Source organism: Haliotis rubra, unplaced genomic scaffold (genome assembly GCF_003918875.1).
Source record: "Haliotis rubra isolate DU_JTF1 unplaced genomic scaffold, ASM391887v1 Scf159, whole genome shotgun sequence".
In the NCBI taxonomy this organism is placed as follows: Eukaryota; Metazoa; Mollusca; class Gastropoda; order Lepetellida; family Haliotidae; genus Haliotis; species Haliotis rubra.
The window spans coordinates 590,598-712,493 of record NW_025765547.1 but is presented as its reverse complement, the minus strand read 5'-3'; the positions used below and the strand labels follow the sequence as shown (position 1 = coordinate 712,493).

Genomic DNA, 121,896 nt, shown 5'->3' with positions numbered 1-121,896 from the left:
AATGTTCTTTTTCTAAAAAATGCGCAAGAATATCTCCGGAAACAAATACATTTGTGTCATTGATGCCCTAGTCGTCAAACTTTCTTGATTGCGTGGGTCGCTAACGTCTGAGGAAGTGAGTTACGGTTCGTAGGTCAAGGTCGAAGAGTAAACAATGATTGCATAAGGGATGGGAAGGCATGGTAGTCGTTTAACGTCGCGGCGTACCGGACAAAGATCTGGTGGGATGCACCATCGCCCCCATGCATTCTCAAGGAGGTCAACGAGTTTCACAAGGAACCCATTCGGACACTTCTTGGGATTTTCACATGGTGCTAGATCCAGATCTAGATCTACATGGAACAGGCCGTCTCGCAGCACACCCAGACGATCACGTGGTTTTAATGTTTTTCAAAACCTATCTGGACAGGTAACTCTTTCTACTCATTTAGTAACAGTACATCCTTATTGTGTAGTAACATGGCGTGCGGGCTGGACTATTTGGGGCATCAGCTGGTGTTTCGATGGCTTTTTAGAAAAAAGAGTAACATTAAACGTCCCGAGAACACCAGTTATGGACACAAAGGATTAGAGCTGCAATGATTCACCCACACCTCGATTCGATTCCATGTTCAATATTGGACCCTCGATTCGGTCATTTTCGATTCGATCGTTGATTTAAGTAAAAACATCAGATTTCATTTAACTCTCAGTTTACTAAACAAAACATATCACACTGAAAACTTTTTCCAAGATTTGACTAGGAAATCAGGAATGTAAATGACGTAACCTCTTTCAAACATATAAAATATGATCATGTTTAAACTCAGAACAGCACTTTTCACTTTCTTGACCTCTGTAAAGGACCACAAACGTTACTAAAGTCAAACTTTCAAAAGTCAAACTCATACTGAGGACTCTCAGACTGATGGGAATGCACGAACAAAGAATCCCCAAACTAGCTTATAACATGCTTGTTCATTTACATGGTAGGGGTAAGACAACATGGGCATCTCATATTAGACATATTTTATTTTCTCATGGCTTTGGATTTGTGTGGCTACATCAAACAGTTGGTAATATTAAAGTAGGACTTAAGCAATTTGAGAACAATCTGTTAGCATGTATTATCAAAACTGGCATTCCTGTCTAGACAATAGTTCAAGATATCAGTTGTATAGATCACATAAGAGCTTAATTCAACCAGAACTATATCTGTCTGTATTGACATCTAGAAATATTGGACGCACATTTGTCAATTTTCGATAGGGCTTGTTAGATTTATCAGTGAAAAATGGCAGACGATTTTCAATAGAGAGAAATTTAAGGATATGTCTATTATGTAACTCGGCAGTAGAGGATGAAATTCACTTCACCTTTGTATGCCCACAATATGCTGATTTAAGAAAATAATATGTCCCAAATAAGTATCTGTCAGAATATCCTTCAACTGCCTTTGTTTCCTTTCTATCCTCCAAAAAATGAAAATGTAATACGTAATCTAGCGCTTTATATAAAACATGCTGTTATCTGCAGAAGCAAACTCCTATCTGAACTGTAAATGTCTGTATCATGTGCAGTATACTTGTATATGCTTGCATTACGTGTATATGGGCCGGAGGCCTAAAGTGGAATAAATATCTTTGACTTTACTTTGACTCTCAGTGGTAGTCAGTGCAGATCATAAAAGTAAATAAATATAGTAAGAAGTTCAAAAGTCAAATGCGTGGAAATATTTTAAATAGATATTCAAATCTCGAATCGAAATAGGGATAATGGTTATCGAAAATCGAAACTAAGGATCGTTGCAGCCCTACACAGCATGCATCTCAAATTTGTGTTATCGCCATATGATGCATGAATGCGCCAATTCGCGTGTACAGTACTGAGTATATATGCTGTTCACGAACATGTCATGCATGGCCATATATACAACCATGAACTTAGTGGTGTAAATGAGATTAGAGTGGCTTTGACAGCTGTTAGAAACAGATCAAAATCAACCGATGTCGTGAATCTTTCGTGCAGAGGAATCGAACATATGGTGTAGCTTAATGGTACATCCACTTTCACAGACAACCCTTGTGTTGACTCGTGTGGGTGGATCAGTGTACAAAACGAGGCCATCAGTTGTGCAGAGTTGCCAGAAACCTTTTGTCGTGGGTTTGCTCCGAGTTTCCTTCTACATTTGTCTGAGCCCCCATACGAACATGCAGGATCAGTGGTATTCATGATTAAATGTTTAGTGCCGTGTATGGGTCATAAATTGGTTGTATTGAACTTTGCTTCTTAACCTAATTGTGCAAGACACAAAAAACTATATGGCTATATAGATATTGTAAATATTAGATTTACAAAGTAGCCAAACAGAACGGTTATTACCTAAATAGGTAGGTGTTTTGTCATGTGTTCTGACAACCATGGCACAGGAGAGTCCACTTTACAATAACAGGAATGTATTGCCTTAGTTCAGGCGATTCCATGAAAACAACTGTCGGAATTCTCAAATGACAGTTTGAGAAATGACAGTCATAGTGTCCTGTGTAGACCTATGAAGGTTACAGATGGGCCTGGTTGACTGGCTAACAGGTTGACTAGTTGACTGGCTGGTTTGTCGGCTGGTTGACTGGCTGTCTGGCTTGTTTTAGGGTTTTCTTTCCAAGGACAGATGTTTGTTTGTTTAGATCTGTGCTGTTTTGTTCAACACGGTTCTTTTCATTTAAGATGTTTACAGTCATAAATAGACACATGTCTTCTGTGTCGGTTTATTGACACATTTTAAAGATTAAAGATATTATATGCCAATAAATGGCGGGAACACGCTTACACCAAGTTGGCACGTCGCCAGCATGTGGTACGCCACTTAGTCCATTCAAACAGTGTAAGGAAGCGTCTTACAATCAAGGCCAGTGTTTTAGATCCTGATCCTGTATGGAGGTCGTCTTATCAGGACCCCGTTCCACAATGGCACGCTACGACAGTCGTAAGTTTATGTTAAAGTATGGGAGGTAAGATCACCGTATCGCTACGACAGTCGTAAGTTTATGTTAAAGTATGGGAGGTAAGATCACCGTATCGCTACGACAGTCGTAAGTTTATGTTAAAGTATGGGAGGTAAGATCACCGTATCGCTACGACAGTCGTAAGTTTATGTTAAAGTATGGGATGTAAGATCACCGTATCGCTACGACAGTCGTAAGTTTATGTTAAAGTATGGGAGGTAAGATCACCGTATCGCTACGACAGTCGTACGTTTATGTTAAAGTATGGGAGGTAAGATCACCTTATCGCTACGACAGTCGTACGTTTATGTTAAAGTATGGGAGGTAAGATCACCTTATCGCTACGACAGTCGTACGTTTATGTTAAAGTATGGGAGGTAAGATCACCGTATCGCTACGACAGTCGTAAGTTTATGTTAAAGTATTGGAGTTAAGATCACCTTATCGCTACGACAGTCGTAAGTTTATGTTAAAGTATGGGAGGTAAGATCACCGTATCGCTACGACAGTCGTAAGTTTATGTTAAAGTATGGGAGGTAAGATCACCTTATCGCTACGACAGTCGTACGTTTATGTTAAAGTATGGGAGGTAAGATCACCTTATCGCTACGACAGTCGTACGTTTATGTTAAAGTATGGGAGGTAAGATCACCTTATCGCTACGACAGTCGTAAGTTTATGTTAAAGTATTGGAGTTAAGATCACCTTATCGCTACGACAGTCGTACGTTTATGTTAAAGTATGGGAGGTAAGATCACCTTATCGCTACGACAGTCGTACGTTTATGTTAAAGTATGGGAGGTAAGATCACCGTATCGCTACGACAGTCGTAAGTTTATGTTAAAGTATTGGAGTTAAGATCACCTTATCGCTACGACAGTCGTAAGTTTATGTTAAAGTATGGGAGGTAAGATCACCGTATCGCTACGACAGTCGTAAGTTTATGTTAAAGTATGGGAGTTAAGATCACCTTATCGCTACGACAGTCGTACGTTTATGTTAAAGTATGGAGGTAAGATCACCTTATCGCTACGACAGTCGTACGTTTATGTTAAAGCATGGGAGTTAAGATCACCTTATCGGTTAAAGTATGGGAGGTAAGATCACCTTATCGCTACGACAGTCGTACGTTTATGTTAAAGTATGGGAGGTAAGATCACCTTATCGCTACGACAGTCGTAAGTTTATGTTAAAGTATGGGAGGTAAGATCACCTTATCGCTACGACAGTCGTACGTTTATGTTAAAGTATGGGAGGTAAGATCACCTTATCGCTACGACAGTCGTAAGTTTATGTTAAAGTATGGGATGTAAGATCACCGTATCGCTACGACAGTCGTAAGTTTATGTTAAAGTATGGGAGTTAAGATCACCTTATCGCTACGACAGTCGTACGTTTATGTTAAAGTATGGGAGGTAAGATCACCGTATCGCTACGACAGTCGTAAGTTTATGTTAAAGTATGGGAGTTAAGATCACCTTATCGCTACGACAGTCGTACGTTTATGTTAAAGTATGGGAGGTAAGATCACCTTATCGCTACGACAGTCGTACGTTTATGTTAAAGTATGGGAGGTAAGATCACCTTATCGCTACGACAGTCGTAAGTTTATGTTAAAGTATGGGAGGTAAGATCACCTTATCGCTACGACAGTCGTACGTTTATGTTAAAGTATGGGAGGTAAGATCACCTTATCGCTACGACAGTCGTAAGTTTATGTTAAAGTATGGGATGTAAGATCACCGTATCGCTACGACAGTCGTAAGTTTATGTTAAAGTATGGGAGGTAAGATCACCTTATCGCTACGACAGTCGTACGTTTATGTTAAAGTATGGGATGTAAGATCACCTTATCGCTACGACAGTCGTAAGTTTATGTTAAAGTATGGGAGGTAAGATCACCTTATCGCTACGACAGTCGTAAGTTTATGCTAAAGTATGGGAGGTAAGATCACCTTATCGCTACGACAGTCGTAAGTTTATGTTAAAGTATGGGAGGTAAGATCACCTTATCGCTACGACAGTCGTAAGTTTATGTTACAGTATGGGATGTAAGATCACCTTATCGCTACGACAGTCGTAAGTTTATGTTAAAGTATGGGATGTAAGACAGTTCTAAGTCTACGTTAAAGTATGGAAGTTACAATAACCTTGTCGCTACGACAATCGTAAGTCTGTGTTAAAGTATGGGAGGTACGATCACCTCATCGCTACGGCAGTCGTACGCCTAAGTTAAAGTATGAGAGTTACGATCACCTAATCGCTAAGACAGGTTCATTTTCAGGGAAAATATATTACGTTTATTGATTTGAAAAGTAATTTTCTGACAGGAGTAAATTTCCTGGTCTGTTAATCCCACCAGTGTCTAAATATAGGAATTGAACAGTTGAACGTCTCCCTAACAGGTGGTTAGTAAAATGTTAGTTCTGTAAACCTGTACAGTGGCCTTGTGTCGAAGTACTCTAAATACACTAGCGGGCTAGAAAGTGCACATGGCAGATATACCCAGTGAGTGGTGAAATAGAACAACCAAGAAAGGGTTAATCGATGTGGATATATTTCATACAGGTATCGCTCGTGTGTTTTGGACAATAACATTTCTTTGTTTCGGCGACAACCCGTAAAATTCGGGTTAGATATGATCTTCAGTAACCCATGCTTGTCGTAAGAAGCGACGGGATCGGGTGGTTAGGCTCGCTGACCTGGTTGGCACATGTCATCGTATCCTAATTGCGTAGATCGATGCTCATTGCTGTTGATCACTGGATTGTCTGGTCCAGGCTCGATTATTTACAGACCTCCGCCATATAGTTGGAATATTGCTGAGTGCGACGTAAAACTCACTCACTCACTGCCTGTTTCGGCTTCCCTATATAGTCATGATCGATACGCCTTCTTCACCATATGATAACGATTGTTGCGATATGCCTAACTAACAACACGATAGATACCGCGAGACTATATTCACGATACGATACATATTCCGATACTAGAGCTCCTGTAAGCTTTCAAGACCATACGGCGCGATACTTGATGTTTTGGTACTAGACATATCCCGATACTAGAGTTACGATTCGCCATCCTCGCGGTGCAATGAATATCGATATATCACGATACTATAATTACCTCGATACCCCAAGCTCGCATGTCGATCAACATATCAACAACGCATATTCACTTGCTCATTGCGAAATGCATCACCTTCCACACACACTGACCAGAATCATTACCTCGTGTGGGTGTGATATATGACGTCACGTACAGGGTCACGCTTCAGTCACGTGATGATTACTGATACGACTCGCTGATAACTGGGCGAGGGTCATCAATATCCCATTGTGCTCTGAGGTCATATCAACACAAACATGTCGGAAAAGGAAGGTAGGCGATCTAGAACTCTTACACATTTTAATTGTGATTTAAATTTTCTGTACTGTATATGAATGATGTATTTTGTAGAGTACAAGTGAAATTAATAGCGCGGACAGAAGCAGTAAATTCATACCTCAATGTCGGTAGACAATTGATAGCTTGGTGTGTCTGGTCGACATGTGAAATATTATCTGTGTAGAACGGGACAAGCCTTCATTAAGTATGTGCTCTCTAAATTGTATTAGCGATTGGGAACATTACAAAATATATAACCTTAAAAACTATTTACAAGACGGTGTGTGAGGGAGAACATCGCATTGAGTAGTATTTTGAGTAGGGGTTATTTGCTGGAACAGGGTTTTTCTGCCCAGCTTCCAGAGTGAGTGAGTAAGTGAGTGAGTTTAACACCTCACTGAGCAGGTTTTGTTACAGACAGGATATTTTAGACATTACTTCAGTGTGTGAATTTAGTTTTACGCCGCACTCAGCAATATGCCATATATATATATGTGTGTGTGTGTGTGTGGTCTGTACATAATCGACTCTGAACCGTACAATCCAGGGACCAACATCATGAATATCGATCTACGCAAACTTCACAGAGTGAGTGAGTGGGTTTACATTGAGAATATAACACGTCATTGAGCAATGTCTGTTCTCGCCACTGCTTAAAGAATGAGTGTCTGAGTTCCTTCATGCTGAAGGGAAAAATGCCAATGTTTTCTTCGTAAAATATGCTTTCCAATACTTTATGCATGTAAACACTTCAAGCTCCAAACACTTATACTAGCCCTTGAAGGCCATTGACGATGATGATAAAAAGTCTGTGATTTTTTCACGCAGGACTTTTACCCCAAGGGGCCCCACCCAGTTACCAGCAAAGCCAGGGTTACGGCCCCACCCCAGGAGGCACCCCCGGGGTACCGAGCTATGCAGCTGTGGGCCAGCAAGGCTATAGTACTCCTTATGGACAACAGCAAGTTATAGTAGGTTTTTTATTTTCAAAGACTGTAATTTTTGCTTTACATAATTAAGTTATCGTATACCACGATGGGCTCCATGGACATGTGGCTTATGGTTAAAACAGACACTGATGGGGTTCCGGGTTCGAAATGTCCACCAAACTGTCCTGAGCTCCGTTCCACGTTGTGATCTTAACGCAAAGAAGATCGTAACGCTTGCACTTGAATCTTGACTACAATGAGCTCGTACCACACGGCGATCTCGGCGCACGGACAATGGGAACGACACCATTTGGACATTTCCCACGACGGTTACGAACGTCGACCTAGGGGAACAGCTGGTCAGGCTTGGTGGTTGATGGTATGACCATTCCGACGACGTGGACCTGCGCTATTCGTATTATTGTCATGTCCAGATGCGATTAATATTGAAGCATACAAGTTTACTACAAATCATAAATTTTTATGCTTCATTATTGACGAAGTAGCTTCTGGAATGCCGATCAAACAATCAGACGCGATTACTTAAACGCCGCCTCCATTTAACATAGCATGAAACTTTACCATAGATTTAAAACAATCTTGTATAAAAATCACAAAATATAGGTGCATGAAGTAAAATATATTAGAAAGATCAAAATTTCAACGAAAACAGCATTCAATATGATAGCCATACAGCAATTGATATCGACATGTCAATTGCGGGAACAGGTGTAATAGTGAAAAACAAGCTTTCATCGTCATGGACAATGGGCGCACACATCTAAAATCGCTTAAGTCACGTGATATGTCACAGCGTGTATGGTCATCGCCTGCTGTTACAAGAACTCTCCGGACAAAATGGCAGTCGTCACGTGGGATATGACGCCATTCTTGTTGGAGGGTCTGGATCTGTTTTTGTGGTTTGGCTGGATGGTGTAGTTGCTGGCTAACACGACCATCTTTGACACCCAGAGGTTTTCTATGGTGGACATTTCCCGGTTGGCCATCAGTGCCTGCTGTGCCTACAGACCCGAATGAAATCTACAGGCCCAATTTTTTAAACAAACCAAAATAGACTACACTGTACACAGTTTCACACTGTTTCTACAAAATCAATTAGCGAAGCCTATGGCGCAGAGAGAAGTTTTTATTTGTTGAAGACTGGTGTTGACATACCTATGCGCAAAGCGCTGAACTACCAGGAAGTGAAACTGTAAGTTATCATAACATTATGAGTAGTGGGTGATTCCCGACCGTTAAAAAGCAAAGCAATTATGGGAAAGATTAAAGTTTTAAAAAAGCAGAGATAATTTCCTGAAGGCCACAAGAGCCTGCATATATTTGAAACTGCCAGTCTGATACAACCGGCGCTGGGCCTCCGGGCCTGCAATTATTTCGAACGCTGTGTCTGGGGAGCGTGTAGACAGAGCATTCTGTGCAATTCCTGCTGTATGGGGTCTGGCGGTGTAGTGCTGAGAAAGGACATCAAGAGGTAGCTCTTGTAGAAATGGGAGGACCAAGAATGACATCCATGTAACTCTCAGCTGTCAAATTTCTGTTGATGATGACCTTTCGCTCTCTCCTGATGTCAAGTTCCTCCCAACACCATAACGCCACCGTGCACCATACGGCACGACCTCTAGAATGCAAGATGTCCCCGTTCGTCCTCCCTTTCGGCGTTAAACTGTGACCAGAAAAAAACTAGCTTTAATCAATTAAGGCGTCTCTCTGCCAGTCACGTCGCTGCCAACGACGTAAAGTCTTAGCTCATCTCAATCTCTGGCGACTCTGTCAGTAACTGTCCTCTGTGAGGTCTCTAAGATCTTCATTATCCCGGGAAGATCCGGGTTAGAATTGATCTTCAGTAACAACTGATTGTCGTAAGAGGCGACTAACGGGATCGGGTGGTCAGGCTCGCTGACATGTCATCGTATCCCAAATGCGCAGATCGATGCTCATGCTGTTGATCACTGGATTGACTAGTCCATACTTGATTATTTACAGACCGCCGCCATATAGCTCGAGTATTGCTGAGTGCAACGTTAAACAACAAACCATCCAACCAATCCTATCATTTAGATACCCTGTTTGCATGTGTAGTTTCGGCTGCACAAGCGGTACGTGTTGATCACTTTTGGGCATTTTCGTTTTACGCCACTTTTAACAATATTCCAGCATTATTACGGCGGGGGACACCACAAATGGGCTTCACGCATTGTACCCATGTGGGGACTCAACCCGGGTCTTCAGCGTGACGAGCGAACGCCTTATCCACTAGGCTACCCCATCGCCCCTTCTTTGCTCAGGACAAACCCCATACGGATAATTTACGTTTAAGGCAAGCCCAAAGCAAATCTTGATACGCGACCTTAACCGGTTGTTTATCTCGATGCATGGCTAACGACAATGTAAGTCCATGATTCTGACGTTATGATCTTCAGCGCTGGTGTTTGATATTGGAGTCCGCTTGTCTCGAACTACGGACAACTCGATGAATGTTCGTGTATCAAGGTATCCAAGTTAATGAGATGTCTTTGCGTGATGTTGAGTTTTCTGCTGTTTCTGTAGGTACACCAACCAGGGGTCTATCGAGGACACGTGACCGAGGTACCTGACAACATGGGCCTGGCCATCCTCGCTACAGTATTGTGCTGCTGGCCGTTAGGCATTGTGGCAATCTTCAGAGCTCAAGAGGTGAGTGTGACACAATCATAACATAGGTTGTATAATGGATTACGCTATCTTAGTGAAAATTCTGGTACAAAAAATGGCTGAATTTGCATGCTCGATGGTTGGGACTTAACTCCCCCCGAAAGGTTCTAGAACTTCCTCTTTACTTAGAAAGCGTAATCCAAAATACATACCTTACACTATAAACAAACATGATTATTTCGGGATAATGGCCACAGACTTCGGATGCGGATAGGCGAATATAATGTCTTTAACAAGACACCATTCTTGTTCACATTTTTCGACATACAGAAAATAGATATGTGTACTTGTCTCGAGAACAAGAAGATTGGATAATTAGAAATGTTTCATAGTTTATATGTATAATGCATTTAATTAATTATCCGATCAAATCTAGATCGTAACACCCGACTAATCTTCTTGTCCTTTCCTTGAAGGCTCGACGAGCATTAGACCGAGGAGACGTTCCTTCAGCTCTCATGCTGTCCGCGCAGGCAAAGCGCTACTCTCTGTGGGCCGTGGCCTGTGGCTGTGTCCTTGTGGTCGTCGTCATCGTCATCGTGGTCGTCGTTGTGACGTCAAACTCCTATTATGGTTGAGCCAGATACTCACAGGGGTGGGGTTAGGGTGGGGTTTGGACCACAAACATGCTTGTACATAACTGCATTGACTGTAAAACCTTGTGCAATAAAGACTCCCTTGGCGAATAGAGGTGTTCATTTTCATCCGATATTGATTTAAAGGTGCATAAGTATAATAAATCATAAGTATTCCACTTCGGCAACGCCTGTCTGAAACTCACCAGTGACCGAACATGGAAACAGGACATCGGTGCACGACGATGAGCAGCACATCACAGAGGTTGACCCCCCGATTTAAATATGTGGCCTCTTACAACTACTACACACTCTTGCTCTTATAAGATGGCGATATAGTAGTAGTAGTAGTAGTAGTAGTAGTAGTAGTAGTAGTAGTAGTAGTAGTAGTAGTTGTGCGTGTTTGTAGTAGTAGCAGCAGTAGTAGTAGTTTTGCGTGTTTGTTGTTTCTCGTTGCAGTCAACACTATCCTTACTTTGTGGTATGGCGGTCTGTAGATCATCAATTTGGGCCAGGCGATCTAGTGATTGACATCATGATCACACAGGTGGGATACCATGGCATGCGTCAACCAAGGCAGCAAGCCTGTCAAACCAATCCGGTTTTTTACGATTATCAAGGATTGCTGAATATATAAAAACTTCACGGGACGTCGTAGTTGTACACGGGTAGTTGTAGCGGCAGTCGCAGCAGTAGTAGTAGTAAAACAAGGTTGTATGGCTTACTTGTTTACAACATTGAAATTGTTTAAGAAATAATGACAAGATATTGCATTAACAGTATTGTTTATTTGAGTACAACATTCATTGAAGACAAGACACAGAGGCATGTGCAAGCAGATGCATTTTAATTGCGAATGAGCTTTCCATGGCAGTCGCCTTAGAAATGTAGAAGATTAAATATTTTCAACTTTATCAAAATATGTCCACTTGCAATCTCTCATTGACAGTAATACGTAATGTGAGTGAATGTTTTGTTAAAGGGAAACATAATCATGACGATCATAAAACAGACAATGTAATCGGACTTCAATCCAGGATGGTTTTGAACTGTTTAAAATAATCAAGATACACACAATGCAGGGAATCGAACCTAGGCCTTCGACCTCACACGACAACAATTGCACAACATAGTTGTGCCATTAAAACGTTAAACTTGTAGTCCTAAAGTAGTCCTGTATTGCAACAAATGCTCCCTAAGCGATAAAATAATTATCATCTCTTGGTTAAGACATGACGTCATGTTGTCGTCAATGTGAGTGAGGATACCGTCTTTGTGAAGCAACGAGGCCTGAAGCTTCAGCAGTGTGGCCTGATGAAGAAGCTGCTCCTCGGGGGTCAAGGACGACGTGTCCAGCTGGAACAGACCCTGTTCTCTGTGGAGGAGGACCTTCTGTTGTTGCAAGAGGACAATCTCCTCGTTGTTCTTGATCAGCGTGTCCTGCAGTTTCTGTAGGAGACTAATCTGGCCTTCGATAAAGTCCAGTTGACGTAGAAGGGCAGATGGCGATGGGTGGATTCTGGGGTCGCCGATGTCTACGACGAGTCGCTGGGACGTGGCTAACATCAGGATTTGTTGTTTTAGCAGCGAGGCCTGGTCTTTGTTCATGAGAGTCTGTGTTGTGTGGAGGTTTGTCTGTTTTGTTTGTAGATCTGAAGGGTATGTCTGAACCTTTTGCTTGATGTTTAGAAATATGTCGGTTTCTGACTGAAGGGAATGACTGCCCTGTTTGTTCAACTTCGTGCATTCTTCGCTTCGATTTTTGAAAGTTAGAATAGTGTGTAATGTTTGTTGTACTAATACGGTTTCAGTTGTGTTGGCTGGTGATTTGATGTCAGGAGTTGGTGCCTGCGTGGGTGTTGATTCGTGTGTAGTTGGTGTAGGTGTGGTTGGTTTGGGTGACGTTGCCGTGTCTGTAGTTGGTTTGGGTGACGTTGCCGTGTCTGTAGTTGGTTTGGGTGACGTTGCCGTGTCTGTAGTTGGTTTGGGTGACGTTGCCGTGTCTGTAGTTGGTTTGGGTGACGTTGCCGTGTCTGTAGTTGGTTTGGGTGACGTTGCCGTGTCTGTAGTTGGTTTGGGTGACGTTGCCGTGTCTGTAGTTGCTTTGGGTATAGTTGCCGTGTCTGTAGTTGCTTTGGGTATAGTTGCCGTGTCTGTAGTTGGGTCAGGTGTAGTTGTCGTGTCTGTAGTTGGGTGAGGTATAGTTGCCGTGTCTGTAGTTGGGTTAGGTGTAGTTGTCGTGTCTGTAGTTGGGTTAGGTATAGTTGCCGTGTCTGTAGTTGGGTTAGGTATAGTTGCCGTGTCTGTAGTTGGGTTAGGTATAGTTGTCGTGTCTGTAGTTGGGTTAGGTGTAGTTGCCGTGTCTGTAGTTGGGTTAGGTGTAGTTGTCGTGTCTGTAGTTGGTTTGGGTATAGTTGCCGTGTCTGTAGTTGGTTTGGGTATAGTTGCCGTGTCTGTAGTTGGTTGGTTTGGGCATAGCTGCCGTGTCTGTAGTTGGTTTGGGTATAGTTGCCGTGTCTGTAGTTGGTTTGGGTATAGTTGCCGTGTCTGTAGTTGGTTTGGGTATAGTTGCCGTGTCTGTAGTTGGTTTGGGTATAGTTGCCGTGTCTGTAGTTGGTTTGGGTATAGTTGCCGTGTCTGTAGTTGGTTTGGGTATAGTTGCCGTGTCTGTAGTTGGGTTAGGTGTAGTTGTCGTGTCTGTAGTTGGGTTAGGTATAGTTGCCGTGTCTGTAGTAGTTGGTGTAGCTGTCGTCTGTAGTTGTTAGGTGTAGTTGTCGTGTCTGTAGTTGGGTTAGGTATAGTTGCCGTGTCTGTAGTTGGGTTAGGTATAGTTGCCGTGTCTGTAGTTGGGTTAGGTGTAGTTGTCGTGTCTGTAGTTGGGTTAGGTATAGTTGCCGTGTCTGTAGTTGGGTTCGGTATAGTTGCCGTGTCTGTAGTTGGGTTGGGGGTATAGTTGCCGTGTCTGTAGTTGGTTTAGGTATAGTTGCCGTGTCTGTAGTTGGTTTGGGTATAGTTGCCGTGTCTGTAGTTGGTTTGGGTATAGTTGCCGTGTCTGTAGTTGGGTTGGGTATAGTTGCCGTGTCTGTCTGTTGTTGGTTTGGTATAGTTGCCGTGTCTGTAGTTGGGTTAGGTATAGTTGCCGTGTCTGTAGTTGGGTTAGGGTAGTAGTTGCGTGTCTGTAGTTGCTTAGTGTAGTTGTCGTGTCTGTAGTTGGGTTAGGTATAGTTGCCGTGTCTGTAGTTGGGTTAGGTGTAGTTGCCGTGTCTGTAGTTGGTGTCTGTAGGTATAGTTGCCGTGTCTGTAGTTGGGTTAGGTGTAGTTGTCGTGTCTGTAGTTGGGTTAGGTATAGTTGCCGTGTCTGTAGTTGGTTTGGGTATAGTTGCCGTGTCTGTAGTTGGGTTAGGTGTAGTTGCCGTGTCTGTAGTTGGGTTGGGTATAGTTGCCGTGTCTGTAGTTGGGTTAGGTGTAGTTGCCGTGTCTGTAGTTGGGTTAGGTGTAGTTGTCGTGTCTGTAGTTGGGTTAGGTATAGTTGCCGTGTCTGTAGTTGGGTATAGTTGTCGTGTCTGTAGTTGGTTGGGTAGGTATAGCTGCCGTGTCTGTAGTTGGGTTAGGTATAGTTGCCGTGTCTGTAGTTGGGTTAGGTGTAGTTGTCGTGTCTGTAGTTGGGTTAGGTGTAGTTGTCGTGTCTGTAGTTGGGTTAGGTGTAGTTGTCGTGTCTGTAGTTGGGTTAGGTGTAGTTGTCGTGTCTGTAGTTGGGTTAGGTGTAGTTGTCGTGTCTGTAGTTGGGTTAGGTGTAGTTGTCGTCTGTAGTTAGGTGTAGTTGTCGTGTCTGTAGTTGGGTTAGGTGTAGTTGTCGTGTCTGTAGTTGGGTTAGGTGTAGTTGTCGTGTCTGTAGTTGGGTTAGGTGAAGTTGTCGTGTCTGTAGTTGGGTTAGGTGTAGTTGCCGTGTCTGTAGTTGGGTTAGGTGTAGTTGTCGTGTCTGTAGTTGGTTTGGGTATAGTTGCCGTGTCTGTAGTTGGTTTGGGTATAGTTGCCGTGTCTGTAGTTGGTTTGGGTATAGTTGCCGTGTCTGTAGTTGGTTTGGGTATAGTTGCCGTGTCTGTAGTTGGTTTGGGTATAGTTGCCGTGTCTGTAGTTGGTTTGGGTATAGTTGTCGTGTCTATAGTTGGTTTGGGTATAGTTGCCGTGTCTGTAGTTGGGTCAGGTGTAGTTGCCGTGTCTGTAGTTGGGTTAGGTGTAGTTGCCGTGTCTGTAGTTGGGTTAGGTGTAGTTGTCGTGTCTGTAGTTGGGTTAGGTGTAGTTGTCGTGTCTGTAGTTGGGTTAGGTGTAGTTGTCGTGTCTGTAGTTGGTTTGGGTGTAGTTGTCGTGTCTGTAGTTGGTTTAGGTGAAGTTGATTTGTGTGTAGCTGATTTGTACATAGCTAGTTTTGATGCTGTTGGTTTAACCGAATCTGTAAAGAAAACAATCAAAGCTTTTGGTTTTGGGTATTTTGGTGGTAACAAACATTGTTTTGAAACACTTATGGTGTGTGTATAGAAGAGTTCCATATTGTCCTGTCCAGACAAAGGACATTTGTGTACAATAATTCTGAAAACTTTGGAAACGTCCTCATTATATCTACCGTATTAGGCTACGTTTTGAAAGTTTGATTGATTGAAGCCTTGAATGTTGTCACCTTGAGAAAACAGCCTCAGAACAAGAGTCATAAGATGCTCTTTCTAACAATAATCTGCATCCCAAAAGTTCGTGAAATGTAGTCACTGAAGGGGTTTAAATGCTGGGATTTTGTTTGACCCAAGCTAAAGTTGGAACATAGATGTTATCCCTTTAGTTACACAGTCTTGTGGAATTTGTTGTTGTCTCTCAGAATCTTTTTGTGTACATCTAAATATGAAACAGGCGAAACACCAATACCCTGTGAGCAGTCAACATTACAGTGGAAACCCCATTACCTGAGTCAATGAGGAGCAGATTTGAGGAGGGAATCCTGGATATACTCACATCCACGCACGTTGTCTACAGCAGCAATTGATCCATAGTGGTCACGTGTGCCCCTAAAGATTATCTGCAAATACATAAACACACTTCCGTTGTGAAAGGAATTATTACAGATACAAATATTTTGTAAGCATTCCGCAAAGATATATTCGTTTCAGTTAGCTTAACTGAGAAGATTATTTCTAGGAGGGCTCACGTTGTCATTCTAGCTTATGGACCGCGGCTCATTACTAATCGGCAATGGATTGACAGTGAATTTACAGAGCATCGGCAGTTGATCGACAGTGGATCAACAGAGCATAGGCAGTTGGTCGAAAGTGGATCTACAGAGCATCGGCAGTTGGCCGACAGTGGATCAATAGAGCATCGGCAGTTGGTCGACAGTGGATCTACAGAGCATCGGCAGTTGGTCGACAGTGGATCAAAGGAAATAGGCAGTTGGTCGACAGTGGATCTACAGAGCATCGGCAGTTGGTCGACAGTGGATCAAAGGAAATAGGCAGTTGGTCGACAGTGGATCTACGGAGCATCGGCAGTTGGTCGACAGTGGATCAACAGAGCATAGGCAGTTGGTCGACATTGGATCTACGGAGCATCGGCAGTTGGTCGACAGTGGATCAACAGAGCATAGGCAGTTGGTCGACAGTGGATCAACAGAGCACAGGCAGTTGGTCGACAGTGGATCGGCAAAACATGGACATTTGACAGTGGATCAACAGAGCATCGGCAGTTGGTCGACAGTGGATCGACAGAGCATGGACATTTGACAGTAGATCAACAGAGCATCGGCAGTTGGTCAACAGTGGATTAACAAGCATCGGCATTTGACAGTGGATTAACAAGTATAGGGTGTGGGTTGACGGTGTACCAGTGGTTGGTCGACATTGGATTAACAAGTATACAGTGTGGGATGACAGTGTACCAGCGGTTGGTTGACAGTGGATTAAGTAACAGGTGTGGGTCGGCGGTTGGTCGTCAGTGTGCGATACGGACTACAGTAAGTGTTCTTTAGTGTTGAGACTGATCTGACGTGTTTAGGACGTCATATGAAGTCATAACAGTCGGCAAACCCAGAAAGCAAACTGTTTAATATTGTTGTTTAGAACTGACATATTTATTGTCTAGAATTGTGGCAATGCTTGGTAAAGCATGACGCCAAGACACCACAGCATTGTTGCTTCATTAAGACGGATTAACTATGAAAATACCCTTTCCACGATTGCATACCTGATAATCACCTGCTGCTTGCAGGGTTACGTTTGTGGCTGTCCAACCTCGTGTCGAAGGCAAGGAGATGACTTTAGATGTCCCTTCCAACGTCGCAACTAAGATGTCCAGAGTGTCTGAAGTTGGTGCCCGCAGCACGTATTCAAAATACAGCATTACAGTCCCGTTGCAGAGTAGGGGGGCTGACCAAGTCTGTCGTTTCGCCGTCCTTTGTCAGCATACTGGTAGTTGTCAGGTGAACGAAACTCCCTGTCAACACACGCAAAATACTTCTTTCATGTTGGTTTTGAATTCATATTTGCTATTATTCTCATACACTCATGACAATGTCAAAGTCAAATGAATATTTTCAGAAATAATGGGAATGACGACAATTCCAAAATGCATGAATAGGATACGGGATATTTACATGTTACAATATATAAATACAACAAAGAAGATTTGGGTGATCTTGGCACAGTCATTCATGTTAGGCTCATATTCAGCTCACTTGTCCTGGCAGTAAACCACGGGTACTCTCCTAATGTTATCCAAGAGATTAGGAAGTGCCAAGAACAATGGGCAGTCGGACAATTTGGTACTTGGAATACAAGTGTGATATTTAGTAAACGAGATACCATAACTTGCCATGTTTTTCCTGCATCTTATCAATCACATTACTGTTCAAAGGGACATAAAATTAAATAACACAAATCGTTTCATTGGCTTTATCAAAACGGACAAGATATGGTTGGTTGGTGGTGTGTTTTCTTGGACAGTATATGGGCATATTCCAGATAAGTTTAAAGGCATCATTTTTGCTTGATCTTATTTTATGATAAATTGTAGCAAAATAAGACGTCACACTATATCGTTTCCACTGACCTGAAGATCCATTGATTCCACCAAACTGTAGATCGTTTCTCCACGTCAGAAACCCCGATCCCGTCACATTTTTGGAGGTAAAGCCGCACATGTCGTCGTCAAAGTTGCATGACAGAGATGTGGCACAAGGTAGCTGTCCTGAATAGGTAACAGACTATGTGTGAATAGGTAACAGACTATGTGTGAATAGGTAACAGACTATGTGTGAATAGGTAACAGACTATGTGTGAGTAGGTAACAGACTATGTGTGAGTAGGTAACAGACTATGTGTAGGTAACAGACTATGTGTGAGTAGGTAACAGACTATGTGTGAATAGGTAACAGACTATGTGTGAGTAGGTAACAGACTATGTGTGAATAGGTAACAGACTATGTGTGAATACGTAACAGTGTGTGTGAATAGGTAACAGTGTGTGAATAGGTAACAGACTATGTGTGAATAGGTAACAGACTATGTGTGAATAGGTAACAGACTATGTATGAATACGTTACAGTGTGTGTGAATAGGTAACAGGCTATGTGTGAATAGGTAACAGACTATGTGTGAATAGGTAACAGACTAGGTGTGAATAGGTAACAGTGTGTGTGAGTAGGTAACAGACTAACTTCTTGTGAGTAGGCAACTAGTGTGAATAGGTACGAATGAATAGGTAACAGACTATGTATGAATACGTAACAGTGTGTGTGAATAGGTAACAGGCTATGTGTGAGTAGGTAACAGACTTTGTGTGAATAGGTAACAGACTAGGTGTGAATAGGTAACAGACTGTGTGAATAGGTAACAGACTATGTGTGAATAGGCATGAAAGACGCCTTTGTTGAACAACTCAACTGATTATAATTATATCAACTATGACTCCCAGCTGTGGCCCTGGTTATGTTTCGAGTCATAACATGACCGTATCAGAACCTGTGCAGGTGACATAATAGATCTGGTAGACAGACTCGGGGACTTGGTTGATGGCTTGTCATCGAACTAACACGCGTGGATTGCTGATCATAATATCGATTACTGGAGTTCTCTAAAAGACGCGATGTTTACAATTTACACACGCAAACACACACACACACACACACGTGTAGATTTGTTTCCTGTACCACACTGTGTTCGTACCACTAGGATAACTCCCATACTTTATCATAAGCTAACGACAATCGTAGGGCAAAGTTCTTTTTATGGAGCGGGACCATGGCTGTTAGTATTCAAGTACAACCCGACTGCGATCACTTCTCCTCTGAGCTCTGTCATGCTGAGAGACCGACATCCTATGCGCCATCACAATATGCGACGACACACAATAGGCCCGGAAACACTTAACACCCTCTTTATTTATAGCATCTTCGGTAATGCAGGATATTATATGTCCATTCTATTAATGGTGAATACTATGGCTCATTTTACCAATAACCCGGTCAATTTCCGGGCTACAGATTAGGAAATGAGTTTTAAAACGAGGCTAACCAAGCAAGATACACCGTTGTTAACAAGTAAACATAAGCGACAACTCCATTTCCATAATGGAAAAACCCGACTTCATGATACCACTCCGACTGTGTCAGTCTTCTATGTATACTACTCACACTTTGCTAAGGACCACAAAAATTCACAACTTTACTTAAACGTAGATTTATAACTTGAAATTGTGTCCATTTAAAACTGGATAAATAATAATATGGTAATCCCTCATTACTCAAATAGTCACTTTAAGCTAACCTTATGCACTTGATACACTAGTAACCATATAAATGGATTTCATGGCACCATTCAACCATTTTGCAAATCATGGAACGAGTCATTGACAAATAAAGAGCACATGTCATAGCAGGTATTAGATCCACAGGATGCAATGACTTACTGAAACCTAGGTTCCATGCTTTCAATAAACTTAGGTATTTAAACCAGCTTTGACCCCACATAATAGTTTTCTGTTGAATCCATCATTTGATCCTTAGCAAAGTGTGAATAGTATATGAACAGTGATGAAACCAAATGGTCGCGAAACAGTGAGCAGCAGTGGCACCGTCACAAACCCATGCAAAGGCAGGACAATTGTTGACAAACATCATAGTTTCTTACTCACAATATACGTCACCACAGTATACAGCAATACTGAGTCCTAACAGATATAATTCCAAAATCAAATATATTAGAATGAGTGAGTGAGTGAGTTTTACACTGCTTTTAGCATTATTCCAGCAATATCACGGCGGGAGACCTCAGAAATGGGCTTTACACATTGTACTCATGTAGGGAATCGAACCCGGGTCTTCTGCGCGATGAACGAACGCTTTAACCACTAGGCTACCCCATTGCCCCAAATATATTAGAAGATTCCAAATTCATGTAAGAGGAATAACTGAAATGCAACAATCCGCAATGAAGAAAATGAGAATATGGATTTAGTTTCCTGAATTCGGTGCAATATGGGCATTATTCGCTAGGCTGGCGAACTACACGTGCTGAAGGAACACAAGATGCATTCGGGCATACCCACAGCTCACAATAACGTCAGTGCGTAATGAATCCTGAGATCCAGAGTAACGTGCCACGTTTATCGACTGAGAGATGAGGTCGTTGGTGTGCTGCTGCAAGATGCAGACATGAAAGCGTCGCTCACCACATTCGTTGCACTTGTCACCATGGAGAGGGTGGCAGACAACTGCGTTAGACAAGTGGACAGATTTGGTGGAGGAATCGTTGTGGTGTGGGGAGCGGTGGTTCAAGGCAATCTGACAGCAATCTTGGCGCTACGACGATCGTAAGCCTGTGTTAAAGTATGGGTGTTATGATCACCATGTCGACTGTTAAGTTACCTACTTCCCCGGCACAGGTTATGCGCCGTTTCATTGTATCCAGACAACCTGGCGAATCGGACCACAATATTTCTAAAGGGCATCATGTTGGCAAGTCCAAGGCTCTCTCGTGGGCGGATGCAGGCAGAATGGATCTGGGTAAGGGTAGGTGCATACACAAGATAACGTCCAACTTCATAGTTATAAACTTCTGGTTCGTTGCATATAGCGACGTTTCGGTCTAACTTCCTACACAGTTACCAAGCTGGAGTGTCTACAATCAAGAGACGAGCCTGATATGTGAATAAAAAAGCACCATATCGACAAAACATACGGATGGATGGATGAAGTAAAGATCGGGACTGCAAGGATGAAAAGCGTGTGACGGGCTAGATGGATGCTTATTGAAACAGCCTATTACTTGATTAGATATTCATAGGCAGACGAGAAGTAATTCTCTTAAACTCTGTACTGATCAAAGGTTTGTGACAGGGGATTTCTATAAGGCCTGCACATGCAAGTCTCGCGAGGCGCTACTTCCGGTACTAAGCTGGTTCCCGGCTCCTTTTGCGATATACGATATGGGGCCCAGCTTTACTTCCGGTACCAGATTTCCGGTGACAAGGGTATATTAAAGAACCAGTTCTGGTTCCAAATTGCGCAACCGCCAATATGACTTTACTGGACCGGAACAAATGTGTACAACCATACTTGACTGTCACAGCTGTTGACAGTCGTAATAATTGGATTGTTAGATCGGAATTTTGTTGTTTCTGCAAGGATTATCGGTTCCTTTCTGTCAGCTGACAGCCATGAGACCATTCGCAAAGGTATGAAATGTTCACTAATCAACGTGAGGTCTCGCGAAATACCGTGACCTTCTTACGGGCCCTATAGCTTCTCAGAGCTTTCTTTTAGTGAAGTCCTGATGTTTGCCTCAAGTTACGATATAGACTGTCAAACTGAATTTTCACGTTAGGGAACGTTTTCTGGTGATCTGTGATTGCTGAATTGTTGTCTGGTTAGACTGTTAATGTCATAAGCTGTTTGATGCGGATAACAAATGAAACCTTTCATATCTTAGTGGAAATCACTGCAGCTTGATAACGTTGTACGAACTTACATCGAAACGGTGCAAGCTGTTAAACAAATCTCCAAAAGGTGTACGTTTTCTCATTTACTCACCACTCCTAGAATGCCAATCACACACTTACCGTATCCTTGATATGTTCCGCAAAGCAGCCTTGAGTGCTAATCGTAACTCACGCACAATCGTAACTCAAGCACAATCGTAACTCACGCACAATCGTAACTCACGCACTTTAACGTAAGCTTACGATGACTCTGCATCGTTTTGTGGGCCGGGGCACTCGACTATGTGCCACAAAGCGATCGTAGCGCAACGGCTGTCGTAAGTCTACTAGGAAGTGAGTTAGATCGTCGTATCCCTGCGATCACTTTTTGGACCGTGTACCTGGACACTGTACTGGGGGTGGCAGGATAATGGTTCGGGCCTGGAATTGTGGTGATAAAAGACCAAACGCTGATCTCACAGATAAACGTCACCGAGTTGGTATTACGGTTCATCGTGTGCCCCTTACTGCAGATTTTGTGTCAAAACCTCAAGAGCGCACATACATCACCCACCCACTGGGGTATTCTCGGGACGTGGACATCCTGTGTCATGTAAAAACAAAGTCCAGAAAAAGATCCTAAATGTCAACACGTTACCCCGGGCAATTTGCTGTCCAGAGATGCAGATAACTGATACATGTCCCATACTGTACCCTTTGATCGACATATTAGAAGACGCCCAAAAGAGACGCGACGTAATACAGAGAACCAGGGAGACTGCTATCGGACACATGACTTATGTGATGGGATCAGCTCCATGAGGCAGGGCGACTTTTATGATTACATTTTATGATTAGAAAAGTTAAGTTAAGATGATCTGCTTGTTTGATTTATTAAATTGGCTTCTTCTTCTTGACAACGCACTTTATTCAAAAGCTAAATACCAACGATAGCTTCGTTCCAGAAGTGGCGTCACCATCTATATATTTACCATCTCTAACAATACTTCCCGGTCATGAGATCAATTTGATTGGACAAACAAGTATAAAGTCCTGCAATTGGACTCAAAACAAAAGTATCATAACGAAGCATGATGGCGTTATAATCAGTATAGTTATTGACGAACACTACTACCCACCTGTGGCTGTTTTCAAACAGACCGTGGACAAATAGATTCCAAACAGGGTACAGAAAGAGACGCGTAGTTTCATAATGGCGTGGTTGTAGCTGCTGTGACAGTGGGCGTCGAAATGGTTGTATCAGCTGTGTTACAGCTTCTTTATCTTGGACGCTATCATGTGATATATGACCGACCAAACCTTACGTCATACCAGTGTATCTCAATATTACCGTTTGCATGAAGCCAGACTAGTCACCAGGCGTATTGTGATACTGCTCCCATACCAGATGAATTATAGTTTTTTCCGGGTAAAGGTGAACCTGGAATATTTAAACCATATAATTACGCTCAACAATCAAACATCGTATCACTAAAATTCATTTGGCATTTCTCACGTGACATCTCTCAACATTCAAGCTGTATTAGGTTGCTTTGTAATCAGAGCTGTAACCCCAAGAGAGGAAAAAGGCTTGAGATGCGGGGTCCTAGCCAGCATGCCCCGGTCGGGCCAATCTGGGGATCTTAGCCCCGTTTCACAAAACTATCGTAGCGCTACGACAGTCGTAAATCTATGTTATAGGGCCTAGATTTTCGAGGCTCTCTTAGCGCTAAGACAGTCGTAAGTGCCACACATTAACCTTAACTTAGGACCATCTTAGCGCTAAGACAGCTTCGAACATCCAGGCCCAGGCCCCTATTCCACACAGACCACGAATCCCACGAATTGCCACGAATTGACAAATTTGAGTATTCGTAGTTGAATCGTAATCAGTTCGTGAAGTTCTTAACTAATTCGTAATATAGTCGTTGTCAGTTCTTGCAGTTCTTGAGTAATCGGGAATTCGTGGCCAAAGTTTTGAACTGTTCAAAATTTTGGCCACGCACTCCCGATTAAAATTAATCGTAGTTAATTCGTAACAGATTCGTAGTGCATTCTTAGGCATCGTAACCAAATCGTAATCAATTCTTAGGTATTCTTAACTCATTCGTGTATTCGTCAGTTCGTGGTTTGACAACGAATCGGCTACGAATCTGTCAGGAATCCCACAAATTCACGCCGAAGCAGTTACGAAGCAAGTAAGAACTACCTACGAATCAGCTACGACAGTAAATTGGGTATATAAGGAGTTTAACATTCACTTCCGGTCATTAGCTGCTGACGATTGTGCCACGTATCCACGTATTAGCAAGATACCAAGAAAAGCTGCAAGTAAGGGCAAGGGGAGAGGGAAGAAAAGCAAGAGAGCCAGGGAAGAGGGTGAAGAAGGCAGCACCTCACCCCCAACCCCCACAAAAGTAGCTACCCCTCCACTGGAAGATTCAGCAGCTCCAGAAGTTGAAAACAATGTGGCAGATTCAGCAGCTCAGTCAGTAGGTGTTGAGTCAGTGGCTGGTGATGTTGGTGATGATGATGAACTAGCAGCTTCTTCCCAGTATAAGAGTAAGAAAGTCAGGTTCTTGTCCAACCTCACAGAGGACGAACAAGAGGATGTGGCCCTCTTCCTTGAGAGGAATGTCTTCATCTACAACAAGAGGCGGTTAGACCACCTCTGTGTCTCTAAAATGAATAAGGCGTGGGAAGATCTGGCCCAGGAGATGGGGAAGGAGATGAAGGCATTGACTACATTTTTTGAGAGCATCCGTACCAGATAGGGAAACTCAGGAGGAAGAAGAGTGGTCAGGCATCTTTTGAGATGACAGACCGCCAACAGTGGATATGGACCAGATTCCAGTTCCTGATGCCCCACATCGGACATGTCACCCAACGCATAGCTTCCGGAGTGGCACCACCACCAGCCAGTGTGATGAGTTCCAGGAAGAGGAGCCACAGTATCCAGTGACCACCACGAGTTTGACCTGTTCAACGCTGAGAAGCAGACAGATCTGGAAGCAGGAAGATCAGCACCAGCACCTCCTCAACTGTACCAGCAGTGGCAGCGAGACCCCTCGCAGTGGCAGTCCAGACCGGTGGCCCCAGCGGGGTCGGTGTGACACTCACAGGAGCCAACCTGGGTCGACAGGCAGTTCCCAGGATACAGCTAGTCTCCAAGCCAACAGGAACTGCCCCGTCAAAGGTCATCACAGACAGCTACCTACACCAACCTGGTGCCTCCTGCCCAGAGCCAGCAGACCCGGTCGTCCTCCAGTGCCTCGGAGCATCAGCAGGAAGCGTCATTCAACCTGTCTGAGATACTGATGGACATCAGCCCCACAGCAGTTGCCACTCGGGTCACACAGACCTCGACGGCAACCGCTCAGCTTGACAGGTCCACACTCTCCACTCCATAGACTGTGTGTTTAGCTGTGTACATCTTAGACTGTGCGCTTTTAGCTGGGTGCTCTTAGTGAAATGTTTATGTCTAAAAATTCCTCTCAAAGAGTTTATGTTTTGGTTTGATATGATATGATTATGATATGAATGTACTTAGATAAGCATTTCTATCTTTCAGTTTCATATAATACCAATAAAACTTGAAAAAAGATCTAAAAAAGAATAAAGTTTGTTTTTGTTTGCGTGGTCCGAGCAGAGATATTGACAGATGGATTGGGGCAATGTGAACATTGCAAAAACAAAACATTCATGACATAAAGCAGAAATTTAAATATAGTGAAGGAGGGAGCTGTTGTGCCAGTAGTCAGTAGAGCAATACAAGCCCTCTTGGGTCTCTTGTTTTCATAAACATTTTATCAGCGCTAATGAGCATTAATAAACACTATTAACATAATTTTAGCATGAAATATCAACATTTATCATTCAGTTACCATTCACTCCTGCCTGTCTTTCTTGCCACGGAACTGAACCTGCTTCACTGTTAAAGTAGGCCTTAAGATAGTCTCTTATCACTTTGCCCTCACGATTGTCTCTGTTGGGTGCCTAGAACTGGGGTATCTCCTCCACCTGTTGGTCTGCCCTCCAGGCACCAGGGATATTGGTGTGGTCCTCATCCTCCCGGTCCACATCTGCATTGCCAGTAGCAGGGAATCTGATCCTCAGTAAGTTGTGGAGGATGACTCCTGCCTCCACCAGTAGCCGCACCACATCAGGTCCATGTTCCAGGGTGCCCAGGAAGCATCTCCATCTGTTGGCCAGTATTCCGAAACCATTCTCTACCACACGTCTGCCCCTGGATAATCTGTAGTTGGCCACCAGCATGTCATTGTCCAGACCCCTCCTGCCATAGGGTTTCATGAGAAAAGTCCTCAGAGGAAAAGCATCATCCCCCAGGATGTAGTAGGCTGTGTCTCTGTCATCATTGGGCAGGCGATCGCTGTCAGGGAAGTTTATGGTGTTGTCACCAATGCACTCTTTCAGTTCTAAAGCACCAAACAGCTGTGCGTCGGATTGATGACCTTCTCCACCAGTGTCTATCCAGATGAATTAATAGTCCGCATCCACCAGGGCCAACAGCACTACGGAGAAAAAACCTTTGTAGTTGAAGAACACACTGCCTGAGTTGTGTGGTTTCCTGATGGCTATGTGCTTGCCATCCAAGGCCCCCAGGGCATGAGGAACATTCCACCGGTCTTGGAACTGCTGGGCAATGTCTTTACAGTCCTCCTGGGTCCTTGGCAGTAGCATGACTTCATCCTTCAGCTCCTGTATGATGGCCTGACAGACTTCCTGCACAATCCATACCACTGTGCTGTAGCCACACCGGAAGTCATACTGGATGGTGTGATACCGGTCTCCTGTAGCCAGGTGTCTGAGAGTCATGGCTAGCTTCATTCTAGGGCATCTAGGGCTGGTCTCCCTGTGGGTGTCCCTCCTCTGGATGACTGGGATAATCCTGTTGAGGAGCTCATCAAACATGTGGGGTGGCATTCTCACATAGTTGGCAAATGCCTTCTCATCTTCCATCCTCAGCTCTTGCATCAGTCTGTTGTAGTGACTATATTCTAGTCTTCTATCTGGTGTCAGCCACGGTCTAACCCACCACCTGGGTGCTCTTCTCCTCCTCCTTCGAAACAGTCTTCTGATAGTGATCAGCAGCTGGTGTTGATACTCCAGTTCCAGGGTCAATACGACAGCTGCTCTACGTTGAACATCCATTTTGCAACTGATACCCAAACAAGGGTGACGACCCTTTTATACCTATCTCCCACGAATTGTCCAGAGTAGTCCCGAATTCATTTATTCGTACCTGATTCGTACGTGCATTCGGCCTATTCTTAACTGATTCGTAACTGATTCCTAATATTCGGGCAGTATCCATAATAGATTCTTTTAAATCGTAGTGAATTCTTGACAATATTCGTGCGATTCCATCCGAATCCCACGAATATTCGTACCTGTATCGTAAATGAATCGTAGAGCGTCACGAATGGACGCAGAAAAGTTGTACAATTCCACGAATCAGCACGAATTCTCACGAATCCTCAAATTTATCAATTCGTGGCGATTCGTGGGATTCGTGGTCTGTGTGGAATAGGGGCATAGTAGAAGGTACGACAGTCGTAGCGCTACGATAGCTGGGGCCTTATTCTCGAAACGTTCGTAGCCCTAAAAATTCTTAACTTTGATCGTAGCCAATGTTTTAAGAATGGGCTGAAGAAGTTCGTAGGGCTACGAACGTTTCGAGAATAGCTAGCCAGGTCCCTGGTGGGGAAGGGCGAATTCCCTTCTCAGTAAAGTCATTGAAAACATGTATTAAGAACAATTTGTGTGGTTTTAAGTGGTCAAAACGTGCATGGTGAGGAAAATAGCTAAATATCTTAAAATGGTTTCATTTTCTTGAATAAATCATTCACAACATCAGCATGAGAGCGTGACATGAGATGTAAAAGCGCGAGTCTCAAGCCATGTGCGTGAGAGTTGGCACATGTGTTGAAATAATCGGGTCTGGAACACAGACCATGACATGCGTTATAACACGATCATTTTAAGCGAATGACAAGCTTGTCATAAAAGGCGCATGCGCATGGTTTGCTTCTGACTAGTTCTAACCCGGGTCTTCACGAGTCTGTATCGCGAGGATAGCGACTTTTACCAGCTGCTGCCCTGTTCACGGGATTCTTCAAGGACAACTTCTTGTAATGAGTGATTGAGTGAGTGAGTTTAGTTTAACGCCGCACTCAGCAATATTCCAGCTATATGGCGACGGTCTGTAAATAATCGAGTCTGGACCAGACAATCCAGTGATCACCAGCATGAGCATCGATCTACGCACTTGGGATACGATGACATCTGTCGAACAAGACAGCGAGCCTGATCACCCGATCCCGCTAGTCGTCTCTAACGAGAAGCATGGGTTACTGAAGATAACTCTAACCCGCATCCCCACGTGTTTCTTGTAGTGTAAATTACCTAGCCCTGTCCAAACAGATTCCGGGTAAGAAATGGTACCCAGCAACATATACGATGGTCGCAAGAAGCGAATTAATGGGCGGGAGGCCAACCTCTTTAACGCCATTGCCTGCATCGTACAATATCAATCTTTGCTCATGATATCAATCACTGGATTGTCTGGTAAAAACGATAATTTAGAGGCTGTAGTCATGTTGCTGGAATATTGCTGAGAGTGGCGTTCGAAGTAATGAAAAACATTCTGACACCCATGGCCACATTGACATGATGCGTCATATTTTGAATATTTATTCTAAATAAATCGTAATTAAGTGCACTCGTCATATATCTTAATATTGTGTGCAAAACATATAACTTCTTTATTCCATATGAATAATATTTAGGTTCACATTTGTCTTTATTTGATTTATATGATACAACAGTGTCGCAATTTCTAATAGCTAAGCTGATGTTTTCAATATTATGATGCCGACTCCCGTTAGACTAGAAGGTTAAACCGAAATGTTTATGAAAATAAACTGTTTTTATATTGCCGCAATAAATATTCAAATTACTGTCTCTTCGTCCATCTTTCAAAATAAATAATGTAGCTTCAGTTTGTTCCTGTGTTTTTATTTGGACTATTCTATTATAATGTGTAGGTAACAGGTAGTAGATAATCTGTTCACTGAACCGTAAATGTTGTTGTTTTAAGGTGTCTGCGAACTGGCTGTCTGCGTAATGGGAGGACACCGGGTATTAACTTGGCTCGTTTTTCTGACGTCAACAGTAACGACAACAGCGTGCCCACCCCTGTGGTAGTATTCCTTCTTGCTTAAAGGCCGAGTTTATGTCACGTGACAACTGATAACACACGGGGTGAGGTCATCGTTTCGACATTTTCGGGAGGATTTACCAATATATTCATTGTTAACGCAGAACCCTACACTAGAGGACATGAGCGAGAAAACAGGTAATATAGTTTAATAAGACACCGTTATTATTATTTATTTTATAATTATGTTCAAACTTTAAAACCCACCCTTATTAGCCCGCGAGAGTGAGCTGTTTGCTCTCCAAAATGTCGTTACATTTCCAATATGGCGGCTTGGTATGGTCTGAGATATGTTTCCGAATACACGAACTGGTTATTTTAAAAGAAATTAATTCAGCGACTGAACGAATATTGTTTTTGGTTAGCGGGTAGTTGTGTGGGTAGTACTGGGTGGGGTTGTATGATGAAACTGATTTTTGACATTTAATGTGAAAAGGTAGATATTGGTTGACAGTAACGTCCTCTGTTATGGTGCTGTACATTGGAAACTAAATCAAAATTTAATTAAAACCCACATTCTTAACACAGGATATTACTTACAATAATTTCCGATGAAAGGTGTTTTTTTTCACTTTCAATAGCATTGCTGAATCCAGAATCCTAAAAACAAAAATATCAACAAAACGGAAGTTTGGTTTGAAACTAATTTACCGACAAAAGGATATTCAAGGGATATTTTAACGTACACTATTATTGTATTAAATGTAAAATCTGCATATGAAAGATGATAATACTTGCTTCCACTGCTGGGTCCCTAATTACCAACCCGAATCCCACATAGAGTATTTAAGGTTAATCTTGGTTTGTGTGGTCCAGGGTGCCGTTGTAAAAAACAATCTTAGCGCTAAGGTGACCGTAACTCCCATACCTTAACACAGAATTAAGGTAACCTTAGAGCTAAGGTTGTTTTGTACAACGGCACCCTGGCTCGATAATGTACAGCCCATCGTCATATTTGTGGAACATTGGTTACGCCACAATAAATAATTTAAAATACACATATCAATACGACAATATATAAAATTAAGATACGGTTTAATGTAGGATATACATATCGATGACAACTAAAGGTCTTCCTAATTTGGTTTCTTATTATGAGGTAAAACTCTCAACTAAACGTCGGTGTTTCTGACACCAGTGTGTCTGTGTCTGATCCCAATGTCGCTGTGTCTGACACCAATGTCACTGTGTCTGATCCCAATGTCGGTTTGTCTGACCCCAATGTCGGTGTGTCTGACACCAATATCCCTGTGTCTGACACCAGTGTGTCTGTGTCTGACACCAATGTCACTGTGTCTGATCCCAATGTCGCTGTGTCTGATCCCATTGTCGCTGTGTCTGATCCCAATGTAGCTGTGTCTGATCCCAATGTCACTGTGTCTGATCCCAATGACACTGTGTCTGATCCCACTGTCGCTGTGTCTGATCCCAATGTCGCTGTGTTTGATCCCATTGTTGCTGTGTCTGATCCTAATGTTGCTGTGTTTGATCCCAATGTTGCTGTGTCTGATCCCAATGTCGCTGTGTCTGATCCCAATGTCGCTGTGTCTGATCCAAATGTTGCTGTGTCTGATCCTAATGTTGCTGTGTTTGATCACAATGTTGCTGTGTCTGATCCCACTGTCGCTGTGTCTGATCCCAATGTCGCTGTGTTTGATCCCAATGTCGCTGTGTTTGATCCCATTGTTGCTATGTCTGATCCCAATGTTGCTGTGTTTGATCCCAGTGTCGCTGTGTCTAATCCCAATGTCGCTGTGTTTGATCCCATTGTTGCTGTGTCTGATCCCAATGTCGCTGTGTTTGATCCCAATGTCGCTGTGTTTGATCCCATTGTTGCTGTGTCTGATCCCAATGTCGCTGTGTTTGATCCCAATGTCGCTGTGTCTGATCCCAATGTTGCTGTGTCTGATCCCAATGTTGCTGTGTTTGATCCCAGTGTCGCTGTGTCTAATCCCAATGTCGCTGTGTTTGATCCCAATGTTGCTGTGTTTGATCCCAATGTTGCTGTGTCTGATCCCAATGTTACTTTGTCTAATCCCAGTGTTGCTGTGTCCCTGTGTCTGATCCCAGTGTCGCTTAGTCTGATCCCAGTGTCGCTGTGTGTCTGTGTCTGATCCCAATGTCGCTGTGTCTGATCTCAGTGTTGCTGTGTCTGACCCCAGTGTCGCTGTGTCTCATCCCAGTGTCGCTGTGTCTGATACCAGTGTATATTTTAGCAATATTCCAGCACAATCACGGCGGGAAACATCAGAAATGGGCCTCACGCATTGTACCCATATGGGGAATCGAACCCGGGTCTTCGGTGTGACAAACGAACGCTTCAACCACTAGGCTGCCCACCTCACCTGTGCTGTATAGAAGGCGAATATGAACGTTATAACGAGGTTGTTATCTACTACTGTATTGCAGCTACAGCGAGGATTAGTAGATTAAGGTCACCCTGGAATGTCGCTGAAAATTTATCGTCCGATAGTTACAATAACATTAATTTTGTCTTGGGGCGTCAAGTCAGTGCACCAACTTGAGACATTTGAGACGTGCTGTCTCCTAAGGATCGGACTGCAATGAAATCACGAGAACCCTATATCTGAATTCAGTAGTAAATCTTAAAACTATTCAAGGAGAATATTTATTGCAGTAACATTTTTTCAAAGGCATATAGGTGTTTTTTGGTCATGTATAGACGTATCTGTACAGAAATAAATATATTAGCCATGACGCATCCGTCCAACGAGGCCCATTTGACGGCGAGTGTGAAGCACACCTTACCTGCTGGCCTTTTGTGGAAGGCTTCAGAGCTTTTCATGGTTGTATAATCTATAATTAAACAATCTTTTGGAAAAAATATCGATTTCTGATAAAAGATCTTTGCATCGCATTGATAAAATTAATTCTCCTGTTCCAGGTTAGTGTGTGATACCTAAATATTACTGTCATTTGTAAGGCAACGTTCATAACTTATGGCTAGAGAGGAGTTGTTGATTTTGAGGGGGACACCCATTTTTTACTGGGGAGGTAGGGGTCTCATCAATTTTATATTTTGTACATGAAAATATTTTTAAAATAAGCTTAGAAATTAAGGGGGGCATTGACTTTGTATATGACATGCAGGGGGGTCACTTACTTTGTACATAAATTTGAGGGGGGGGGGGCATTCACATTGTTCATGTTTCTCCATAAAAAACGTCGCAGTGGGGTAGCCTAGAGGTTTAAGCGTGCGCTCGTCACGCCAAAGACCCGGGTTCGATTCCCCATATGGGTACACTGTGTGAAGCCCATTTCTGGTGTCCCCCGCCGTGATATTGCTGGAATATTGCTAAAAGCAGCGTAAAACAAAACTCACTCACTCCATAAAAATCATCATTGAATAATTATTTGAGCCTTGCCAATAAGACACGGTTTAATGAAACACATCACAGCACAATGCCAATGTACCTCCGAAACTGAAATCTGAGACGAGACAGTTATCGAGCTGTTCTACTTTTGGCCTTGGGATCATGCACGCCGGTCTAAGGTCATCATGACACAAGCAATCTAAGACGTTGTTACTATGTACCTATAGTATGACCAGTGGGTGACTTTCAGAATTATATACTTACAAAATATGTAGGAATACTTCTAGTGTAGAGGCCATTTCACAATCGAAAACCGGACTCAAAGGTAGAATATTATTGTAAATAATATTAAGAATTATAAAAACAACAGAAAAGAGATTGGATGAATTGAACGGCGACAGGTAATAAACAGAGTGAGTGAGTATGGTTTTACGCCGCTTCTAGCAATATTCCAGCAATATCAATCACACTGGTGCTTGACCAATTTTACCCTTCTGTGGGATCGAACCCTGACCTTCGCCGTGACAAGCCAAACTTTTAACCACTACGCTACCCAACCACCCCAAACACATTCAAACAAATATTTCCGAGGCAAAGCAACTCCATCTATATTACATTAATTCAAAGAAGGTCTCAAAGTGATTTTAGTCATACAATCCACATTACTGAAAATGAAACATACAACTTTATGGATGATAACTTCGTGTTTATTGTATAGAGTGACAAACAAGAAGTTGTTATCCATAGAGTTGTAAGTTTCATTTTTGACTCACCAAATTCTAGAATGCCGATCAAACGCTCAGAAATGAACTGAGTGGACTTCCATGGATTTAAATAACAGTTTAGTGTTTGTATTTGTATAGTTTCTTCTGTTTAGTTTCACACTTCCGCTTTCTTGCTGGCTCAGGTTGGAATGAGTGAGTGAGAGTGAGAGTGGGTGAGTATGGTTTTACGCCACTTTTAGCAATATTCCAGCAATATCACAGCAAGGAACACCAGAAATACCCATGTGGGGAATCGAACCCGTGCCTTAGTGTGACGAGCGGACGTTTTAACCACTAGGCTACCCCACCGTCCCCGGTTAGATGACACATTATGCGCTATTAAGATGACATAAGATAGGCGCTCGAACGAAAAGCTGTCGTAGAACAAAGGACTTTACATGTTGTTTGTTTATTCAGGGATGCCCGAGGGTAGTACCCCGCCCTCCGAACCCCCACCCAGCTACTCTACCACCTACCCTGGCCAGAGCAACCCTGGGTACTCTGCCCCACAGTACGGAGCACCACCACAGCAGTATGGGATGCAACAGCAGTATGGGATGCAGCAACCGCAGTATGGGATGCAGCCACAGCAGTATGGGATGCAGCAACAGTCGACCGTTGTGGTCAGTAGAGACGCGGATGTTCCACCAACTATTGTGTGTGTGTGTGTGTGTGTTGGGGGTGGGGGTGGTGGGTGGGGTGTGGTGGGGTGTGTGTGTTGGTTGGGGGTTGACATTTTTGTTACAGACACAATATTGTTTCAAATTCTGCTTCGAAAGATAAAATGTCGGTGTCAATAGAGGTCAATTGTTTATTTGTAATTTAAATGAAATTGAAGATGAAAGACATTATTTGATGTGCATCAGTTTGCGGATTACGCAGTCCTTACAGTAGTACATAATAAGGACTCAGTTCGAAGTCACTACTGTGTATCTGAAAAACATGTACTCAGCAATATTCCAGCTAATAACGGTGGTCTGTACCAGATAATCCAGTGATTAACATCATGAGCATAGATAGAAACCATTGGGATATGATGACATGCAGTAGTGTAGTCAGCGAGTCATCCGTCCCCGGGACTGACTGACTGAGTTTGGTTTCACGCCGCTTTTAGCAATATTCCAGCAATATCACGGCGGGGGACACCAGAAATGGGCTTCACTCATTGTACCCATGTGGGGATTCGAACCCGGGTCTTCGGCGTGACGAGCCAACGCTTTAACCACTAGACTACCCCACCGCCCCCCGTCCCCAGGAAGTATAGCCGCCTCTTTCTGGGAATGATATGATGTGACAGGGTATACGCTACACAACTACACACTTATATGCCACCCGGACTCCCAGGTTAGGACCCGTGAAGGTCCGGGTTCAAATATTAATCTTCAGTCACCCATGCTTGTCGTAAGAGGCCTCTAACGGGATCGGGTGATCAGGATCGCTGGTTTGGTTGACACATGTCATCGGTTCCCAATTGCGTAGATCGATGCTCATCATGTTGATCACTGGATTGTCTGGTCCAGACTCGATTATTTACAGACCGCCGCCATATATCTCGAATATTGCTGAGTGCGGCGTAAAATTAAACTCACTCACTCACCCCAGGTTAGGGCAGGTCTTGGTCCTGGTACATTAGTAGTTTACAGAGAAAAAAGACATGGAATCACTGTATGTCGACTCAAGGTACTTACTGCTGTTGACCTCAAATTCATATCGGCATTTAGCGGATTTGGTTTACCACGTCTATAACACTATCGTTACTTGATAAAAACATTCTCAGACAAGAATAGCCGACCTTTATTATAAAACATTTTTTCAGGACATCCAAAATTCCGCGAGGAATGTGATGCGGATAGCATATCTTCTCTTATCTTCTCTAATGGTTCATCGAGATAGTGAAATAGCCACGGCATTTGGTTCTTTATACAAGGTTAGAAGTCAGCCTATGTTACGATCATATAACGATGCCAGACATGTAAAACCGAAGCCTATATTGAATACAGGTGGCCCAACCCGGCATCGGCTATGGTGCTGTTCATACCAACGCCCCCGACAACATGGGTCTGGCCATCTTCGCCACCATCTGCTGCTTCTGGCCACTGGGCATAGTGGCCATCATGAGAGCGTCAGAGGTACGTAGCAATGGATTCGTGTCATCCCGTCACAAAACGGAAGACGAATCGTACATGTGACCATTTCTTTAACTTTGTTCCGTCTGAACGCAAACCAGAGTGAAAAACAAGTCAATTCATAATAGCGCGTCCTTTTTGTTCTAAGTATAACATGGCTGACGCTACTTGTTATTTAGTAAATAGTTGTATGTGCAAACTATACACATATACAAACATATTAAGGCGGGGGAATCTTTGACGAAAGTACTCCTAATTCCTCCGTCGTCTTTTGGAAAAATAACAGCAATTAAAATATGTATATACATGTAGGCGTCTCGACAGGAGGCGATAACCAGAACACTAGTCTTTTCTCATTCCCATGTCGGTCATCTCGGTCAGCTCGGGGAATCCATATTGGTACTGGATTTATAGTTTCAATTTCACGTGCTTTACACAACATTCTGGGGGCTTTCGTGGTGTTTACATACATGTTGCTCAATATTGAAGTGTATTAAGACAGCCTTTGTCAAAGTCAGCTCGCCATGTTGTACGAACTCAATGCAGGCGCTACTTGAAATCAGGCAAGATAAACATTCCAGTAGTGCTTCAAAATCCTCTATTACCCATTATATATAATTCGAATTCTACGTTCATAAAAACCTTTGGACCCAAACGACACCCTTCCCTGAGTCCGATCCAAGTGAGGCGACGTTGAAATTCATTGGCGGATCCAGAAGGGGTGTTCAGGGGGTTCGACCCCCCGAAAATAACTTAAGACCACATTGAAGATTTATTTTGCGTTGGCGGAGCCAATTGGGGGGTTCAAACCCCCTGAACCCCCCCTTTCAAAATTCCTGGATCCGCCCATGAAATTAGAGTAAGCAAAGTTACAAGCGGCAGTATGACAAGTAGTCGGCTCTGGTGTTAATTGTGTGCTGTCTCAAAAACACGCCCGATTATTGACGATCAGTGATTATTTTGTAAGTTATATATTTACCAGATAATCTTTTATGGCTCACCATACCCGTGAAGATCCGGGTTAGAATTGATTAGAGTTACAATTACACAACGCGCTACAAGGGCAAGTATGTTAGTACAAAAATTATTTGACTCGTAAGACTGACCTTCACCTTGCAGGCACGTAACGCCCTGACCCGAGGCGACGTTAACGGCTCCATCCTGCTCTCTGCACAGTCACGACGCATGTCTCTGTGGGCCATCGCTTGTGGATGCATATCAATAGTACTTATCATCGTCATCGTCGTTGCATACGTCGTGACCTACAACAACAGTTATTGTTACGATTGCTACTAAAGGAAGATAACTCCTCAAATGAAGGGAGACAACTGGTCATGCAAAACTTTCTGCGCCTTCACAAGGTCGTATTTGTTTGATAAAACAGACTTGATTAAGTCAAACGGATTAGTTTTAATACGAATGTTTAAAATGCGTGGAAATATAAATGGAACGTGCTTGTCCCAAATCACAATCCTCATTTTAAACATTCCTGATACACCCTTAAGAGAAAAAATGGTGATTCTTATAAATTCATCAGAAATATTGTTTTCGAACAGTATTGTTGAAATTTGAACATTTGCACAACTGATCTATATATTGAAATTACTGTCTAGAACCTGAAGAATGTAAATGATGTTATAAAATTAACAATAATGGCAATATACATATATATGGTACCTAAAGGTGTTGAGATGTTGATATTCACATTATTATAAAACTGAAAAGTGTCTGTGATATTTGAAATAATACTGTTTTACGAACGTTTTAAGAAAGGAAGGATATCAAATATGTGACTATTGCAAAATAAAAATGTTGATTGTATTGTTATTTATATTGTTTTTTATTTTTTAGGCCAGAAATGTGTGTAAATTTGTTCTTATCAAATCAATTAACAGACATCGAACCAAACAGTGCCATTGTGGGCATGTTAAGAATTCTTAAAACTGTCTACTGTAGACGTACTGACATGTCCATTGTTTGAATAAGCCATTAAACCCCAGGCTGAGCGATGAACTCTTGGTAAGTGTGCATTAAGCAACAAGAAGGTTCTTCAGATTTGTAACACTCAAATGCAAAGCCTTTTTGAGATTGACACTTAAAGATGGGTTTTCATGTGCCCTTTATAATCCAGTACTCAGCTTGTATGAACCTTGAAGCACTGAGTTCATCTTGAAGTTTTTCAGGAGTGGTCATATCACCGTATTCTCCAATGTGATTGAGTGAGTGAGTGAGTGAATGTGTTGCGGGCAGCTTTCAATCTCGATCACTATTATGTGTCGGCATATTGTGATAGGAAAGCCTAAAGTGGCCAATGCAAATGGCAACTTAATCAGGACTAACTGTGGCATTTAAATCACAATCAGCAGTTTCAGGATTGGCTGAAGAATGTTACTCTTCATAACCGAATATGCACCATAATGAAACTATCTGTCACGAAAACAGTCTAATATTTCTGAAACAGCAAAAGGATGCAACTCTGCACAGAATATGGGAATGCAAGACTATTGTGTGAAGTTCTTGGCATCAACTGCGAGGACAAACACAACAAATATAACAGCTCTGAATCATTTGAGATACGTTTATTTACATGGTGATTGCAATTGATAAAATACTTCTTTATGTACAGTCATCATGAGACCTAGCTATTTGGTAGAATATATGCTTCAAGTGATATTTCTAAGTGATCAGCCTGTCAAATATCCTTGGATTGAGGGTACCCTGACATGTCACTTTGAAATACTTAATTCATTCCCATGTACACAAATGAATCATGTGAAAGAGTAAGCACCTGTTTGTGAGCAGAGGTGAGCATGACACATCAACAAGCAGAACTGGCCCAAAGGGCTTGCCTTTCTGAGCAGGGATAAATGTTTTTAAGCTTGTACATCATATCTAAAGGTTAACAGTGAGTACATACATACAAATTTAAGTTTTACATATAGAGCTCTGCTGAAGGTGACAAGGCTTGCACTTGGTATGATTGTCCTATTGGGTCAAATTGGTGACTGAAGTGAGATAAACAAGTTTTCAGGCAGCTACTTTATTAACATCAGGGTCCATATGACCATCAGTCACTAATAGTTTCAACAATAATCATGGAAGCAGTCTCTTTGGTGTCGCAGGTGCTTGAAACAAAGGTGGTGATGAGATATATATGTACAATGTAGCTGCCACTGTCGTAAGAAGAACCCCAAACCTTAACCAGCAACACATACAATATCAGGAATATACAAGGTGTTGTCCTAGCTGTGGCCTTTTTTCACATTCCATCATGACCTTCATTCATTAACAAAAATACCATCACCATGGCAACAATCTGCCAAGTTTATCAATGCCCTGGATTAACTAATACAAACACCAAGGGTCAAGTTCATTTTTGCCAAAAAATCTGTTCCTACCTACAGATACCTGCAGGAGGACCATCCTTCTAATTATCAAGTGGTTTCATGTTTGCCAAATATTATGTACATCATTAAATAGTGACAAAGAACATTCACATGACAAACAGAGAACAATCTTAGGACTACACTCATCACTTAGCAAAACAGAATCAAGTTTTGTGCAACATATGGCACCCCCTGAAATTATAAGACCGTAGCCCCTTACTATCTTCAAAATAACTGCAACATGATCAACAATATCTTCATTCAAACATCATTTGAGTAACTCCTGTCATTCACATAGGAATTAAACTATACCTTCACATTCCATGGTTTAACACTTCTACTGAAGCTCTGATGTACAGGCCCTATTTCATGTGGCATATTTACAGATTAATTGTAAATAGAGTTATAAATGACTATGAACAGTGACAGAAACGCCCTATGTCATCATGGCTCCTGGCGTCACTGGAGAATAGTGCTATTAAGTTACACTCTATTGTGATGACACATATCTGAAAGGAAGAGGCGATATGATACAGGATACACGATACAACAAAAGAAATCTCACCACTTCACATGTTCTGGAAACAATTCCATCATAAAGGAAGACTTGCAGTACAGCTAACATGTACTGAGTTGATTTCAGTGAATTAAATCATTTGCTTGAAACTGTTCAAACATACAAACAGAAATGTTATTTTATGACTGATGATCGTACAATATAAAATGGTCACTATTGTTTTGTTTGGTGTCACTACATAGCCTTCTGACACAATAAAATTTTGCAATTTGCTGAATATTCACAATAAACACAATATAATCAAATGTTAAAAGATAAAGAGATGGGGGTTCTTTGATTCAAACTCTAAAGGAGAAAAGCTTAAAGAACCAGCATACAGATTTCAAACACTATACTGAATCCTAACAGTTAAACTTACTGAAAGCAGAAATTTACTTGACACTGGCTTACACAGGTGTTTGCTGCTTACTGTCTTACCATGCATCTGTGCATCCTTACTACTCAAAGTTGTGACAATGCGAACACTTATAGACAAACGACGAACACAATAGACAAACCCATTCACAAAATGGATGCTTGTAATCTACTGCTGACCACAACTCAAAAGCATATTCAGAACATTAGGGTCCACTTGCACAAAGCAATCTTAGTGCTAAGGTGATTGTAACTCCAATACTTGAACATAGACTTACAATCATTGCAGCGCTAAGGTCACTTTGTGCAAGTGGATCCAGATCCTTCAACAGTACAGTGAAGAGAGCCAGGGTAACAGTAAATCACTAACCTGAAATGAGAGGTAGAAATGACTGTGTAACCTACAAACACGCAATACAAAGACAACATTTGACCGCAAGTATGCATGGTGACATACTGAAGCTGTAGGAGTTGCAAATCACAATACATTGATACTTTCACAATAAATACAAAATGTTCTTTAACTTTTTCAAAAACTCTTCATAAAACTCTTCATAGATGCTAAATATGAATAGACAGATCAATATGCAATATATAATATGCAGGCTCGTAGCAAGCCAATATTTTCGGGTAAGCCCGATATGTTACAAAGCTATACATTTAGATAGTATTGAGAGCTTGCCCAACTTTCATTTTCAAAATCACGTGTAAGCCCGAGCTTTTTTCATAATGGTAGCTACGCCCCTAATATGAGAGCAAGAATTCAGCTTTACTCAAATAAAATTGAAACAAATAGAAAATTTGCATACAATGTGTGAAAACTAAAATGTCACTTCGAAAGAAATCTTAACTATTTCATCTACTGGAAATTTATTACACCAATGTCCATTCACTGATTATTCAACACAGAGAGAGTATGCAATTTTAATAAGTAGCATTGAACAGAATGTCCGCGTCATAATTGGTTATAATAATCAATGAATCAATTATCAGGTCGGTGTATGTATTATATCTACATCAATAACATGGCGTCAATACCAGACACACAGCCACTCTGACACAGGAAACACAACACTGAAATCCACTGACTGACGACAGTAACGTTCGGGCTGTATACCATGAATACTGTAAACAATGGACACTGTGTACACTTTCTCAGAACAATGTGAATACAGAACTATGTGACCACTAATATCATGACTTACTGGTGTAGATGAAACACCATAACAGCGAGATCCACGAGTTGACTCTGGTAACACTTTTCAATGGAAAACTGCAGAAAGCAATGGATACTACAAGACTTTCTCAAAACGATGTGTACAGACAATTTGTAACATTCACCATGATCAAGAACCATTGCTATACCCGGTTCAACAAACATAATGAGCACGGTCTATGTTTTCATCAACTATAAAAACGCTTGAGCTTGCAGTATTCTATCAGATCAGGTCACCCACGATTGTGTCACTCTCTTAGATCAAGGGTTTAAGACATAGAAATTAATAGTCAAAGACAGAGTTCAAATTTAACCACCTAAGAATAGATCTTCCTAATAACCCAAATTAGGATCCCAGAAATACTCAAGGATCTAAAGAAATTTCGTAACTTTGAATACAAAATAAAACTATCTTTTCCCCCACATTATCAGGGGTTTTCTGTTTGACTCAAGCTCTTGATTAGGGGAATATACTGCTGATTGTCTCAACGTGTATGGAACTTATCTATCACAATGAGTGAGTGAGTGAGTTTAGTTTTACGCCACACTCAGCAATATCCCAGATATATGGCGGTGGTCTGTAAATAATTGAGTCTGGACCAGACAATCCAGTGATCACCAGCATGAGCATCGATCTGCGCAATTGGGAACCGATGACAGGTGTCAACCAAGTCAGCGAGCCTGACCACCCGATCCCGTTAGAGGCCTCTTACGACAAGCATGGGTGACTGAAGATCAATAATCGAACCCGGACCTTCACTGGTTTTATCACAATGCATGTGATTGTATGATAGTATTGTGGACCTTGTATTGTACAACATTTCTGGATGGGACATATATCATAAGGGAGATCACTGTCCCAAAACTAGTACAGCACGAACATTTTATCTTAAGGTGTACCAAATCAATCATACCCCACAAATTATCATGATCTCAAATCTTAAGTATCAACAGGACAATAATATGTCCATAATTTACATAAACATATTTTCTAGAAGACCCGGTCACCATGGTTATTTGTTCCTCTACAACAGCAATCGCAGGTGGAAAAAACACGGGTCGGGATGACCTTAAAGCTTCATAGCAAAACATCAACATATTTTGTTCCCAATGAAACACCAGCTGACTTTATCATCCATGATGTGAGTGGACACATCTGGCAATAGTTAACAAGTGGATATAGTTTATAACAATACAACTGAGTCAGAGAATACTGCTGAAACAGCAAATGTGCACTATCCATGACTGTATGGTTGAATACTGACTATTTGTTACATGCAATGCTGAGGATATTGTCACTGGAACTCGAGAAGGTGGCGTCATAGAAAACAAAGTCAGTTCTATGTAGTGTACTATTCTAGTACATTCTAATGATTGATTTAAGCACATACAGCACTGACTGTAATCACACATCATACAGAACTCTTTAAACCCTCCTGTTCTCGTCTCCTTGCCCTGCCCGATGTTGTGAGTTAACATTTAACGTCACATCAGCAGGATTGTGTAGTGTTGACAGACTACAAACTCTTCCGATGCCTGCTGATATGTTTCTTATTCGTGTGGAACTTCAAACAACATGAGTCCTTTATGTCTGTCAGTTGAAGCTGAGTGGTGCAACTTAAAATCATGGAAATAATCAGATCCTGAAAGATATGACATTATAGATCAAATGAAAATTAATTCCTCTGTAACCAAAATTGAACTGAACTGTAACAGGATGATCTCGATAGTGTGGGCCCATCCGGCTGACAGAGCACTGTTTATGCTACATACAGTTTGCACGTGTGTCCAATATATAAAACTACATCATAACACACATACTGAGGGTTGTACTGACAGACTACATCAGGAATACAGTTCACAGCATGAATAGTCTCTCACTGGTGGATCTGAGGGAGTCACCCAACGTGCTGTGCACACCCATCTTTTCGGGCACATTGTGATTTGGGTGGTGCACAGACACACACCTCTCGCTATCACAGTCCTCATTGTGCAACTGGGTCTGCATTTCTTGCCTAAGGGAAAGCTGTAGAGGACATTCTTGTTTGCCAGGAACAGTAGAGTTTTGTGTATTCCACAGGAACCATTGTGACGGTGTCCATGATGAGATAATGATTCCCCATCGTGGTGCTGGATGTTGCTGTGTATACTGTGGGGACTATTGAGAAGGGTTGGGCAACAGCAACAGAAAAAGTGTAGAATGTTCCCATGTCTCAGCTGAAAAAGAAAAACAAGCGATTGTCATCTCTATAACTCTAAGTAAACTAAACAAAGCAACTCTAAAGATATGAATACTTTAAGGCACTTAATCATACTTGCTTGACTTAAAAACGGGAGTAGCTAAACACAGACAATAAAAAAGAAAGGTGAAATCACTACACAAACAAACAAAATCAGGAAGGTTAGCTTACTGCAAAGTATCTAAAACTTGTGCCTCATTTGTGGCAACACTGGACAAGTCTGAGGGCAGCAGGTGGTTTAAAGAGCTTATTGGGCAGCTGGCGTTTAAAACAGGTAGTGAGCCTGACTGATCAAGGCTGAACAAGTATTGCTTTCAGATCTGAATGGGAGTATATAACTATAAACCCTGAGATATGGTACTGTACAGTGTACATGTGAGGACGTACCTGTGTGCCTGCTCCCTCTTCCACTCCTCCAGTTTCTGTCTGATGGCCATCTGCCGCTCCTCGTTCACCTTCTCCTCCTCCTCTACCTGCACCTTCACCTGCTGCCACTTCTGCACCAGCGATGACACGTTCTTCTTCTTCAGGGACAAGCTGCTGCTACTGATGGACTGCAACAGGGCAAACATCAGGGCATCAAGACACAACATCAGGGCATCAAGACACACCATCAGGGCATCAAGACACACCATCAGGGCATCAACACATCAGGGCATCAAGACACCATTAGGGCATCAACACATACCATCAGGGCATCAACATATACCATCAGGGCATCAACACATACCATCAGGGCATCAAGACACACCATCAGGGCATCAAGACACACCATCAGGGCATCAGCACAACATCAGGGCATCAACACACAACATCAGGGCATCAACACACAACATCAGGGCATCAACACACCATCAGGGCATCAACACACCACATCAGGGCATCAACACACATCAGGGCATTAACACACGCCATCAGGGCATCAACACACACCTTCAGGGCATCAACACACACCATCAGGGCATCAAGACACCATCAGGGCATCAACGCACAACATCAGGGCATCAACACACACCATCAGGGCATCAACACACACCATCAGGGCATAAACACACAACATCAGGGCATCAACACACAACATCAGGGCATTAACACACAACATCAGGGCATTAACACACACCATCAGGGCATCAACACACCATCAGCGCATCAAGACACAACATCAGGGCATCAACACACACCACCAGAACATCAACACACAACAGGGCATCAACACACACCTTCAGGTCATCAATACACACCAGGGCATCAACACACACCATCAGTTCATCAAGACACACCATCAGGGCATCAACACATCAGGGCATCAAGACACACCATCAGGGCATCAACACACCATCAGGGCATCAACACACATCAGGGCATCAAGACACACCATCAGGGCATAAACACACCATCAGGGCATCAACACACCATCAGGGCATCAACACACATCAGGGCATTAACACACATCAGGGCATTAACGTACACCATCAGGGCATCAACACACACTATCAGGGCATCAACACACACCTTCAGGGCATCAACACACACCATCAGGGCATCAACACACCATCAGCGCATCAAGACAACATCAGGGCATCAACACACACCACCAGGGCATCAACACACACCAGGGCATCAACACACACCATCAGGTCATCAATACACACCAGGGCATCAACACATAACATCAGGGCATCAACACACACCATCAGTGCATCAAGACACATCAGGGCATCAACACACACCAGGGCATCAACACACACCATCAGGTCATCAACACACCAGGGCATCATCACACAACATCAGGGCATTAACACACCACCAGGGCATCAACACACACCATCAGGACATCAACACACACCACCAGGGCATCAACACACAACATCAGGGCATAAACACACAACATCAGGGCATCAACACACCATCAGGGCATCATCACACAACATCAGGGCATTAACACACACCACCAGGGCATCAACACACACCAGGGCATCAACACACACCTTCAGGGCATCAACACACACCATCAGGGCATCAACTTCAGGCTTGCTCCAACTATGGATCTCTACACAGAGGGACTAGTACAGTAATGAAAACCTTGACAAACGTTGCTTACCTTATCTTTCTTCTTCTTTTTCTTCTCCTTTTGTCCTTTCTCTACCTCTGGCTGTGGAGGCGGAAGGGGAAGGGAAGCTGGGGTTTCCATCAAGGAGGTGCTCGAGATCTCCTCGCTCACAGTAGTGCTGGCAAACATGTCAATGGGCACTGAACTCTGGGGAACACAACTCGGCATGGCAGCCTCAGCTGGAACTACTGGCTGCGATGTTATCACTGCTGGACCCGCCACCATCGATGGAGGAACTGCTACAGTTGATGACGCTGAGATCACTGATGAAGAGGCAGACGCTGATGGAATGGCAGATATTGATGAAGACGAAGCAGCAACATTTAGTTGCGGAGCCCGGTATATGACTGGGGCACTCTCCAGAGCTTCTGTTGAGTGGTGTGAGACAGATGATATGTCAGATGAGGAAGAGACAGAGATGGATGGAAGAATGTAGTCTGGATGGGAGGACGTCACACAGTCTTCAGCATCTGTTGATGTGGGTGTGTCTGGATCATCCACATCCATGTCGGCATCTTCTGGTGAGTCATGATCCACACTGTAGCTGGTTTCGTCATCCCCAGGATATGGTTCCGAGGGAGGTGGGGGAGGTGGCAGACCAAACAGAACTTCAGTTCCAGGAGGTGGGGGTTCTCCAGGAAACACTGGTAGATCTTCTTTCAGAGGTTCAGAAGGTTCAAGCTCTGGTGGCTTAGGTGGTTCTTCAGGGGGCATTTCTGTAAAGACATTTACTTATCAATATAATCCTGGGGTCTTCTTCTATTAAACATATAAACACTCACTGAGTGTTTATATGTATAATGGGTGAGCACTTTTGTAGACTCGTGAAATGATAATGTAATTTCTAATCCACTTTGTGAGTGAATGACATACCATTAAGGAGCTATTATAGCAAGACGTGAGAATACCAGATTACCAAGTTTTTACTGAAATGAACCTTACCATCTGAGCTATCTGGTGCCATGGGTTCGCCATCAATCTGAAGAAAAGAAACAATCAGAAGGTTACAACACATACATAACAGTAAATATGTAATTTTTCAAGTAAAATTGATATTTTATACTTATCCTGATTCATGATCTTTTGCTTTTCTCCCTTTCCTATACGAATGGTAGTGGAACACTTGAATCCTTTGAAGTTCCCGAAGTGGACATAAAAATACACTCACCCATGAGTTACCTCCCTTTTCCCGCGTAAATAGTCATGTGACCAGCCTTACTTGTCACTCTCCTGATTTTTCTGCCCATGCACTTGGATCTACTGTGAAATCCGAGGTGTTTCTAGTGGGGAGGTTGAGAGGGCTCGACCTCATGAGTCAGGATAAGTATAAAATATATATTTTACTTGAAAAATTACATATTTTTTCTCATCCGGACTCATGATATTTTGCTTATAGAATCGGACAGATTAGTGGTGGGTCAGGCCACTTCCTGGATTCATCAGCTGTCCTTAGATACGTCCTGTTCCCCCCCCCCCCCCCAATGGGAACTGCGTAACGGCATTTCCGAGATCCTATTCTTCCATCTTCCGTTATACCTCGGGGGGACCACTTTTTTTGTCTTGCTACAAACTCAGACAAGTTGAATCATCTTGATTCATGTGGCTTCAGATATACTAGTATCTTCTTATTACTGGATATCTATAACAACCCATAGATTATGATAAGATCTTTATCATAAATGAGTTGCGACCCCTTAATGTACAGGTAAGATCTTTACCCGTACAGTGTCTTTAATCACTCATGCTTGTCTGTCCTAGACCGTGCGCATTGACTTTCAAACTAATACTTTTCCTTAGTAAAAGTTATCAACAAGTCAACGTGATAAAGGGTGAGATTTTCCAACTCAGCGCCTTTGTGGAACCGTTAGTTGCTGTGCTACAACCAGAGGCCCCAATTGGTGAATGCCTGAGACATCTTCGGTGGCTATATCTCGGAGGTAGTGGTTGGTAAACACTGTATCCGACTTCCAAAAGCAGCCCTCCATAATTGTTGATATAGAGCAATTTCCATGCAGAGCTAGTGTTGACGCCAGTGCTCTGACTTCATGTGGGTTGGAAGCTCTTGGAGGTTCTAGTCCTGCTGCTTTATAGTCTCTCAATATGACGGCTCTCATCCATTGTCGTCCTGAAACTTCTGCTGATGTCACTGTGGATAACGGGATGAGCAGGCTCTTGAGTTTTCGTCTCCTTGTTTTAGTCTTTTAAAGATATATCTTCAATAGGTCTGACTGGACACAAGGATAGGTCCTGCATATCCTCTGGTCCGAGGATAGTGGATAGCGCTGGTACATGAAACTATCTATCTGGTTGACCAGGTAGTTGGTTCTTGGCAATAAAGTCCCATCTAAGACCTAGATGTACTGTGGCATGTTGCTCGGTGTCGAATCTTGTTCGACCAAAGTCCAGTGCATGTATCTCTGATATTCGAGCTGCAGTGACTAGTGCAAGCAGGAACAGAGTCTCCTGTGTAAGCAGCTCGAAGGTAGTCTGATCTAGAGGTACGTAGGCATCACTCGTGAGATGACTTAGAATTACATTCAGATCCCAGGCGGGAGCTCTGAATTTCTTTTGCTGGTTTTCCAGATTAAAAGATCTCCGCAGAGCAAGTAATTCTGGTACTTTCGTAAACTTGATGCCTGTCTTCATGGTGATCACTGTACTGATGGCAGCGAGGTACGTGGATAATGTCGAACCTTTCAGATGTGTAGTATGTATAAGATGACATAGGTATTCCGCCACTTGAGGATGAGTAGCTTTCATCGCAATGAAGCCTTTCCGCCTTGCATAAGTCTCAAACTTCAGCCACTTGTCATCAGACAGGTTACGAGAGGATTTGCGTAACGCTAACATTACTGCCTTGGCTGCTCTGGCGGAGTATCCTCTCTTCTTCAAACATGTTTTGATACGGTCCACACGTGTAGCTGGAACAGTACTGGGATTCCGTGGACTTGCTTGATGTGCGGATGTATGAGTATGTTCAGCCAATCTGGTAACTTGATTGTTGGACTTCCGAGATCCTCTATCAGGTCTAGGAACCATACTCTCGCTGGCCAATAGGGAGCGACCAAAGTCAGTTGTAGCGCCTGTGTCTGTTAGATCTTCAACAGTTTGCCCAGGCTTGAGGATCTGGAACTGGTGAGACAAACATCTGTAGTTGTATGTTGAACCTCGTGGCAAACAGGTCTATGCATGGGGATCCTATTTCCAATATGATAGGCCGGAATGCTTCTGGATGGAGCATCCATCCCGTAGGTGACAGGTGCAGTGGTCAGTAGAGAGCGTCTGCAAGCACATTCTTGGCTCCGGGTATGTGACACGCCTTTATCCAGATGTCAAACAACTGGCATGTGAGCTGTAGAAGGCTTGGTGACCTTGTAGATCCTTGCCGATTTATAGAGAATGCCACTGTAGAGTTGTCCGTGTGGACCATCAGCATTCGGTTGATCAGCGAGCTCGACCATAGTTGTAAGGCGTTGATCACGGCTTTCATCTCCAGCATTGATGTGAAGATGCTGCTCTGTTTTGGACCACTTCCCTGATGCAACTTGATTGTTGAGATGTGCACCCCAACCTTGTATCGATGCGTCTACGTAGAGATGTGTGTCGAAGGCCGGCTCTTGTAAATAGGTCCCTACGAAGACGTTCGCCCTGTGGGTCCACCAAAGTAGGTATATCTTGAGATTGTCTGGCAGCAAGATAGGGTCGATGCTGTCCAGATGTTTTGTCAGGAACCTTTGCAGCGGCCTTAGTTGTAACGAGTAGACATTGCCATGTTCGTAGTGTTAACGGAGAGATAACTGCTTGTGGAATCATGGCTTGTATCTTGACCCAACGATCTTCTGGGACCACAATTCGATTCTGTGTTGTGATAATTCTTATTCCCAGCAATTGAAGATCTTGTTTTGATTACTAGCTCCAACTTCATCAGGTTCACTAGCCATCCTAGTTGCGTGACCAACTTAATTGTGAAGTTCAGCTGCTGTCTGAGTTGATTGGCACTTTGAAGAACCTGTATGCTGTCGTCCAGATAACCCGGCACTGCATAGACCTCGATGATGCAGATAGGAGCCGATAGGCTTGGTTATTCGTATGAATAACCATAGAGCCGACAATATTCCAAACGATAGGACGTTCCATTGGAAGTGCTAACCTCTGATTGCAGTGATGATACATCATTCTTCCCCTTATATACGCAGGCGATCTGTGTTGATCAGCATACATCGAAGCGTTGTCTATTTATAGCAAGGCTGGCGCCTGCTCCGTCAGTAGGAGGCGTTGTCTGACGTGGACCAATCAGCTTCCAAGCATGACGTCACCGGTGTTGTAGCAAGTTGGCCTCCATAAAATCTGGTGCAATAGTTGGTTGAGTAAAAGCACGCGTAGTTCTACGCCGCTCATATAAACCTCTTGAATAAGGGTTCCTCCAAGTATAAAATCTTGTTCAGTGATATTAATCACGTATTCCCATTGTGGATAATATTACCAGCATGACGAAGGAGGCTGTCGAGACATGTCTATGGATCTTGAAGAAATACTGATGTTGAATCTAGGATGTAAATCCTAACCCCCACGCTGAGTGACGAGTGTTAATAATCTCATCTGCACGTCCATTCAAGGATTCTTGAAGGCGTTGTTAACCTTAAGCCCTTTACGATGGTCGCCTTGAGGTTCTCCAGTGCTTGAGATATCGGCTTCATAGGCGATATCATATTGGAGTCGAAGTCATCAGCGTATATGCAGTACGTCTCTGTTGGGTTGGAGTGAGTGAGTGAACTACAATATCCGCAGGCCATCCACTACCCAGGATAAAATCTCCGCATCCGTGTAGATGAAGGGATTCCTCTCATCAAGTAGGTTGTCGTCTGAAACTGAACCTACTACAGGTGTAAGGTTCGTGCAGGTTGTAGAGTTGTGCAGGCTGTAAACTGTAGAGATCGCACATGTTGTTGATCTTTTTAATCATTGCTTCGTTTTATTCAGCCGATGGTAATAGAGTCAACGTCATCATCCTGCCTGTTGATTTTAGGGTTCGTTAACCCTAGGGTTTGCGAACCCTGTAGGTATCTGCATTGCTGTTATCTGCCTGTAATTCTGAGAGTTCTCGAACCTTGTAGATGTCTGCAGCTTTCTCAAAAGCTGTGCGTAGGTTAGAAGGTACCTTGGATATAGGTTCAATCAAAGGAATAGTCAACGAGTCAAAGTCGTCGTTGCACATCTTATATGTGTAGGCTTCATCCACATCCTTAGAAGGAGACTCCAAGTTCAATCCATTGACTATCCAAGCTGTAACCTCGGAGTCCGGGAAGAAGAAGTCGGCTTGTTCATTAGATATATCTCGTTCGGTAGAACTATGCCTCCGGGAATCATCCTTCTGCGAACCTGTATCCCTATAGTCATCCCTTCTCGAACCTCCATCTCTTGCATCAACCTTCCGCGAACCTCTATCTCTAGATTCCTCCCTTCGCGAACGTCTATCTTGTGAGTCCTCCCTTCATGAACCTCTGTCTCTAGATACAACTCTTCGTGAACCTGTGTCTCGTGAATCCTCTCTTCGCGAACCTCTGTCTCGTGATACTCTTCGCGAACATCTATCTCGAGATCCATCCCGACAAGTTGAAACCTGCCTCCGTAAACCTGGTTCTCACGAACGTCTGTGAGAAATGTGTGATCTTGATCTAGAGCGGCTTGGTGTTGGAGATGGATCCTTAGGTGTTCTCGAACGTTGAGGATTCGCAGATGTAGATGTCGAAGTGTGAGTAGACTTCTCATGCCTTCTATCTTCCTCCATGATGACAGAGTCGTCAGACTGTGGAGACCTTCGCAAAGGTGTACGTTCGCCAACGTAGTCTTGTGACGTAGATCTATGACGAGTAGGTTTGCGCAGGTCTGAGGGTTTGCGCATGTTGTCAGCAGATGAGAGGTTCCGTCGAGCCTTCGCTTCTTCTTCTAACCTACGTTCCATCATGGCCATCATCTGGTTGGTGAATTGCCTCATGAATTCACCTGGATCAAAGTTCTGAGTTGATTGAAGCTGTTGCAATGTAGATGAAGCATTTGCGAACGCTGATGAGTTGTGTGCCTCAGAAGGATTTCTGATTTCTGATGCGTTGACTTACTAGGCTGCATAGATTTAGCCTCCGAACTGGCTACAGATGCTCTCCTCTGTGACGTAGATGAAGACGAAATCTTCTTCTCACTTAGAGCCGGTGTCAACTCCGTTGTAGCCGATCTCTTCTTCGCCCCCGTACCAGACCACTGCCCCTGCAACGTACTCGACATAGCACAAGTATTATGAATTTCTGCAGTAGCAAGCAACATACGGTTAGCAGACTGATCTCCAGATTTATCAGCTGTGACTTCCTCACCTGATCCATGGCACATCTATAGATATAAGACAAATATTGATTAAATTGTAGATTTGATAAATCAACACAATATGTACAACGTCAGCTGGAAGAACATCGTTAGATGCACAAAGGGCATTGGGGTGAGGATCAGCCACAGATAACCTGTGCCTGCAAACACTGCAAGATTTATGAAATGTAAACAAGTTACATTACAATGAAAATATGACACAAATACAAAAAAATTCTTCAATTTTTTTCCACAAAATACAAAGAAATTATAGCCAAATCCATACACAGCGTAATTTCAAAGAATAGGTTCTAAATAAAAAGGATATAATGCCGTATACGTGACTCCAGTGCTCGCCCAACCATCCGCTTGGGCGAAAAGGGAGAGAGTGACACGTAAGGCTGGTCACATGACTGTTTGCGGGGGAAAGGGAGGTAACTCGTGAGTGTAGTTTTACATCCGCTTCAGGAACTTCAAAGAATTCAAGTGTTCCACTACCATTCGCATAGGAAAGGGAGATAAGCAAAAGATCATGAGTCAGGATAAGAAAAAAATAACAAATATCTGGTTGAACAGATATACACATACAATGGGCTTCTTCATGTCAGCCCGAGGAGAATCATACACACCATACATAATGACACAAATAGTTCTGAACAGAGTGATTTGGAGAAATCACAGGTGATGCTGGTATTTTACCAGGAATATCGAGTAATTACACATCTTCATTATCCAGCCTTGTTCATTCTTGTTTTTGTTTGTTGTTTATGCCACACTCAGCAGTATTCTAGCTTTATGTTCTCTGCAAATAATCAAGTATTGGAATCAACCAAGTCAGCGAGTCTGACCACCCAAAAACAATGCCTAACATCATGGGTTGCTGAAGATCAGATCTCACGGGTTGTCCATTCCTAAAGCAGGTACTTCAAATATAAAAGCTACATACTTCACTGGCAAGATTTTCCTCCTCAGTGGGCAGGGAGACAGTTGTAGTGGGAGGAAGCTGAGGGCCATACAGCACTGGCTCTTCTTCATCTGGAGGAAGAGGTGGGGGTGGTGGCTTCGGTTTCGGGCTCGGTGGGGCCACTTCCGGAATGGCTGGCTCGTTGGAAGACGACACTTCTGATTGGCTATTGGGTACTGAGTTTGCTACAGGTTTTGCCTCAGGGTAATCCCACTGAGATTCGCCATTTTTCTCATCGGTGTAGAAGTAACGTCTGAAATTTCTACATGGGAAAATTCCATGAAGAAAAAAAATGCAAAGATCAATTTCTGATGTTGAGAAGTGTTTCTCCCTGAAAAACAAGTCTGCAAGAGATGAAGGTCAAGTTGACAGGAACATAATGTCTGATGGTTTCAAACTGCCAGATTTGCCAGGTTCAATGACCGGACAACAAGCACATTGTGCAGTCTAGAAACAGACATGTGAACAGCAAATTACAAAGTAATTAATCGACTGGGAGAGATTGGTTTAATGCTGCTTGGAACAGTATTTCAGTCACGTCACAGCATGTCAGCTTGAGTGAGTGAGTGAGTTACGTTTTACGCCACCTATCATGGCGGGGGACACTAGAAATGGGCTTCACACATCGTACCCATGGGAAACGAACCTGGGTCTTCAGCGTCACGAGCGAACGCTTTAACCCCTAGGCTACCCCACCGCCCATGTCAGCTTGAAGTGGAAGGAACTTCCAATATGTTGCAGGACTTGGGCGTTTTCCACTTTGGTAAAATCCATGAGCACGGGAACAGTGCTAACAAACCAAAGGACATAATCAGGACAAATCCGGGATTCAAACCCACGATCAAAGGTTCTTGGCACAGGAAATTTTGTCGGACTTCAGAGACATTGATAATGCATGATGAACTCACAGCTATTTAGCACACCAACCATTTGGATCATATATCACTAAATGACTGAGTGAGTTGATTGGGTGTTCACTGCTTATTTCTGAAACGCTGCGGTGGTTACACCAAGAGCTTGCTTACCACACAACCCACCTAGGGAAGTAAACTATGGTCTTCCACGGCCATAATTGTATCAGAAAGGTGGATCACATCTTTAATAACAGTGAACAAAGAAGTGTTTCATACCATTTTCTACATGCATATCTCCATACATGATCAATATGACCAGAAAACATGTTGAATTTTGCATGACTTCTCGGATTGTTTTGAAAGCTCTCTGTGAAGTTTATGAGCCAGAATTTGAATGGTGGTAATTTCAAAATCTTGTTTATTAAGTTAAGGACCATCTGATTCTTTAATGTTAATATTTAATCTGCCCCAGCATGACAGATAAACTATAATGACATGGAAGAATCAGATGGTCCAGAACTTTTATTACATACCCATTTAAACATACGATAGCCATACCGTCATGCAATACAGGATTTCTGTATTGCATGCTGCCGGATCTTGTTTTTCAATGTTCAGCAGTACTCAGATCAAAACATGTAAAAGACAGTGTTATCTCGAAATTGAGTGTGTCCCAAATGAAATCTTGGAAATAATATAGTAATTAAATTGAGGTTATTTTGTGTCAAATATTATTCTGTATTGTTTCTTTCATGATCAGAACCTGACACTTGAATGATGACACAAGGATGGGGAATCCGATCTCACTCTTATATCTGTGTTATGTCTCTTACAAGGAGTGATACTCAGATCATGGTAATATAAACTTTCAGCAGTGATGTTTACAGTTTGATCAAATAGTCTGTGTCATGAAAAGGGTATGTAATAAACAAAGAACATCACACTACTGTATTTGGACCTAATGTATTGAACTCGAGGATGTCATTGTAAGAAAGAAACATCTCATTCTTCGAACTCACTGTTTCACTAAACCTACATCTTCTCATTCATTACATAAGGGCAAATTGCACCAGTATGACGTTCAGTATATTTATTAAATGGTATAATTTCAGTCAGATGAAATCAGTATGATGTTTGAAAATCACAGCACTAAAAGTAATACTTGTTTAGCACACTGCTAAACAAATATCAAGAAGATGAAAAGGTAATATAAGCAGGCTGAAAAATAAAACTCCAGAATATCTCAGAATTGTACCGGGCCCTTCACTCATTCCATTTTCACTGAACTTAATTGAGATTTACTTTCCAAAAACTTTCAGTTGTTAACAGAAAGTGATATCGAATGTTCTACTGAACCAACTGAGTGATGCTACACAGCTGCTTTCAAATGAAGATAATAACTCGTTTATCTGTAGTGAAGTTCAACAAATTTTTGCCACTACTATGAAATACAGACTCTATCAGGATGGTGATAAAAGCTAGGATAAACTCGAGATAAAGAGAACAAGGTTGATGGTTTATGGCTCAGAAACATGTTTTCATGCCGAGAACTGACTTAAAGACTCCAAACAAGAAAATGTATAAAACCCAAAATATCTTCAGACTCTTTAACAGGATTTAAAACAAATTATTTGTGAGTGAACAACATTTAGTGGCGGTCAGATTAATGGAAATAGACTGAAGTGTACAGAAAAGAGTCAAAGACATCATTCACACCAGATGACGCCCCCCCTTCACACAGGAACCGACATACAATTCTGGGGATATCTGGAACAAACAACAGACACCGCAACAGAAACAATCACATTTATTCCCTATTGTTAGGCATATTCTAAAGTTTCAAACATTAACACATAAAATGTGTGCCAAACTGAACCTGTTCTCTCCAACAGGCCACTCTTAATGTGGGCAACAAATTGAAAACTCTATTCTAAAAGTTTGTATTTCATACTGAGAATCTTAAGAATGAAATTAGGATGTTTATGTCTGTCTTATATATGTGGGGACTAAACCCTACTGAAAGTTATGTCAAAATACAATTCTGAGCTCATAGATTATAAAGGTTTTGACGCAGGCTATATTGAAACTGCTTTTCCCATGGTATGTAGAATTAGTTTCAAAATAATGGTAGTTCCAACATTAGAACATGCCTTCATAAACTGATACAATGAAATTTGTCTAAGGATTGTTGATACAGTTTGCCCTATACAATGCAGGCTGCAAGGTCCACACAAGTCAATCACAGGAAACCAGCTAAGGCGTCACCATATAACTGCTTCAAGGCCATTTCTCAGTGCCCCTTTCATGTCAGACATCTTTACTTGTCCAACATCAGTAGCTTGGCAGCTTTTGTCATCCGCTGATGTGGTCCCTTCTCCATCAACATTATCACCTTCACGCTTTGTTCATCTACTTTAGAGCACACAGGTCATTTACTAAAGTTCTGCCTTCCAGTTCATTACAAGGTCACGGTGACTGGTGTGACTCCTTCTTAACACGAAGATATTACACAGAACATGAGACTGATTCCCTTTGCACAAAGAAAACATCCTTATGACACATTTAATGCTGAAATAGAGAGCTGATTAGACAAACACATGCCTGAAACAAAAGGTAGATTAATTGTCTTATCCTAACATTATCCTAATGGTGGAGTATGTACGTAAAATGCAAATTGTTATCTTTATCACAGGGCCTACATGCACAAAAGTGTCCCAGCACGGCAACTACCAATCACCTATGGTAAAGTACTAGAGTCACACTAGTGTTCGCACTAAGATCGTATTATGGTTCCTCATACTCAGTATCTGATCTGCTCATGGGCATCACAATGATCAAATCCTACTCGTTTTGAAGCTCATTTTGAATAGGTAAGTGAGGTAAATTTGAAGTAAAAAACTCAACATAAAATCATTTAATGGTAGGATCTTTTCAGGCTGGTGATTTCAGACTTCACCCATCTGCTAACTCTATTCTTACAATCTACTTCAAGCTAATAATAACTAATTACCTCACTTTTGCACATCCAATTGCTATATTGTGCCTTATCTCTCAGGGGTTTTCAGAGATAATTATCAAATCATCACTGGGAAAACACATTCAAGTTTCTAATATTTTCTACAGGAAACACCTGTTCAGAGATCTAAAACAGGTCAATATTAGATAAAAGATTTTTTCTCCAACTCACCAACCCTGGTTGTCTCCCCTGTTGCCGGCCCTGGTTGACTCCCTTGCGGACTCTCCCACCATCTTGCAGTGGCCAGACTTCGTTTGATACCTTGATGCACTGTTCACTATCTCACAACTCTCTCACAACAGTTTCAGCCACATAACACCGTGAGGGCAGCAGTATGGACCAGGCTCATTGCCAATAAAGAAATTTCCCTCCATAAGGAAGAGAAATTTTGAAGTTTGATAACTGCCAAAATTTTGTCAAAGGTGACCCAAATTGCAAGTCTGTTTGAGCCAGTGGGGTGGCAGACTTGAACGTCATGGCATTTTCTGCTCTGGTTTGTTAAAAGTTTTGGATTGGTCCATACTTGCCTGCTTGTATCAATGAAACACGAAGATAGGAAAAGTCTTTCGTACCTGTCCCAGTGGCACGAAAATCCAGCAGGCACTGCACTCTGTTCGTACTGCTCCAATTGTCTGTTGACTTCATGTAGACGAGATAGAAAATACTCCGTGTCCAGGCCCCCATCCTGCCAGTCACGGAAGCGAGTCTGAATATAAACAAAACATGTGGAGTCTGTAATAAGAACCCTGGTACCTTCAAGAGAAAACTGACAAACGTCAGTGTTTCTGGAATCAATCTGTTGTCAGAGATTGAGCAGTAGGGGAAAATCTCAGTTCGAGGTATCCTCCAGATAACTGTATAGCCAATGGAAAGTGGAAACATAATGCATACCATTCCATGAAGCCCAACACGAACATGACACCGATAAAACTGTTGCAACAGAAGTCAATACTGAGTGTGATCATGTGAGCCGCTGCACATGATTGTTGCGATTTACACTTCTTCACATCAGTCACAAACACCAAGTTCCAACAAAATTCGAATCACTGGTGTGGGTATGGCACAAGAAGGAGCTAAAAGAATTAACCCCTGACAATTACCAATAATGTGTAATTTTGTTGCATATAGAAAATTAAAAAAACCCAAAAAAAACCTTGAAAACAAAATTACTGTGATTTGAAAAGGAATCGACTACTGACTTTAAGCTTCAAATTATACATCTGTAAGACTCAGTTGTGTGTTGTCTTTCCAGTACAAGGGTCAACGTCAAGGTTACTGGTTGAATCATATACCTATTACGTCCTATGACAAAAGACATCCCATTTAAAGGGCTGCAAATCCTTTGCTACAAAGTCAAAAGCATGCTGTGACTTGGAAGTCAGGGGAGGTAAACACCTGACCATCAACGTACCTGCAACTCGAGGAGGAGCACCTGCAGCTTTGACAAGCCTTTCTTTGTGACTTCAAGGAACTCCAGCTTGCCCAATGCAATGTTGGCTACATCCTCCACATTGTCCTGCATACACACAACAGACAGTGATAAATAGGGTGCTGGTCCTCATGGCTTTCTTCAGGCTCCACATAATGTTTCAAGCTACTGAGTATTTACAAGTTATCATTCACACTGGAGAATGAGTATTGTTATTCCTTTCTACTGAGTATTTTAACACCAAAGAGGAGCTTTTATTGATACTTCTACTCAAAATGTTGTTTCAGGTGACTTTTTATTTGTACCTGTGTAAGTGCTGACCACATTGTACTTGTGCACAAATGAATTAATATTGCATAGATTCATCACAGCTTTATGAATGTCCCAGTAACAAGAAGACAAAGTCATCAATATCCCCCTCAACGGCAAAATACTCTTTATGAATATGTCTACTAGTTATGATTATGTTCAATGTGTATACAGCAAAGTGGAAGGAGAGTACTGAAAGGTTTTTAAGATCTGCTCCTGAAAGGAGCACTACCACCAAATTCAGTTTCAGCCTAACTTGTTGCCATGGAAATGCAACAAGATGACATCCTCATAGTCAAAGCCTAAGTCATGTTTCCATGGAAACAGCAAAAAATTAAATTCATATCTGGGTCTATCCCCCAAAAAGCACATCTAGGGATCATGCTTGATACGTGTACCAAGTTTGATGAAGCTAGCATGTATAGTTTGGGAGATCTTCTCCGGACAAGATGACATCCTCATAGTCACAGCCTAAGTCACGTTTCCATGGAAACAGCGAAAAATAAAATTCACATCTGGGTTTATCCCCCAAAAGGCACATCTAAGGATCATGCTTGACATGTGTGCTAAGTTTGGTTAAGCTATCACCAATAGATTTGGAGATATGCTTCGGACAAAGTGTGACGGACGCACAGTACGACACACGGTACAACACACGGACGGACGGACGGACGGCACCTGTTTCTATATCCCCCGCAACTTCGTTGTTGCGGAGGATAATAAGCCAGATGTGATGCTGTTTAAATTAATCATTCTCTGCAGCAGAGTGAACGTATGTGTAACTCAATCAATAAAGATATTGCATACTGGAAAAACTCATACACTGAATTATTAATGTCTGTAATTGTCTGAGCATGTGCCTGAGCATGATTGTCTTAGCATGTGTCTCAGCTTGATTGTCTAGGCAAGTGTCAGAGATGTGTCTCAGCATGATTGTCTTAGCACGTTTCTCAGCTTGATTGTCTAGGCATGTGTCAGAGCCTGATTGTCTCGGCATCTGTCAGAGATGTGTCTCAGCATGATTGTTTTTGCATGTGTCTTAGCATGACTGACTGAGCATGATTGTCTAGGCATGTCTCTGAATGTTACTGTCTAAGCATGTGTCTGAGCATGATTGTTTAAGCAAGTACCAGAGCATGTCCCTAAGCATGTGTCTGAATGCAAGAGTCTAAACATGTGTCCAAGTGTGAATATCAGAGGATTCATGAGCATCCTGAGAGTGCCTTGAGTGTGCTAGGTGTTCCTGAGAGTGTGGTGTATACAATCTGGCCATGTGTATCCCAGCTGAACACTGCCGTCCGACGTACCTTGACCTTTACGAGGTGTGGCACGGGTACCTCCTTATGCTCCTCCTCCTCCTCCTCCTCCTCTTCCTTGGGCTTCTCAGACTCCTGCTTCACTGGCTCTGCTGGGGGTGTCATCCTGCTGCCATCCTCTTCATCGCTGTCTTCATCTGGCAACACACAACAACATGGCTGTTATGTTTATTTTAAAAAACACAACTTTAGATTAACGATGAGTATAGGCAGCTCATCCTCGATAATCTCCAGGGTATCGTTACTATAAATCTCCACTATACCCTGAATGCATCTACAGTTTGGCCCGATGATTTTATTACCTCCATTTGCTGGCTTTTTATCCTATCAGGTGTCTAGGCTGGGAAGTTGAGCTTACCAATCACAACTCACTTTAGCTTTTTAAATTATGCAACCAATTTAACTTGGCAACACAATAATATATTGTTGCAGAGGTACCCTGAAAGAAGTAGGAGGAGTTCCTGCATATAGTTTTCAAATTTGTCAATTTGTCTGTATGTTTTTCCCCCAAATCTGAGTCAAACTGCGAACAAACTTTCGCGGCTGCAACCGCTATCTTTGTTGACACTGACAATCTCGGTTGTTATGCGGCTTATCTGACTGGCTACTGTGAGAATGCGGAGCCAGCAAAGGGAGGTAATAAAATCACCGGGCCCACCCGTAGATACATCCAGGGTATAGTGGAGGTTTATCGTAACATATACCCTGGAGATTATCGAGGATGAGGCAGCTGAACTGAGATGAGAACGAGAATGGAATGGAGGTAACTGTTTTATCAAATATGCTCTTGGATATGTGTGATACACGGATCAATTTACTGTCTTTTGTGCCGTTTGTTTTGTTCATGGTTTAACACTGAACACAGCATATTCCAGCTATAAGATAGCTATATAATAACTGAGTAAGGGCCAATCACAACCCATGAAATGAACAATGTCAAAGATCAATGGGGTATGATACATGCAAATCAATAAAGTCATAGATTCTGACCATCCATGTTTTCTCGGGACACAATATACCTGGAATCCAGACAGGGTTGACTCATGATTGTCAGTGCTGAAACATGAAACATTGAGAGCTATAACCTACAGCGTACAGCCCACCATACTCACCATATGCTGCCACAAGCCTTGCCTTCTTAGGCTGGCTTTCTGCTGGAATAGTCTTCTCTTCAGGCTCTCCGCGGAATTATGGCGTGAAGACCGTTTCTGCTTGGACTCAGATCGGTGCTTAGGCTCTGATTTGTCATGTCTGTGTCGTGATTCTGACTTATAGTAGTCTGACCGATGTTTGTCTTTCTTCTTGTCCTTATCTCTCCTGTCGTGTTTCTTGGATTTGGAGTGTTTGCTATCTTTGGTTTCAGGTTTGCTCAGTTTCTTCAGTTCGGCCTGTAACACAAGCATAGGATATCGCCGTAACTTTACAGTTGTATATGCCTGGACACTGGCCACTTACATTATATACAGTGTTGGACATTACAGGTGCCTGGGGCTCTAGGCTGTAGTTGTCAGGCTTCCAGATGTTGAGTATTTGCTCCCAAGTCCTCACTCAAATGGGTAGTGTTTGATATCAAAATAATTATACACCCTTGTGTCCACTCTGTAGGGTACTTTAACACGAATGAGTTGACATTTTTTTTTATCAATTCTGCTTGAAATGCAGCTTCAGGTAAATGCTTATTGTGTCTGAGTGCTGTAACTCTTCACATTAAACATGCACACGTCTAACTAGATAAAGTGCCTTTTCATGTATGTGTGGTTTTGTAGACCTGTAAATCAAGGTCTGTGAAGAAATGAAGGCACAGAAATAGAAAAGTTTACCCATTGAGGAATTACACAATTATTTGAACACAAGCAACTAAAAATTTATTGGGAAATGGTGACATATTTTGTGCATTATATGCAAAAAAAGATCTAATGCTCTGATTCACATCACTGTTTCCTATACAGGGATATATCTGGGGGGTCTAACTCACAAATGGATGGAATAAGCCCCACTCACCCCATGCATGAACACAAACATTAGCTGATATTGAAGCATTGTGTAGATCAGGCAGTTCATTGGAACTATCAGCATTCAAAATTAATGTGTGTCCTTAGGGACGAAGCCAAATGAAAACCTCTTAGACCCACAGCTTTTGTTTTCTTCAGGTCCTTAGGGCGAGAGCTTTTTCATCCCCAATAACTATGAGTGTTATTCTATATTAAACTTTACGGCCTACACAATCTGATCAGGACCCACAACTTTTTATGGTTCTGGGTCCTTAGGGTCTGCAGCTTTTACGGGTTGAGGGCAAACACTGGGCACTATCACTGTTTGTGGGATCTGAATGATCTGAATGCTCATTGGTCTGAATACTTGTTGGATTCATCTAGTTGGAACCTGGCTGTGTCTGGTCAATAATAGTGACTACATTCCAACACAATGTATTCAATGGTGACAGATGATAGTGAAGCCTTGTGGATATAGATGATCTAGGTTCAGATACTCACCGTCTTGCGCTCCAGAGCCAGCTCCAGTGCTGCATCAATGTCATCGATGTCGAAGTCATCTTCCTCCGCCTCCTTACCACCTTCCTTCTTCACTCCATTTTTGGGCAAGTTGACTCCGTTTCCATGGTAACTATCCTTGTCTTCAGTCTTCTTGGCCTCTTTGTTAATGACACTACTGTCACCCGTCTGATCCTTACCCTTCAAAAGTTCAGTTACAAACATGTCTACTTCAACTATATTGGGGTTCAGTTTAGAGCCAACCTCCTTTTCTTGTTTTAGAGGCTCGATGCTTGCAACGTCAATACTCTCTGGAAGATCTGGCCCATACGTCTTTTTGGACTTGAATTTGTGTTTGGACTTAAGCTTTTCAGTATCCTCTAGTTTTGGAGAGTCCACACTGGTGGACGGAAGCTGTGGTCCCACAATTTGGCTTGGGCTGGAAGATTTGGAATCCTGTTCTGCAAGGGGAGGTAACTGCGGACCAACAGTCACTGGGTCACACACTTCCTCCTTTTCTTGTTTTTTGCCATTTTGAAGGGGCTGTTGATTTTGACTGAAAAGAAAGCTTTATCTCTTTAGGTCTGTTTGGCAGGGTTTCACATGAGAATTCCTGCATATTAGAAGCGATAATTACCTATAATACTCCTAAAACCGTTAGCCATGAAGCACAAATGACATGATATATTCGCTAAAACTATAACCACTTTGGAGAACCTACAAGGATTGGTATGGTGTCGACAAACCTCGAAACATAACCAGGTTGAACATACATTCCAAGGCTTGTGTTCAAGATAAAGGGGTCCTAGGAATAATATTTTAAGGACCCCATAACTGTAGAAATTAGTCATCTACCCAAAATCAACACATAAAATGATTAATTGTACTATCTGACCTGGAAAGCTTCTTGGCCTCAAGTCTCTTCCGGACATCCTCAGGTATGCGCGCTAGTTTGTCCTCGTACTCCTTCATCAACAGGAGGTACTGTGTGTAGTCCATGGGGATTGTCCACGTGACCTCGTTGGTGACATAGTTCCAGTAGTAGATGTACTTGGTGTTCTCGTCCTGACACTGCTGCCACACAGACGTTGGCGCTGTCAACACAATACCAGATGGCAATACTACAACAGTACAGGAAACCATATACCAGTGCATTATTGTGGACATCCTCGATAATCTCCAGGGTATACGTTCCAATAAATCTCCACTATACCCTGGATGCATCTACGGCTCGAGCCGATGATGTTATTACCTCCCTTGGTTGGCTTTTTATCCAATCAGTTGTCTACGTTGGGAAGTTGAGCGTACCAATCACAACTCACTTTTGCTTTTTAAATTATGGAACAAATTAAACTTGGCAAGATAATAATAAATTGTTGCAGAGGTACTCTGGAAAGGTAGAAAGAGTTCTGGCATATATTTTTTTAAGATTTCAGACCTGTCAATATGTCTGCATGTTTTCCCCCAAATCTGAGTTGCACTGTGAACAAACTTTCACGGCTGCAACCGCTATCTTTGTTGACACTGGCAAGCTCAGCTGATCGGCTACTGTGAGAATGTGTAGCCAGCAAAGGGAGGTAATAAGATCATCAAATAAGATCGTCTTAAGCCGTAAATGTATCCAGGGTATAGTGGAGATTTATCGGAACGTATACCCTGGAGATTATCAAGGATGTATTGTGGATACCAAACTCTTTATTAATAAGAAGTACAAGTTGGAGGTTTGGATGGTGGTACCAAAGGTAGGTAGGAGGGTAAAAAATCGCTTGTTGCTCTGTAAGTCCTATAATAATAGTCCTTAATAATGAAGTGTTTCCAAACAAATGCTGTTTGGCCATGCTGCCTAAATCCTGAAAACTGGTCCAAACCGGATAATAGGGCTAGACCGGTCTTGTATATAGAATACACTTGCCAGACTACCTACAGCTCGTTTAATGACACCCCCTTCCATAGCACTGTTGTCAGTCTAATATTGGATAGTAAATTGTAATTAGAGTTTAAACTTCATAATTGGATGAGGCCAGTCGCCACTCAAAGGATAATTACGCAGCTTGTTTTTCCAATGAAACCTGCTCTAAAATATTCAGTCCAGACGTCTCTATGCCATTTGACCTGTATCAATTTTCACAGAGCTATATAACCTCGTGGATGACAAGGTACCTTCAGGCAGCTCATACTCTTCTTCCTTCACTTCAGTCACAACCTTGCTCTCCGCTGGTAGTCCCAGAACTTCTACACCACCCTTACTGAACTTGGACATGTACGACTTTTTCTCTCCAAGCTGCTCCGAGCCACCTTTCACGAACATGGAATAGCTGCTTGTCTTCTTGGTGGGCTTGGGTTCGGCCTTGGCTTCCTCTGCCTGGAGTCTCTGAACAGCTTTCTCCGCCATCACCTCAGCTGTCTGGTCCCGGGGGATGAAGGCCCCTGGAGGTAGAGGGATGTCGTTGTGGTCCATGGCTGGGCTGTCACTTGAAATGGCATTGATTTCCTGAAATAATCCATAAAGATCATGTTAAAATTGTTACCCGGAATCCAAAATTTGCAACAGTGTGGAAGACGTAGCAGCAGAGTGGACCAAATCACTAACATTGTTTGCTGGGGATTAGGTGCCTTACTCTGAGAGAGTGGGTTCCACCCCCAAACAAATCTGTACTTTTCTGAGAAAGTGTAATCCCAAATACAACATATGTTTCATGTGCTTCAGGGTCAGGCAAGAAAGAGCCTTTTAACTCTCAGGAAACAAAGTGGCCATAACCACACATCCAACCATCACCATGAACCATCTTGATTAGATCATCCTATACACAGGGTTATGTGCTATAATGATAATATCCTTGATTCCACTGCTCAAAAGTTTGCTTTTGGAGGTGACATCTTTTCAAAAGCTGTTACTGACAGCTCTATTTAGGAACATGTAATCTGAATTGAGCTCTTCAAGAATAGGGCCAGGTTTTCAATCATAACAAGATGGAGGTATAATACGCTGGATGACACAAGAGGAATCCTTTAGGAAATGTCTTTCCTACTTACTGCCAAGAAGTTGGCAACCTCAGAATCCATGGCTTGACCTTCTCCAGGTTTCTGTGGTGGCTGGTTGGTTTCCATAGCAACAGGATTTGGTGGTAATGGTGGCTGGTCACCTGAAAACAAGCATTTCACATTACACTCTTTTTCAAAACAGACTACAATAAAATTAATATTTTAATCATTGTTTGAATTTCACTTCTTTAAATCAGTTAATGCTTGTTTAGCAGACTGCTCATTTAAAACTGGGATTTAACATAGTTCGACATATCTGCTATCATACAGAGTGAGTGTGCAATGTGTGACAGTGCGTTATGCCCTCAGCGTCTAATGGTAAGGTGCTGTCTGGGCATTGAAACAACAACCCTATGTTCGCCATGCAAACACCCTATCCACTGGACCAAGGAGGCAGTACAACACTGTAACACAGTTTAACAGTGTATGATGCCACTTACCTGACTGAACTGTCTGTCGGCTAGGTTCATCATCACTCTCAGACTGAGAATCCGAGTCATCATAAGCTCCAACCAATCTGGAGAGACCAGCTTTCTCTGAAAGCCAACATGAACACAAAGTCATCAATGTTGCCTGCCCTATTAAATGTGTTTCGAAAATCACAAAAGAAGTATACATTAATCTTAAGTCCTAAGCTTACACAGAAGTAATTGTGTAATAGTTAATATTTTGTTGTGACATTGATCATAAAGGTGATTGGTGACAATCATTGTAAGGTGTCCGCATAGTTCTGTTCAGTGTTGATCATAAAGGTGATAACATAACGTCATAGAGGAACATAAACAAAAACTTGACTCAGCTACGTAAATTGTTTAGCTGTGGTAAGTCTAATAAGTATAATAATCCGTGATCCATGGCCTTTGGAAAATGGACAAACTGCAATGAGTGCCTGGGCACTTAATCAAAGTCCAAGATAAATCCACTGAAGAAAATCAGCAACTGTACCTGGACTGGATTTCTCCTTTCGATCAGTACTGACTGCATCCTCAGACAAGGACTGATACCCATAGCGAGCTGGGAAACAAACAAGTTTATTGTTTACTATCTTAGGTTTCAGTTGGGGATCACAGCTTACTGTGACCAGACAATCCTGTACACAAAACACCTACACCACATAATGATTTGTTTCTCTGTCTGTGTTGATTAACAGACAATAATGATTGTTGATCATTTTGCAAGAACATGGCACGATAACCATTAAGGCTGACAATACATCACCATGCCTATTATCCATAAAAAAATGGCATGTTTTTATAATGCCAGTCTTGATTGCATAATGCCAGACATGCCACAGAGGCCCAGATAAGCTGCGTGATCTGGGTAAAATCCGCATAGAAAATTTCAGATGGTTGAAAAATAATTACTACATACCATTTACGATTTAAAATGTTAGATATGCAAAAATGCGTAATGTAAAAGACATCGATTGCTATCAAGACATAGTATAGGATTAGTGTTGTACCAGGATGAGTGATTTTTATGAAATCATTTCCATTATATTTAAATGGTTTTGATTAGGTAAGACATAAGGCAGAACATGGTAAACTTACTCAATGCAATTTAGGTGAGTAAAATGACTGGCAAACGAAAGCAGTGGCAATATCAACGGAAAAAATGAAATTGTGCAAAACGGTTTCAGCCATATTGTGATTCAAGCAACACATTCTGCATTAATATATACAGTGTCCATATTGACATCCTACAATCTAGTGACTTCAAAAGTATTTATGTATGCTTCAACTTAGTACATCCACCTTAACCATGTGAATAAACAATATCTATGCATAAAACAAATACGATCTTTCAGTCATGAATTTACTTGCTTTCAGGCAAGTTAGCAATATATTTAGCATGATTTCAACTTACTCAGATATGAAAAAAAATATTGTTATTTTAACCATGTGGTCACAACAGAAAAGGCAAAAAAGGTGATCATGTATTGTAAAAAAATTAAGTTGAACATAAACACACAGATCTGAACACTTTTCTAGACCGTGTTGACAAACTAATTGGGTAAAATTGGACGGTGAATCTGTGTTGCATGGCAGCTGATTTGGATGCATATTGCAAATTGGCATATCAAACAATTGATTAATCTACCTAAATAGCTGGAATTTGAGCTTGAGTTGCCCAGCTGTAGTCTCCGTCCACGGCCTCGACCGAAGCTGGGGTTCATGTTTCCCTCATAAACTGAAAGTAAAATAGACCATTTTGCATTCATAGACTTGTAAGAGTCATCAGATCATGAAATCCCCACAATTCAAAAGAGGTATGGTCCGGTCCACACATCTATATGTGTATATGAGTCGAGGTCGTTCATGTGGAAAAATGAAAAATGAATCATTCTCACAATCCCTCCATAGAAAAAGGCACCAGCTGACAACCTTGTCTCTGTCTGTGTGAACCACGCCTTGGGCTTGGGGTTTAACCAAAACACGCGATGCACAGGGTCAAATGGTGAACCTTAGTAACCATTAAGTTAAGTAGCCTCCCACTATATTTGCCAAATGCATGCTGATTCACTGGTCATTTAGCTGTCCTGTTTTTGGGAGCTGATCTCCTTAGATGGAGTTACCCGATAATGGTTGGATGGTGGGTCAACCCAACCAACTTCCTGACCGAATGGGTCAGATCTAAGGAGGTAACACCGAAATATTCCTAACTTTCAACATAACAGCAGAGAGCTACTCATTTATTATTTGATTTTACGATCAAAATACTGAACAACATATCCTTTACAACTGTCCGAACGTCTCATCATTTTGCCCGTGCACGAAAACTGAGGCTTTATTAACACTTGCATGTCTGTAGGATGCTTTCGCAAATACTTCCTTACACACTGATTTTACCTGTATAAAGCAATGTCACATACACGTTACTGGATGCTTTCACGAATAAAACTCGTTGCCGTGCGTACTATTGGCTCCGACGCTGTTTTTGTTTTCGGAATCACATTGTCAATTTACAGACGCCATTTTGGATCTTTTGACATCATGTGAGAACGTAACGCTATTCCTGATTGGTTGATCGGACATCCAACGGTTGACAACGACACATATATTCCCGAAAGGCGTTTTCATCTTGGGAAGCTTCAGCTCAATCGGAAGATTTCTTTCTGTTACACACTTAGGAGTTAAATGAATTTACCTACCCATTAATTTAAATATTTCAAAGATATTTTATAAAGTAGTCTAGAACGTTACAGGTTCCTAACATGGTTACTAATGAATCGATTCAAAATCAACATGATAATCATATATACATACATTTATATATATTACGCACACTCTCTCATATGTCACATAGATCCTCACAATTCCATTTTCTATCATCAAATCTCGATGTTCTTTATTCTGTGTTTTAAACAGAAATATTTTAAGTTATGTTTTTAGGATTTAGCACGTTCTATAACACAAAAATACTCTTAAACAACATGTTTTAAAATAACCTAAGGTTCCCGTTGAGTGTTTTGTGATTCTTTGAACTAATGTATTTATGTCAAACTGTGGCATGGCATCTCGGTGGGCACCTATCAAACCAACACTAGTCAGGGCTAACACAAGTAGGAAACAATCTTGACACAGAATCTCATATCTACTTTCCATAACAAAACAGTATACAATATATAGCTATTCTAATACGTCAGAGTTATTATTATTCATTTTTATTATCATTATTATATGCCATTTGTATATTTCTGTAGCGCCCTATTTGAACTACTTCTAGATCACTCTAAGGCGCTTCACAAGTTGTTTTTCCCTCAATCATTGATTGTCAATCGCAAACAGCACATTGTATTAACAATCTCAACTCCCTGGGGATCATACACCTCTTGCAGCCACTAGGCGCACCAAGTTGATGTGAATTTCCAACCTTACGAGGTACCCATTGCATTTAAGTTGTAGAATGAATGAATTCACGTGTTTGTTATGAATAAAAAAATAGTGACGTCAGAATGTGACCTAATTGAGAGGTCATCGTTTATCCAATCAAATCGTTATAATCTCAGGTCAAGTACGTCAACGCGATACGACACTCGTGTGACGTACGAGATTAGTATGCAACTACCCATACGTTGATCTCGTGGGTAATAAAGCAGTGTATGAGATAAGCCCAAAATCCAGCCACACATCAGGACTGGTTACTTCAAAATGCTACCAGCCAAAAATGGATTTAACCAGTCCAAATATGGTGAATTTACTCAGATATATGGAACATTTAAATTTTTTACCAGACCATCGGGCTGGCTAGCTGTACATTTAGACCGTCCGTCAGAAATCTAGACCGTCTCGGGCGGTCGGACGGGCCTTATTTCATACACTGAATTTACAGTACACAATCCTGTGCACTTAAAAGAACCGACGTATGTAATGAGACCTCGTGTAGTATTCTCTATGTAACTTGGGGTTGTGGCAACACTGAAAGAGTCTGAACACAAAGTTTCGATTGTCGATTTCGTTTTAACAGATTAAAGCTGAAGTATATCATCAACGTCATATTATCACTTACACAGATTCGAGACAAACATTAGCAACTGTCCTTAATATGTCACACATCTCGTCTAAACCAGGTAAATATATAACAGAGGTTTTAAACCTAAATCGTTCAGTGTCCAATGGTTCTACAGCAATCACCTTGACGAGGTATGTTAGCTGGTATGCTGTTAGGTATGACTAGATATTTCTGTGTGCTTTGATTAATGACCCCTTGTGTTCAGCCTACCCTCTCATTGTCTTATACCCAGCCCTTTGTCCCCGGACAGACTAAAACACTCACCTCATACAGTTACAACAACATGCGACAACGTTTCTAAGTTATCGTATCATCAAAAACGCCTCGACGGTCACAGAAGGGATCATGGAGATTATATTGGAATTACACCACGATCTGATCGTGTTCATTTAACTCCAACCCCGTACCTAGCGTCACGTAAAAATATACTTCGTGGTCTTTCGAATTGTCTGTCTATGTTTCGCTCCGAGGTAAGTAAGGAATATTCAGTACTTGAAACAAAACTATTCTTAAATGCTGAATTGGGGTTTAATGGTTTTTTGCTATGACTTGGTAGATGTGACTAACGTTAATACCTGTCTATCACTACCTGTAGTTAGTGAGTTTGGTCCCCGTTAGCTTGTGGAACAGGTTCTCGACGGGAATGGTTAACACGGTATAAAAACGAAACATAAACTGCATTTATGCCCTAAAAGTTAAATCTTTATCTTCATATTTTGTGAACTGAAGACCTTCTGGTGAAAACTGTATTTTTGACATCGTATATGTTATAAAGTTATTGATAACATAAACATGATATAAAAACATAAAATCATATCAGTCTTCAGTTCCTGACTATATTATCGTTTTGGTAGTCGCTTAATTATGAGTTTCAATTTCAGGGGAGTCTGCACTAAGATGCTACCTCACGCCTCTCCACTGATTCTGCTCAACTTACTTCAGCTAACAATCGCTGGTGAGTCCATGGAAATTAGGTTGTATTTTATATACGATGGGACACGGATATTGTATATGTTTATAAATAATTCTCACTGATGTGTTCATCTTGCTAGTTTGGACACAGATGGCCCAGTCGTATGAGGCGATGGAATTCGCGGGTTCGAATCTCAGATTGGCCATGGTTAAGCTCTTCAGAGTATTGTTAACCCCAGTAATTCACCCAGCTTATTCGATGTCCGTCATGCACAGACTCATTTCATCTTTTGACTTAAACACAGACAAAAAGCCGTGGAAAAAGCAAGAACCTAAATAGCATGCTTTTGTATGATAGCCGCTTCTCGGGTTTTGTTAAAAGACACAATTTGTTCTGCTGAAAACATGTATTTTGTCCAAAAGCCTCGTTTACCAGACGTTGTAGGTGTTCAGAAACATAATGTTGAGGACTGTGGATTCCCACATATCTTTGGTACTCATGCTTGTTGTGAGAGGCGACTAACGGTCTATCCCGCTGACTTAGTTGACACATGTCATTGCATCCCCAACTGCGTATATCGATGCTCATGATGTCGATCACGGGTTTGCCTGGTCCACACACGATTATTTACAGAATGTCGTGGTATGGCTGGAATATTCATGTATACGGCGTTAAACAACAAGCACACAGAAACAAACCTCACTGAACAAAATATCACTTCCTTTCTCTAACATAGGAAGACTGAAATTGTGACGATGAATCCACGCTGGACATACAAAGTTAAAACAGTTCCTAATTTTGCCGTACCGTGAACCCGTAATAGATTCTTGATATCATTGCACATATATCTGAAAAAAACATAGCCTAATGTGTGAAGATAAATAATCTAATAACGGAACTTCACTTAAATGTTACCATGATATATTTTATGTTATAAATAAAAGCTTGATTCTTTCGTACATGAACCTTGCTGTCATTACGGAGTAGTACATGCGAGGACTGATTAATCATTGGAATGCCAGCTGAAAATTGTATTGACCCCTTTAACTCCTGACACAGATAGTTTTTTAGACTAACAACTGTTCTCTGAAATGAACATATTTACTGAAAAAAGTTCATATTAAAAAAAATAATAATAATGATAAGGAGCCCTGAGATTTTCTTCATTTTCAGACCTGAAGCTGAGTAAATCTAGACTTGCCACATTTTCTAGACTTGCGTGGCCTTTCATGGATATATTTACTTCAGGGTCTGTACGACAGACTAATAGTTTTTGTGTACGTTTGATGTTGATTTGAAGTTTGATCATTTGGACCCCAGTGTGGCAAGCAGTTCTGTTGATCTTTGTATAATAACTACATCTAATGTACGCCTGATCATTGTGTTTCCATTGTTTACATTACATATAAAGCTAGTCATACATTTTCGCAGTAATGTAAACTTCCCTAACTCCACACGCTCTACGAATTTCCACGTTGTAAATGCAACAGCTATCTATTTCTTGTCATGTCGGTGAACGGATGAGTGTCCAACTCATGTACGTCAGACAGCTATAATCCTGGGGTCTAATCTTTAATTCACCCTGATTTAGTTTTTAAGTTTCTTGGTTGTAGATTTTGTTCCCCAACAAATTTATGGTCTTGTGGCAGTAGCCGCTGCAGGAGACTGACAGATGATTTATATTCGAATGATTATGTATTGGGACGAGCAGGGTTTTTTTTATTTTGATCTGCAAAACAAAAGAAAACTGCAGCTTGGATTTTATGAATTTTTTTTTGTCCCAGAAAACAATTGAAAGAAATATCTATGCTTGAGATTATTGATATGAAGAATCTGTTTAACTGGCATTTAGAAGCTGATGAGTAATAAGAAAGGCAGGATACTTTATAGATGACAACTTCTTTATTAAATATATTATGATGCGATGTTACGGCATTGATTCCTATACCATTGTCAAACATATTATACCGAATTAACCTTGACAACGGTATAGAGATGTATACCGAAACATCATCTATAAACTATGCTACCATTTGGACAGAAAGAAATCATCTTTCACAGAAAAATATTATTGTTTTAAAGTGTGTATACTTCTATTAGGTTCATAGTTGTATAGTAGAAAACGATATTGGTTTTGTCTCTGTAGCTTCAAAAGTATGAAGTATTCGAACATTTTTTATATTTTTATTTTTAATATTTTTTTCTTTATTATTTTTTTTTTATTCGAACAGTTAGTACTTTCACCCTGTACACCTTCTGTATTTCTTCATGCCATTTGTACAAAACTTGCAGCAGATAGAAAGAGAACACACTCATTTAAACGCGTCTTCTGTTTCAATGATTTTCTAAATTTAAAGGTTGACAGTCCTGGGAGGCTAAGAATGTCACTTATCCCACCTCGTCCTTGCGCTTAGGGGAAAGTTACAATTCTGCACAATTTTCCTGAGATGACGGCATAATATGTTCGGGTTCTCAAAAAAAACAAAAAAACAAAAAGAACACACAGTATGTTAACTATATACTCGTTATTTTATTTCCAGGAATAACATAAGTTTAAGCCAAACTAATTTTGAATTAATTATGTTTCTGGGTCGTTGCGTCAGTGAGACTCTCTGGGATTACGAAAACATGCATTTCTATATTTTTGAAACTGAGCTGACTGTGAGTGATCTCCCCTGCAGGTCGCTGGGTGACCTTCACCACGGACAATAGCGCCTACAAGAAGGCGAACGGTCTTGGGGTACCGGTCACGGGGAAGAATGACGTCATTGCGGAGGTCAAGGTGTGCAAGGGTGCCGAGATCCAGGTGATGCAGGACGACACCGGGGCAGGTGGGTCACACATGGGATGTGGGGATGTGGGGTGGGGGTGGGGGCACAGGTGTTGATCAGGAGTGAGTAAGTGAGTGAGTATGATTTTACGCCACTTTAGGTATATTACAGCAATATCACGGCAGGGGACAAAAGACACATTGTATCCACGTGGGCAATAGTGGTGGTCCGATTAATTGAAATAATCGAAGATTGGTCGCAGTGACTAAACGACCAAGCAATCGATCATAATTTCTCATAATCGAACACAAACAATTCTGGAACACTTGTTTTCATTAACAATATTTTTCACATGGTTGGTTTTGTCTGTTACATTTCGTAAGCACTACAAGCTCGCCTGAAGTCATGATTGAATTTATCTTAAAGATTCCAAGAAATTTATGTTCCTAACATACTAGTCATCCTTTAAAGATGTGAAATTTTGCCAAAACCCCCCAGAAGAACCCCTTTTTTCCCCCTTATTTTAATGTGCATTAACAAATTTCATAAATGACGCTAACCAATTATTTTCGATGATTGATCGGTAGTAATGAACCAATCATCAATTATGAGATTTTAACCAATTCCCAACACTAGTCGGCAATGGAACCCGGGTTTTCAGCGAGGCTACCTCATCGTCCATTGTTGACCAGGAGATCGCCTATGTAGATTCTATGCTGGATATGATGTCAGATTATATGAAAATATTTATCACTTTTCAATGACATGTCATGCCTTTATTGAGCGAAAAATATAACACATTCATCCTAAATACTATTTAAAATCAGTATTTGGAATTGTTTGTACCTGAGTGTGATAGGGTGATTCTTCCTTTTTCACAGGGATGTGGTCATACTTTAAGCTGGGCGGAGACAACAACGAGTGGTCAGCCATGGCGTCCAGTGAAAACTGCGACAGCAACGGCTGTTACTGGGTGGATTACAAGTACGAACCCGTCGTCGATTGCAACAACTTCTCGCCCTTCTGGTTTTCTTGGAACGATGCGGGGGTGCACTCTGTGGGTAAAGGCTCCGTTGTCGGCACTGACGTCTTCCTCACCGGCACTATTACACCCTTTGACGCGAACATCTTCCAGGTGTCCAACTTCGATGCCGGCGTTACCGCAGAGTGGAGGTTCCTCATAGGTAGGCTATGAGGTTGGCTTTACGTTTTCATGAGTATCAATGTAATGTAAACTGACCGGCAAAAGTTTTGAATCAATCTAGTTAATTAAAAAACACAAAGAGTAACTGAATGAGGGAAAGTGCATGGAAACCTCAGCAAAATCAGCATTTGAAATGACAGTCCTACTGCAACCGATACTGGCATGACAGCTGCCAGAATTGAAGGGGGTTTGCCAAACAAGCTTTCAGCATAATGGGCAATGGGCATGCACCTAAAACACCACCCAAGCTCAATAATACGTCACACAGATAGACTGTATAGTGGAGGGGCTTGTGTAATTCCGTCGGTATTACCTGCTAATTGTTGGAATCAATGCTAATTGTAATCACTATTGTGTTTGGATTTCGAAAAAACATGGTTCCTTTTTTCTGTTTGCTATAAGTGTCATTTTGAGGTGGTTGAATATTAGTTTCCAAAATTGCTTGCTACACCAATTCGAGACAAAAATATTTTCATAAACTTATCACATCATAGTCATGTAGCATATCAAAAAAGTAGCTTATGCTGCATGGTACATAATAACTACATAATATGCTTCAAATTTCACTTTGGACACATAAAATATGATTATGACATGATCATATGAATTAATCAAATATTTTCTTTCCTTCATCGGACACCAACATAGTAAGCATGGGCCTATATTAATGGAAACCATTTATTTAATTAATCTATTCTCCCATTTCATAATATATACTACCATGACACATTTATGTAGTAATAATAGTACCCAGGTAAGGTTAATGTGACCATCATGTAGTCATACGCAAGTGTCAAATCAGGCCTACCAGTACAACCAGAATTGACACACTGACACTCGTGTCTTGATAATTAAATGACAAATAACATAAAGTCAAATCTGCGGCCAATATAAACTGAATGTATGAATACAAGAGTGACAAATTATATTGTAGTGACCAGATAAATACAAATTACAATATATATGTTATATATGTATTTTAACTTTCACAAGGAATTGGCATTGTTAAGTAATTTGCATTGTCAATAAATCCGTCATTGACCTCCATGTATTTAACGTTGCGATTACCGTATTCTAACATACACTCTTCAAAAAGGAAAAAAAAAAGGAAAATAATGATTTAAAGTTTGTACGCACATGTAAAACTAAACCTGTTTTGATGGTTAAATGTTGTTCTGGGTATGGCTTAGAAGAACACGCTTCAGCGAACATAACCATAAACGATATTGAATGGGTTTCGATCATGATTGTCATGGCGACTTACGCTGTCATAGAACACAACCAAAAGCCGCAATTATTGCTTTTCACGCGCAAAGCATGTGTACAGTCTATGACTATAAAAGACCCAAGTGCATCTCGCAAATTCATCCATCTTTGCAAATACTGCATGAGTGAAACAGAGGTCTCTACCCTTGCTGACTGAATATTGCCATTGGATGATTACAACTTGTTTGAAGGATCGTTTTGTGAATTCCATTTTGACAAATGACCGTCCAAGACCGCGAGTCAATACACCAGGCCTAGATTGCTACATCCGGGTAACCCACCTACGTGACCGCGATCGTTCCGCCCGGCACGCAGCACAAGAACGGTTTGGAGCCCGGAGAGTGTCCGACCAGACCACCGGGGACCGTTTCAGAAAGGCAGGTATGGGTTCCAGATATCCAAAAGCTGCTCCCTCTCTGACACCACTACATCAACGTCGGCGGGTCAGGTGGTGCAGCCATGGAAGCTTGCAAACTGGAATCACATATGGTTCAGTGATCGTGTTATCTCCCCAAGCGACTTGGCGGTAGACGTGTCTTCAGACAACGCAATGAAGGTTTTGCACACAACTGCATCATTCAAGCGGACAGATTTGGTGGAGCGAGTGTCATGGTGTGGGAAGCCATCTCATACACCCGCATATCGGAATTGGTGCTCGTCCAGGGCAATCGAACGACCGCTCTATATACCGACCAGATTCTCCGTCCTCACGTGCATCGCCTTGTCGACGGGCAGATGGAGCTGTTCCAACAGGACAACGCCAGACCTCACACAGCACGTGCTACAGTGGATTACCTGGCCATTAAGAACATCAGTGTTCACCCCTGGCCCTCCAGATGCCCGGATCTGAACCCAGTTGAACATCGGAGGGATCAGATCGATAAACGTGTACGTCGAAGTAGCAATCTGCCATTGACACTTCAAGAGTTGTTCAACATGCTGCAGGAGGAATGGGGAAGGATTCCACAACGAAACATCCAACAACTGATTCGATCTGTGCCAAGGAGGTGCCCTGCACCTCTAGCAGTAAGAAGTGGCCATACGAGGTACTACAGTCAATGCCACCTCGTGGACAGCAGTAATGATTATTACGACTGTCATTCTTGTGATATATGCACATTCTTGTGATATATGTGATATATTCGTTGATCTACATGTAACTGAATAAGACCAATTTTTTTCAATGATATTTTGCGTTTGCGTTTCTTATTTTGAAGAGTGTGCTTTCTTCAACATCTAACTGATTTGCCCTGGGGACATACCCAAGAGATCCTGTAAGTTTCATTGAAATCCATCTAGTTCTAGTACCTTTTGAGTAAAGTTGCTAACACATAAATACACACACAAACAGGGTTGAATACATACCCTCTGCAACAAACCTTCGGTTTTGGCAGAGGCAGTTACGATCATAGTAATTATTATGCATGCATATATTATTGAGATTCATGATTTATAATGGTAGTAAAACACACATCACAAGGTACATTTTGATATACTTAACTACATGCCTATGTTGTGATAGGTTTATAAAAAATATGTTTTTCTCACATTGGTGTTGCAGCTCGATTATGGGTACCGATGTTCAGTTACCCCAGAATGACACGTATAATCATCAGAAAAAATGGCACGATGGTTTTCCTGAATCCATAAGCAATACTGATAACATTTATCAGTGGTTCCAAAAAGTAACATGCACGTTCATCGGAAAATATATTTGCTACACAAGCCAATGTACTATAGTATAAAGTTTAGTTTAAACTCGTATTTGTTAACTATTTTTTTAAAATGGCAAAGTTTCTCTTGGTTGTCATTTTAGAATCAAGCAATCATGGTCGGTCCTTGAAAATACCTTCATATTGGTCTGCTAGTGGTGGGGTTATTAGTATACAGCGCTCGCTCGTCACGCCGAAAGTCCAGGCCCCAAATTCTGGAAACAAACTTATGTCTGAGTGTTGACTTAAGTTTGAGTTTTTACTCAAATTTAAGAAAACGCAGGAAAATTCAGTTACCAGAATAAACTGAAATCGGTATTAAACTCAAACATAGTAGACAATTTGAGTTAAGTAGATAGGTTACTTGAGTTGTTTTGGCTTTTTTTATTTTAGAAAATGCAGTTGAGTCAGAAATTCAGCTGTTTCAATTTTAACACTCAGTTTGTAATCTGAGCAAAAACTGAAGTTTGTTTCGAGAAGTCAGAGCCAGGTTTCAATTCCCACATGTGTCTGTGTGAAGACTATTTCTGGTGTCACCCCCGTGACATTGTTGAAGCGTCGTATAACATTATTCACTCACTCATACTGAAAGTGTACAATCGACTCACGTCTAGCATGTCCTGAATACGACGGGCTTCAGGAACAACACTTTGAAATATTGGGCCATATGCGGTTTCATAGGTCAGTAGACTGATCCCCGTCCCTCCCTTTCCTTCCCCATTCTCAACAACTGAATCACTGGACACTGATTCTGTGAAGATATGTGATCGAATTTCGTATCGAATTAAAATCTCAATTTGTTTTATTCAATTTTAAGATTATTTTTCGTTACCCCGCTGTCGCTACTGAACGCTACTGCCACAACTAATTAATCAATTAAAAACTTATATTGATCAGTTTCCGATGTCAGTCTTATCACCCCAAAATCATTTTTCTATCACCAATGACTTCTTCATGACTATTTGGATCTGGAGCATCCTCGTACAACATACCTCTAGTCGAAGAAACACCGATTATTTCATTCTGTTCTGGTCATTATTATACCTATCGCATGGTTGAATGTGAATTCGAAGTTTGTATGCATTTTTTTATTTCCCAATCCGAGCAAAATTTCACATGTGTGGTGAAAGAAGAAGAAAGGTATCCAGTCCTGTTTTGCAAAAATCACGGATGAAATTCCTGGCATTCAGGAAGGATCAGATCAAATTGTTGAACTTCGGTTTGGAAAATCATTTTCAAATATATATGTTCAACTGAAACTGAATTCGGAATGCGAAGAAGATTAAACAATAGATGTGGCATACGGGTATTAGGCGAATGGGTAAGTGTTGGCCTGGAATGGGTAAGTGTTGGCCTGGAATGGGTAAGTGTTGGCCTGGAATGGGTAAGTGTTGGTGTTGGCCTAGAATGGGTAAGTGTTGGCCTGGAATGGGTAGGTGTTGGTGTTGGCCTGGAATGGGTAAGTGTTGGCCTGGAATGGGTAAGTGTTGGCCTGGAATGGGTAAGTGTTGGCCTGGAATGGGTAGGTGTTGGCCTGGAATGGGTAGGTGTTGGCCTGGAATAGGTAAGTGTTGGTGTTGGCCTGGAATGGGTAAGTGTTGGCCTGGAATGGGTAAGTGTTGGCCTGGAATGGGTAAGTGTTGGCCTGGAATGGGTAGGTGTTGGTGTTGGCCTGGAATGGGTAAGTGTTGGCCTGGAATGGGTAAGTGTTGGCCTGGAATGGGTAAGTGTTGGCCTGGAATGGGTAGGTGTTGGCCTGGAATGGGTAGGTGTTGGTGTTGGCCTGGAATGGGTAGGTGTTGGCCTGGAATGGGTAAGTGTTGGCCTGGAACGGGTAGGTGTTGGTGTTGGCCTGGAATGGGTACGTGTTGGCCTGGAATGGGTAAGTGTTGGCCTGGAATGGGTAGGTGTTGGTGTTGGCCTGGAATGGGTAGGTGTTGGCCTGGAATGGGTAGGTGTTGGCCTGGAATGGCCTGGAATGGGTAAGTGTTGGCCTGGAATGGGTAGGTGTTAGTGTTGGCCTGGAATGGGTAGGTATTGGCCTGGAATGGGTAAATGTTGGCCTGGAATGGGTAGGTGTTGGCCTGGAATGGGTAGGTGTTGGCCTGGAATGGGTAGGTGTTGGCCTGGAATGGGTAAGTGTTGGCCTGGAATGGGTAAGTGTTGGCCTGGAATTGCTCACAGGGATTCTACAGAATCAAACACTGTCGAGCATGCTTGTTGTGTTGTGTTATCCTAACAACGTATTTTAAGATCATGGACAGAGGTACATATAAGCTGCGTATCTGCGTAAATTACGCAAATATTTATGTGAAAACTCAATTCCTATTAAGTCTATTGCGTACAAGTACGCTTGAATTTTTGTAAATACTCAATAAATGTGATCTTACATGCGTACACACAAAAATGTCAAATCTTAGCTTGCGTACCGGTGGATAGGTAAAATAACTGAGGTATATTGAGAGGTTCTATTTCAGGATATGAACTTGACAACTTGCAGTCTTTCTTATCGTTTCTGATACTACAGATCAAATATAAATTACAAACACAAACATCTATACTTTATTATATTTTTAAAAATAATAGAAAATGGCAAAATACCCCATTGAGTTTGAGTGAGGTGAGTACAATTTATTTGGTTACTCAAAGGAATATTAGGATACCCAATTGAGATGAACACAAGCGAGTACATAACTCAATGACCCAAAAAGTTATCTGTAGCTCTGTCATGAACGAATGCGAACATTAGCACTAAATGAGCCTACCCATAGGCGGATCCAGAGGGGGGGGGGGGGGGGTGAATGCATGGGTGCGCACCACCCCTATTGTGGTGAAAATGAAGTGTCCTTTTCTCAATAGTGTGCACCCCCCCTTTCTCAAAAAGCTGTATTCGCCCCTACTACCTGTGTTTGTACTGGCAACGTAGGAGATGATACTAATCAGGCTAGTAAACTGCCTTGTAATAGCGTGCGTATCAGGGACGTTTACACAATGCAAGAAGCAGTCACACATCCGGATAAACGCGAACCTGTAAACGATCAGATACCATTAAGTTGTGAATAGTGAGGGAAAAAACAAATAAATGTAAGCCATCACACTTTAATTATCAAGTTATATATTTAAAATGATTTTATTCTAAGAATAACTTTGTTTTGCCGGAAGTCATAGATCTAATTAACTATCGCTTTGCTGGCATATCTTTCGTGACTAACGAATTGGATTTGAAGATTACGAAATGGGTCGAATTGTGTCGAATGATGTACATGTACATTAATAGCATGACCACTCATTTCTGTACGAACCTAATCTCACGTCCTTCATCACGCCAGTAATGCCTGATTACCCTAAGAGTATTTTAACCCTTCGCGTTGGGATTATGTTGTTAAGACACATTGTACTGCAACACGGTCTTCTAATCCGCGATAACCAACTTAGACAAGTATACATGCTAGTATTATTCGCATTCAAATCAAAACATAGCAATATCGTCTTCATTTTCCGTCTTTCAACGGCAGAAGCGTTATAAACACCGAACTAAAGTGAGTGGGATTTTTACCGCATGTCAATATCAGGGTATGGCTGAAATATTGCCGATGTGACGTTAAATAATAACTCACTCACTCACTCAATATCAGGGTAGACTAGGTTTTTGTTTGCTTGTTTCTTGTTTACTGCCTCACTCAGCAGTATCCCAGCTATATATCAGCGGTCTGTAAATAATCGAGTCCGGACCAGACAATCTAGTGATCAACAGCATGAAGAGCGATATATTGGGATACGGTGACATGTGTCCTCCAGGTCAGCGAGTGTGGCGACCGAACACAACATCAGCATGAGACCATCGGTGCATTACTAATGTCATAGACGGGACGATTATATTAGGCCTCTTTAAATACCTTGCCTTTGTTTGCTAATCTGAGATGTTTAAATGACAACAAACAGATACTATTCTGGCGACAGGTCAGATCCTGTAACAACTAAGATAACAATTATAGTGAGTGAGTTTAGTTTTACGCCGCGTTTAGCTATATTCCAGCAATATCACGGCGAGGGACACCAGGAATGGGCTTCACACATTGTTCCCATGTGGGGAATCGAACCCTGTTCTTCGGCGTGACGAGCAAACGCTTTCACCACTAGGCTACCCCACCGCCTCAACAATGATAATAAATGTGACAGTTGGAATTATCGTTTTTATGTCAGGCAGATGTAAATCAATTAACATATATTATTAATTTCATATTTTACACAAAGTGTGATCTTTGAAGTCACGTAATTTCCAGACCATATACCATCTATCACAGGGGAGAGAGTGAGTGGGTTTTTCCCGATTCCATTGTGGTGAGTTTTAGCAAAACTCCACTGAAATGGGCTTGACACAATGTAACCATGTGGGGAATCGAACCTGGGGTTTCGGTATGATGAGCAAATGCTTCAACCACTAGGCTACCCTACCTTCCTAGGATTCCCTTAAGAATGCGAGATGTATCGTTACCTCTCCTGGGTAGTTTTTTAATCAGTCACTCACTTATAGTTTGGCTCAGACAGACGTACATACGTCCGTTATTATTTAACTGGAATTCTGGTGACGATGACCCATGGTATTTATACACTGCTGTACACACAGACATAACCACATTATGTGGCAGGTATGCGAATAAACTCTCAACCTCTAACGTAAGAATTTGTCAGGAATTGTTGCAGTGTTTTTGTCCACCGAAATTATTTCAAATGATTCGAATTTCATTTAAACTTTTCTGTTCAAACGTGCTTCCTTCAGGCACTTGGAGATAATTCAAGTTTGGTAATGATTCGCACAGGTATAACATGAAGTGGTTTTACAACCCCGTGGAGATTCTGGTGTAGAACTGCATCCCAACACATACTGGTCCTGGGCGATGACTAAACTGATCCTGTGGCTAGGCTTAGTGACTTAGTTGGTAGCGCGTTAATTATCGAATCCTCCTCGCGTTGGTAGATGCTCATGCTGTCAATCACTGGGTTGTCTAACCCAGACATAATATTATTGATCGTGTGGCCAGGCTTCGTGACTTGGTTATCGCGTTATTGCACCCCTCTTGCGTTGATAGATGCTCATGATACAGACTTGATTATCTTCAGACAGCTTAAATCTGGACTATGACACAGCATACATACCTTTAGTATTACATTCCGTTATTACAAGAGGTAAAATATATATAGTTTATCATCCCAACTGGGAGTACCATTATTGCAACCATGTTGGTAATCAAACCTTCGGACTGATTAACCGCTAGACTCCACCACCTTATTACCCCATGGGATCACTGTGGAGTAGATAAATCGCTAACCCCGAGGCCGGCTGTTCCTAATTGTCAGTACCCGTGAAGGTCCGGTTAGAATGAACCTTCAGTAACCAATGCTTGTCGTAAGAGGCGACTAACGGGATCGGGTGGTCAGCCTCGCCTGCTTGGTTGACACATGTCATCGGTTCCCAATTACGCAGATTGATGCTCGTGCTGTTGATCACTGGATTGTCTGGTCCAGACTCGATTATTTACAGACCACCGCCATATAGCTGGAAAATTGCTGAATGCGGCGTAAAACTAAACTCATTCACTCACTCCTAATTGTCAGGTAACTGTACCTTGTTCCCGTTCCAGACGAGCCTCCGCTGTTCAACAGCCCTGCCCCTTTAGGCACCACTGTGGTTGACGTCAGCGAGGACACGAGTATCGGGGACGTCATCTACACCGTGGATGGGACGGACGATGAAGGTGACACTCTGACCTTCACACTTGACACTCACGCTGATGTGTTCGAGTTTGCAGGAACTGACCTGAAGACACTCAAGCAGCTCGACCTTGAGACAGTGTCGTCATATGACATTACCATTAGGTAATATTCTAAAAACATTTTTAACAGACAAAACAACACTTTATTCACATGAACAAGTCGGGTTTTTGTGGTTGTCATTATAATCCTTAGCAACATACTTACGTTGGGAATACTTTTACTTCAAATGTTGAACAGACAAAAACATATGACAACAAATGGGTAATTTTCAATATCATATGAAATAACAAAGGCAAGCATTCCAGTTCCATACAATCGATGACTGTAGTGGTCAGATAGGAGCTATAACTGGATTAATTCAAGGTTAACCTCTCACCTCACTAGTACTTTCAGTCATATGTGAAACCCTGCTATTCCAAGTTGGTCACGCCAGTCAAATTTTGTTGTAACATAAAAATCTTTCCGGTTACTTCTGTATTCGCATCTTAACTTTTGTAGTCGAATTCGAACTATTTACTGACGTTTCAATCGTTCAGCCATCATTCTAGCTAGTTACAGATAGCATTCGTCGTCAGGTGGGAACACCTTTACAGCGTTGCAATTCCATTTGTCCATTGTGGTTACGTCCATACCTGTGCGTTCACATTTGAGCCTTGCTGTCGAATACCTGTGTATTTACATTGGAACAATTGTATATCGTTTCAACAATCACAGTCATATACGTAGAGAGAGAATTCAGACATTTGAAACCCCGCAGTCATATCTGAACCATTACAGTAGACAGTGACATTTGTAGTCACATTTGTGCATTTCAACCGCTGCAGTCCGACCTAAAACCTGTGGCTTCTTGTCACATTTATACCATGATTGCTAGCACATTGAAATGACATGAATTCTTGTTCACATTTGAAACCTTATAGCCACATTTGAACCCTTGCAGACACATCAGTCGTATTTGAAGCCTTGAAGTCACATATGATCTCTTGAAGGGACATCCGGACCATTATAATAGCAATTGTAACCTGTGAAGTCATATCTGGAATATTGAAGTCACATATGATCGCTTGAAGGGACATCCGGACCATTATAATAGCAATTGTAACCTGTGAAGTCATATCTGGAATATTGAAGTCACATATGATCGCTTGAAGGGACATCCGGACCATTATAATAGCAATTGTAACCTGTGAACTCATATCTGGAATATTGAAGTCACATATGATCGCTTGAAGGGACATCCGGACCATTATGATAACAAATGTAACCTTTGTAGTCATATCTGGACTATTGAAGTCACATTTCAAACTTTACAGTAACACTGTTCCCCGTATGTTTGTGTTCATTCTTCTCTAGCATGTCCGACGGTCGGAACACCCAGCAGGCGATGATGACGGTGCGAGTTACCAATGTCGTTGACGAGACGCCGGTGATTACGTTGTCAGGGACGTTGTCCATCCCGGAGGAGATGGCAGTGGGCAGCGTGGTCAGCAACCTCTTCACCGTGGACGACAAAGACGACGGGGACACACTGACGTATGCAATAAGTGGTGAGATATAATATTTAGCGGATCAACAAGATAGTGTTTGAACAGCGTGACTCAATAATGGAAAAAATGAGGCCTCGAACATCTCACGCCATGTGTCTTCCAGACCAAAGAAATAATTGAAAATGTTCAGCTCCAGTGTAGAGGGATTATGCGATTGCCTCAGCTTAAAATTACGCATTGTTTCCCTCTCGATGGAACAATGTCGTTGCTTGATCCTTTGGTTACAAACAGCGGCTGAATCCCACCGTGGCCATGGCGTAGTGTATACAACCTGTTAAGTGTGAGTGAGTGTAGTTTTACGCCGCTTTTTGCAATATTCCAGCAACATCACGGCGGGGGACACCAGAAATGAGCTTCATACATTGTACCCATGTGGGGAATCGTACCCGGGTCTTCGGCGTGACGAGCGAACGCTTAAACCACTTGGCTACCCCACCGCCCCTACCTGTGACATATTCACATGGTAGAGTAATAGGGTGTCCAGTGTGGATAGTTATAGGATGGGAGAAAGGAGCGATTCCAAACCACGGTGGTAATCTGGTGAGGTGAAGGTCATGGTTTGGATCGTTATTCACACTATCGACCACCGGCGTGAGGGAGTGGCCATTCAACTGTCTGAAGGTCCGGGTTAGAATTGATCTTCAGTCACCCATGCTTGTAAGATGCACCCACACTGATGTCATTGTATCCCAATTGCGTAGATTGGAATGGAATCTTGGTGTGTGAAGCGTGAAGCTAAACTAACTCACTCTGTCTCTGTTTATTTGTTGCAGGTACTAACAGCGCACACTTCACCATCGATGCAAACTCTGGGGTTTTGACAATTGCCGACAGAATTGATCGGGACCAGGCGGCCTTGATCTCCGTGACCTTTGACCTACAGGTGACCGACAGTAACAGTTTGCAGGCGACGGAGACTGTCACTGTGACGATTGTCGACATCAACGACAACGACCCAGCGTTCACGTCAACGTCCCATACAGTGAGTGTGGCCGAAAACACAGCTGCCGGTAGGTATAAATACAGTTTTGTGTGGATTGATGTATTTCAGGTATACAGTGAGGGGAAATGGGTTTTAACGTTGAGTTATTACACTTGTCCAAGTTTCCACTCCGATCTCCACTGAATAAAAGCCCCAACTTTCTGAAGTGGTAAAGAGTATATTTATCTCTCTGAAGGCTAATTCGTTATTACACGCTTCTCATCATTATGATAGACACGTCTGCTATGGCTGTACAGAGTTGCGTCCCTTGCAGAGGCGTAGCTACCATTATAAAAAAAACCCGGGCTTACACATGAATGCTGCTAAAAAGGTGGGGCAAGGCCTCAATACTAATTTGAATTTGAAGTCACATTAATATAAAGCTTTGCAACCTATCGGGCTTACACGAAGAAAATGGCTTGCTACGCGCCTGCCTGGGGTACAACAGAATCCCTTGACAAGCATCCGTCCTGATTCAACACCATTCCGTGCTCGTGTGTTTCACCTATGTGCTGAACGTCTAAGACTTGCTTCAGTTCGAGCGTTCCTACACATCAAACTGACACACCGAGATAGTATTGGATCAATGTCCAACCTCTTAATTGCTGGCATTGAATGTGTCGGCGTTAGGAAACATATTTGTTTCTGACATTTTGGGGAGTGTCTGGTGCTATAAGTAGAGCAAGACTTGATTCAACATTCTGGAGTATAAACCAGTTGTTTGATGATGCAAACCCTTCCTTAATTTGGGCGTGTTATCCATTCAACTGATTCCTTTACTGGTGTGTTTATCCATCCATTCGCCATTCACCGTTACTTAACAAACACAGATATGACGGACTCCGGGGATCCATACTGGCAAATTACGCATTTTGTCGACATTTTGGGTATCAACAAACAAATGTGTAAATCTGCGTCTCTTAATTGGCAGAAAGCGTCGGATATGACAAACTGCAAATAAAGTTCAGTATTTTCGGGTAGAGTTGTGTTGCAGTGAAGAAGGTTGACGTTTTGAGGCGTGTGAGCTTCCGTTGGATGGAAGCGTGGATTGATACAAATCTTTGACGTTTGTTACGTTTGTGAAACCCACGAACGCAACCTAGAAACATAGTTGAGAAGATTCGAACCCACGAGCACAGGTATCTGACAAACGTTAGATGACGCAACTCTCCACGGAAGTTGTGGCAGTCGGGACTACTAGGCCCACTGTATCATGAAAGAAGAAATGAATTTTGAAACATGAAAGAACAGGTTTCATTGCTTTCGTCTCGACTCAATGTTGTTACATATTAAAGTTGTGTATGGCCATTAACATATCATGCCACCCATTACATTGCACCCCAACTGGTACCCAGCAACCATAGATTGTCGTGCGGGGTGATTTATTGGATCCAGAGTCCAACCTTCCTCACTTCGTCTGTATCACCTGATAGTTTACAGGTTCCCGTCATATATGCTGGTTCGCTATTGCAAAGGGCGGTCTTTAACCACAAAAAATGCAAAATAATTTCGTAGATTTCATTAGACCTTTACCCAAAAATACATGCAACAGCTAATACAGTCAAGTTGCCACAGACACGTCAGTACTGGATTTCACTGTGAGCGACGCCGACGACGGAACAAACGCTGCTTACAGCATCGCAATTGAGGCTGGCGATGACGTTTCTCCCAAGTTCAAGGTCACCGGAAACCAGCTTCAGACAGAGGCTAACGCTCTGGATTATGAATTGCTGTCTGGCACTGGGTTTATGTACACTCTGACAGTTGTAGCCATCAACGACGACAACATCAGGACGGGGACGACAACAGTTACAATCAAGGTAAAAATAGTCTAGAGTTTAAAGTTTCACTCACCACGCAGAACACCTAGGTTTTATTCGCCTCGCGCGTAAAGTATGTAAAGCAAATTCCTGTTATTCTTAGTGAATGCTGAGACGTAAATCACTCGCTCACTCAGTCAATCAGTCATCGTGATTTTTTACAGATAAATAATGAATTATGTTTGTGTTATAGGAGTAATGACACTGACACCATTTCATTAGAGTATGAATTATTATTAGTGGTGAGCGCTATTCAAAAGATGAATGCATGTTTTGAGCATTAAACAATTTCTCCCCCAAAGAAAAGGTCTAAATCCACATTCACTCTCCATAGTTTAGTCTGATATCAACGTTATTGAAGATTGCAAACTGTGTCAGTTCTATTGTTCAAACCTAGGTTCACGAATACCATGGATATTCGAAACCAGTTGCCCATATTCTCACTGACAGAATAAAGAGACTAGCATTAGCTCAAGTTTATTAGCGTATTTGGCATGCACTTCGGGGCAAATGTAAGTGTGCACTCGAAAACTAAATTTGAAAAACAAAACAAAGGAACGAAAAACAAATCACAGAAAATACCTGAAAAGCAAGCAGCATACTTGTGAATTTGAAGTCACATTAAAAATCACTCTTTGGAACACATTCCCAAAACACATGGGTCCCCTTTCACGAACCGATCGCAGCTCTACGACGGTCGTAAGTGTGTGTTACTGTAGGAGTTAAGTCGTAGCGCCACGATCGCTTCGTGAAAGGGGCCCAGGTGTGTACATTAGTGTGTAATCCACTTAGTATTCTAACCACGTGTAAGTGGTAGTGTTGGGAATTGGTTAAAATCTCATAATTGATGATTGGTTCATTACTACCGATCAATCATCGAAAATCATTGGTTAGCGTCATTTATGAAATTTATTTATGCACATAAAAATAAGGAAAAAAACTATGTAGTTCTTTTGGTTTTTTTTGGCAAAATGTCATATCTTTAAAGGTTAGGAACATAAATTTCTTTGAGTCTTTAAGATAAATTCAATCATGACTTGAAACGAGCTTGTAGTGCTTACGAATATAACAGACAAAACCAACCTTGTGAAAAATATCGTTAATTAAAACAAGTGTTCCAGAATTTTTTGTGCTCGATTATGACCAATCTTCGATTATTTCAATTAATCGGACCACCACTAGTAAGTGGTGTGGCAGATTGTGGCTTCCACTCGCCATACCTGGCCCGATGGCCCAAATTTACATTCGTGGAATACTGCTCAATGTAATCCCATACTCACTCACTCATTCACTCACCCAATCACTCACTCACTCACTCACTGGTTGTCATTGAAGACACCAATGCCACTCTCTCTTATTATATGATTAATTCTTTTGTTTGATCTTTACCTCTCAGGTGACTCCAGAAAATGAATTTGACCCGGTGTTTGACACCCCTTCAGTGGATGGCTCCGGTCAGTTTCCAGCGGCGACTTTATCAGAGGACGCCCCCGTCAACGACGAAATCTCCTTCAACGCCTCCGACGCCGACCTGGGAGTTGACGGCGATGTCACATTCTCCCTCGTCTCCGTGCTGGACTGTGAGTCGTTGCACAGCACAGGCCCCCACTGCGGGTCAGAAAATCGATAAACTAGGCCCCGGTTTAGTATCAACACCCCCTACTATATAATATATAAAGGTTCATCACAGAAATACGGTGACAGGATCGAAAACCGGACAATTACGCACATGCCAATGAATATATCGTATTTTAAAAGTCTCACAAGTATCAAAAGCTTTTGTCCATATCTCCGATGTATGTAGGAGGCATATACATGCGCTTTCCGTGGGGATGCATTTGATGGGTTTTATTAAATCGCCAAATACCGAGTTGCTGTGCCGGAAGTATACAAAACTAGCTCGTCAGCGCTTGACTTCACTACCTCCGGCGATCTGATTGGCTAACACATTACACTGAATGAATGTGTTTCTTTAAAAAATATTTGTACTCGTTTTTAAAATTATTCTTACCAAGATAAAACATCAGATAGTGACATCTTGGATGATAGACGTTTGAGTTTCCCTCTCATTTTCGCACGTGCATTTGTTGTCATTTTATTAACCCATTTGATTGCGCTGACGAGCTAGTTTTGTACACTTCCGGCACAGCAACTCGGTCTTTGGCGATTTAATAAAACCCATCCCCACGGAAAGCGCATGTATATGCCTCCTACATACATCGGAGATATGGACAAAAGCTTTTGATACTTGTGAGACCTTTAAAATACGATATATTCATTGACATGTGCGTAATTGTCCGGTTTTCGATCATGTCACCGTATTTCTGTGATGAACCTTTATATATTATATAGTAGGGAGTTGAAACAGATATAAGGAATATTCCTGCCAAATAACGGCGTGGGACATAAAGAAATTCTTTCACACATTCTACCTGTGTACACAATGCTTCCTTCTTGTAAGCAGGACTTAGCAGTGGAGAGCGTTCCTTAAGCATGAAAGAAAACCATAATGTATGAGTGAGTTTAGTTTTACGCCGCACTCAGCAATATTCCAGCTATACGGCGGTTGTCTGTAAATAATCGAGTCTGGATCAGACAATCCAGTGATCACCAGCATGAGCATCGATCTGCGCAATTGGGAACCGATGACATGTGTCAACCCAGTCAGCGAGCCTGACCACCCGATCCCGTTAGTCGCCTCTTACGACAACCATGGGTTGCTGAAGATCAATTCTAACCGGACCTTCACGGATCCCATAATGTATGACCACAAAGTTGTTTCTACGTGGTTCAGCATCAACCGGGTTCATTGATTTAAAGGGGCGGTGGGGTAGCGTAGTGGTTAAAGCGTTGGCTCGTCACGCCGAAGCCCCGGGTTCGATTCCCCACATGGGTACAATGCGTGAAGCCCATTTCTGGTGTCCTCGCCGCGATATTGCTGGAATATTGCTAGAAGTGGCGTAAAACCAAACTCAGTCATGAATTTAAATGGTTGCATTCAGCGATGTTCCAGGTGTAAGGCGACGGTCTGTAACGATGACATGTGTCAACTACGTCAGCGAGCCTGAGCACCTGACCCCGTTAGTCGCCTCTTACCACAAGTAGAGATTGCTGAAGACCAATGTTACACGGGCTCGTGGATTTATAAAAAGTTGTAAACATCTTACGCCTGTTTCTCTTCAGGCTTTCCATACAAATGTATCTGTCGCGCCGTCATGTAATGAATGCAGTCAGGACCTCGTTCAACCCCCTATGGGGAACGTCATCATAACTTGGGAAGTGCTCAAAAACATAATTGATTCTTAATCTGCAGCTAACGGTGCTGACGCAAGTTCAAAGTTCACCATTGATGCTACTTCGGGAACGATGAAAACCCTTGAACTGCTCGACAGCGACACAGCGACGGGGGGCGTGGATTATTTTGACATCACAATCAGAATAACTGACGCAGGAAGCACCCCCAAAACCGCTGACGGGACAATACGGTTGACGTTAACCAACGTCAACGACAACGCCCCGACGTTTGACTCGACCTTCTACAGCGCTAGTGTCAGTGAAGACGCCGCTGTCGGGGATAGTGTTGAAGCTGTTGCCGCAACGGATAATGACGGCGACGCCATTACATACACCGTGGAAGGCAGCTGGGCAAGCACTTTTGAAATTAGTGGAACTGACGTTGTCACCAAGGCACTGATGGATTATGCCACAAATGCTTTCTATGTAATCACTGTAAGGTAAGGCTAACTGAATAATGGAAACATATTCCGAAATCGCAGTGTCGCCATGACAACAGACACCCCGAGAAGACCCACAACATCGCGTTTATAACTGTCTAACTCCACCCCAAGGTGCAACTTGATTGTTTTAGTACGATATTAATATATGCAGTTTTATTGAAACTCGAATAAGGCTAGATATAAGTTACTGAAAATGTTTTTCTAAATAGCAACAGGAATTGAGTTACAGGGGGATAATGAAAATACCCCGTGGTAAGAACATTGTAGGAACAGGAGACAAAGATTCGACAAAGATGATTGTTCTTTCTTGTAACATAAGTAGATACACTCGGAACAAGTAGACAAAGCGACTCGGAGGTATCTCGGGATACACTCAGACCAGTTGTTCTCCCTGTATAACACTGAGACAACTCGACTCGGAGGTACCTCGGAACCGAATAGTTTGTTTCAACTTCAAACCATTGCACGGCAGTCTGTAAATAATCGGTTCTGAGACAGGGATGGACCACATGCCCTCGTGTCTTTGCGAGGATTAAATATAAAAAAAATGAGATGACCCCCGGCTCAAAATGTTTCACAGTACAATAAATCATGACATTTCGAGTCGGGGGTCATCTCAAATTTTTAAATCTTTAATCGCAAAGACACGAAATGTGACATGAGACTGACCACCCAATTCTCCACAGGCAAAATTCATGTGTTTAGAATCAGGAAACCTTTCACAAATCAATATGAAGCTGTCAGATGTGTTCGTTTGTGTGAGATGTATCAACTTCACATGTTTTGGAATTGTACAGAAACGAAACAAATGCTTTCATGCAAATATATGCCAAAACGGCTTTTTAACGAAGCGTCTGTTTCTTGCAAGATGTAGATACTAAATGACAAAAGACAATCTTGGACATTCCCTGTTTTATGTGCAAATTTGTGTGAGTTGTTGGTTGTCCCTTGAGAGCAGTATATGCTTTACTAACCTTTCAAAGAACATTGAACACCATCAGTGAATCAATTCATATGATTTTCACCGTTTTTCAATTTTTTTCTCGAAACGAAATCTAACATTGCCAGTGGATCCAAAATGGCTCCCTAACTTGCCCATCGAAACATATACAACCGACAATTAATCAAGCTACAATAACCGATAACGTATTTTGTTTGTGTTTTTGTCCTTACTAATTCTCAAAATTCGGCGTTATTAATGAGCAGAAGATTGCTGCATCATCCTTGTTTGTAAAGACCCGAACATGTTTCAATGCTTAGTTCATCACTGCAGGGCCGATGACGGGACGTTCCAGACAGACACGTTGATGACGGTGAGTGTAGTGCAGGTGGTGGCAGCGACGTTCCAGATCACTGCTAAGGCTGACGTGGAGATACGCGAGGAACAAGGCCAGGGGACGGTCATAGCGGGTGTGTACAAGACCGCCGGCAACTCAGGGAGTGTCACTTACACACTGGAAGGTGAGTATCAGGTCACCACTTTGTTGTCACGTACACACCGGAGGGTTAGTATCAGGTCACTACTTTGTTGTCACGTACACACAGGAGGGTGAGTGTCAGGTCACCACTTTGTTGTCACGTACACACCAGAGGATGAGTGTCAGGTCACCACTTTGTTGTCACGTACACACTGGAGGGTGAGTATCAGGCCACCACTTTGTTGTCACGTACACACAGGAGGGTGAGTTTCAGGTCACAACTTTGTTGTCACGTACACACAGGAGGGTGAGTATCAGGCCACCAATTTGTTGTCACGTACATACAGGAGGGTGAGTTTCAGGTCACAACTTTGTTGTCACGTACACACAGGAGGGTTAGTATCAGGTCACTACTTTGTTGTCACGTACACACAGGAGGGTGAGTGTCAGGTCACCGCTTTGTTGTCACGTACACACAGGAGGGTGAGTATCAGGTCACCACTTTGTTGTCACGTTCACACAGGAGGGTGAGTTTCAGGTCACAACTTTGTTGTCACGTACACACAGGAGGGCGAGTATCAGGCCACCACTTTGTTGTCACGTACACACAGGAGGGTGAGTATCAGGCCACCACTTTGTTGTCACGTACACACTGGAGGGTGAGTTTCAGGTCACAACTTTGTTGTCACGTACACACAGAAGGGTGAGTATCAGGCCACCACTTTGTTGTCACGTACACACAGGAGGGTGAGTATCAGGTCACCACTTTGTTGTCACATGCACACTGGAAGGTGAGTATGATGTCACCTTGTATATATGTGTACCTGCATATATCTGTACCTGTGTATATGCATACTTGCCTACCGTATGCATGTATAGCCAGGTACCTTTGTAGATGTATAATTTACCTGTATATATTTGTACCCATGTATATGTATACCCGTATGTATCTTCTATTTACGTATATATTCATACCGTATATATTTATGTGTCACTGTACCCGTGTATATTAAAACCAATGCACCTGTATACCTGTGTAGGTACTAATGCCAACATGTTGTCGGTGGATCCTGTTTCCGGTGAAATAAGCTACAGTTCCGAACGCATTGACCGCGACGGTGGCGGCATGACCACGTTGTCGGACATCACCTTGAAGGGAGTGGACGGCCTCGGCGCCGAGTCTACAGCAGCACTCAGCTTCATCATCACCGACATAAACGACAACGCCCCTGTAGCTACTGACATGGCCCCGACAGTACAGGTTCAGGAAAACTCGGCCAGTAGTAAGTTCCTCAACAATGTTCCTTTCATTACTGATTCCTTTCTGTTGAGTTCTAAACTTCCGGTGGCACAGTCACCTAGGGCGCTGCAATACGATTTGCGTCCCTTGTGCGCGCCAGGAACCTATAATCCTGGGTTCAAATCTCAGATCACCCTGATAATGTTTCTAGATATTGTCGTAACTGGCGTTTGGGTGTTAGTAAACCCTGCCCCAGTTATCTATTAATTATGGTCGTTCCACATTGTTCGGGGAGATGGTAGCTCTGGCGCTCCACTCGCTTGGTCCCTTGCAGGATGCTAAGTCAAGGAGTGAGGGTTCGGACGACCGTGGCTCCTAATTAACCACATAACATTCATGTACTGGCACACATACATTCAAAGATAAACGCAACACCAAGTTTATACTCACATAGTTTTTACTCTGTCTCAGTCCATCTCTCTAACTACAACTTCAACATCAGACAGGGCAGGTTCGTACCACACGGGGCAACTGAGTGGCGTGGACTGGCTTCCGTCACTAAAAAGCGCGCACCACTCGCTCAGTGCCCAACCTGTCTTTTTATATGGTTCGAGCCTGGCCAGATCCTGATCACACATGTTTCAACTAATCGTTTTGATTCGGTTAGCCTGTATCCGACCTTGCACTCATGAATATTACGATTGGAAAAGTACCGGTAAGAATCGTTCGGTCACTCTCCTCTTTGTTGTTTGTTTCAATATAAGATTAATCTGTTATGTCTTTCACAAGAATGTGTTCTGTCTCTCTTTCCATAGCCTACGGCTAAACGCCATTCTGTGGAAACTTTCCGTCTCCATACCGTGCCTAACCGTTATGACTCATGAGCAAAACTGCAAATCTAAATACGAATCTGATGTAATTCTCTCATGGTTTTTGGGATGCATTTTTACCTTATAACAATATGTCAACACTATACTTGTGCCTGTTGCTTTCAGCAAAGTTATGAAGCCTGTCTCACTTCGGCTTCTTCACCCACGTCAAGTGTACACGGTCATGGAACTGGAATATTGTTTAAAACCCTTAACCCGAAGTCACCACTCACTAACATTACCTCTTGGCTTTGAAGAGATTTCACGACATGTAAACCATATCTAACACGGGCTTATTTACCTTCAGATCAGCAGATTCTGTCGCTGACAATGAACGATGCCGATGACGGTGCCAACGCTGTCGTCACCATCAGCATCGACAGTGGAGACACAGATAACGTGTTCAGCATCACAAACCATGATCTCTACGTCAACGGTGGTAACGTGGACTACGAAGCCCTGCCTGCGTCCAAGACCTACAGCCTGGTATTATTGGCCGTTGACAATCCGACGACAGCACGCGCTTTGACGTCAGCCATACGCGTCACCGTTGAGGTGAGTGAGTGAAATACCCACCGTTTTAACAGTCTTTCAGGTATGTCTTGGCGTGACATCTTTATACGGGAGAAGACTAGTGTCTGTTAAAGGCCGTATCGGCGTATGTATTGATACAAAATAAGCACGATACGACAGGAAATAATTTAGGAAACGTAGCAGATACGCACCATAGCAATGATGTATGGTCTTAGAATCATGTACAGGCGTATTTATCTGAAAAATTATTGTTTTATTGTATATTGACGTGTTTACACAAGAGTAGCAATGTTGTGGTAAATATATGAAACGAAACACAAAATTACTGATACACCATTAAATTCAATTCAGTATTCTAAATGTACTCCTAAGTTTTTCCAGTACTCCTATATTGAAAAAAAAAAGGAGTACGTACTCCTGATGTTGAAAAGTTATCTGGAGCCCTGTGGCCGTTTGCACATGTCGGACGTAGCTAACATCAGGCGTAACACACTACGTCGGGCTTAGCAGCGCCCTCCTCTTACGCGTAATGCATAACGTCGGTGAAGCCTAGGCGTTACTACGCCCGACATATGCATACGGCCACTGATGTTTATCACATTTTCTGAAACCTACATCTGTAGATGTAGTGTTGTCAAGCCTAGACACATGACCAAGGCCAATCGGGATTAGAACTCGGAATATGGCGCTTTTCAGCGTCCCGTAATTTAATGTTCTTGCTGTCAGACTGAACGTTTTGTTGTTTATATTAATTGATTTGATTAAATTAAACTATTACTGCACTTGTTAAACATGTGATGTCATAAACATGTTTAATCAATAATTGTCTGGCATGATGTTTTCATGCTTATGACTTGCTGAACCTACTGTTTTTTCGTTTTGAATCTTGGAACATATGAAACAGAAACGGGCTTGCTTGTCTCTTTTGTAATCTTTCAGCGGAAGGGTAGTTTACAGTCAGTGAACGATATCGGTATACTTTAAGCGTAAGTTTAATCTCGTAGCTAAATTTCGATGTTCAGATTTTGCGAATCCGAGCACAACTTCCCATCCATATGCTCTAAAGTAACAGGTGATAAAAATTGAAGCACTGTTGGTGGTCGTATGAATGTCTACAAGTCGTAATGTCTTTTCCCAAATGTTACGTAGATGTATTTTATGAGGAACCCCGGAATTTCACATTTTGCTTTCTGAGTAAACTTCAGATGACATTTGCTTTATTTCTGACAAATTATGTTGCAGTCAGCATTCATGACCAGCATACTTATTTATTCTGACATTGATGCGGGTGTTTGTAGAGTTTGTTCGGAGACTTTTATTTTTGTAGGTTCTGGGTGAGAACGAGCACGACCCCTCATGGACGTCCCCAACCCCCGGGGCCGGTTCCACCTTCCCTGAAGTGACCATCGAGGAGTCTGCCACCCTGGGGCAGACGGTGGAGACGTTTGTAGCCACTGACGACGATGGCGGCGATGACGGAGTGATCACATACAGCGTCCTTGACATTAAGAACCGTGAGTGGTGGTTTATGCAAAATACACTTGAGAAGTGGATTCGACCAAAATAATCCAAACGTTATCATAAACGTCACTAGGATAATAACCGACCACCGAGACATAACAAACTAAAGATCCCACACAAACTATGATACCCGTCAAATACATCATAGCCCCAAATGTAAAATGTGTTACGTCATAGTGCAGGGCGCCAGATAATTTTTCAACATCAGGAGTACGTACTCCTTATTTTTTCAATATAGGAGTACTGGAAAAACTTAAGAGTACATTTAGAATACTGAATGGAAATTAGTAATCAGTATTCTTGTGTTTCGTTTGGTATATGCACCACAACATTACTACTCTTGTGTAAACAGGTCAAAAACAATAAAACAATACTTTTCATATAAATACGTCAGACTCTGTAAAAATGACTCGTACACCATTGCTGTGGTGCGTATCTGCTACGTTTTCAAAATTATTTCCTACCGTATCGTGCATATTTTTTATCCGTACATACATCGATACGGCCCTTATCTGGAGCCCTGATAGTGGATTAACCATTTCCTGGTTATGTCAATTTTCATCACCATCAAGCATGGATGTATACTTTCTGCCGCCCTGAATCATATACCATGTCGTCTTAATTAGGAGATGGATACCAACATATATAAGAGGCAACCCCCGACACGTCTTACTCCTCGACCACATGCACAATGTCACGTGTAAATATACTCATGGAAACAAATAAGGGAACACATGAAAGCAAAAGTGTTCCTATATTCCTTTTTAGGTTCCCTCCCATGCTTTGTATTACACCGCCTCCGTGGTGTAGTGGTTAGAGCGTCCGCCCGGAGAGCGGAAGGTCGCGGGTTCGATCCCCGACCGCTTCATACCAAAAGACGTTAAAATATGGTACTTGTTGGTCCCTGCCTGGCGCTCGGCATTAATGGGTACAACAAGGACTGGTCGGCTCAGAGTCAGTATAATGTGTCTGAGTGGGGTATTCATGCTTCACTGCGGCATGGTATCTCTGTGAGCTAGCACTATAAAACCAGCTTCAGTCTGGGCTAGTACAAGCAGCCGCACATACACATACGCATGCACGTCGTCATATGAGCGAAATATTCTCAAGCACGACGTTAAACCCAATTTCACCTCACCTCACCTCACCTTTGTATTGCACTGTTGGTGAAAAGCATAAAGGAACACGTGTCCTTTCATGTGTTCCTTTATTTGTTTCCATGAGTATATATCGCGAACACCTTGTGTCATAACTCATTTTCAGTTGTTCATGTTTCATTTCTATTGTTGGTATAGCTGCACGTTTTGAAGCAGGGAACCCCCCAAAAATGTGATGCTTCAAAATTAATACAAACTCCAACACATAGAACATGAGATGTAGGTTCCCTCACTTGACTTCGTGGATGTTCCCTGCTCCAGCTTCCGGAGTGAGTGTCACAGGCAAGTTTGAGATGACGACAGACGGGCGTCTGGTGGTGGCGTCCCTGCTGGACTACGACGCCGACACTGGTGGAGTGGACTACTACACCGTCACCGTCGCCGCCAGCGACAGCAGCACCACCAGCGTAAAGAGCACCACCGGCGACATCAAGGTCATTCTGGAGGATGTTGAAGTGGAGAATGTCATCAGTAAGTGTTCTGATCACGGAGAGGGCGGTAGGGGTGGCTACAATTGCACGGGTGAGATTCCTCACATACATGTACATACATGTGTGGGATCCTTGGTGTTTGATGGCGGAATATTAAAAGCTAGCCATCACGGGGATGCATAGATGTGCGTGATGGTGAAGCTGAAGGCAATGAACAACAAACCACTTTACGCGTGTCTGATTCCTTATATCCTGTTCTCACGAGAGTAACATGATCATGTGAGGTATTTTGCGGTCATTAACGTGGCTTGACTTCGCGAGGGGGACTTGTCTTCATGATGGTAGCTTCTTCTCCTCAGAGTGGAAATTAACTTGTGCAGGGGGGATAGTTTTTTTAGAAAGGGGGAAGGGGGGGTGCACACTTCATTTTCACCCGTTTTCACGAGAGTTTCAATGGTGTTTACATAAACTTTCAGGACAAAAGAGGGGTACGCACCCCTGCAAATCACCCCCACCGCCACTGGATCCGCCTATGTTGTGAGTGCACCTCGTCTGTATCAAAGCATATTGTCTTTAGACACACCAAGCGAAACACGCACGCACGCACATTGCTAGTTAATGACCTGCCTGTTTTGTCTTAGTCGTGCCCCAGGTGGAGGCGGCAGATGAGTCTCAGCTGTGGGTGATGAGGGCGTTCGTGGCCGTCCTCGCTGTCGGCGTCGTCGTTCTTGCTGGTGTCATGCTCAAGGGTATTCTGTAAGTATAACATTATCAAAACTGTCGCCTCATCTCGGTTTCGCTACAAGTTAGCAAAGTTGTCAGACATGAGAGGGCACAGCTAGGCTGCTGAGACGCCAGAAACCAACGTGCAGTTGTCTCACAGACTGGCACTAAAGTGGTAACGTTATAATGCTGGCTTTTCTTTCAAAATTCAAACTCACCCACCCACCATACAGTGATCTCAGCGCTGGGACGTACGTCTATGTTTAACTGCGATCACCTAAACACCGTGGTCGCTTTGTGTAACGGAGCCTAGGACACAGTTGCTGTCACAGTTTGAGTCAAGGGAAATAACGCAATCACACTGAAATAGATGCCCAATCAAATCAAACTCAAACGGACATTGATCGTAAGATGTGAGCTCACTTCCGTTAATGAAACTCGCTGGTGAATGGAACCAGGGTATTTGTCTAATGGAAGGGAGGCTCAACACCACGGAATGTCGAAGATATGAGATCACTTCCGTTAATGAAACTCGCTGGTGAATAGAATAAGGCTGGGACGGGTACTCGGGTACTCGAATCCGGGTCGGGTACAGCTGGAATCGAGTCCTATTTCTAGGAATCGAGTATCCGGAAAGGGAGAGAGCTCTGTAATGACATGGGCAGACAATAGCTTGTCTTTTTCATTTTTGACGTAACACACAGTTACATCATTGAGTGAGATAGTGAGTTTAGTTTTACGCCGCACTCAGCAATATTTCAGCTATATGGCGGCGGTCTGTAAATAATCGAGTCTGGACCAGACAATCCAGTGATCAACAACATGAGCATCGATGTGCGCAATTGGGAACCGATGACATATGTCAACCAAGTCAGCGAGTCTGACCACCCGATCCCGTTAGTTGCCTCTTACGACAAGCATGGGTTACTGAAGATCCATATTCTAACCCGGAAATTCACGGGTTTTTACATCATTGGTATTGTCCGATTAATGGAGCATAGTTTTAATGACTGTAATTTATCTGTGCATGAGCAGTAAGTAGTTAAGTTACAATAGCAGCAGGAACAAAACGTTCGTTGTTATAACCAGGAATGTATAGGTGTTACTCTCTATATTGGTTAAACAGACGTAAATTAAATAGCTTGAGGTCAGTTTTAATGTCTTGTTACCAACTGTTCAAGTTTTCTACAATAATCTCTGTCAAATCGTGATTGAATATTCGGAAAGTTGACCCGAATGTATTTCTTACATTTCCGGGTACTCGATTCCGATTCGGGTACGTACATGCGGGTACCCGATTCCATTGTTTCCTACTCGTCCAAGCCCTAGAATGGAACCAGGGTATTTGTCTAATGGAAGGGAGGCTCAACACCACGGAATATCGAAGATGATAACTAATTAATTTGTTTCAAATCTGTTTCAGAGCAAATTCTCCTTCGTCAGCATCTGTAAGAAGTAAGTATATGCAGCATCGTGTCTATTTCTTCTGGTTGAGTATAAGGGACTGGCTGAATATCTTATGGCTTACAAAGTTTTACTTACGAATTAGCTTGGACCCACGAAAATGTAAAAGAGCAAGAGCTTGTGAAGGTCGGTTTTCATGCGTTTTACAAAGAAATTGTTTAGCGGAAAGGTATCCATGAAAATACTGCTTGAAGCGATGGCATGCTAACTTGAGTAGTCAGGCGACGTTAAGGTCGATTGTGGCAGAGAACTGGCTGACTGAGTTTGGTTTTACGGTGCTTTTAGCAATATTCCCGCAATATCACGGCTGGGGACACCAGAAATGGGCTTCACACATTGTACCCATGTGGGGATTCGAACCCGGGTCTTCGGTGTGACGAAGCAATGCTTTAACCACTAGGCTACCCCACCGCCCCTGTGGCAGAAAGTTTTGGATGGGTTTCTGTGTTCAGAATCCTGGTGAATTTCTAGGGCTACTGTCCAACACTGAAGCACTTGCTGCACACATCACTTGTCTCATTAAGCAAGTGATTTTCTTCAATCTTTGCATTTCATCACCATGCAGCCAATAGGTACCCGGTAGCATGATATGTAAAAGGTCACTGATTGCAATAATGCATTTGGATACATTACCTTTCCCATAGTGACTGTTGCCTGTTACCCTTGTGGTGTCATGTAGGGCCCCGTGATCCTTGTGCAGAGATACAGAGTTTCAGGTATTCAAGATTCTTCGATTTGTCAACACCATGCCTGTGCTGGTAGATCGCAGCAGCAGCCTCTACACTGCTGACAACAGTGATTCAACTGCCTTACGCCAAACTCACTCACTCACTCACTATTTCAGGAAAGGTTGTTCCGACAAATGGGATAGAACGATCCATCAGCTCGACCCCCCACATGTCCCTGCAGTCTGTGGTGAGTACCTGGATAGGAACACACCTGTAACACTTCAAGGGCATAATGGCCTGTGATAGGAGTGAGAGAAGATCTGACTTAGCATGTGTTGTATATTGTTTATAGAGGTATACACGTAAAACCCGGTGTGTGTAATGTGTACAACAATAATACCTCAATACCCATCTTAATTTATTGAGTCCAATTATGAATATAGACGTCAACAATGATACCAGTACAAAGACTGCAGTAGCAATAATTACAACTGTACAAAACAATACGGTGTCATCATTCAGAACAATCATATAACACATTCTCCATGTCTTCTATTATCAGGAGGGGCGGTGGAGTAGCCTAATGGTTAAAGCGTTGGCTCGTCACGCCGAAGACCCGGGTTCGAATCCCCACATGGGCACAATGTGTGAAGCCCATTTCTGGTGTCCCCCCGCCGTGATATTGCTGGAATATTGCTAAAAGCGGCGTAAAACCAAACTCAATCAGTCAGTCAGTCAGTCTATTATCTGGAAAGTGTTCGGTAGTAGGCGTGGACTTTTATTACTTCCGTATATGAAAAATTTAACTTTAAAAACCCTATGGTTGACTCATGTGGATAATACTCCAGGCATTTTGATTGTATGCAATTTTCCATTAGGATGGTTGTTCATGCTATCTGCCATTGGTTTGACTTGTAGAGAAGATAACTTACATGTCGCCTTGATATATCTGAGATATTGTTATCGTGAGTGGTAAAACGAATTACTTCGCTTATCAATACTGGAATTATAACGGCATGTGGCCGCCATGTTTTAGTACATGCTTATCAATGCAATTAACCACGAAATATCGCGAGACTGCCGTTTGTAACCATTTAAAATGTGACATTGTGTGAAGGAATATTATATTAATACTGACAAATTCGCAAATTTAAAAATGCTTAATTGAACTTTTTTGTGAATTCAGCGCATGGACGATGAAGCAGATCAGTTCAGCTGGGCGGATAAACAGTACGTATGTCTCTCGGCTCTTTTTAGTACCCAACTTTTACTACTGAGTCCATCGGTGTTACATCTAATGTGCTTATATCGAAATGTATCTTGACGAACTGTAGTATTGAAGTTACTTTGGAGACGAATATCGTGAGACCTTAGTCGAATAAACGTTGATCTCGACCTACAACCTACCAAGACTGTACATCTGATTCGTGCAAAGCTAGACCTGCCGTAAAACGTCGCCGACATGCCCCCTGTGGCGAAACACCACGTCGCCGAATACTTTGACGTGCCACGTGTGCCCCGCCCCCAAACGTCGCCAAATACTTTGACGTGCCACCTGTGCCCCCAAAAACGTCGCCAAATACTTTGACGTGCCACCTGTGTCAAAAAAAAACCGTCGCCGAATACTTTGACGTGCCACCTGTGCCCCAAAAACGTCGCGGAATTCTTTGACGTGCCCCCTGTGTCGAGCTCGAGTGTGTCGAAAAACACGTCGCCGAATACTTTGACGTGCTACCTGTGCCCTAAAAAACGTCGCCAAATACTTTGAGGTGTCACCTTTTTGAATCAAACGTCGCCGATTACTTTGACATGCCACCTGCGTCGAAAAAACACGTCACCGAATACTTTGACGTGCCACCTGTGTCGAAAAAAACAACGTCGCCGAATACTTTGACGTGCCACCTGTGTCCCCAAAAACATCGCGGAATACTTTGACGTGCCCTCTATGTCGAAAAAAACTGTCGCCGAATACTTTGACGTGCCACCTGTGCCCCCCAAAACGTCGCGGAATAATTGGACGTGCCACCTGTGTTGGTAAAGAAACGTCGCCGATTACTGTGACGTGCCACCTGTGTCGAAAAAAACGACGTCATCTACTTTGACGTGCCGGCACGCCTCGATTTAACGTCTAACAGGATGTGCTACCTGTCTCGAAAACGTCTGGCTTGATGTGTCTTGTCACAGACGATTCCTGTTTGTTCGTCCGATATCCTCCTCGAGCCCGGGTACATGCCCCAGAGTCATGCTTGCCTGCATCTTGCAGGATACACTAGCTATGTCCCAGGAGCTGCTTAACGTGTGCTAGAGTTTACAAAGACCCCGACAAGGTCCAGGCGTGTCAGAAACGTGACTATTTGTCTTGGTGTGACAACATCCTTCCTTTATTCACAGGTGTGTGTCTGTGTGTGTGTGTATTTGTCTGTGTGTTTCTCTTTCCTTCTTTCACTCTCTCTCTCTCTGTGTCTGTGTGTGTCTCTCGCTCTATGTGTTTCGTTTCTGTGTGCGCGCGCGCGTGTGTTTTTATCTCTCTTTGTGTGCGTGCGAGTTTGCGTGCTTACGTAACACATGTTGCAATTAAAGGAAAACCTAAATGGAAGCACCCGCGTCAGCTCATGACGGCACAGTGCCCAAGTTCGTATTCAGTATTAGAACGGTTCCCGTGTACTTTGTCGTATGACAGGTGGCTGGGCTCGGCGACTCAGCCCACGGCGTGCCATTGTACCCCCGTAACATGGATCGTTTCTCATAGCATCTTTAATATTGTACACATGTAAGAGAACGATCATTTTCATTACTGAATTGATAACACTGTCAAAACAAATATTTATTAATTTTACAGGTCCACAACGAGGAAATTGGATTTCTGAAACCAAGTTAAAGATTGCATGAAGATGGCAAGAAGATCACGCTGGTTGTGATCGAGAATCATGATCTTTCATTGCAAAAAAACCAGGTTACCTCGCAAAAAACCCACCAGAAAACAACCCCAACCCAATGACTGTCAGCTGACCTGGATGAGGCGTCTCTGTTGTTTCTGATGCCAGTATCTAATACTTTATAGCACTGTGTCCCTGATCCAGTCGGCTATTATAGTCTGAAGACTTCTGTATTATAAAAATATATGCCATTTGTCATCTCTCGCACGTTTCCGTAAAATGTGGAAATAGGGTCACAAATAGTCTCCGGTGAAATGTATGTGCTGTAATGAGAAAAATGCACAGGGCATTTTAAATGTTTGGTGTGAATAATGTTACAATTCAGTGTTTGAGTATTTATGTATATATGGATAATTGTAGCGATTATATTCAAATGAACTAACGATAAAGGTATGTGTAAATATTAAAAATATTTATGAAATCGATAATCACGACTGTCTTAAAGATTACATATATGTAGATAGTACTGTAGCAATAACCGAATTATTTGTTCATTTTTAACCAGAATGCTTTTCTCGAATTGCGGATAACTCGACTATATCGTTTCCAGGAAATCGATTTAAGAATGTTAAGTCAAAAATGTTTTAAACAGTTTTCCGCTGTGTGTATTTCAAATGCCAAGATCTGTCAAATAAAATGGATAAAATGTTAGTGGTTGTCTAATCAGTTGTTAACGGGAGCCATCGAACGATACATATAGACTGGAAGACAAGTGTGCGCGTGCATGAACACTTCGCACGGAGGATGGAAGGTCAAACCTAAGTTTAAATTCAACCTTGTTTGTGGTTTTAGCATCTTTTTTGTATGAGTGCTTGATGGCTAGTTTTCATTCAGTATAAACATAGTTCGAGTTCAGTGATTGGTTAAACGTCCACTCATTGATAAACTATGTCCTCGACTGAAGTAACGATCTTTTGTGCCTCATCTCGAGAAACAGTGAACTATGTGAACCCTACTCTGCAAAAGTTCAACATATTGATGTCTTGTTAGTGAGTGAGTTTAGCTTTACGCCGCACTCAGCAATATTCCAGCCAAATGGCGGCGGTCTGAAAATAATCGAGTCTGGACCAGACAATCCAGTGATCAACAGCATGAGCATCGATTTTCGCAATCGGGAACCGATGACGTGTGTCAACCAAGTCAGCGAGCCTGACCACCCGATTGATGTCTTGTGAAAATGAGCATGTAATTAGACATGTTGCTGCGTTCATGTACTATACTATTTCTCATTATGCGACACATAATGCTACATGTACATCTATACAATATGATTGCTTTACGTATGGTTTGATGATACAACTTTGTTTGATATTGTGTGATGTATGTATCTATTCTATATGGGCCAGTATTGTACTATGGGCCGATGGCTTTCAGTTGTGCAAATAAAAAAATGAGTGAGAATGCTGAACACTTAATCTAACACTCAACCTAACATTCAACCAAACACTTAACCTAACACTCGGCCCAGCATTCAACAAAATACTAAGCCTAACATTCAACAAAACATTTAATCTAACAATCAACCGAACACTTAATCTAAAATTTATCCTAACATTCAAACGAACACTTAATATAACATTCGACATAATATTCAACCGAACACTTCACCTAACACTCAGCCTAGTATTCAGCAAAACGCCCAACCTAACATTCAACAAAACACTTAACCTAACATTCAACAAATCACTTATCCTAACATTCAACCGAACATTCATACACCCTCATCCACACACTCACTCCCTCAGTATGCCAATCCTGTGATTTTGGAATATTTGTCACCTCAGTTCTTCACCTGACTATTTAACAACCATTCCCAAGGACGACATTTTAACTAAACAGTTGAAACAGGTGCTTGACGTATCGCCAACTGAGGGAGTCAAAACACTTATCGCCTCATTTGTACTTGACAAAAGAGGACGAGAGATCACCGTGAAGGTATTGTACTGCTGCCATGTTATCATATCTATCAGTGTGTGTTCATTTGGGTGACAGATTACAGGGGGATTATCAAAGCTGCATGGCCCCATAATATCTCCATTACCGTTGGTGACAATGAAGGTCCCAGGCACATCTCCGTTGGTAGGTGTATCAATTACATACAGGGTTTGTACAGGACACCTATATGTTTAACATTATATAGGCATAGCAATAGACCATGTGAAGACTTCCTGAAAACATGAAATGGAACATCCCTGGGCTTATAGAAGAGGAATTTGTATCTGAAAGTATTAACCTGGATTGTCATTGACTTACCATGGGACACTCTGTGTTTTAATGTGCACCTGAAATGGATGGTCATAACATATGTTCTAAAGGCATGAAATGCACCTGCGCTCAACACATCATGCACCATATTATTTGAAGATGTTTTCTTTCCAAGGATACGGTTGACGAATGGATAAGTCGAATCTGTGGTTTGACAGATCGTGATTAATTCTGAAGTTCAAGTAACAAGATGCTTGCCTCTTGTTGGAATGGTACTAGTCAGAGGTTTTAAGTATCCTCGCTATACATCGGAATGATCATTGTCTGGACACTTGTATTTCTGTGTGGTTTAATTCCACGAGTAACGTGTGGTAGGTTGTGTTATTTCAGTTCTTCTCTTATCAATCGTTAACATAAAATTAAATTTTGTCAATTTCGTTATGAAATTGGGTTGTGTTACTAATAGCAGAAATAGAACACGACGAAGAGGGATAGCAATGCCAATATCAATGTAATGGCGACTATGATATTCATGCTGGTGACGTTGACAATGAAGCGGCTTCTTACCAAAACCTGCTTTTTAATGATTAACGATACTCTTCACGCACAATCCCATATTGCATGTTCCATAATGTTGTAAATCCAGAGAGTGTTACTATCCGATGAACCAGACAAGTATCAAAGTGTTTGTATTGATGCCATTGTGTAAAAATGAGGTGAATAAGATGACGATCTGCACCTTCACAAATGTTTGCCTACGTCTCCATATTGTCTGTGATTTACCTGCAAAGGTCAATGTGGACGTCTGTACTTATTACAGGAAAGTGGATCAACATCATTTCCGACAGTGCATCGTACAAGAAGGTGAATGGGTTTGGGGTTAAAGTGACGGGCGAGAGTCACATGCTGCTCGAGGTGAAGGCGTGCCATGGGGCAGAGATACAGCTGCAAGAAGTAGACACAGGCACAGGTAAGGATGAGGGTGTACTGTGGTGGGTGGTGGTGGTGGTTCAGCTCCAGAGTCACATGCTGCTCGAGGTGAAGGTGCGTCAAAATGAACAGAGATACACCTGCAAGAAGTGGTCACAGGCACGGGTAAGGGTGAGGGTGTACTGTGGTGGTGGTGATGGTGATGGTGGGTGGTGGTGATGATGGTGGTGGCAGGTGGTGATGTTGGGTGGTGGTGATTGTGGTGGGTTGTGGGTGGTGGTGGTGGTTGTGGTCGGAGTTCAGCTCCAGAGTCACATGCTGCTCGAGGTGAAAGTAGTCAAAATGAACAGAGATACACCTGCAAGAAGTGGTCTAAGGCACGGCTAAAGGTGAAGGTGTACTGTGGTGGGTGGTGATGGTTTTAGGGGTTGAGATCGAGAGCTCGTCGACTCGGATAAAGTTAGGGATGTTCTACAAAGAAAGTGTCCTGACAGTCACATGGTGTTGGAAGGCGTGTAAAGGAGTGCAGTTACAACAAGATGGCTGTATCTCGGGTAAGATTGGGGCCGTACATAAGGAAGGCAAGCGCCACATTGGAAAATGGGTGGGAAATTCTGAATGGTCATACAACAGATTCAGCTCATATGAACAGACGTAATAACACTAGAAAGATCCTGATGCCTTGCATGATTTATGTCCTAGTTCGTATCCATGCCATTTGCCTGTGAGTTTGGCTCAGGAATATTTCTTAGAAATCCTTTGATTCTCTGGACGAAAATGGTCTGGATTAATCACATGTATATTTAGTCAAATAGAGGATGAATGAAGAAGGTAGACTTAGTGCAGAGATATGTCCCACAGATGAAGGAAAGTATAGGACCCATGGATGTAAATATGGTAATTTTTTGTAGAGAGGCGACTGGGTTTGGAGACACTTGACAAGCAGCAACTACTGAACACGATCTTGGTTTCGATCATGTTGACATTATCATGGATGCAGGGCAGCTGTCAAACGTCTCATGGAACAGTCTACATGTTGTAAATGTCAGGAAACGTGAGGTATCCCTTCTCACGTTTTGAACAATCCATTTGTAAATAATATATTGACCATTTCTGATCAGGTTCCTGGCTGTACTGCAAGCTCGGCGGCGACTTGAACGAGTGGACGGCTGTGTCTGCCAGCGAGCTCTGTGACGATGCTGGCTGTGAATGGCTCGGATACGACTACCGGCCTGTGTTGGACTGTGACAGCTTCAAGCCGTTTTGGCTGACCTGGGACGCGACTGGAACATTCAGTGTTGGGAGAGGGGATGTACTTGGTTCGGATGTGCTGGTGACGGGGACTGTGACGCCGTTTGAAGTCAACTTCTTCATGGTGTCCCACAATGACGCCAGTGTTGTGGCAGAATGGAAGATCCTCGTCGGTAGGTCTGCTGGATCCGTGTGTTTCATCGTAAAGAAATAGTCATGGAATAAGCCACGCCCACCTTTGTCTCTCTGTAGTGCATCATTGCACTGAAGGAAGTCACGGTTATTTATACATAATCGCCGTGTTTAGTTCAAGTGGTTCTCTGTGACTGTGAAAACTATTTTGGCTGCAAATGTAATAGGCGAGAATTGTGTTATTGCAAGGCTATGTCACTGGTTCCGAGTAGATTTATGCATGTAAATAATGAAATAAGAGGTCCGTAAAGATGTTTTATTGGTTTGACTTTTATGGAGATGTTGACGTAAACACTGGGGGAAAGCTTTATGTGATTGAAACACACGTGGTTCTGATAAAGTCGGGGATTTCTTTAAGTTATTAAAGAGCCTTTGTCACCTGTATTTATGTATTCTATGTCTGTATGTATGTCTGTCTATATGTCTGTTTGTATGTCTATATGTATGTATGTCTGTCTGTATGTCTATATGTATGTTTGTATGTCTATATGTATGTCTGTATGTATGTCTATATGTATGTCTGTATGTATGTATGTCTGTCTGTATGTCTGTATGTCTGTATGTATGTCTGTATGTATGTCTGTATGTATGTATGTATGTCTATATGTATGTCTGTATGTATGTCTGTATGTATGTCTGTATGTATGTCTGTATGTATGTATGTATGTCTGTATGTATGTCTGTATGTATGTCTGTATGTATGTCTGTATGTATGTCTGTATGTATGTATGTATGTATGTATGTATGTATGTATGTATGTCTGTATGTATGTCTGTATGTATGTATGTATGTATGTCTATATGTCTGTATGTATGTCTATATGTATGTCTGTATGTATGTATGTGTATGTATGTATGTATATGTCTGTATGTCTATGTATGTATGTATGTCTGTATGTATGTATGTATGTCTGTATGTGTCTGTATGTCTATGTATGTCTGTATGTATGTATGTATGTATGTATGTATGTCTGTATGTATGTATGTATGTCTGTATGTATGTATGTATGTATGTCTGTATGTCTGTATGTATGTATATGTATGTATGTCTATATGTATGTATGTATGTGTATGTATGTATGTCTATATGTCTGTATGTATGTCTGTATGTATGTCTATATGTCTGTATGTATGTGTATGTCTATATGTATGTCTATATGTCTGTATGTATGTCTATATGTATGTATGTATGTCTATATATGTATGTCTATGTATGTCTGTATGTATGTCTGTATGTATGTCTGTATGTATGTATGTCTATATGTATGTCTGTGTATGTATGTATGTATGTATGTATGTCTATATGTATGTATGTATGTATGTATGTCTATATGTATGTCTATATGTCTGTATGTATGTCTATATGTATGTATGTATGTCTATATGTCTGTATGTATGTCTGTATGTATGTCTATATATATGTCTATATGTATGTATATATGTCTATGTATGTCTATATGTCTGTATGTATGTCTGTATGTATGTCTATATGTATGTCTATATGTATGTCTGTATATATGTATGTCTGTATGTATGTGTATGTCTGTGTATGTCTATATGTCTATGTATGTCTATATGTATGTCTATGTCTATATGTCTATGTATGTCTGTATGTATGTCTGTATGTATGTCTATATATATGTCTATATGTATGTCTATATGTATGTATGTCTATATGTATGTATGTATGTATGTCTGTATGTATGTCTATATGTATGTCTATGTATGTATGTCTGTATGTATGTCTGTATGTATGTCTATATGTATGTCTATATGTCTATATGTATGTATGTATGTCTATATGTATGTCTATATGTATTCTATATGTATGCATTATTTACATGATTGTGTCTAACAAGAGGACATATGTTAGATATGTAAGATCTTTTTGTTGTGGAACTGAATATTTGACCTGTTCCTCGACATGCTGTTGAATTGCCGAAATGCATATACAGTTAGACTTCTAGAAACACCCACTCCAAGACTCCCCAAACGGCAAACACTGTCATCTACACTGATACACTGAAATCTGACCACGGCAACGCCCGACATTTTACTAACGCTTCAATGAATATCCATTCACTGTTCTCCACTATCTACCAGACGAACCCCCGACGTTCATCAGCCCGGCGTCACTGGGTACCACGGTAGTCGACGTTGGCGAGGATACTCCCATCGGCGTCGTCATCTACACCGCAACGGGGACGGACAACGAGGGAGACGCACTCACCTTCACGCTTGATACTCATGACGATGTATATGAGTTGGTTGGAGGAGAACTGAGGGTCAAACAACCCCTGGATTATGAAACACTGAACACATATCGGCTCCTGATCAGGTAGATTGTAACTTCAAAACCCTCTCTTTTATTATATAACTGGGTTAGTCATTTCAGTCATCCAGGCTACTTCTAACAGTAACATGCATGTATACTGACTTCAGTGAAGAAAAAGAAAACTTTAGACACTTTCAAAATATATTTTCAGTTTTCATCATTTCCAACACTGAGCTAGAAGTTACTATGGCGTATTTATTTACTTAGTACGGTACTTTTACACTGAACTATGTGGCATATTTTCTCTTAGTCGGATCCAATATTCCTCTCATTAATCCATTCAGCCAACCAGTTCCGTGAGGTATATCTCCATTGTAGTGTGTTAACTGTGAAGGTCGGTTGAATAAGAGTAAACACAATCACACTGTCCTGCGGATTACGCTTTTAGTATTAATGTATAATTTGCGTATTGTTCAGATATGTTTCATGAAACTAATTTCATTATCAACATTTAGAATTTTAAACCTAAGTAAAACTGACAAAATAGATAATAATGCATACATTCTTAATGGAATTGTCTTGTTCAATGAATTTATTTATGTTTTCTTTTTTATCAAAACAATGACGTATAATCATTGGCCAGGTGCGCGTTTGTCACAAACGTTTTCACGATCATTGTTTTCGATAATACCGTGAACAAAACATCACGGAAATATAGTGTCCTTATCCACAGCAAATTCTCTAAAAGTGATCTGAGTTACAATGACTAATTGTTAAGCATAGCGGAGTGATGCCCCCTTATCTTTATAAACGTATGAACTATTGTAGTCATGTAACGTCATAGAGGAAAACCCAATTTAACACATATTGCGGGTCATTTTTAAGATTGAGTGTATAACGTTATACATAAGCACACAGACCAGTTTAATACATACTTATGTCGTTCAGATATCAGACAGTATGTTGTTCGCTCACACTTTCCGTAAAGATGCCAAATTAGAAATATAGTAGCACAGTATTTTTATCAGTGCACGACAAAAAGTGGAGGAATTTACTGTTTTTAACGCATAACAAAATTCGGGATAACATATAACATATTTTTACACTATAGTATAGGCAATTTAATATTCTATACATTTCTGTGTAATTTAATACCTGTAGGTAGATCCAATGCTGCGCAAACGAAATTCTGTCACAACGTACACTTTTCAAGTAAGTTAATGACGCTCTAATGATACCCCAGAACATTCATTAAGTTAATGACGCGCTAACTTTCTCCATAGCTTCGATCTGAGTCAAAATTAACTAAAAGTCATGAATGACAGAAGAAGAGGTGGTCACATCCGAAAGGAAGACATGGTAACGATTGGATCTCGGGAATTGATCTTGACGGAATTGCGAAACAGCAGACTTTGTAAATGGGAATATATTAGTCACTTTTGGCTATATGCATCAAATTAAGAAAGCATGTAGTTGTGAATAATCTCTCACTTGCTGAACAAAATGGCAGTCAGTCATTCAAAATCATGATCGCTTACTCGACTGAAGCTCTTCTCATACCAATACAACATGATCGTGTAAGGCACCTCAATTCACTGTGCAGAGTTACGCTCCTTGGACACGCCAGAAACTGCTGATTGTTGGTTCAATCCCCGTTCGCCCCCGATTATGTTTCTAGGTCTTACAAACCAAACGCCAAATTTGCAACACTTTCTTCGCACATTAAGTTGACACGCCGTGACATAACTGAAATATTGTTATAAGGAGTGCTAGTGATGATTTTATTTCACGTTTCATTGCTATATTTCGACATTTCTTTTCAAATAGCTATTCAAAGCGAATAATTGGTTCCCAATATCATGGCGACTGTGATAAAACACCATCCGTATTGAAAAAAACCCTATAAGACAAAACATTACTCTGCTGAAATACTACTATACAGCTTGTTTGTTTTATCCTCGATACTTTATTTGTTCAAGACATACTACTTCATTAAACAATGGTGTTTGATTCGAAAGTCTCATTAATTTTATAAAAATAGATCTAAACTTAACCTATGAGACCCGTGAAGGTCCGGGTTAGAATGAGCCTTCAGTAACCCATGCTTGTCGTAAGAGGCGACAAACGGAATCGGGTGATCAGGCTCGCTGGCTTGGTTGACTGACACATGTCATCGGTTCCCAATTGCGCAAATCGATGGTCATGCTGGTGGTCACTGGATTGTCTGGTCCAGACTCGATTATTTACAGACGGCTGCCATATAGCTGTAATATTGCTGAGTGCGCCGTAAACCTAAACTCACTCCCTCACTTAATCTATGATATTGTCGAGCAGGTATGACCGGTCCATTTCACAAGGCCATTTAATTCGCTGTGAGTTCCGCCCCTTGGACATGCCGGGATCCACTGATTGTGGTTTTTAATTCAAGATTCGTCGTTAATGTCATCATTGGGTTGTCAGTATCTTATGCCATTGGGTTGTCAGTATCTTATCACGTTGGGTTGTCAGTATCTTATCCCGTTGTCAGTATCTTATCCCGTTGGGTTGTCAGTATCTTATCCCGTTGGGTTGTCAATATCTTATCCCGTTGTCAGTATCTTATCCCATTGGGTTGTCAGTATCTTATCACGTTGGGTTGTCAGTATCTTATCCCATTGGGTTGTCGGTATCTTATCCCGTTGTCAGTATCTTATCCCGTTGGGTTGTCAGTATCTTATCCCATTGGGTTGTCAATATCTTATCCCGTTGTCAGTATCTTATCCCATTGGATTGTCAGTATCTCATCCCGTTGTCAGTATCTTATCCCATTGGGTTGTCAATATCTTATCCCGTATCGTATCCCGTTGGGTTGGGTTGTCAGTATCTTATCCCGTTGTCATCTTATCCCGTTGGGTTGTCAGTATCGTTGTTGGTTGTCAGTATCTTATCTCGTTGTCGTATCCCCGTTGGGTTGTCAGTATCTTATCCGTTGTCATCTTATCCCATTGTGGGTTTATCCAAGTGGTCAGTATCTTATCCCGTTGGGTTGTCAGTTGTCAGTATCTTATCCCGTTGGGTTGTCAGTATCGTATCCCGTTGGGTTGTCAGTATCTTATCCCGTTGTCAGTATCTTATCCCGTTGGGTTGTCAGTATCTTATCCCATTGGGTTGTCAGTATCTTATCCCGTTGTCAGTATCTTATCCCGTTGGGTTGTCAGTATCTTATCCCATTGGGTTGTCATCTTATATCTTCTTATCCCGTTGGGTTGTCAGTATCTTATCCCATTGGGTTGTCAGTATCTTATCCCGTTGTCAGTATCTTATCCCGTTGTCAGTATCTTATCCCGTTGTCAGTATCTTATCCCGTTGTCAGTATCTTATCCCATTTGGTTGTCAGTATCTTATCCCGTTGTCATTATCTTATCCCAGTGGGTTGTCAGTATCTTATCCCGTTGTCAGTATCTTATCCCATTGGGTTGTCAGTATCTTATCCCGACAATGCGTACTACTAACACCTTTCGGCAGAGACGTCTTGGTCTACCTGAACGTCATTGAATTGCTAATGCGTCATGATAAAGACGTTTTATTACTGTGCAGCATGTCCGACGGTCGGAACACCCAGCAGGCGAGGATGACGGTACGTGTTACTAACGTCGTTGATGAGACGCCGGTGATAACGTTGTCAGGGACTTTGTCCATCACGGAGGAGATGGCAGTTGGCAGCGTGGTAGGTAACCTCTACACCGTGGACGACAAAGACGAGGGGGACACACTCACGTATGCGATAAGTGGTGAGAGGATCTTGTTGTCAAGTAATCAGTATTCTTTGACGGGGAAAATATTCATTACATTCGTCTGTGATCAACGCCAGTCAGTAATAATCAAACAACACTCGTGCCATAATACTACACTCTCTCAAAAAAGAAACGCAACCCCTGTTTTTTTTGGTAATGTTTATATCAATTTTAACTGGTTATTACATTTGTATTTTTAAAGATAATGCCATGAAATTTGACATGGTGAACCTTAGGTCAGCACGGTATAAGGTAACAGTTAATGCAGGTCAGTATCGAACTCTCAATTTACGCTAGGGGGCGTTGTCTTCAGTATCTCGTTGTAGAGCCACGAGCTCTAATCACAGCAGTGCACCTCCTCGGAACAACGAATCAGACGGCGGATGTTTTCCTGGGGGATTGCTCTCCACTCTTCCTGGAGTGCTGCGGCCAGTTCAACCAACGTGTGCGGTTGTGGTGTACGTGCACGAACACGACGATCCAGCTGGTCCCACAGATGTTCGATAGGATTGATGTCTGGCGATCTGGAGGGCCACGGCATCACGTTGACGTTTGAATTCTGTAGGAATGCCACTGTTGCACGAGCTGTATGAGGGCGGGCATTGTCATGTTGAAACAACTCCCTCTGTTGGGCGATTATCGGCAGAAGATGTGGCTGTAAGACGTCATCAATGTACCGTTGTGCCGTCAAATTGCCAGGAATGATGACCAAGTCTGACCGTTGGTTGTAAGACATGGCTCCCCATACCATGATGCTTCCTCCTCCAAATCTGTCGACCTGTCGAACGCAGTTCGGTGCAAAACGTTCATTTGCTCGTCTATAGACACGTTGTCTACCGTCACGTCGTTGAAGAAGAAAACGAGACTCGTCACTAAACCAGACTCTTCTCCAGTTTCTTAGGGTCCATCTCCTTACGTTAGTACACCACCTGAGACGTTGGCGTCGATGTTGGCGTTTCAAGACGGGCCCAACAACTGGTCTTCTTGCACGTAAATTTGCCTCATGTAAACGGTTCCTGATGGTTTGGGCCGATACTCTCCTCAAACCTGGCACCTGTGTTGCAGTGATGGTGGGTGTGGCATGCCGATTACGTAGGTGGCTGAGTCGAATAAAGCGATCCTGAGCCGGTGTGGTGATCCTAGGTCTACCACTCCTGGGACGATCTTCAATTGCATGGAAATGTGTGTAACGATTCCAAAGTCGTGAGATTGTTGTTTTGTGTACGTTTAGATGACGGGCAACTGTTCCAAAGCTTTCCCCGGCCTCAATGCGACCAATGGCAATATTTCGATTTGCTGTACTCAAACGGGGCATTTTCGAACTTGATTTGCAGAGCAAATTATGAGAGAAAAATTACAAACTACGCGTGCTTTTAAAACCCTCTACATGAACTGTGTTTTCAACGATTTGCACGTGCAACAGGCTTTTAGCATTTTGTACATGACAATTTCGCACTTTCTCAAATAACACGGATACAAAGGTCATCATGTGTGAAAATGGTTCCGTTTGGGAGCTTATACTGATCAGATGGGAACGTATTAACAGTATTTTGAAGAAAATTCTAATTTACATTCACCATCTTTATTCTAGAAATGATGTCAGATATTTAGATAGGGGTTGCGTTTCTTTTTTTAAGAGAGTGTAGTATACGGTTAGCAGAAAAATACCAAGTCAATCAATAATCGCAGTCAATCATATTCGGACTGAACTTTTCAGTCACCTCAATTTGATTTATCTTACTGGAATACTCTAAGTAAGCATTATGATTATTGTAACTTACTTTCGACATTTGAATGGTCTTTTAAACCTAGAAACTACGAAAATTCAAAGAAGCTGCATGTCTCAATCAGATATTTTTATCTTTTGTATTTAATTGATTGTGTTTTCTTAATTTTTTTAATAGCCTAGGGGATTTTGAACATCAACAATGTTCATGTAAAACTGAATTATACATATTTACCCCTTAACAATAACTTGACAGGAAGTGATAGTACCTTCTTTGGAGTGGACGCAACATCCGGGGTATTGAAGATAGCTCATAGAATAGACCGGGACCAAGCGGCCTTGACCTCCGTCTCATTTGACCTTACTGTAACTGACAGCTCCGGTCTTGGGTCGTCCCAGACAATAACTGCGACGGTTGTAGACATCAATGACAACAACCCTGCATTCTCAGCGACATCGTATACGGTAGACGTAGCAGAGAATACTCTGATCGGTGAGTCCACATGCGCCCAGAAACGTCTTAGTATTGTAGTGATGCGATGGAAACAGTCAGCGTTCGAAATCAACGGCGGTCCTTAGGCCCGAAGCCGACTGAAAACCACTCGGACACACAGCTTTTGCTTTCTGCAGGTCCTTAAGATTATGGTCTTTTAGCTCGGGATTACTTACATTGTAGCAAAAATAAGGGGCCTTCATATTCTGATCAGGACCCACAACTTTTTATGGTTCTGGATCCTTAGGGCCTGCAGCTTTTCAGGGGTTAAGGGCAAACACTGGAAACAGTTCCTAACCGGAGAGTGGATGATCCCGGTTCGATAAAACAAAGAGACGTCAAAAATGGTATTTGTCAAACAAGGGTTGGTCGGCAGGTAGTCAGTGTATTATGTTTGATCCATGTTAAACTGCGGCATGGTAACCTTGTGGTCTAGCACTGTAAGCAGCATACAATGCATGCACATCGATATGAATATGAAACAATTTTAAACACAACAATAAACACAATTTCATCTCACCTCAGTTCATTCGGGAGAACCAAATATCTCATCTCGTCAGTACATCACCCTAATCATTTTACTGTAGCAAAAATATGTGCATAAATTTGATGAAACACATCTATACCATTATATTCTTAGAACGTTTGCTTTTCTTTGCTGTTGTTTCCATTGTTATTAACATAGTTCCTTTTGGCTGTATGAACAAGTAATTTGATTAATTGACTTGATAATCTTATGGTCATACTTCAAAATGAAAATCTCTGAAAACTGTACCAAATCTCAAAAATAAATGTATAACTGAAGTTGCTTTGTGAGTGTGTAAATCCCAACTCACGTATTCATTACTTATGTCAGATACCGTCGTCCTTGACCTTGTTGTGAACGATGCCGATGACGGCACCAACGCTGCTTCCAGAATCGCTCTACAAGCTGGTACTCCCCAAGACCTGTTCAACCTCACCGGAAGCCAGCTGAAGACAGTGACAAGTAACCTGGATTACGAATCTCTGTCGGTTTATGAGTTCATTTTTACCGTTATAGCGGTCAATGAAGACAGTCTGAGAACCGGCACCACGACCATCAGTGTCAAAGTGAGTACCTAGCTGGCAGAGGTATCGGTCAGTGAGTTGAAGGATTATCCTTCTTGGACACAGTTTGATGTAGACTCTGTATAGTCTTGGAACAGTCGTCAAGAACAGAACGTGAAATTGTCATGTTTGTCCTTTATCCAGATTTGAAAACAAATTTTGATGTAAAGCTCTTGCTTGTCCCAATTTGCAATCTGAGCTCCATGCGACACGTCCACTACAGTCATTGATAATATACTTCTCATCAAAAGTTTAAACTCACTAGTGTAAATATAGCCACTTACTTCAGGCAACTGTTCTAAACTAAAATTTGCAAAATATTCCATACTGTTTAAAGGTACTGTTTACGCATGAACGGATGTATTGTATAAAACAAATTCGTAACGTTGAAAAGATTATTGTCATGAGTTCAGTAAATGCTAAAAATGAGTGAAAATTCAGTGAATTCTTAACAAAACTTTACACCAAAACACAGCTGTTCACATACGCGATATTTGCACACGCTTTTCAGGAATTTGATGCATGATCCTCGTGCAATTCATCTGCATAATGTTTGCAGTTGGTTCCCCCAAGTTAGAGGAGAAATCAATCTTCGATGTAACCATATCTATCTATCTATCTATCTATACACACACACACACACACACACACACACACACACACACACACACAGATATATATATATATAAGTGAGTCTAAACTTTTGAAGAGAAGTATATATTGTATACATTAGGTGACACCAAGTTGCATTTAATAGCCTGAAGACGGTGATTATCCAGTTGAAAGTTGAAATTTAACACAATGTAAGTAATTATACTTTAGTAAGATAAATGTAAAATGGGTCTGAGTAAAAATTCACCACAACATCCTTATTGAGTATGCTTAAACACCGTGGATTCGAAACAATTTGTTTTAAGACAGCTTTGAATGGGATCTCATATATATTACGCTGCATTAACTTCTGGTCAATAAACCTTGAATCATTATCAAGGCATTACCTTAGCCTGAAAAGATTTACTGAGGAGAAGCATGTGTGTTTGATGTGTGACCTAGATGGGTGTGTCACAGTCTACTGATGGCGTAAATCATTGCCTATGTACTGATCCAGGTTACCCCGGTAAATGAATTCGACCCGGTTTTTGACACCCCTGCAGTGGACGGCTCCGGTCAGTTTCCGGGAATGAGTTTATCAGAGGACGTTCCTGTCAACAACGAAATCTCTTTCACAGCCTCCGACGGCGACCTGGGAGTTGACGGCGATGTCACATTCTCCCTCGTTTCCGTGCTGGACTGTGAGTTTTAACATATAGACATTAAGTCTGAAGATACGTAGTGTATTTCTGTTACCGACATTGTAAATTGTGACATGAGTAGGAATATGTAAAACAACGCTTTGAATGATAATACCGATGACGTCACATACAACCGTGATAACTAAACCCGCACTGATAGCGGAAAATGTGCAAATAAGTCACCGAATTCTGATAAATATTGCAATGCTTGATATCTGTAAAATCTGATAAAAACTTCGGGTTATCCACTGACAAGGTAGTTTTTAAATGTTGAATCTCAGACACTTATCAAGGAAGGAAGCTATGCGTAGTGGAAAGTCCAAACGATTTTGGGCATCAAATCTAATAACATTTTTTTGAGCCAGTCAAAATACAGTACACAGTCAGTAGGATATATAGTCTAGGTCCGTGTTCTATTTAATGATAAGTCTTATGAAAAAAGCCCAAATGTTGTTTAAATTCTTTGATACCTGATCCTCTTAGATGGGTAGACCGCCCCCGTGGTGTAGTGGTTAGAGCGTCCGCCCGGAGAGCGGAAGGTCGAGGGTTCGATCCCCGACCGCGTCATACCAAAAGACGTTAAAATATGGTACTTGTTGGTCCCTGCCTGGCGCTCGGCATTAATGGGTACAACAAGGACTGGTCGGGTCGGAGTCAGTATAATGTGTCTGAGTGTGGTATTCATGCTTCACTGCGGCATGGTATCTCAGTGAGCTAGCACTATAAAACCAGCTTCAGTCTGGGCTAGTACAAGCAGCCGCACATACACATATACACGCATGCACGTCGTCATATGAGCGAAATATTCTCAAGTACGACGTTAAACCCAATTTCACCTCACCTCATCTTAGATGTATAGGTGGATACAAATGTGAACCAATGACCACAGGTCCTGTCAATATCTACAAACCTATCTAGGAACATAATCCCGGTGAAACAGGACTCGAACCTATGATTAATAGGCTTCTGCTAGGCTGGACTGACACAACTGTGCCCCCTGCCGAGCGTGTTTGGTTAGCCAGATACAATACAATTATATATGTGTTCCATGAAATGTGAAGACGAATCATTCGTTTTCTATCTGCTCTGTCCTTTTCTTCTGCAGCGAAGGGAGAAGACAGCAGTGACAAATTTGTAATTGGTTCCCAAACCGGTCTCTTAAAGATAGTAAGCGTCTTAGACAGTGACACCGCAACTGGGGGCGTGGCCTATCATGACGTCACAATCAGGGTAACCGACGGTGCTGTTTCACCCAGATTCTCGGACGGGACTATACGACTGACGTTAACTGACGTCAACGACAACGTGCCCAAGTTTGATTCAACTCATTATGCCATCACCGTCGATGAAGACATTGCTGTGGGTGACGTTGTTGCTTCAGTGGCCGCAACAGATGATGACGGTGACTCGGTCACACTCACTTTAGAAGGAAGAGGAAGTTCTTTTGAAATAAGCGGAAGTGACGTTGTTCTTAAATATCCCTTAGATTATTCTTCGTCACCGCTTCATGTTTTGACGATAATGTAAGTATCCAGCATATTGGCTGTGTTTGTATGGCTGTTTGTCGTTTAAGGCAATAATCCGAAATGTCACGGCTTGGGACATGGGCAAATGCTGTGACGATCCGAGGACTAAGGGACCAGTCGTTTAATAAAGGGATTGGGTACAATGTGTGAAACCCATTTGTGGTGTCCCCCTGCCGTGATGTTGCTGGAATATTGCTAAAAGCGGCGTAAAACCATACTCACTCACTATTAAAGGGTCTGGGACTGATGATGGGTCCAGAGGTTTTTGAAGAACAAAATTATTCAAATTAATTCATAGTTATCGATGACACCTCAGATGTACATTCTTTCTGGATTCTAGAACTGTTTATCTAATCATAAAATGGCCATAATATATATGACCCTCTTCAAAGTATGTTTATAATATTTTATGACCTTCTCCAAGAATTATATGTTTGGTGACCCTTATCGGTTCCCTCTGACCCCGCCCACCAAAATATATGACCGGGTTTTGACAAAAAATATTTTAGTAGTGTTAAGGAAAAGAATCAAACCTTTCAACGTCAATAGATATATGAATATGTAAAGAAAGTCCCTTTTAATGGTAAAATTAACTTTTGATGTTATTCTAGAGCAGATGACGGGATGTTCACCACAAGCGCAGTGATGCTGGTTACCGTTGTAGAAGTCGTCACGACAACATTAAAGATCATTGTTGCGACAAATGCTGCTATCCTCGAGGATCAGGAAGAGGGGACAGTCCTAACGGGCGTGTTTGTGACCCACGGGAACACTGGTGCTGTCACCTACAGCCTAGGGGGTGAGGAACACATTCATCGTCAATCACTTGCTAATTTCCGTCCCCTGCTTGAGTGAGTGAGTGAGTGAGTGAGTGCGTGAGCGTTGTTTCACGCCGTTTTTAGCAATATTCCAGCAATATCATGGCGGGGGACACCAGAAATCGGCATTACACATTGTGTCCATGTGGTTACTCGAACCCGGGTCTTTATCGTAACGAGCAAATGCTATAACTACTAGGCTATCCCAACGCCCATCACCTGCTTGAAGGCACATCCCTTCCAGAACAATTTTGTTATTGTTTAACTTCAATACAGAATTTTCAGTTAATGCTCAAAATCATTCAACAGTTGACTCCATATGTGTGATATGTATGGAATACTGTAAGGGACATTCTCGATCTCGCATTCTTACACTTTTGGCATTTTTAGCTTGTTTCCAAAGGTCGAGATCGCGAGGATGTCCCTTACAGTATTCCATAGATATGGGTGTACAGTATTCCATAGA

The 121,896-nt window shown here is 42.0% G+C and overlaps 8 protein-coding genes across 9 annotated transcripts in view; 4 read left to right on the top strand and 4 right to left on the bottom strand.

Moving 5' to 3' along the window:
- The first annotated feature begins 6,258 nt into the window (after positions 1 to 6,258).
- Positions 6,259 to 10,695, top strand: LOC124271210 (proline-rich transmembrane protein 1-like). The gene is made up of 4 exons (XM_046706292.1): positions 6,259 to 6,362; positions 7,197 to 7,339; positions 9,866 to 9,991; positions 10,426 to 10,695. The coding sequence occupies exons 1-4, from the start codon at positions 6,347 to 6,349 to the stop codon at positions 10,585 to 10,587; spliced, it is 447 nt and encodes a 148-aa protein (XP_046562248.1). The 5' UTR covers positions 6,259 to 6,346; the 3' UTR covers positions 10,588 to 10,695.
- A 1,723-nt stretch (positions 10,696 to 12,418) lies between these two features.
- LOC124271223 (mucin-5AC-like) lies at positions 12,419 to 22,825 on the bottom strand. Its single transcript, XM_046706300.1, has 6 exons — positions 22,680 to 22,825; positions 17,674 to 17,811; positions 16,810 to 17,058; positions 15,586 to 15,649; positions 14,206 to 15,034; positions 12,419 to 12,737 (listed from the first exon to the last, which is right to left on the bottom strand). The coding sequence occupies exons 3-6, from the start codon at positions 16,963 to 16,965 to the stop codon at positions 12,419 to 12,421; spliced, it is 1,368 nt and encodes a 455-aa protein (XP_046562256.1). The 5' UTR covers positions 16,966 to 17,058; positions 17,674 to 17,811; positions 22,680 to 22,825.
- A 2,711-nt stretch (positions 22,826 to 25,536) lies between these two features.
- Positions 25,537 to 26,712, bottom strand: LOC124271222. Its single transcript, XM_046706299.1, has 2 exons — positions 26,088 to 26,712; positions 25,537 to 25,976 (listed from the first exon to the last, which is right to left on the bottom strand). Exons 1-2 carry the CDS (start codon positions 26,710 to 26,712, stop codon positions 25,537 to 25,539), a joined length of 1,065 nt encoding a protein of 354 aa, XP_046562255.1.
- A 2,050-nt stretch (positions 26,713 to 28,762) lies between these two features.
- LOC124271242 (proline-rich transmembrane protein 1-like) lies at positions 28,763 to 36,826 on the top strand. The gene is made up of 4 exons (XM_046706331.1): positions 28,763 to 28,918; positions 33,297 to 33,502; positions 34,880 to 35,008; positions 36,125 to 36,826. Exons 1-4 carry the CDS (start codon positions 28,903 to 28,905, stop codon positions 36,299 to 36,301), a joined length of 528 nt encoding a protein of 175 aa, XP_046562287.1. The 5' UTR covers positions 28,763 to 28,902; the 3' UTR covers positions 36,302 to 36,826.
- A 4,899-nt stretch (positions 36,827 to 41,725) lies between these two features.
- On the bottom strand, positions 41,726 to 52,561 carry LOC124271241 (formin-binding protein 4-like). The gene is made up of 5 exons (XM_046706330.1): positions 52,189 to 52,561; positions 45,831 to 45,867; positions 44,880 to 45,604; positions 43,166 to 43,332; positions 41,726 to 42,755 (listed from the first exon to the last, which is right to left on the bottom strand). Exons 2-5 carry the CDS (start codon positions 45,850 to 45,852, stop codon positions 42,752 to 42,754), a joined length of 918 nt encoding a protein of 305 aa, XP_046562286.1. The 5' UTR covers positions 45,853 to 45,867; positions 52,189 to 52,561; the 3' UTR covers positions 41,726 to 42,751.
- Positions 52,562 to 57,505: 4,944 nt separating this feature from the next.
- LOC124271239 (formin-binding protein 4-like) lies at positions 57,506 to 67,649 on the bottom strand. Of its 2 annotated transcripts, none has more exons than XM_046706328.1 (11): positions 67,511 to 67,649; positions 66,762 to 66,851; positions 65,607 to 65,675; positions 65,102 to 65,197; positions 64,653 to 64,762; positions 63,780 to 64,110; positions 62,515 to 62,713; positions 61,623 to 62,175; positions 60,243 to 60,518; positions 59,122 to 59,267; positions 57,506 to 57,592 (listed from the first exon to the last, which is right to left on the bottom strand). In XM_046706328.1, the coding sequence occupies exons 2-10, from the start codon at positions 66,835 to 66,837 to the stop codon at positions 59,232 to 59,234; spliced, it is 1,746 nt and encodes a 581-aa protein (XP_046562284.1). In that variant the 5' UTR covers positions 66,838 to 66,851; positions 67,511 to 67,649; the 3' UTR covers positions 57,506 to 57,592; positions 59,122 to 59,231. The 2 variants fall into 2 exon arrangements, with proteins under 2 accessions (XP_046562284.1, XP_046562285.1); XM_046706329.1 differs by having other exon boundaries at positions 67,534 to 67,649.
- Positions 67,650 to 80,794: 13,145 nt separating this feature from the next.
- LOC124271220 (protocadherin Fat 3-like) lies at positions 80,795 to 95,590 on the top strand. Its single transcript, XM_046706298.1, has 11 exons — positions 80,795 to 80,837; positions 82,682 to 82,916; positions 84,168 to 84,361; positions 85,135 to 85,371; positions 86,919 to 87,163; positions 88,560 to 88,773; positions 90,477 to 90,897; positions 92,174 to 92,361; positions 93,359 to 93,601; positions 94,735 to 94,982; positions 95,585 to 95,590. The coding sequence occupies exons 1-11, from the start codon at positions 80,795 to 80,797 to the stop codon at positions 95,588 to 95,590; spliced, it is 2,274 nt and encodes a 757-aa protein (XP_046562254.1).
- An 11,271-nt stretch (positions 95,591 to 106,861) lies between these two features.
- The window catches only part of LOC124271219 (protocadherin-like wing polarity protein stan), an 18,314-nt gene continuing 3,279 nt past the window's right edge, over positions 106,862 to 121,896 (top strand). The window contains exons 1-9 of the mRNA XM_046706296.1: positions 106,862 to 107,201; positions 108,118 to 108,420; positions 110,542 to 110,776; positions 114,290 to 114,483; positions 116,469 to 116,705; positions 117,562 to 117,797; positions 118,903 to 119,086; positions 120,192 to 120,609; positions 121,224 to 121,411. Of these exons, the coding sequence (XP_046562252.1) occupies positions 106,862 to 107,201; positions 108,118 to 108,420; positions 110,542 to 110,776; positions 114,290 to 114,483; positions 116,469 to 116,705; positions 117,562 to 117,797; positions 118,903 to 119,086; positions 120,192 to 120,609; positions 121,224 to 121,411 (2,335 nt within the window). The remainder of the gene's footprint in view (positions 107,202 to 108,117; positions 108,421 to 110,541; positions 110,777 to 114,289; positions 114,484 to 116,468; positions 116,706 to 117,561; positions 117,798 to 118,902; positions 119,087 to 120,191; positions 120,610 to 121,223; positions 121,412 to 121,896) is intronic.

Bases quoted from the DNA above. Each gene is read 5' to 3' on its own strand.
- LOC124271241 (XM_046706330.1), bottom strand. From the start codon at position 45,852: ATGGCACCAGATAGCTCAGATG. The intron at 45,605-45,830 runs GTAAGGTTCATT...ATGTCTTTACAG, and splicing joins GGCACCAGATAGCTCAGATG to AAATGCCCCCTGAAGAACCA. The intron at 43,333-44,879 runs GTAAGCAACGTT...GCCCTGTTGCAG, and splicing joins AAAAGAAGAAGAAAGATAAG to TCCATCAGTAGCAGCAGCTT.
- LOC124271210 (XM_046706292.1), top strand. The intron at 7,340-9,865 runs GTAGGTTTTTTA...CTGTTTCTGTAG, and splicing joins ATGGACAACAGCAAGTTATA to GTACACCAACCAGGGGTCTA. The intron at 9,992-10,425 runs GTGAGTGTGACA...CTTTCCTTGAAG, and splicing joins CAATCTTCAGAGCTCAAGAG to GCTCGACGAGCATTAGACCG.
- LOC124271222 (XM_046706299.1), bottom strand. From the start codon at position 26,712: ATGGATGTTCAACGTAGAGCAGCTGTCGTATTGACCCTGGAACTGGAG. The intron at 25,977-26,087 runs GTTTTTTCTCCG...TTGGTGCTTTAG, and splicing joins TGTGTTCTTCAACTACAAAG to AACTGAAAGAGTGCATTGGT.
- LOC124271220 (XM_046706298.1), top strand. From the start codon at position 80,795: ATGAAGAGCGATATATTGGGATACGGTGACATGTGTCCTCCAG. The intron at 80,838-82,681 runs GTCAGCGAGTGT...TTCCCGTTCCAG, and splicing joins CGGTGACATGTGTCCTCCAG to ACGAGCCTCCGCTGTTCAAC. The intron at 84,362-85,134 runs GTGAGATATAAT...TATTTGTTGCAG, and splicing joins ACTGACGTATGCAATAAGTG to GTACTAACAGCGCACACTTC.
- LOC124271223 (XM_046706300.1), bottom strand. From the start codon at position 16,965: ATGCTGTATTTTGAATACGTGCTGCGGGCACCAACTTCAGACACTCTG. The intron at 15,650-16,809 runs GTATGCAATCGT...ATGTATTTGCAG, and splicing joins AAGCAGCAGGTGATTATCAG to ATAATCTTTAGGGGCACACG. The intron at 15,035-15,585 runs GTGAGTATATCC...TTTTCTTTACAG, and splicing joins TGTAGACAACGTGCGTGGAT to ATTCGGTTAAACCAACAGCA.
- LOC124271242 (XM_046706331.1), top strand. The intron at 33,503-34,879 runs GTCAGTAGAGAC...TATTGAATACAG, and splicing joins AGCAACAGTCGACCGTTGTG to GTGGCCCAACCCGGCATCGG. The intron at 35,009-36,124 runs GTACGTAGCAAT...TTCACCTTGCAG, and splicing joins CCATCATGAGAGCGTCAGAG to GCACGTAACGCCCTGACCCG.
- LOC124271239 (XM_046706328.1), bottom strand. From the start codon at position 66,837: ATGAACCCCAGCTTCGGTCGAGGCCGTGGACGGAGACTACAGCTGGGC. The intron at 64,763-65,101 runs GTAAGTGGCATC...GCTTGTTTTCAG, and splicing joins CCGACAGACAGTTCAGTCAG to GTGACCAGCCACCATTACCA. The intron at 59,268-60,242 runs GTGAGTATGGTG...GTGTGTTGCCAG, and splicing joins AAGGCTTGTGGCAGCATATG to ATGAAGACAGCGATGAAGAG.